The 110,418-nt window shown below is 50.0% G+C and overlaps 1 protein-coding gene and 3 pseudogenes across 1 annotated transcript; 1 reads left to right on the forward strand and 3 right to left on the reverse strand.

Moving 5' to 3' along the window:
• Nucleotides 1-29,141: 29,141 nt before the first annotated feature.
• LOC121440424 lies at nucleotides 29,142-30,233 on the reverse strand (annotated as a pseudogene).
• A 103-nt stretch (nucleotides 30,234-30,336) lies between these two features.
• Nucleotides 30,337-72,551, reverse strand: LOC121440425 (X-linked lymphocyte-regulated protein 3A-like). Its single transcript, XM_041641182.1, has 6 exons — nucleotides 72,446-72,551; nucleotides 69,244-69,361; nucleotides 68,101-68,200; nucleotides 66,626-66,724; nucleotides 65,132-65,227; nucleotides 30,337-30,351 (listed from the first exon to the last, which is right to left on the reverse strand). Exons 1-6 carry the CDS (start codon nucleotides 72,549-72,551, stop codon nucleotides 30,337-30,339), a joined length of 534 nt encoding a protein of 177 aa, XP_041497116.1.
• Nucleotides 60,639-60,814, reverse strand: LOC121440500 (annotated as a pseudogene).
• Nucleotides 72,552-80,144: 7,593 nt separating the features above from the next.
• On the forward strand, nucleotides 80,145-80,319 carry LOC121440501 (annotated as a pseudogene).
• Nucleotides 80,320-110,418: the final 30,099 nt, after the last annotated feature.

Consider the following 110,418-nt stretch of genomic DNA (forward strand, 5'->3'; position numbering starts at 1 on the left):
CAGAGAAGACAGACCTAGCTTCTCGCCAGCATCCTGAAAACATTCAATTTACTATGACACATGGAGCACTTTAGATAGGGCATCTGAGTCGGGTCTGAGGAGAGATCTTTCACAGAGCATTTTAATGAGAGCATCACAAAGAATTCCCACTGAAGGGCTGCTTCAATCCCTGGATATACAGAGGTCACTTAGGACCTGGAGCTTCAGCAAGGGTAGAACTGCCAGCTCGCAGTTCAAAGAGGATTAACCCTCTACCAGTTTTTTTCATTTCCCACATCTCTTGGGGAGATGCTGAAACGCATGACCACCAACACTGGAGAACAATGCTAATGTCGGAAGACTATAAATGTATGAAAGAAAATAAAAGCTACCCTTGCCCATTGTGTATTTCACTGATCTGTCCAATCCAAACAGTCAGAGAAAACCAGAAGGATCCCCAGACGTGCCAATCTCCATCGCAATGTCACCGGAGGTCCATAACTCATCACTGCGATGCACTGTGATCCTCTCTAAGCAGAGCTCTCGTCACCAGCTCCTGTGCTAGAAAGCTGCCCCCGACACTGTCATCGGCTTCCCAGGTCAAACAAACCTTAGCATCGCTCCTAGGTGTGGGGAAAATTTTCCCAAGAGAGTGTGATCATGCTCTGCAAAACTAATTACTTCTCCCACAAGCTGAGAAAGGGCCAATCTGTCTTCTCCTTTTATAGACACGTGGCATGGCATAGGGGTGTGTTCTGTTGACAAGTGCAATCTACCAGACCTTCAAAAATGTGTCACGTAAATCTTTAGCGTTTCCAATCGTAGTTTCGTGATCCCCTATAGCTTTCTGTAAAATCTTCATCTGCTTCCAAGTTATAAGCTGAAATGTAGGAGAATAATGACAAAATGTCAGTACAACTGAACATCCAACCCTGCTGCCAGTCACAGAAATCGCTTCCCGTGATGTTTTGTGTGCTGACATTTCAAGAACGCGTTTGAAGACATGCCCTTCAGTGCCAAAAGCAACATAACAAGACCTGACCTGTCACAGAGGGAGATAGTCCGTCTAGCTGGTGCAAAAATACTATAAAATCGTTATTCAGTTTGAAATTAACATAAGCCCCACCTCATCTGTGGATTCCCTCCTCACTCGCCAAAATTAAGCACAAAACGTTCCTTTGTTTATTCACAAAGTATTTTGAAGACACCGAGGGCACGGACTAGCTTCCAAGGAATCCCTTCTCCCAACCCTCCCCCGCCCCAAAAGTTCTTCATCAATCAGTCATTCCCCGGAGTGTGACATCATCCCATCAACTGTATTATCGACCTAATAAGAAGGGCAGGGAAGACGAATAGCAAACATACTGCAGCTCCTGTGGTCAAACATTCCACAGCAACATGTCAAAAACTGCAAGCACTCGATACACAAAGTCTAGAAAGGCGGGGATTCTTCACGGCTCTGCTTTCACCCTCCTAGGAAACTGAGGCAGGGAGGTGACTCATTTTCTGAGTTTTCATGAGGAGCAAGCAGCAGGACTATGGCTGCATGGCAATCAGTGGGGTCCGGAGAACATGCTCCTCACCGCCAGACTGGAATCTGTCTCCATCTCCCTCAGATTCCAGGCTCTGCTTCCCTACTTTTGGAAGTCAGCATCTTTGGGAGTACCGCCCTGTCCTCCATCAGGATGAAAGACTCCTCAAAGACAGCACTAGTCTGTGTCCATGAACACTTAGCTACCTCTGAACGCTAAGCCTCCACCTGCTCTGCCACAGCCACAGGCACTGCTCTCACTCTGCCTCCCTCGTCACTGTGTCAGAAGTCTACCTGGGACCGCACCCTCACCCTGTCCTGCACCTTTGGCATCTGCACTGCACGGATGGTATAGCTTTCCCTCTGAGCACCCAAGCCCATACCTTCTCCTGCGCTCTCCAAGCAGTGCCTACTCCGCCTCCCTCCTATGCTGGCTCCTAAGCCATGACCACACCACCCCTCCACAGAAAAAGAAGCAAGCTGGAGAGGACGGCCAGTCTCTCGGGGACACAAGCACCACCCTCCCTGTCTCCCGATGCTCATGTCCCGTCCTGTCCTGTCGGGTCCCTTTCCGTGGCGATATGCAGCATCAAAGCATCAAAGCCCCGCCACTTCGGAAACAGACAAGGTGGCTCTATTCCAAGCTAAGAGCGACACTCACAGCGAGGTGATCTTCTTGCTTCCTTGAACTCTCCACATCGTCCAGCCACCCCTGATGCAGCGACTCAAACATCTGGGAGTGCATGGCGTGAAGCTCTTGCCTGTGAAACACAGTCACAATTACTGAGCACTGTCACGCTGTGTGAGGCTACGGCAAGGACGCATGCACACACTTCACATTTTGAGACAAGAGCCAGGCGCAAAAGAGAAAGGGGGCATGAATTAAATTGTCTCCTGAGAGGCGGAAATATCACTCTCGTCCCAGAAGAACTTGTCTTAATTTGCTACCGGTGTCATCACTTTGTGCGTCTTCCCTCTCGCACGCCGAGGATGCTCGGAGGCATACGTTTCCCAAGATTGCATTTCCGGCTTAAAATTAGATTCATCTTCCCTTCCCCTTATGGAGTAACCTAGATATCCTGAAAGCCCAAGTCCGTGTACTGAAGGCAACATACCCTTCATCTTCTCGGAGTCACATACACAAAGAGTGCACAGAACCATTTCCCCACACGGGGACGACGATTTACCAAAGAGAGCGCCGATGGCACATCCTAAAAGGTACAGTTTTGAGGACCACAGAGGCCTGGCCTTCCTCACAGGACATTATCTGTATTGTCATCTGACCGGTGAGGAACTGTTCTCTTACCAGTCCTGCTGCAGCTAACACACCTGAGCGGCATAAACGAGGGGGGCGGTCCTCCAGCTATGGACAGGACTAGCTCACAGAGAAAATGCAGTGCTACCTAGGTCCCATTAGCGACTCCACTCAGCACAGTGTCACAATGGCAGGCGGGAGTGACTTTGGAAGGAAGAGCGAAAGCGGTACAGGTTTCCTTTACAGAGGGTCGGTCACAACTTTACCTTGACTTCTGCTGCGCTTTGAAAATACTGTGGAGGTTTGCATTCAGGATTCTGAAAGAGGCATGTATATCCTTTTCAAACTGCTTCCTCTTTGCCAGGAAGGACCGGGTAATGTCCCCTAGTCGACAAAGGAAATGGTATCACTTTAAATCAAGTATCCACAGGAAGAGGCGCTCTTTCATCCCTGACATACCACCTACACGGTAACAGGAAGGAGTATGTACAGATCTGGTGTTCATTTTGTTCTTTGTTCTATTTTTCTTTTCTTAAATTTTAGACCGCCTCTTGCATAGCCCAGGCCGGTCTCAAACCTGAGAGGTAAGCGAGCACGACCTCCAGTTCTGGTTTCTCCCGCCTCTACCTCCTCTGTGCTAGCAATACAGAAACGGGGGCATCGTGCTTTGACGAGTGACCACCACTGAACTGACAAACCGTTTTCTGGAAACCTCAAAAACCAAGCAGTTCATTTGTACCACAAAGAAGGAATGCTGTCGGACATCCTTGCTTGCATGAACTGACTCTATACACCGGCAAAGAATTGACGATGTCTCTCTTGTAATGCTGTTTTAGGGTCACCTACACAAGTAATAAAAAAAAGCTGTCTCAGCTTGAGGGGCGTGTGGTACTCTGACTTGGTTACCGTGGACGACAGACCACAAGCTAGTGTGGCATGCGTGATGCTGATGTTCGTTCGCACGCCATGACACTCTTCTTGCCGGGCCACGGCCTGGCTGCCTTCACCCTTCCCTGACAGGCTCACGGGTGTGTACGGCCTAAATGCTGCTCTCCAAGCCCTTCTTGGGCAGGGGTTCCTGGAGGAGGGCAACTTTGGAAAGCCAGAAAAGTGACTTAATTCAGAAGGTGAAAAACAGCTGCCGAAATGCCACATACCATTCATGCAGTAAGATAAAAAGCAGAGATCAACCTGCTTGCCCATCATCTCCAGTGCAATGCAGGAAGCAGGACACTCTCCCCCCCCCTCCCCGCCTCAGTGACAGCTGCAACATCCCCCTGTTCAGAGCAGCTAGTGAAAAGTTAAGCTAAAGGTAGCCCCTAGACGACAATGGCAATTTACTCTTCCAAAAATTAATAATAATGATGATAAAAATCCATCCCCTGAGCGACAGAACTGTTAACAGACTCCTGTTGTCCTGTTGACAGGCGACCACGTTCTCACCACGCTTGAGTTGTAGGGTCGGAAAGAAAGCTCCTGGACTAGCAAGACCTGCTCAAACACACCTTTGAAATCCCGTATCCTCTTCTGAACAGGCTCCCTGTGGAAAATGCACACAAGAATCCTTAACTGAGGACAAACATCCTAACTTCGCTCTGAAGGAAAGGCAGGCGAGGCACGCGATTTCGGAGAGACCAGCGCTCATGTGAGGCAAAGTCGGATTTGCCTCTCCCGGGTCATTGGTCTTACTCCTTTACTCAGGTTTTCACAGGGAACCAAAGAGCTCACTGCAGATACATATGGGCACACGGTTAAGGGTTACTTACTGGAGCGTGGGTGACTCAAAGTCAGCCATATCCCCAGGAAACCAACCTCAGGCTGGGTGCTGGATGACTCAGGAAAACTGCATCCCTGGCCTTCCCAGCCCAACTGCACTGGGCTCCACAAAGAGTCTCCTCTCCGCAAGCAGCGGCTTTGTGTTATGTTGTGACAGCCTAGGGGTTGGTATACTACATGCTGACCGGAGCCCATTCACTGTACAGCACTGACGGGTTTCATAGAGGTGTGCCCAGCCGTCTTTCGTGAACTACAGCCGTATTCACTCTCCTCCATCCTCAATCCCCTCCCGCTACTTACTCCTCCTCTATTACCCAGCAGTGTCTCTTCAACCTTCATGCCACGTGACCACACTCCACCTCCAGAGTCGGCCTCCACTCCTCAAACCTTCCCCTCTATTGGCCATTGCCTGCCTCTCCCCAGTCTCCCTTCTGAGTTCGGGTGATATCATTTTATGGACCTATTTATAATCTGGGATCCTCAAATGAGAGAAAACAGCTGACTGTCGTCTCTGGTGCTGGCTTATTTCACGAAACACCAAACTCTCCGTTTGTAGCCGTCTCCCAGAAAAGGGCAGAAGTTTCTGCAGAAAACAACACTGAAACTACTTCCTGGGTCAGGCCAAAGTTGCTTTAAGACATCACCTGGCCTCCTGCACGTTTGATCCTGAGGAACAGCTGCCCATCTCACTGGTATCAGCCGCCGGATTGTTTGCTGCACCGAGAAGAAAGGAAAAACCTTTGTGAATGAAGTGTGCTGTTCTCATGGTCCCACGTGGGAAACAGCTTCAGTCTGGGGTCCACAGAGTCCATCGCCGAGGGCAGTTTTAAAGTACTCTTCCAGGAACTCATGACCCACCCCAGTCCCACCCAGGTGAAATTCAACTAGGCCTGAGTCTGGGGACAGCAGGTACTTGTGTTTGAACAAGCCTTGCAAGGAAAACCACCGTGGCCCACGGGTTCTTCAGAGGCCTGTTGGCCAAGGCCAACTCCCTTGCACCCCAGCCACGGGGAAGAACATCGGGTGGGGACAGAAACCCAGAGCGTGCTTGAGAATCACTTCTCAGCACGCGAATCCCCACACCCACACCTGGAACTCCGGGGAAAGACCCGGTGAGTACTAGGCCACCCCGGTGCTCCACCCGTCGAGGAGTAGCAGAATGTCCCCTCTCGGTTAGGATCCCCCCACCCATATGCCCCATATCAGTTGTTACCGGGGGTGACTCGACCTGGGTTCTGCAAGTCATCTGGTGGGAGATTCTGATCAACCCTAGGGCGCTTGGCACTTCTCTCTGTATGTTTCTGCTCCTTGCTTGACATGGCTGGGGCTCTGCGGGGCTGGGGACGACTCCTGAAATGTTGGTGCACACAGACAGTAAAGACACCGAGAAGAATGTCGTGGTCGCAATGGAAACAGGGACCCGGACTGCACAGGCTGTGGCCATGAGTCCTGGCACTCTCTGTGCTGCAGCCAAGAGGAGGTAGGAGGATGACACCGATATCCCGCAACATCCAATCACATTCTGTCCCAATTTTCTGTCTGAATGCAGAGCTCTCCACAGCCCTGTAGCCCTCAGTCTCGGCCCTTTCTGCTGACTTCTTGGCCCCAGGATAGGACTGCTTGGGCTGGCCCCAAACCAAGTGGCCATTAACCCAGACACCAGCCCACTGACGGCCAATGGGGTCACTGGAGCCAAGTCCCTGCACTTCACGCTTGAGTCCTGCTGAACACTCAGCTGAAATCCCTACCCACTCTGAGTCTGCATGTCTCAGAAGCAACACATGGACTCCAACATCCTTGAAGGACCCAATGGAGGCAAATGCAGAGGTTCGCCAATATACCCTCGCACAGGGAGTGACACACAGCCTGTAAGCGGGCATGAGGCCCCTGTGCTCACAGACAAGCACTATGGGAACTAGGAACGGTAAGCACCCAGGCTAGTCTCGTCAACAGAAGGGATGCCTACGTCTGTTTTCCAACCAGAAGACCTGGAGAGGATGCTGTTAACAGCCTGGTGATCTGTGCTGCCTGCAGAGCCAGGCCACACCCGGATCTCCCAGATTATTATGTTTGACTCTCCCTCCCTAGACCTTCACCTTTAGTTTGGTTTCTCGGTCAACAGAGCCCATCCTTAGGGGAGATGGCCCATGGACGTTACGGCCTGGTGACCTCAACGCTATCCGCGTGACTGAGCCACACCAGACCCCAGGTCCCTAAGCTATAGAACCCATCTTTGTGGTAGAGGTCACATGTACGTTGCAAGAGAGTTTCTATGTAGTCAGGCCTCCATATTCATTCTGCACATGTTACTGAGATCATCGTTACCAAGAATTTTTTCCCCCAAATTGTGCTTTATTTAATCGTGTCAAAAACAACCCGCCTGGGGTCAGCCTCTAGAAGTTTGAACCAACATCTGCTAAATAACTAAGGTATTTGCACACAGATTTCATCTTGATCTCGTGGGGATCGTTACTCTTTTCACTGTGGCATTTGTAGGGAGCCCCATGACGATCCACACCCCTCTGTGATGAAGTGCAGCCCCCGGGGGCCCTTCTATTTGCCCCTCGACAAGTCACCTCACAGGCCAAGTTTGGATCTTCCAGGCACAAGCCTGATCACCTCCGCACACTCTGACACAGTTTCTCTTAGAATAAGCAGTCACCCACCAAGAGGAGCCTACTCCAAGACCTTTCCCTCAGAAACCTCTTTCTCTTTAGAGGAAGGTAACACCTAGACATTGCCTGCCTCCACAAGCATGCTTTCCTACTGGCTGGAACAACTCCTATGCATGAGAGATGCCTCGCATGTGGGCCCAGCTGGTGCACAGACATGAGGAGAGTGTGTGTGTTTGTCTGTGTGTGTGCGTGCGTGTGTGTGTGTGTGTGTGTGTGTGTGTGTGGCAGAATGGGGGTGGGGTAGTGCCTGGCGTGTGTGGTAGGTGATACAGCACCTAGTACTGTGGATCCAGGCTGACTCTGATTTTGGAACCACCAGATCTTCAGAAGAGGGACCCACCCAGATAACGTGACCACACTTCAGCCACATTTCCCTGAGAGTTCTCTTCCCTTGGGAAGCTTGTCCCACCTGAGTGGGCCCCACATCCCCGAATGGGATGATGTGTGATCAGGTGGAGAAGCATGCAGGCATGCATGGATGAGCCTGCTGCAAGGAGCTAAAGGACTAGACCCATGCAAGTAAGGAAGCTTGTGTGTTGACCTGGACTTGAAGGTGCACACGACTGGTCCGGGAACTGCAGTGACGGGGGCTCGAAGGGACAGGACTTCCTTCACCAGAACACATGCTGTCCTGCCCACTCCTTCAGGGCCCTGCGGTCCTGACAGAGCTTTCTCAGATCTCCCCTCTGTCCTTGATTGCAGTCTGATGCAGAAGGGAGGCTCCAGACATCACCTCAAGGGCCACCATGGTGGGCCCTAGTGACCAGTCACTCGCCAAGGTGGACCTGCTTCACCACCATCCTCTGAGACTGTCCTTCCACTCGAGGGGGATCACACCTAGTTCGTCCTCACTTCCTGAACCTAAGAATCCCTGATTCTGGAAGAGCGGAAAGGAGGGTAGGCAAGGGTCTAACCTAGGCTCTTCCACTTCTATGGTAAGGTTCACCTAGAAATCATGTCTAGGGACTCTGGGCTTGCAGTCACACATGGCTGAAACGGGACCCCACTATCGAGGGTGGGAAAGGCCCAGAGCACCTCTTCTTCTCGGTGTGCCCGCCCGTCTAGCTCTCTGCCCTGGACCAATCTGGAAAATGCCCAAGAGGTACAAAAGGTGCCTCCTGGAAGGTCCCTAGTCCCTCCAGCAGCAGGCAAAACTGCCCTGCCCAGTGCCCTCAGGCCGTGGGGCCCCAGCACAGCTTTCTCAGACTGCTCAATCTGGCCTCTTCCAGTCACATTCAGAAGCGAGGCTCTGGACATCACGGGCTCTCCTGGGGCCCCATACCTCGTCACAAACCTAGGAGGACAGGATTCACGTTGATCCTCACAGACCCTCCTTACCCACGAAGGTGCGTCACACCTAGCTAGGCCCACGGGGCAATGACACATACGTGACTTGAGTGTTGGGGTGGCACACGCGTGTCCCGGAATAGAGCGGATTAAGGCTTGCGAGAACCTGAACACCCACCGCCCCTTTCACCTAGGCCCGCCCTCCACGGATGTCCCGGAGGACATCGGAAGTGCCCAGAGACCTCGGAACGGGCCATGGGGAGGTCCCTAAGTCTTTCCCCAAGCACCCCTGTTTCTGGTCCGCTCTTCTCAGTCCCGCGTCCCTCACAAAGCATTCCTAGACTTTCCTCCGGGAACCTGGGCCATGAGGAGAGGAGATGTGGTGTGGAATTCAGGAGCCAGGCACCAACCACCTCAGGGAAGATCCTGGGTCCTAACACCTGGTCACTCACCTAGAGGAATGGCCTCGGGAGGGCGACCCGAAACCCGGCTTCCCCTCGGCAGTGGTCACAGCCAGTTAGTTCTCACTTCCGGTAAATCGTCGGCCTCTGTGGAAAAGCGTGGGCGCGTGAGCATGCGTGCTCCTGTCCAATGTCTTTAGGCCCGCCCACAACCACGCACAAGCACGTATGCACGCAGGCATGCACACACGTATGCACGCGTCGAGGGGAAATTTCCCTTTAAGGCTCGGGAGGACCTTAAACACCCACACTCGTGTTTTGACTCAGCACAACTGTGGACCTGTGGACCCGGATGAATGTCTCACTGGCCCAGACATCAGAAAGGGCCATGTGGTAGGTCCCTGGTCCTTTGTGAGCACACATATCGTCCCGCCCACTCTTCTCAGTCCCTGCTTCCTATCAGAGCTTTCCACACAGCCCTTCCAGGCCTCCTCCACTCCACTGGGGAATTTGGGCTCAGGACGTCATCTCAGAGACTAACCTGGGTTTCAGTAACTACTCACTCACCCAGAGGGACGCAGCTCTCCACAATCCTCAGACTCCCTTTTAGCTCTTGGTCCTCCGGGTGGGCGAGGGAGGGGCCGGCATCCCAGGTCGGCCTCACTATGGGGAAGTGTTCTACCTCTATAGAAAACCATGTCAGCATATGTGAGCCAGGCTGGCGCTGGTCCGTCTTGAGACCGACCCTGCAATGAAGCATACTTGACTTGGAGCTTTCGGTTGTGCATGCACAAACTGGAAACTCACCTAGGAAGGGCTGAAAGTGCCCGGAACACCTCTGCTCCCTGTTTGCAATGCTCCCACATGTGGAAGTAAGGACCTGTGAGGAATGGCGGGAATGCTCAAAGGGTACTGAACGAGCCATGTGGAAGGCCCCGAGTCTCTGCAGGGGCATACAAGCGGTCCTGCTCATGCGTCGGGGTCCCTAGCACCTTCAGGAAGCTTTCCCAGGCAGCCCTTCTGGGCCTTGTCCACTCCAGGGTGGAAGTGAGGCCCATGATCACCTCGCGGGCCCTGAAGCCTAGTCACCCGCCCTTAGATGGGAGATGTCCCCCTATAGGCCTTGTGGTGTCACCATTTTCACAGGCTTTCATCCATGTCCGTCAGTCCAGCCATTCCCTGGGATGAGTGCCTTTTAGAGGCCCTAAGACCCCAGGCCTTAATGTCCTAATTCTTCAGCTCCTTCCCTCACTCCGCCAGTGTCCCCCAGGCTCCACTTTTATGGGAGCTTTCTAACTACTGTCAACATACAAACAAACGGAAGGAGATTCCTCAAACTGTCCCTGCCACCGCTACTGCTGCCAACAAGATTGGTCGGATCCATGAGGCGGCTGTTTTCAATTCCAGCCTTTTGCTCCCCACCACGGCTTGTGGTATGGTGGTTCGGTACAGGGCGGATCACGCCTCTGGGTCTCTCTTTTTATTAAACTTAAAATCCCTGCGGCTCAAATTTCGTGGCTTTTCCATACACTATATGTCCCGCTGCCATTTTGACTGAGGTCAGGTGAACTTACCATCATCTTAACTGAGGTCAGATGACTTCACCGACATCTTAACTGAGAGCCAGGTAGATGACCAAGTCCTGTCATCTTTACTGAAGTGTTCCCTGTCTGCTCCCCCAGTGCTGACTCTGTTGCTTGTGTGTTTTGTGCAGTGGCACGCCTTAGGTTGGCCGCACCAAGAACATCCACTTTGCCCAATTCCTGTTCCCTCTGTGTGTATGTTCGTACATGTAACTTAGGTGCACCTATGTTTACCGTTAAATGTTATAATTGTCTGTTCATTGCATCTCATTTCAGACTACAGAAACAATAAGTCTTATGTTTTATGCTGGCATGTACTTTTAAGTTTCTTACAAAAACACTTTATATTTGATCCAAACCTCATTTAAAATGTAGTAAGATGTTCTCTACTATTGTCAGTTCTGCCCTTAACCTTCTATTGCAAGCAGTTTTTTTTCTTTCTGTCTTTTTACAAATGTAAATCTTGCCTGGTAAATTAAGAGCCGGTACAGTCAAGCTCAGGCCCGGCTCTCCAGGCAGATTCTATACTGTAGTTCCACCTGATAAACGGCCCACAACTGCTCCGAGATCTGGGAGACATGGCATTTAAATATTTAATTATTAATAAACTTTTCCTCACAAAAAGAGACAGGTTGGCTCCTAGCAGCAGCACTCTACTTCCTTCAAAGAAGACAGAAAGCAAATGGGCACAGAACAACGTCCATCCACACTTTGCTTCGACTGCCAAGCGCTGACCACCGAGAAAAACTGCCTTTCATCTGAACTGAGGATCTCCAGACACGAAAAGAATCTCTGGAATCGACAGCCTAGCTGCTCAGGTCAAGGTAGGCTTGTCTGCCTACAGATTTCGTAGCCTGCAGGATCTTCTGGAGCCTGGCAGGCCCTGCTCTAAACATCAAAAGACAAACGCGACCTTCAGTGACCACGGAGAACCCTGAGGTCTAGGTGCCAAACAAGTAAGTCCTCTGTCGTTTTTTAATCAGTAATTCAAGTAAAATTTCATCCTTCTCAAAGGTCTCTGATGCAGTTTGACAGCTGAGAGGTTTTGTCAGTTTAAAAGGACAACCTCACCAAACAAATTTCAGGTAAATACAAATACAAGACCTGCAGGTTATAAAGGTGTGAGCTTTTATAAACACAAGTTTGAACACAAGTTATCAAATTTCTCTCACACGCTGTCTTCCGTAGTCTTAACACTTTTCATTGTGCAATAATATCTGTCACAGCCATTCTGACATAAATATGCTACTGTTTATACAATGTATATGTCTGAAACTTCTTTTTTCACAAACCCTAAGAATTCTTGTGAGTTCCAGGAAAAAACAGTCAGAAACGCCCCCTTCAATTCCCTGGTCCTAATTTTTTCCCCTAAACTTAACTTTGTTCTCTGTTCTGCCATTACCTTAAACAGGTGTAAGAGGTCTGTGTTTGTGTGGTGTGTGTGTGTGTGTGTGTGTGTATTGTTTGGTGTCTGTGTGAGAGTGTGTCTGAGTGTGTTTGTGTGGTGTGTGTGTATTGTTTGGTGTCTGTGTGAGAGTGTGTCTGTGTATAAGTGTGTTTGTGTGGTGTGTGTGTGGTGTGTGTGTGTGGTGTGTGTGTGGTGTGTTGATTTAAATGAGATAGCCTCCACCGCCTGGGGATATTGAATACTTCTTTTCTCCTAGATGGCTGCTGTTTGGGTTTGTTTTGGGGTGTGGCACTGCTGCAGGAAATATGTCACTGTGCATGGCTTTGAGGTTTCCAAAGCTTCCTGCCATTTGAAGTGGGTTCTCTCTCCTTTCTGCTTGAGATTCACCGTGTAATTTTTTTTTGTGAGGACGGGGTGGGGGGAATGATGCTGCCACCTGATTTCCTGGAGGTTCCCGGTCCTCCATATTTGTTGCAAAGTGACCTAGAACACTTATTTCCAGCTGGAGAGACAAAGTGCCTGCCTTCCAAATTCTGTCAGGTGAAAAGGTGTCCTTCTCAGACCTGGCCCCTGCCTGATCTTATTATAGTAGAAGGTAGAACGGAGCCTGTCAGCTCTTGTCTTGCCTTGTCCCGGCCCCTTGTCAAAGCCCAGCACCAAGGCCCCTGCACCCTGGAATGGCAGGCAACATCGTCTTCTGTCGTTGTGTGCATGCTTACTCTGTTTCATGCGTGCAGCTGCAGGGGATGGTGGGGGAACTAGGTGACAGAGATGTAAGTGAACAGTCAGGCAGCCTCCTTCCTGATTTCTACCGAGAACTGGCCTCTTACTAGGGGAGAACGTTTTTCCTATGACACTGTGGTTGCCATGACAATGGGGACAAGCCATTCTTTCCTGGTTACAGATATATTAGCGAAAGATACTCACAGAGCGGAGACGTGGGATCACTAGACAGACACACGAGGCACACAGGTAGGTGCCTGCAGCCATCCTGAGTGAATGTGAGCTGGGCCCGTGAGTGTGCCGTGGGTACGTGCTGGCTCTTTCGTGGGACAGGAAAGGTTCTGGCTATTACTGTTTGACGCGAAGCCCCAAGGACTGGTGCTCAGCCAGCCCTGTCTCTTTGTCCTCGGGTGACACCTCACCGCGTTGGTGCCAGCTTTATCCTTTCAGGCTCTGAAAGGATAGCTCGCCAACCTACATAAATGGCTGCCTCGTCGCTGTTTGGCAATGATTGTCACACGTGCTCTTGACAGAATGGCCGTGTTGGTGCGATGGCACCTTACCCGAGAGAGTTGTAGCTTGTGTTGTCTGAGAGAGAGAAGCTGGAAGGCATTTAAGGAGGAGGTAAACATGGATGAGGACTGGCAGTTCCCTTGGAGGATAGAAGCCGAGGTCTCCAGATCTCTTGGCCTGGAGACCTGACACAAGAAGGGAAGAAATGCCTCCAAAAGACAGCCGCCTCTAAAGTGGCCACTAATCGCAGCTAGGCAGACTGAGGCAAAAAAAAAAAAGTCAGTGCGGTATGAGAGCACCTGAAGAAGGGGCAGCGTCTGTTTCCTCGATGGGTGTTAGTTTGTGCCCGGGTCAGAGTCTTTGCTCTGCTCACAGATGGGTTAAGCATCAGCTGGGCTGTGTTACAGGGTGTGCAGCTGGGGTTTCCCTCTGACCCAGCAGCCCATCATCGGCATCTCTCCCTGTATCTCAGCCCCTGCGTGTGAACAATACGCTCTGTGCCCTTCTCGCACCCTCTCGTCAGACTGGGCCCCGTCTGTTTGTCTCACCACAGGGAGGGGAGCCATCTGGAAGTTCCCATCTGGACAAAACGTGAATGGATGTCGCACACGGAGACCGTGTGCGAGTTCTTGACAGAAGGCCTCGGGCACGGGGCCAAAGCATGTGTTGAGACAGGGATTTCAGGATTCCATCTTGCACCCTTCTCCGTGCACCTCTGGGGAAGACTTTGCTGCTTTCATCGGAAAGGTAACTGTCGAAGGTAGTGCACTAGAGGTGATGCCTGAATCGATGGAGCCGGATGGCAAAACTGACAATATTTAAGCAGGTTGTAGAAAGACGGAGGGCTTTTCTAAGGCACGGCGCAGTAGGCCTGCACAGATGGAATACACACGCCGGGAAGAGCGTGGCCTGATAATGGGTGCAGACGCTTTTCTCTGTGACTGAGATACAGATGCTGCCTGGATGTCCTGGCATGTGGGCTTGAACACAAACTTGATATTCCCAGGTATGTTTTCTAACTCAGGAAGTGTGTGAGGCTGAGAACATCACGCCTGAGGGAAGCAGAAGCTCCTGCAGGCACCCCTGCCTGGGGTGGAAAGCTTGCATTCTATAACTATAACGCGGGCCTCCGTGATTGCTAAGGGCACCGAGTGAGCGGTGGGCTCTCTCGTGCCCGAGGTGTGGTACCCGCATATGGATGGGGGCATGTTTGCTTGGGCTAGATGGTGCTCAGTCAGCCTTGCTGGTGAGCATGTGCTCGGAAGGTCCAGCAGAGGGCAGCCGGAAGTAACTGAGGTGCCTATGTTTTCCTCTGTGTCCTCAGCAGATAGATACCTGTGGCCGAGGACTCCACGGAGGCTGGATCAGAGCAGGCCAACCCTGTGAGGTCACACAGATTTCTCGGAGGAAGAACCACTGCGGGTGATCCCTAAATTGGGCCCCAGATTGCACAGTCCACATTTACTATTGCATCACCCAGCAGGTGTGGCCTGGGCCAGACCTAGACTCCTGCATGTTGAGAGCCACTTTATGCACTGTGAGATCAAATTGGAAGTCGGTAAGACTTGAACGGGAATACGGCAGAGGGGACACTGTACATTTGAGCAGTGAATAGGGATCTGGTGCTAGAATTACCGACGGGTGTTTATGGATACAGAGGGTGGGAAGGGGAGGGCTGAGGGACTGAAGCGAATATCATTTGCCTCCCATATTTCTGTCCGGTCGGGAATTCCCATGGGTAAGGCAAGGCCTGGAGTCCCTAAGGGAGAGGTCGGGGTGCCCGCACTCACCGAAGGGGTCGTGGGCTAACAGGAGTCCCCAAAATGACCAGGGTCCTCAGGGAACTGCCTCAGGACCCCCTGGTCCACAGTGCTCTGCAGCGCTGTGCCTGGTGCTGGCCCGGTAATGACAGAAGCCGCCTGCGTCTTGGCAGGAACAGTGAGCGACTGTGGTTTGTGAGCCCTCCGTGGTTCTTCCGTGTGTGGTCATCGGCACCCTCAGTGGGCCTCTCCTGAGGATCAGACGGATGTGGGCTTTGTTTCCAGAGTGCATGCACGACACGCATGGCATGCTCACTGCTGATAGGAAAGCGCGGACCCAAGGTAAAAGCAGTCAGGAAAGGAGTAGACCCCTGACACACACCCACTCACAGTGAGCAGAAAGGGACGAGACTCCACTGAGAAGCACGGGGGAGGCCCTGTGTGGAGAGGCAGAGAATGGAGGGACATGGACGGGTGAGCTACGCTACAGATGAGATTGGACACCACTTAAGATTCAAAGCATGCCTTCTGGACTTAGGGATGGGCAAGTGACCATCCAGGGCATCAAACAGCCGCTTTGATTTCCTGTCTGTCTAAGACGACCCTGTGGATTAACATTATGGCACAGAGGTTGTGGGCAAGAGAGTTCTGTGGCCTGGGATCTGATGGTAGAACAGTGCCCATCGCCAGCAGATATGGGTGTGCAGGGCCCATGGACTTGAGGCAGCAGCAGGAGAGTGGGCAATACCAATGGCGACACTTACCCTGTTGCTCTCATCTGACACTACTGAGTCTGCCAATTAGAAAGCATTTCTCCACGGTGAAGTGCTTTCCTTGGGGGGGCTCTCCTTTGTGCCACGCGTGCACTTGATCCCATAGCGAGGTCGGTCCAGCACGGAGTTGGGAGCAAGAGGTCAGAACCAAACTATGAGGGGGCGGGGGAAGGGGAGGGAGGCCAGAAGCTATGACAGTGACAGCAACCATCCTTACCTGCCATGTTATGCAAATCGCCATGAAGATTTCCGCACACACACGCACACACGCACACACACGCGCACACACACACACACACACACACCCCGTTCCTCAACCTGGTATCATACTGGTGCAGAAGGCAAGGTGCACTAGGTGTGCACAGGCTTCCTGGGGTGGGGCACAGGGGGGGTTAGCTCCCTAGGAAAGAAAGCAATGAGGCTCCCCCCACCCGGACGGAATCCCGGGGAGCCCCCAAGGCATTGGATGGGCAGGAAAATACACAAGCCAAGTAAAGACACTCACCTCTCCGGGAGGAAGTTCACCACCCTAGCCTCAGGGTGGGTGACCGTGTGTCACACATCTGCTCTGGATCCTTCCATATCTTCTCAGGCACACACCCTCATCCCTGTGGAACGACAGACTTTGGGCACCCCCTTGCTTTCTCTCTCCTCACCTCACTGAGCTGTTGCTTCAGTATCCACTAAAGGCTAATTCCGTCCTAACGCAGCTCTGCTTCCCTCTCCCACACTTACAGGGCAGGCCCACATCACCCTGAGAGAGGCCCTCAGGTTGAGCTTGTCTACCAGATTCTGGAGGGAGGACAGCACCGCAGGCAGGGGAGCCAGGCCAGACAGAGACGACCAGCAGGGAGCAGTGCCCACCACAACGCAGGGGGTCACCCTGCCCTGATCAGAACAGCCCCAGGGTTCCATCGCCATGGACTCTGCAGAGTATGTGCTCTGTGGCTGGAAGGGCCAGCTGTGGCCTGCAAGGGTGTTGACCAGACCCAGGACCTCGGCCCATAGTAAGAGGAGAGGGGCCTCTTTCCTGGAGGTCCAAATTCTCTCTGTTGGTGAGAAGACCAGAGTGAGGAGCACAGAGGCGAGGCCCCTAACCAAGTCTGAAATCGTAACCATCGCCTCCTTGGCCGGAAAGGAGTCACAGGGCAGTGGCCCGCCAGGGCAGACCAGGGCATACAGAAGAGCCCTCAGGGTGGCCCTGGATGTTCTGGGCGAGGGAACCCGCTTGTATCAAGGAGAAAGGGCAGGTGGCCGAAGAACCAGCACAGTGGCTCCCAAGGTTCCAAAAGAGGAGACCAGCTCCAGCCCACGCCAGCGCCAGCACCCCCAAGGGCGCAACCAGAGAGGCCAAGGGCTCTCCCACAGGAGTCCTGGGAAGCGAGGCCGCCCAGGACCTGTGTTGATGGGCTCAGGGAATGATCCTGCAGTGCAAGGGGGGGAAGCCCAGGCCCATGCCACTGTAGAGTCCCCTTACTCTGAAATGCAAGGGAACATGTTAAGGGGCACCAGAGCTCGGCCAAGTTCCTGCAAGACGCCAACAGGAAATGCTGGTGATAATCCTGGCAAGAGAAAGTTGAGCACCCGGGCCTCTAGGGAGGGTGCCCGTGCTAACAATGAGCATAGACCTGCCTCTGGGCCACCGAGGAGGCACGCCTCTACCTCGCCCAAAGCTCTCAAGCAGCAAGTAGGGTGTGGTGGCCTAGAGATCCAGGCCATTGGAGCCCAAAGGAAGACCACCCTCCCAGAGAACAAGGAGGATCCCGGTCCGCCGACCCCGAGGCCAGACTCAGAGGGGGCATCGGCAGCCTGCACGCCTCCAGTCCCGAGCCTGCGAAGATCAGTCCGCACTGCTGGCAGGAAAAGGAAGATCCATGTGCTGTGTGCACATTGTGGGCTCTCGGGACTGGAAACTCGAGTGCGCTCGAAGGTGACTAAGGCCAGGGTCAAGAGGAGAGCCCCTGGAGTTCAGGAAGACTGCCAAGCCACCAGTGTGGCTTCTGCCCAGGAGACGAATACCATCGAACGAGGGATGCTGGTCTGGTTCAAATTCCAGGACCATCCTTTCTGGCCGGCGGTGGTCAAGAGTGTCAGCAAGAACGACAAGACGGCCAGGGTGCTGCTGATCGAGGGCAACATGCAGTTTGAGCGCAGGGGTGTCCGCGTCCCTCTCCGCAAGCTGAAGCTCCTGGACTGTGGGGAGAGATTCTCCCTCCTGCGGAGAGCCAGCAAAGTGTACGGCCAGGGCATCAACTGGTGCCTCTCTGTGATCGACCGCTACAGAGAGGACCTCGCCTGTGGCTCCTTCCGGGGCTCCTTTATGGACTACTACACCGCCCGAGCCAGTTACCCGCTGAGGAGAGCCATTCAAGAGGGCGACCTGCGCATTGATTTCCCCAAGGTGAGCTATGCCGACTTGGAAGACTGGGAGGAGGAGACCGCCCCCGGTGGGAAGAGGCCCCGCAAGAAACTCCTGCCTGACCGCATGAGAGCCGCTTGGGACAGAGCCAACCAGAAGCTCGTAGACTTCATCGTGAAGAGAAAGGGGGCCGACCAGCACCTGCTGGACATCGTGAAGGGCAGGAAACCGTCCCGGTGGCTGGACGACCTCTGGAAGTCAAAGAGGGAAGTCTTCTGCATTGAGACCTACCTGGAGGATGAAGACCAGTTGCACCTCGTGGCCAGACATTTGCAAGAAATATCCAAGGAAGCAGACCAGGCCCTGCTCTCGCTGGCAAGAGGAGACCAAGTCCGGCTCACCATGGAGGTTCTTCTTCCAGAGGCAATCATCTGCTCCATCGCTGCCCTGGATGAGCTCAGCTACAAGGAGGCAGAAGAGAAGTACCTGCGTGGCCCACCTGTGCACTATCGTGAAAAAGAGCTCTTTGAGAAGACCATCCTAAAGGCGGCCCGGAAGAGGTCAGCAGCCAGGATTGGGGCTGGCAGGGACCCTCCTGCGCCCACTCCTTAGAAGGGAGCCTCCTCCTTTCTGCCATCACCCCCTGCAGCTCCACCTCCAAAAGAGAACCATCTGGGAGACTGTGGGGCTTGCTATGACCGCTCCTCACTGCATACGTGTTTCTCCACACACAGACCCCACCCCTACCCCCTGACCCCCAAAATAAATGTTCACGAACGTGCTTGACGTTGCAGATTGTCTACATGGATTCGGCAATTCCTGTTAGCTTCAGGCCGGGCCTAGCCCTCTGTGGCCTGTGCCCAAGCGTGGAGAAGTCCCTTGGGGTCTCCTCTCTGGACCGTCACCAGCTATGGGTGGGGTATTAGCTAGCTATGCGCAGACTTGCCCTCTCTGCACGGACCCCATGCACCCAGACAGCACACCAGGTTCCTGATGACACTGTGTCTCTCTATATGTCTCTGACTCTTCCCCTTACTCCCTGTCCTCTCTAGGGTGCCTTGGATGGGGCAGGTCCCATTGCTTTCTCCATTACCTCCCTCTTGGCTCACTCACGTTGAAGGAGAGGAACGCATGTGTGCTTTGAGGCTGTGCTTTGAAGCCAAAGAAGGGGTTGGAAATGTTGTGACCCTAGGAATAGCCTGATTTCAAAGGACTCCCCCTGTCTTTGTGTGTGTGTGTCTCTTTGCGTGGGTCTCTCTGCGTGTGTCTCTCTCTGTCTCTCCCTCTCTATTTATCTCTCTGTGTGTGAGCACGCTTGCACGCGTGCATGTTTGTGAGTGTGTGTATGTGCTCTCCTTTTGATCCTCCTGTCTCTGTCTCCCTGGTGCTGAGATTAAACATACCTGTCCACATACCTTTTTGTCAAATGAGTACTGGATGATGAAGTCGGGTTTTCACCTCATGCAGAAAGCACTTTCCATTCTCAGCCATCTTCCCCTCCCCGGAGACTTCTTACTGTAAATGAGACATTTGCTATTTGTGGGCTGACTTTTTGCAGAAAACATCAGTATCCCAGCTTTTCTCACATTTCAGAGATCAGAGACTTCTGCTGTTTGCAGGAAAGTAGGGGACCTGTCATCCCTTGGAGTCACTGACATCTGTGATGTACTGATGAGGGGCAGCCCTGCCATACCTCCCTGAAGCTCCTGTTTTCTTGTCTGGAATCACAGTCCATGACATATTTTTGTGACTGTGCACCGAATTGGTGCCTCAGTGGGCTCTCAAGTGCAACCTTACACAAGCCCGGTCTTCTTTCTCAGTCTCTGTTCTTGTCTGAATCTCTGTGAAATGTCCTGTGTCCTCCAGCCTGTGCCTCTAGATTCACAGTACCGTTTGCCTCGTATGGGAGAATACTCAGCGTTAGACCTTGCTGCTAATTCCTGGATTTCCTTTCTGCACAATGTGGGCTCTTACCCAGGTTAAGAAGATCACACATAGTGTGCATGCTTGTATTTTCAGTAGTGGGACTGCAAAGATAAGAACCCTGGTGCTTGCTGACCAGCCAGTATGGCTGGATTTGCAAGTACTGAGTTCTATGAGGAGACCCTGTCTAAAAAACGAACATGAAGAATAGATGAGGCAGACACGTCTTGTCAGCTTCTGGATTCCACACTCAGAAGTTCACAACAATGAACATGTACAGAAGATTTTTAAATGGATCCACATTTTCCCTCTGTGTTATGAGCTGTTTCTCTGTAAAAGCCATCAACAGTGTAACTCAATCCTTCTTACCTTTAAGAATGGAAAAATCTCTGGACCTCCCTTCTTCCTGCTTTTGACTCCATCTAGAGGAGGAAATAGCAATTTCAATGTGTTAATTTCTTTTCTAAGAGAAGATCATGTCTAAGGCCATTGTGTTCTACTTAGCCATGCACATGGCAGTGCAATGCTCAGAGCCTGCATGTCAGAAATATTCTTACCTGCATATTCAGCCTCTCCTCTGACTTTAACTGCCACTGCCCCTGTACGTTAAGTTCTGAGAACAAAACCCTGTCTCCTCGCCTACCATTCATGGGGCTATATGTCCCAGTAATGCCGTTTTCCTTGCCTACACCATCCTCTTCCAGAGGTTGAAGCCCAACAATGGGGACATGTCATTGCTTGACGTCACTGACACCTGACGAGTACTGATGAGAGGCAGCCTTTTTATGCCTCCCAGAAGCTCCTGTTTACTTCTCTTTTCATTTGTGTCCTTGAGTTTTCTTGGGGACATGCGACTGCAGGTTTCTCACTGTAGACTTTGAAGTGCTTGTCTGATCAATTCTCAAGTCATCTCTCCTGCTCCTTTGTCCTGATTCCTTCTGTAATTCTCATTTGTCTGTAGCCTTTGTTGGATTTATAAGTCCTCCTCCCTGTTTGTTTTATGGGAGAATATTGCACATCAGTGCTTTGGGCTAATTGGTGTGTGTGTGTGTGTCTGTTTTCCTATACACTGAGTTGTCACACACATCATACTTTCTTTTTTATCTTTGGAGTATGGAAGTTATAAAGTACATCCTTGAGCAAGGAGCAGAAGAATACATATGATGCCTTCTGGTGTCTGTCTTTTTATCTGTGTTCTCTGTCTCCTGGTACACTCCTTTGCGTGTTTGCATGCGTGTGTGTGAGCGTACGTGCACATGCAACAGTAGCACTGCAGTGTATAATGCAGATGAAGCACATGAGGAAGAGCAGGAACGGTGGAGGCAGTTGCAGTCAAGAAGTGCAAGATATAATATCACAAACATGAGAATGTACAAAGTGTTATAATAAAGTACATCATTTTATAAACTAAAACAAATAATTGAAAAAACAGAAGTAGGGAGCAATACATGGAAAAAATTTCCCTTGAAAGTGTGGACCAGGCAGCATTATGCAGTGGTTACTTCCACTAACACAGTTAAAGCAACCTGCCTGCCTATGGGAACCTCCTCACAAAAGGCCAAATTAATTGCCTTTACTAGAGCACTCCAGATAGCCAACGGCCAAAGGGCTAATATTTATACAGACTCTAAATATGCCTTCTTAATAGCCCATGCCCATTCTACACTCTGGAAGGAAAGGGGCTTCCTTACTATCAAGGGCACTCCCATAGTTAATGGACCCCTTATAGCCAATCCCTTGGAGGCCCTCCAGGTCCTTGTGGAAGTAGCCATAAATTACTGTCAGGGACACCAATCCTCCAAGGACCCAGTGACCTTAGGCAATGCCAAGGCAGACTCAGTAGCCCTGGGGGCTGGCTTCAAGCTCCTTTGATTCCACAGGACATATTTTGTTCTTAACTCCCTCCTATCAACCTTGTTTCAAACCAGAACGTAGGGATGAGCTCATAAAAAGGGGGCCACAAAAACAAAGGGTGGCTGGTTCAATTTAAATATCTGTCTCATTCTTCTTCAAGACCATAGTCGATCATTTCAGACATCCACCACACCTTACACATAGGCCCCAAAGCTTTGTTCCATTTCTAGAGCCACTGTTTGACCCCACCCATCTCCAAGATCATATTTCACAGGTTCACCCCTCCTGCCTGACATGTGCCCAGGCCAGTCCACAAGGGGTCTCCATATATGTCAGTCTCTGCATCAGCTTCATGGGCATCAACCAGGCAAAGGTTGACAGGTTGATTTGTCCCATATGCCTACTTAAAAAAAAACTTTGTTATCTCTTAACACTTGTAGACACTTTTACAGGGTGGATAGAAATGTTTCCAGCCTCCATGGAAACAGCAGATGTGGTGGCTGAGGTGCTCCTGGACCATATAATTCCTCGGTTTGGCATCCCATGGACCATCGAGACGGACAATGGGCCAGCCTTCACTTCCAGGGTCATGGAGCTCGGGTCAGAAGCTCTCAACATCTCCTGGAAATTCCACACCCCCTACCATCCACAATCCTCGGGAAAGGTGGAGAGGGCCAATGGACTCATCAAACAACAACAAACCAAGCTCTCCATTGAAGTCAGGTCATCTTGGCCCTCATTTCTCCCCAATGCCCTTACCTGCCATTTGAGCTCCTTTATGGCAGGCCCTTTCTTGTTAATCACCACCTCCCAGTCCATACTCTTCCACTGGTGGTGCACCTTCCCTACCTCTCCTTTCTAAGTTCCCTCTTCCTTTCACATGCTGACAGTTGTCTCCCTGCCCCACACCAGTGGACCCAAATGCCCCTAAATATGCCCTGCTCTCCCCAGGGGCAGAGTATTCCTTAAACATCTAGCTCTGATGGAGGAGGGTCATCTGTCTATCTGTTGCTTTCATTGGTTAATTAATAAAGAAACTGCTTGGCCTGATAGGTCAGAACATGGGTGGGTGGAGTAGACAGAACAGAATGCTGGGAAGAAGGGAAGTGAGCCAGACGCCATGGAGCCAGCCGCCAGGTCAGACATGCTGAATCTTTCCCGGTAAGCCACCAGCTCGTGGTGCTACACACATTAATAGAAATGGGTTAATCAAGATGTAAGAATTAGCCTATAAGAGGCTAGAGCTAACTGGCCAGGCAATGTTTAAATGAATACAATTAGTATGTTGTTATTTCGGGTGTAAAGCTAGCTGTGCGGGAGCCGGGTGGGATGAAAAGCAGGCCCGTAGCTCCTTCTACATAGCTCCCAGTTCTCTTGGATGGACAGGACCTCACACGGTAATCCTCACCACCCCCTCAGCTGCCAAGCTTCTGAGACACCCATGCTGGTACCATCTCTCCAGACCCAAGCGGGCACCTATTGTGGATACTTGATCTGTCTAGAAGTTAGGACCTTCCACCCTCTGGTTTTCCAAGATGCCATAATAAAGATCCTATCTGCTCCTTGTCCTGGCACACTCATCGTTGTTGGTACAAACAAGACAGGTAATAACAATATTTTTTCTCCTAGCTACCTGCCTTCTTACCTCCCTCAAGAAACAGCTGCTGGAGGTCTCCAGGAAGGCAGTATACTGGATGCCTCTCCAGCCACATCTCTCTCTGAGTGTGAGCCCACCAACTCCCAACTCTCCCCTCTCCCACATCAACAATGCCCGCAGTAAGTAGCTAAACTTGAACCAGCAGCCCTTTAACCGAAAAGACTGTAATGTTTAGTTGGGGGCTTCACCCCAGCTCCCTGGCATTCATTTTGGAATGTTGAGCAGAAAACTCCATTTCAAGTCACCTCCCCTGGGAGTTGCCTCAATCCAAGTTCCACCTCCAAGACAACCTACCAAACAGTGACCCCTCCCCAGAGATGCTCGAGGCCACTCCCACAAGCTATTTACCCCCCACCCCCAAGGAACACTTGGTCTTCCCTTTTCCCTCTCTGGTGTTTATTCCGGTTCTCTTTTCTCCCTCTCCATGTTTTTCCTGGGTCCACCCAGTAACCCTGGCGTCCATTAAACCTGGTTATTTTTTTTAATTCGATCTGATTTGCTCTAATTTGGATTATTGTGTCGGCAGAGACTCTTATTGTGCTGCTGAAAAACAACAGCTTCTACTTTCCAGGTCGCTTTCAAACTGTGAAATTCCATATTCATCACTGCCCCCACAGAGTAAGCCTCTACAGAGATCAGTGGTATGGTTCTTGTCAAGCATGTAAGAAGGCCTAGGCTCCTGTCCTACCACTATCAAAAGTGTGGGCCATGTGCCTCATGTGCAAATATGTTCCTGGAGTTTCATATTCTGATTCTACATGCTGTGGACTTCTGATTCCTTCTGCAGCTCCTGTTCCTCATAGTTCCGAAAGAAAAGCATACTCCTCACTCACTGTCTAATATGTACCTTGAAGTGCTTTATTGCATCAGCCCAGGACTTGAAAAACAAAAAGGCCTACCCACAATTGTAAGCAGAGGTTGTGCTTACGTTTCCTGACTGCCCCGACCCGAATAATCACACAGAAACTATATTAATTACAACACTGTTTGGCCAATAGCTTATGTGTATTCTTATTTATCTCTTATGTCTTTCTTAAATTAACCCATTTCTGTTATTTTATATTTTACCCCATGGCTAGTGGTTTGTTAGTTGCTTGCTTCTTAGGCAGCTACATGGCCTCTGTCTTCTTTAGCAGCTACATGGTGTCTCTCTGACTCCGCCTACTCTCTCTAGATATCTCTTCCAGTCTGGCTATATTCTGCCCTGTCATAGGCCAAAGCAGCTTTATTCATTAGCCAATAAAAGCAACATATATCAAGGATATCCCACATCACCTCCCCTTTTCGATCTAAACAAAAAAGAAAGTTTTAACTTTAACACAGTAAAATTACATATAACAAGTATCAAGCAAGATTTACAGTGACAATATTTCTTTGTGAATCTAAAGTTTTATATCTAATTTATCTTTTATTATAATTAAGGAAAACTATATTCCTATTTATCTTCAATTCCAGCAAAGACCCCAGGAGGATATAAGTGAACAGGAAGTGCATTGTAAGCAACTTGCAATACTCTAGAGCTGACAGAGAGATCTCGCTGCCTGGACAGTCACCCAAAGTTCTTCTGTACCATTGGGGCATCCATCTTCAGTCTACAGGCCCCTAGTACAGACTTTTCCATGAAGCAAGAAATTTGAATATCTGTTCTGTCTTGTAAAGAGCATCAGTTGGTTTATTCTGTGTCCTGTAGAATGTCTGGCAGACTCTTTCATGAAGCAGAAACCCTGAAGGACTGCCTCACCTTCTTTAGTCAAGTTCAGCAATCATTTTTCTATGGGTCCTGCATGTCCAGTTCATACAGCATCCCATCAAGCAGTCCAGGCAAGAGCAGTTTCTTGCCCAAATGGCTAGCCTTGTCACATTGAAGGCAAATTCCATGATGAGTTCCTTCAATGCCTATCAATGTCTCTGAAGCAATTGGTGCTGACAGAAGCAGACATGTCTCACTAGTGAGAAAAGTCTAAGTTCTTAAAACATTTAAAATGTCATATTCTGTAGTCTTTAAAGTGTTGAAGATTATCTATCTAACTGAATTATATCTCTATATATCTAGAAAACCTGAATAACATGACTACCTGTTTGACTATTATAAAAGGCTAATAATCTGTAATTTTTAATTATACATTACTTTTTTAAATGAGCTGCACAAACACAATACCTTAAATAAGAGCAGAATTACATATATACACTGTAACAAAGTCGACCTTAAATATGTATCAATAGACCAAGGTCCCTACCAATGCAAAGTATTCATCTCTATATCATATCCCCCTTCAAATGAAAACAAACATTTATAAACCATCATTTTGGAAATTTGGGAGTTGTTTTCTCCAAATTGATTCCTGCTGTTTGTTGGGCAAAGTATTTTTAGGGTTTATGGAGACCTTTCAGGGGATCTATGTTCCATCATACTACATTAGCCTGGAAGGAACTTAAGGTTCTTATCTTCTGTGGGAACAAATGTAGAATCTCTTTTCCAAAGTAACATATCCTCAGACTCAAATTTGAGGTCAAAATACCTTTAAAATATATATGTTGCTTTAGCTTAGTAGCCCATACAATGAAATATCTCTCTGTTGTTAGTTTATTCACAGTCAAAAAATTTAAAGAAAACACAATAGTATACATAATTCAGACTCTCTGTGCATTTTCCAACCTCGTGTGGCTTTTTTACTCTTAGTTTTTAATATTTATTTAATTATCTTTTCTTCTTAAATCTATGACTGTCTGTACGTACTATTTATATTATTTTACTATCTATACTCTTTTCCCTCTCTTTCCCAAGCCTGTGTATGTTGTTAAACACGCTGTGGCCCATTCAGAGGTTCACTTTTGTCTGAGTCTGTCTTTATTGCATAGCTATTTTTGACAAGGAGTACCTTTTTAAAAAATGTTAAGTGGGCATGGCTAGGACCAACTCCATGGCTCTGCCCATTGGCTCTGCCCTATACAACATGGTGGAGGTATGTTCACTGCCTCTGCAAGCCATGCTCTCTACCCCAGCTCCAGGGATGCAGCAGGTTTATGTTGCCATTAAGCAATTTGTGGTACTCTGTTCACAAACCCCATTTAAGTGTTCCATAGCTGGACCTCCCAAAAGAGCCAGAGGCATTTGTGCAACCAGCACAAACCAGGAAGCTGGCTATTTTTTTTTTTTGATTTTTCGAGACGGGGGTTTCTCTGTAACTTTTTGGTTCCTGTCCTGGCACTAGCTTTTGTAGACCAGGCTGACCACGAACTCACAGAGGTCCACCTGCCTCTGCCTCCCGAGTTCTGGGATTAAAGGCGTGTGCCACCACTGCCCGGCTCTGTTGTGGTTTTTAATAGTAGCCATTCAACCCATCTGGGGAAGTCTCACATTGTGGTTTTGCTTTGCATTTCCTATTGACTAGTGATGTTGCGTACATTTTCATATACTTGTTGTCTATGGAGTTCTTTTGTCCATTTTTTAATCAAATTATTTGGGAGTTTTTGTTTGCTTGCTTTTTGCTATTGAGTTGTACTAATTCATTGATATTTGAGATATTAACCCCCATGAAGTTTATAATTCACAAATGTTTTCCCCCAATCCAAAGATGGTGATTTTGTTTGTTCGAATATTTCCTTTTGCTATGCATAACATTTATCGTTTGAGGAAATCTTTTATGCTTTTTCTGTCTAAAGTTTTAATGTGATAACTAAAAGTGCTCCAAGAACAAAGTGAGGGTCAAAATTCTTACTTCTACACATAGATGCATAGCTTTCTGAGTGCTATTTGCTGAAAAGACCATACTTTCCCCAGTTTTTTGTGGGTGTGGGGACTGGTTTCTTATATGTTTTCCCCATCCCATTGATACACACCTTGATGCCAATGCCATACTTTTGTTTGTTTGTTTGAGACAGAGTCATTCTATGTAGTCCTGGCTGTCTTGGAATTCACCATGTAGACCAGCTATGCCTTTAACTCAGAGATCTCCTGCCTCTGCCTCCCAACTCTGTGATTAAAAGCGTGTGGTACTCTTTTGATCATTATATCTGTGTAATATATTATGAAATCAGAAAATATAATGCCTCCAATTTTGGTTTTCTGTCTCAGGGGAGGGTTTTGGCTATTTGTGGCTCCATGGAAATTTTTTTTGGTTTTCTTTTTTCTATATTTTAGTAATCAAAAATGGCATTTAAAATCTGTGAGAACGCTTTCCTAACTGAAACACCCATCAGTCATGAACATTGGGTCCAAGGGCCTTGCTTACTGCTCCATAGCTTCACTTGAGCACATAACTGACGTATCCCTAACTCTTGTCATCCTGAAGTGCCTCCCCACTGAAACCAGATAGCCACTGCCCCCATACACATTGTCAGCCTGCTTTTACCAATTCAAGCCCCCCCCTGCCACCCCCACAGCCCTTCATGTTCTTGCCTTGTACATAAATCAATCTTGCTCCAGTCCAGTCCAAGCCAAGAAAAAGCAGGATGCAACTGTAACATCCGTGAAATTTATTGAACAGATACATTTACTGAAGTCATTGAAGGCGGGGGAATGACAGCACAGAACTTCCCCCAGCTGTTAGAGGCCACAGGTCCCACCTTTTCCTACTCTGTGATTCATTAGAAAGGATCTCATCTACTGGCCACACTGAGGCCTGCTTGCCTAAGCTTCTTCCTTCCAAGGGACCCCTGATACACCTCTTTGCAGAATAATGGCATCTGGAAGTGTTCTTTCTTTTGGGGGAACTCTCTAGAAGAATCACCCACTGTAGGGTGATCCTGAATTATTCTGGACACTGGAAAGCACTGAAAGGAACATCTTGCCAAACTGAAGAACTGTTGTCACAAGTAATAACAAAAGTAACAACAAGAGTGGAACATTGAATCTTGGTTCTCCGAGCCCATCCATCCTTAGTCCAGGTCTTCGTGCCCACCCCAGATTGTAATCAGTCACAAGATGAGCATCAGCCAGTTGCTGATTGCCATCACCCATACTGTTTTGCTGGTTCCAAGGGCTTGTCTTGAGATCTCTGTAGAGCACCTTCTCAGGTAAGAACACACACATCTGCAGGGAACAAGCAGCAAGTTGCTGGCCTGTAAGTATATCAAGAAAGCTGTCCAGGAATACACAACACGAGATAGGAGCAGAGCAAATAGGGCCTTGGCTGGCATGGAAGTTCGCAACACAAGCTGGGCTACGGTAGTAGCTAGCAGGGTAAGTCAGGGACTGATATACTTTGCTAGGGTGTGATGGATGGGAGAGCTAGTATTAAAGTGTGTACTCACTGAATACCTGGGCCACTGTGAGTAGAACAGATAAGGATGAGATTCCAAAGGCAGTGTCATAAACCTGCCTGGAGATGCTAACTGGGTAGAAGAGCCAGGCAGTCAGGACCCTTATAAGAGACTATTTCTCCCTAATCTCTCCCAGGCCAGGGGCTATAGCAGATATCTGCAGGCCCGCTCCTTTACTTTGGGGCTGACCCTTCAGCAATACTTCTAGACTGGGACAGGATGGGGTCTTCTGCCTTATGTTCTCCTGCCTAGGCAAGGCTGCCCAGCATGCAGCCGGGCCCTCCTGGGCACTCTCTAAGATTACTGCCCATCTGTGCTGGGGTGGGAGTCCCAGGGGGCTCATAGGGTCCTGTCTGGCTTGGGTCTACAGGGCCGTGGTCTGAGTTATGGCCTTATATCTCCTCCTCAACCTTGTCCTTTGCCTACTCCTCCACCTCATCTTCTGCCTTAGCACTGGCTCTTCCATCAGCCTGGACAGAAGCCAGATTGCCAGCTTCATCCTCCACCTGGACTACCATGTTGCTGGCTAGTCTTGCCTCCCATTCCTCAGATTCCCGTTTGAGGCCCAACAACTCCAGGAAAGTTGGAGATCTCCTGATCATTCTTAGCCTCCTCAGAGCTTCCTCCAGAGGCTCAGTCAGGTTAGCCCTGGTGAGCATCTGCCTCAGGCGCAAATCATCCGTAGAGGTTCTCTCGAGAGCCCCTTTCTAAATGGCTTTCTGCAGCAGAACTTCTAGCCTCAACACAAAGGCAGAGAGCTGCTCATCTGGCTGCTGTTTTGCAGTCAGACACTTGATTCGAATGGTGGCCTGAGACTCATTGTCTCCAAATACTCGACAGAGCCTCTAGGCACTCCTCTGCAGTCTTTGCCGGATTCTCTGCTAACAGCCCCTGTACAAGGTACAAAGCAGTTCCCCGCAAGCCCTCCAGCAACCGTCTCCTCTTCTCCCTTTCTGGGACCCTTTGCCACACCCAAAACATGTCAGTGGTGTGGTCTAGCCAGGCCTCAAAGGATTCCTCCCCAGGGGCTGGCTGAACGCTCCCAGAAAACATACCCAAACGCTGGTACCGCAAGGTATCCACCCAGGGCTGGATTGCCTGACTAACTGACTGGAGCCTGCACACTCTGTCCAGCTCCAGACCTGGGTCTCCAGGTACACTGTCCACTGTCTCCCCCGTTGCTCCAAGAAGTGGAAAACACGATCAAGAAGCTCCTCGCTGGAGCAACTGGGCACAAAGACCACGTTCCAGGGCCCCCCAGTGCCTAGGATTTCCCTTGGGACCAAAGCATAGTTGATTTCCTGGTCGAGCTCAACCAGGGCTGCAGTGGCATTATCCTCCTCATGAAACACTTTGCCAAGCACAGTAAAGTGGCCCATGGGCCACAGGGCAGCCTGCAGGGACCCTTGGAATTCAGCTTCACTGCAGTCCTCCAGGATGCCCAGGATAAGCAAGCCCCTACGAGCGCTGACACCCATCCACCTGCACCAGTCCTGGAGCATCTCCACCGCCATAATCTGAAAATTTAGCAAAGCTCACACTAGGGGCCGGAAACAGTTTCCCCAGAAGCACATCAGGTTGGGATAGGAGCCTAGGCTAGGACTCAGGAAGACCAGCCTAGCTCTCCACAGCCTGGAAACAAAAAACGGAAAGAGGAGGTTAATGTCTTCCCCACCCCAGCCCCTTCTCATCCACTAGCCCTAGAGCAGAGGTTCTCAACCCGTGCTTCGTGACCCTTCAGGGTCAAGCGACCTTTTCAAGGGGATCTCCAAAGACCGCTGGGAAACACAGGTATTTACCTTATGATTTGCAACAGTAGCAAAATTACAGGTATGAAGTAGCCATGGAAATAAGTTTTATGGTTGTGTGAGGGAGTCACCACAACACAAAGAACTGTATTAAAGGGTCGTAGCATTAGGGATATTGAGAACCACTGCCTTACATGATGCTTCTGCATCCCACTCTGTGCCTCAGACACAGGCCTTCCCCAGCACCTCCCTACAGTCCAACCCAGGCAGGCGTGCTGGTTGAGAGGGGGTTTGTCAGGGCCAGTAATACCCTCCCAGAATTTGGTACCTTCTAGGAGCAGAACCCTTTCTCCTTCAATCGCACAGCAAGGATTCCCCGGGCTGTTCTCCAGGTTCTCCCGCCAGCCAGCTCCCTTGCTCTCTCTAGCCTTATAGCTGCGCACTCACGCAGACCAGTGTACATATGCAAGCTTTTTTGTTTTGTTTTATTTATTTATTTATTTATTTATTTATTTATTTATTTATTTAAGATTTCTGCCTCTTCCCCGCCACCGCCTCCCATTTCCCTCCCCTCCCCTGACCAAGTCCCCCTCCCTCATCAGCTCGAAGAGCAATCAGGGTTCCCTGACCTGTGGGAAGTCCAAGGACCACCCACCTCCATCCAGGTCTAGTAAGGTGAGCATCCAAACTGCCAAGGCTCCCCCAAAGCCAGTACGTGCAGTAGGATCAGAAACCCATTGCCATTGTTCTTGAGTTCTCAGTAGTCCTCATTGTCCACTATGTTCAGCAAGTTCGGTTTTATCCCATGCTTTTTCAGACCCAGGCCAGCTGGCCTTAGTGGGTTCCTGATAGAACATCCCCATTGTCTCAGTGTGTGGGTGCACAGCTCGCGGTCCTGAGTTCCTTGCTCGTGCTCTCTCTCCTTCTGCTCCTGATTTGGACCTTGAGATTTCAGTCCTGTGCTCCAATGTGGGTCTCTGTCTCTGTCTCCTTTCATCGCCTGATGAAGGTTAATATTCAGGAGGATGCCTATATTTATGTTTGTCTTTGGATTCGCCTTCTTATTTAGCTTCTCTAGGATCGCAAATTATAGGCTCAGTGTCCTTTATTTATGGCTAAAAACCAAATATGAGTGAGTACATCCCATGTTCCTCTTTTTGGGTCTGGCTTACCTCACTCAGGATAGTGTTTTCTATTTCCATCCATTTGCATGCAAAATTCAAGAAGTCCTTGTATTTTACTGCTGAGTAGTACTCTAATATGTATATATTCCATACTTTCTTCATCCATTCTTCCATTGAAGGGCATCTAGGTTGTTTCCAGGTTCTGGCTATTACAAACAATGCTGCTATGAACATAGTTGAGCATATACTTTTGTTGTATGATAGGGCCTCTCTTGGGTATATTCCCAAGAGTGGTTTTCTCTTTCTATTTTTCTGCAGTGCTGGGAATAGAATCCAGGACCTCACAAACGGTGATGCGAGCTTAACGCTGCTCTCTGCAGTGCAGATTTAGCGCGGGGGTGTGGTGACGCCGGAGCATGGATCCTCTACCTCCTAGTCCTCCAGAAGCAGACTAGCCAGGCCATTGGTGCAGGAGGGTCAAGTGACAAGGCTGTCTCAGCCTGGGACCTCAGGTGACATCACCGGTCCAGTCACTGATGACGTCATCGGCTGCTGACCCCCACCACCACCACCACACATCTGTGCCCCTGGCACAGGGGACAGAGTGCTCAGGGGTCTCCACAGAAGGGCACCAAAAATCTGTGTTGCCCCCTCCAGCTCTGTTTCCTGATCAAGGCCAGGGAGCAGGGACTCTGAGGGTTTTTGCCCTGGTGAGTCCCTATCTGGACCTAGTCTAGTGACAGAGCTGGGCAAGCAACACCTATTCTAGGTAGAGTCCCTGGAATAGATAACACATGAGCCCATACACCCCATCCCATCACTCCCCATGAAGCGTGTACCATCTGGGTGATGCCCATCCCAGTGGAAGGGGCTGCAGGCACTTTCACCACTGTGGGCCTGCATGCCTTCCTGCCCTTGGTGCCAGTGGCCAGCTCACAGGAGGGTCCAGCACTGGCGGGCCTTTCCCGCTCTGCATGCTGTATATCCAGCTTCTTGAAAAGCTGCTTTTCAGATTTGAAGCCCAAACCCTTAGACTTGTATCTTACTGGCTGACTTTGGGCCAGTCCCTTCCACTTCTTGTCGCCGAAAAGTTTAGAGTTTCTGGGAATTCTGCCTAAATTCATATAGGAAGCACTGTGATGGTGGTGAGGTGTTCAACTTTTCCCTGCTTCCAGTGTTGATAGCCTTCCGGGCTCTGGGGCATGACTCTTTCAGTGTGAGGGTGGCATGGGTGGCCGAGATCCCAGAAGCCTCCCTATGGTTTTAACATCAGTTAGTCCCCACCCCCACCCTCCATATCTTCTGCTGCCTGGGCTAGACATCCACTCAGAGCTGTGCTATCCTGGCTCAAAACAGTTTCAGACCCTGCCAGTCTCATCACTCTGACTCTCTGCAGTCACCAAGAGTCCAGGGCCACATGCACAACATTTCTGCCAGTGAGAGAGAGGGCAAGCAGGTTCACAGAAGGTTATTATGCCTCTGTGTATTCTTTCTTGACCCCATTTTCTTTCTTTGGGCGTCATACTCTGGCCACTTGACTTTCACTACTGTAAAGGTTTCCCCAATGGTGTCCATCTCACTCACACTGCTTTGGTTTATTATCAGGGACTCTATTGAGGCTTTTGTCATGTTGGAATACTCCGTGTGCATCAGAGTGCCCATTTGAATGACCCTCACTACTGCCACCAGCATTCTACCTGCTTTCCTGAACCTCTGGCAGGAAGGAAGGCTTTGGGGCATTTGACCAAACATGACGTTGCTGAAACTTGAGCTGTATCCAAGTAGATATCCATTAATCTATTATCTGCCATGGGGGGGGGGGCAACCCATGTCCTCTCCCATTAGCAGTGTGGGAGTGCTCATCTGTATCCTACATCCCAAGCAGCCTTTCAGCCTTGACCATCGAACACCCCAAGGGGAGAATTACTATCTCATGCATTGATAAGTGTTTGGTATTTCCTTAATAGGTTATGATATTGTGCATCCTCTTACAATTTCATCTTCCACTCCTGGTTCAGCTTCTGTGAATCTCCTTTGCCCCTTCCTCATGCCCAGCTCTGTCCTACAGATGGGTCTTTGGCCTGTTTTCAGGAGAAAGTTTCTAGTGTCAAACCTGAAGGTACTCTCATTGTGTACATGCAACCAATGCCCAAACAGGTTACTTGATCTCACACTTGGCCTTCAGTTTGTCGTGTGTGGTTCTCTTTCTTGCCCCTGGAATCTCTTCTATGATTATATACAGCCTGAAGTCAAGTGCTTTGGGAACAAGAAAAAATTTTAAATTTTCTGTTACAACCCAACTTTGTCAATTGGCCTAATCACTCCCTTACTCAGCTTCCAGGGCCCACACTGTCTGTTCTCATACAGGTCAGTTACTGCTGTTAATGTCTGATATGAGAATTTCCGTCTAATGAAATTCCCTGTTTGACCTGTCATGGATCATACAATGAATACCTTGTCTTCTTTCTTGGTTTGGAGGTAATTTTCCTGGGGTCTTTCCTCAGAGAAGGCTCTCCCTTGGGAACATAAATATGCAGGATGGTCTAGTGTTACCAGCTGGCCCAGTGGGCTTACAAACAGATAATCAACACATTTCCCAGTTTTTAGGCTGGTCGCTCCTTTCCCTCTTTCCTTCTCTCTGAGAGAGGACTTTGCTTCTTTATAGGGTCATTTTTCTCCCTCTGCTCTAGGACATTGGTAGTGACACCTCAGTTGTCTTCCTTTGTTTCTTCTTTGTATACAATGTCTCTATGTCTCAGCAGGTAGTAGCTTTTCCTTCTCTAATCTCTCCTTTCTTGGTTTCTGGGACACTCCTTCCTGCCTTTGAACTGACCTTCTGCCTCTTTTCCTGCTCTCAGCTGAAGTTATTCTTCAAACCTCTCCGCCTCTTTTTTTTTTCTCTTCCTGTTCCTTTGTTGGAGCTCAGTATAGTGTGGGTGATTTCCTAACTGTAGTTCAGAGATGTTCTATGCTGGTAGTGATCCCTCCTCCAGATCTGCCCATGTGCATCAGAATGTCCATTTGGATGCCCCTCAGGAATTTAACAATTGAGATGTTTCAACTAGGGTGCTTCAAGCACCTTTGCATACCTGTTCTTTCCCTGTGCTTCACCCACCTATACAGATGCCGTCTATCAGGTTACTTCAACAAAGGTGGCAAACATATTCCTTTCCTCTCCTCTCCTCTCCTCTCCTTTCGTTTGTTTTTCCCCTCCAAATACTATTTCACTCACTACCAAAGGTTATCAATTTTACAAACAAGGACAGCCCTTCTTTTCCATAGTTCCTAGCCCGGTGTCCTACTCTTCATGCCTGTACTCTGACCCCTCTACCTGCTCATCCTTCTTAGTAGCACTTCTTTCCATGTCACCACCAGATAAATTATGGAGAGCTCTCTGCTTTTGAGCATTGAGAACTCCCTCCTGGAAAGCAAGCAGGTGCCCTTACTAAAAGGAGCCTTTCCTGTCAAAAATCAGCTTCAAGAAAACTTGTACGTTCCAGGGTAGGAGCATGAGGATTAAAATTATTAGGCAAAAGGAACAGAGATATAGGAGAAATAAGAGACAGAAACAGAACAGCATCGGGAGGGACAGTCAGGGAATACTGAATCCACCTCACTTATTTTCCACAGGCTTATAATTTAGTCCAAAGGTGGAGAGGGGAGATAACAGACTATATTAGCATGACACAAGGAATAGACTTGAATTTTCTGACTTTGGTAGAGGTATCTACTTCAACACTCAAAATGCTAGTTAACCATACCATAGGTCAGCATGTCTCCTTTGTGGACACACCTGCTGTCAACAACTTTGAGAAAGCAAAAATAAGCTCAAACTCTCTGGCCTTCAGAAAAAGTGGAATGGGCTGACATCTATGTGTGCCCTGACATTTTCAGGATCACATTGCCTTGGATGGCAAGTGAGTCTGTCTTCTAGGTTGTAAGAGCCAGTGGCAAACAAACAAACAAACAAACAAACACACAGACACACACACACACACACACACACAGAGAGAGAGAGAGAGAGAGAGAGAGAGAGAGAGAGAGAGAGAGAGAGAGAGTTGCTCTGAACATGGGACCCTCATGAGTTCCTAAGAACAAGGAAGTGGTTTCTGGTGGGCTTGCAGTAGAAAATCCTGAGAGCTAGGACATAATCACTAATCAAGGAGAGCACTATATAAGCTGCCCTGGAACATAATAAACTAGCATTCTTGTTTCAAGAGTGACCTACATCTCCATGTGTTCTTTACTCCCCAGACACTTGCCCGACTGCAGTTCTAAGTGCAGGCGTTATGGTGTGTGTGTGGGAACAGTGGGAAATGAAGACATGAGAGAGATAAAATGATGATACAATTTAGCTAGCTTCAAGCTCACTGGAAATCAGTGGTGGATTGATCTTGCCTTGAAGACCATCTGGCTAGTTTCTCAGCCTAGAGAGGGGTGAGTGACCCAACACCCAGAGATGTGAGAGGTAAATTTACAGTTTTCATGTAAGTTAGATCTGCCTTAGGCATTTTGTTACAGCAGCACAGATGGACACAGCAGCCTGATTGTCCAGCCTGGAGTTATGAATATGTAACCCAAGGGCACTTGTTCCTTCTAGCTCAAATTACCAGCCTACATGGTCTGCCTGGATTGCCCTTTTGTCTTGTGGGGTTCGGTGATAGCTACTTTAGGAGTCAACCAACATTCATGAACAAGTCAACATCTTGCAAGAAAGAGGTCTTTATTCAAATGCACTTTTGTGCTAGTCACCTCATGGAGACTCCAGGGACCTGGATTCCTGGGTGATGTGGATTCAATTTTCCACAAATCCACACTCATAAGAGGAAGGCTCTAGCTCTTGTTACCTCAGGATGTAACTTATTGGGAGAGGGTTGCTGGACACTTAATTTAGTTTTAGATAGTTTAGATGCGGTCCTACTGGAAGAAGTTGGGTACCAGAGCAGATAGGAATTTTGGTCTTGACACCTCACAGCAGCAGAGGCAGCTGTTGACCCAGAATAAGGACGGGAAAACCCTACGTGAGGGGAATGCACATCTTGTTGCTGCTTCAAAGGAAGCTGCGGACCCACAGGAGGGACCAGATTTGACACAGGGCAAGACCCAAAGGAACATCGATTCTAAAACCTACGGGAGTGTTCAGAGAAAGGCTAGACATAGAGCCTCTGGTCTAAATCCCCGTCATAGAGGAAAACAACACTGCAAAGTTATTATGACTGTAGTCCTCTTGTAAACATTGTAATTATTCCCAGTGAAAGAAGAAAGGAAATGAGAATTTAAAAAAGAAAAAAGAGAAACTCAGGAAACAAACCAAATCTAGATGTACAAGTCCAGCACAAAACCAAATAAATAACAACAACAAAAATAATATACTTTCTCCAAAAATTGCTGATCTCAGAGTAAAGTTTCTCATTAAGAACAATTTGCAAGAACTTATAGGCAAAGAATTAAAAACTATATTCAAATAACAGAAAGAAATAATGTAAAATCTGCCTTCATCATCCAGTACTCATTTGAAAAAAGGTATGTGGACAGGTATGTTTAATCTCAGCACCAGGGAGACAGAGACAGGAGGATCAAAAGGAGCACACACATACACACTCACAAACATGCACGCGTGCAAGCGTGCTCACACACAGAGAGATAAAGAGAGGGATAGACAGAGAGAGACACACACAGAGAGACACACGCAGAGAGACACTCACACACAAAGACAGGGGGAGTCCTTTGAAATCAGGCTATTCCTAGGGTCACAACATTTCCAACCCCTTCTTTGGCTTCAAAGCACAGCCTCAAAGCACACATGCGTTCCTCTCCTTCAACGTGAGTGAGCCAAGAGGGAGGTAATGGAGAAAGCAATGGGACCTGCCCCATCCAAGGCACCCTAGAGAGGACAGGGAGTAAGGGGAAGAGTCAGAGACACATAGAGAGACACAGTGTCATCAGGAACCTGGTGTGCTGTCTGGGTGCATGGGGTCCGTGCAGAGAGGGCAAGTCTGCGCATAGCTAGCTAATACCCCACCCATAGCTGGTGACGGTCCAGAGAGGAGACCCCAAGGGACTTCTTCACGCTTGGGCACAGGCCACAGAGGGCTAGGCCTGGCCTGAAGCTAACAGGAATTGCCGAATCCATGTAGACAATCTGCAACGTCAAGCACGTTCGTGAACGTTTATTTTGGGGGTCAGGGGGTAGGGGTGGGGTCTGTGTGTGGAGAAACACGTATGCAGTGAGGAGCGGTCATAGCAAGCCCCACAGTCTCCCAGATGGTTCTCTTTTGGAGGTGGAGCTGCAGGGGGTGATGGCAGAAAGGAGGAGGCTCCCTTCTAAGGAGTGGGCGCAGGAGGGTCCCTGCCAGCCCCAATCCTGGCTGCTGACCTCTTCCGGGCCGCCTTTAGGATGGTCTTCTCAAAGAGCTCTTTTTCACGATAGTGCACAGGTGGGCCACGCAGGTACTTCTCTTCTGCCTCCTTGTAGCTGAGCTCATCCAGGGCAGCGATGGAGCAGATGATTGCCTCTGGAAGAAGAACCTCCATGGTGAGCCGGACTTGGTCTCCTCTTGCCAGCGAGAGCAGGGCCTGGTCTGCTTCCTTGGATATTTCTTGCAAATGTCTGGCCACGAGGTGCAACTGGTCTTCATCCTCCAGGTAGGTCTCAATGCAGAAGACTTCCCTCTTTGACTTCCAGAGGTCGTCCAGCCACCGGGACGGTTTCCTGCCCTTCACGATGTCCAGCAGGTGCTGGTCGGCCCCCTTTCTCTTCACGATGAAGTCTACGAGCTTCTGGTTGGCTCTGTCCCAAGCGGCTCTCATGCGGTCAGGCAGGAGTTTCTTGCGGGGCCTCTTCCCACCGGGGGCGGTCTCCTCCTCCCAGTCTTCCAAGTCGGCATAGCTCACCTTGGGGAAATCAATGCGCAGGTCGCCCTCTTGAATGGCTCTCCTCAGCGGGTAACTGGCTCGGGCGGTGTAGTAGTCCATAAAGGAGCCCCGGAAGGAGCCACAGGCGAGGTCCTCTCTGTAGCGGTCGATCACAGAGAGGCACCAGTTGATGCCCTGGCCGTACACTTTGCTGGCTCTCCGCAGGAGGGAGAATCTCTCCCCACAGTCCAGGAGCTTCAGCTTGCGGAGAGGGACGCGGACACCCCTGCGCTCAAACTGCATGTTGCCCTCGATCAGCAGCACCCTGGCCGTCTTGTCGTTCTTGCTGACACTCTTGACCACCGCCGGCCAGAAAGGATGGTCCTGGAATTTGAACCAGACCAGCATCCCTCGTTCGATGGTATTCGTCTCCTGGGCAGAAGCCACACTGGTGGCTTGGCAGTCTTCCTGAACTCCAGGGGCTCTCCTCTTGACCCTGGCCTTAGTCACCTTCGAGCGCACTCGAGTTTCCAGTCCCGAGAGCCCACAATGTGCACACAGCACATGGATCTTCCTTTTCCTGCCAGCAATGCGGACTGATCTTCGCAGGCTCGGGACTGGAGGCGTGCAGGCTGCCGATGCCCCCTCTGAGTCTGGCCTCGGGGTCGGCGGACCGGGATCCTCCTTGTTCTCTGGGAGGGTGGTCTTCCTTTGGGCTCCAATGGCCTGGATCTCTAGGCCGCCACACCCTACTTGCTGCTTGAGAGCTTTGGGCGAGGTAGAGGCGTGCCTCCTCGGTGGCCCAGAGGCAGGTCTATGCTCATTGTTAGCACGGGCACCCTCCCTAGAGGCCCGGGTGCTCAACTTTCTCTTGCCAGGATTATCACCAGCATTTCCTGTTGGCGTCTTGCAGGAACTTGGCCGAGCTCTGGTGCCCCTTAACATGTTCCCTTGCATTTCAGAGTAAGGGGACTCTACAGTGGCATGGGCCTGGGCTTCCCCCCCTTGCACTGCAGGCTCATTCCCTGAGCCCATCAACACAGGTCCTGGGCGGCCTCGCTTCCCAGGACTCCTGTGGGAGAGCCCTTGGCCTCTCTGGATGCGCCCTTGGGGGTGCTGGCGCTGGCGTGGGCTGGAGCTGGTCTCCTCTTTTGGAACCTTGGGAGCCACTGTGCTGGTTCTTCGGCCACCTGCCCTTTCTCCTTGATACAAGCGGGTTCCCTCGCCCAGAACATCCAGGGCCACCCTGAGGGCTCTTCTGTATGCCCTGGTCTGCCCTGGCGGGCCACTGCCCTGTGACTCCTTTCCGGCCAAGGAGGCGATGGTTACGATTTCAGACTTGGTTAGGGGCCTCGCCTCTGTGCTCCTCACTCTGGTCTTCTCACCAACAGAGAGAATTTGGACCTCCAGGAAAGAGGCCCCTCTCCTCTTACTATGGGCCGAGGTCCTGGGTCTGGTCAACACCCTTGCAGGCCACAGCTGGCCCTTCCAGCCACAGAGCACATACTCTGCAGAGTCCATGGCGATGGAACCCTGGGGCTGTTCTGATCAGGGCAGGGTGACCCCCTGCGTTGTGGTGGGCACTGCTCCCTGCTGGTCGTCTCTGTCTGGCCTGGCTCCCCTGCCTGCGGTGCTGTCCTCCCTCCAGAATCTGGTAGACAAGCTCAACCTGAGGGCCTCTCTCAGGGTGATGTGGGCCTGCCCTGTAAGTGTGGGAGAGGGAAGCAGAGCTGCGTTAGGACGGAATTAGCCTTTAGTGGATACTGAAGCAACAGCTCAGTGAGGTGAGGAGAGAGAAAGCAAGGGGGTGCCCAAAGTCTGTCGTTCCACAGGGATGAGGGTGTGTGCCTGAGAAGATATGGAAGGATCCAGAGCAGATGTGTGACACACGGTCACCCACCCTGAGGCTAGGGTGGTGAACTTCCTCCCGGAGAGGTGAGTGTCTTTACTTGGCTTGTGTATTTTCCTGCCCATCCAATGCCTTGGGGGCTCCCCGGGATTCCGTCCGGGTGGGGGGAGCCTCATTGCTTTCTTTCCTAGGGAGCTAACCCCCCCTGTGCCCCACCCCAGGAAGCCTGTGCACACCTAGTGCACCTTGCCTTCTGCACCAGTATGATACCAGGTTGAGGAACGGGGTGTGTGTGTGTGTGTGTGTGTGTGCGTGTGTGTGCGTGTGTGCGTGTGTGTGCGGAAATCTTCATGGCGATTTGCATAACATGGCAGGTAAGGATGGTTGCTGTCACTGTCATAGCTTCTGGCCTCCCTCCCCTTCCCCCGCCCCCTCATAGTTTGGTTCTGACCTCTTGCTCCCAACTCCGTGCTGGACCGACCTCGCTATGGGATCAAGTGCACGCGTGGCACAAAGGAGAGCCCCCCAAGGAAAGCACTTCACCGTGGAGAAATGCTTTCTAATTGGCAGACTCAGTAGTGTCAGATGAGAGCAACAGGGTAAGTGTCGCCATTGGTATTGCCCACTCTCCTGCTGCTGCCTCAAGTCCATGGGCCCTGCACACCCATATCTGCTGGCGATGGGCACTGTTCTACCATCAGATCCCAGGCCACAGAACTCTCTTGCCCACAACCTCTGTGCCATAATGTTAATCCACAGGGTCGTCTTAGACAGACAGGAAATCAAAGCGGCTGTTTGATGCCCTGGATGGTCACTTGCCCATCCCTAAGTCCAGAAGGCATGCTTTGAATCTTAAGTGGTGTCCAATCTCATCTGTAGCGTAGCTCACCCGTCCATGTCCCTCCATTCTCTGCCTCTCCACACAGGGCCTCCCCCGTGCTTCTCAGTGGAGTCTCGTCCCTTTCTGCTCACTGTGAGTGGGTGTGTGTCAGGGGTCTACTCCTTTCCTGACTGCTCTTACCTTGGGTCCGCGCTTTCCTATCAGCAGTGAGCATGCCATGCGTGTCGTGCATGCACTCTGGAAACAAAGCCCACATCCGTCTGATCCTCAGGAGAGGCCCACTGAGGGTGCCGATGACCACACACGGAAGAACCACGGAGGGCTCACAAGCCACAGTCGCTCACTGTTCCTGCCAAGACGCAGGCGGCTTCTGTCATTACCGGGCCAGCACCAGGCACAGCGCTGCAGAGCACTGTGGACCAGGGGGTCCTGAGGCAGTTCCCTGAGGACCCTGGTCATTTTGGGGACTCCTGTTAGCCCACGACCCCTTCGGTGAGTGCGGGCACCCCGACCTCTCCCTTAGGGACTCCAGGCCTTGCCTTACCCATGGGAATTCCCGACCGGACAGAAATATGGGAGGCAAATGATATTCGCTTCAGTCCCTCAGCCCTCCCCTTCCCACCCTCTGTATCCATAAACACCCGTCGGTAATTCTAGCACCAGATCCCTATTCACTGCTCAAATGTACAGTGTCCCCTCTGCCGTATTCCCGTTCAAGTCTTACCGACTTCCAATCTGATCTCACAGTGCATAAAGTGGCTCTCAACATGCAGGAGTCTAGGTCTGGCCCAGGCCACACCTGCTGGGTGATGCAATAGTAAATGTGGACTGTGCAATCTGGGGCCCAATTTAGGGATCACCCGCAGTGGTTCTTCCTCCGAGAAATCTGTGTGACCTCACAGGGTTGGCCTGCTCTGATCCAGCCTCCGTGGAGTCCTCGGCCACAGGTATCTATCTGCTGAGGACACAGAGGAAAACATAGGCACCTCAGTTACTTCCGGCTGCCCTCTGCTGGACCTTCCGAGCACATGCTCACCAGCAAGGCTGACTGAGCACCATCTAGCCCAAGCAACCATGCCCCCATCCATATGCGGGTACCACACCTCGGGCACGAGAGAGCCCACCGCTCACTCGGTGCCCTTAGCAATCACGGAGGCCCGCGTTATAGTTATAGAATGCAAGCTTTCCACCCCAGGCAGGGGTGCCTGCAGGAGCTTCTGCTTCCCTCAGGCGTGATGTTCTCAGCCTCACACACTTCCTGAGTTAGAAAACATACCCGGGAATATCAAGTTTGTGTTCAAGCCCACATGCCAGGACATCCAGGCAGCATCTGTATCTCAGTCACAGAGAAAAGCATCTGCACCCATTATCAGGCCACGCTCTTCCCGGCGTGTGTATTCCATCTGTGCAGGCCTACTGCGCCGTGCCTTAGAAAAGCCCTCCGTCTTTCTACAACCTGCTTAAATATTGTCAGTTTTGCCATCCGGCTCCATCGATTCAGGCATCACCTCTAGTGCACTACCTTCGACAGTTACCTTTCCGATGAAAGCAGCAAAGTCTTCCCCAGAGGTGCACGGAGAAGGGTGTAAGATGGAACCCTGAAATCCCTGTCTCAACACATGCTTTGGCCCCGTGCCCGAGGCCTTCTGTCAAGAACTCGCACACGGTCTCCGTGTGCGACATCCATTCACGTTTTGTCCAGATGGGAACTTCCAGATGGCTCCCCTCCCTGTGGTGAGACAAACAGACGGGGCCCAGTCTGACGAGAGGGTGCGAGAAGGGCACAGAGCGTATTGTTCACACGCAGGGGCTGAGATACAGGGAGAGATGCCGATGATGGGCTGCTGGGTCAGAGGGAAACCCCAGCTGCACACCCTGTAACACAGCCCAGCTGATGCTTAACCCATCTGTGAGCAGAGCAAAGACTCTGACCCGGGCACAAACTAACACCCATCGAGGAAACAGACGCTGCCCCTTCTTCAGGTGCTCTCATACCGCACTGACTTTTTTTTTTTTTGCCTCAGTCTGCCTAGCTGCGATTAGTGGCCACTTTAGAGGCGGCTGTCTTTTGGAGGCATTTCTTCCCTTCTTGTGTCAGGTCTCCAGGCCAAGAGATCTGGAGACCTCGGCTTCTATCCTCCAAGGGAACTGCCAGTCCTCATCCATGTTTACCTCCTCCTTAAATGCCTTCCAGCTTCTCTCTCTCAGACAACACAAGCTACAACTCTCTCGGGTAAGGTGCCATCGCACCAACACGGCCATTCTGTCAAGAGCACGTGTGACAATCATTGCCAAACAGCGACGAGGCAGCCATTTATGTAGGTTGGCGAGCTATCCTTTCAGAGCCTGAAAGGATAAAGCTGGCACCAACGCGGTGAGGTGTCACCCGAGGACAAAGAGACAGGGCTGGCTGAGCACCAGTCCTTGGGGCTTCGCGTCAAACAGTAATAGCCAGAACCTTTCCTGTCCCACGAAAGAGCCAGCACGTACCCACGGCACACTCACGGGCCCAGCTCACATTCACTCAGGATGGCTGCAGGCACCTACCTGTGTGCCTCGTGTGTCTGTCTAGTGATCCCACGTCTCCGCTCTGTGAGTATCTTTCGCTAATGTATCTGTAACCAGGAAAGAATGGCTTGTCCCCATTGTCATGGCAACCACAGTGTCATAGGAAAAACGTTCTCCCCTAGTAAGAGGCCAGTTCTCGGTAGAAATCAGGAAGGAGGCTGCCTGACTGTTCACTTACATCTCTGTCACCTAGTTCCCCCACCATCCCCTGCAGCTGCACGCATGAAACAGAGTAAGCATGCACACAACGACAGAAGACGATGTTGCCTGCCATTCCAGGGTGCAGGGGCCTTGGTGCTGGGCTTTGACAAGGGGCCGGGACAAGGCAAGACAAGAGCTGACAGGCTCCGTTCTACCTTCTACTATAATAAGATCAGGCAGGGGCCAGGTCTGAGAAGGACACCTTTTCACCTGACAGAATTTGGAAGGCAGGCACTTTGTCTCTCCAGCTGGAAATAAGTGTTCTAGGTCACTTTGCAACAAATATGGAGGACCGGGAACCTCCAGGAAATCAGGTGGCAGCATCATTCCCCCCACCCCGTCCTCACAAAAAAAAATTACACGGTGAATCTCAAGCAGAAAGGAGAGAGAACCCACTTCAAATGGCAGGAAGCTTTGGAAACCTCAAAGCCATGCACAGTGACATATTTCCTGCAGCAGTGCCACACCCCAAAACAAACCCAAACAGCAGCCATCTAGGAGAAAAGAAGTATTCAATATCCCCAGGCGGTGGAGGCTATCTCATTTAAATCAACACACCACACACACTCACACACACACACACCACACACACACCACACAAACACACTTATACACAGACACACTCTCACACAGACACCAAACAATACACACACACCACACAAACACACTCAGACACACTCTCACACAGACACCAAACAATACACACACACACACACACACACACACACACCACACAAACACAGACCTCTTACACCTGTTTAAGGTAATGGCAGAACAGAGAACAAAGTTAAGTTTAGGGGAAAAAATTAGGACCAGGGAATTGAAGGGGGCGTTTCTGACTGTTTTTTCCTGGAACTCACAAGAATTCTTAGGGTTTGTGAAAAAAGAAGTTTCAGACATATACATTGTATAAACAGTAGCATATTTATGTCAGAATGGCTGTGACAGATATTATTGCACAATGAAAAGTGTTAAGACTACGGAAGACAGCGTGTGAGAGAAATTTGATAACTTGTGTTCAAACTTGTGTTTATAAAAGCTCACACCTTTATAACCTGCAGGTCTTGTATTTGTATTTACCTGAAATTTGTTTGGTGAGGTTGTCCTTTTAAACTGACAAAACCTCTCAGCTGTCAAACTGCATCAGAGACCTTTGAGAAGGATGAAATTTTACTTGAATTACTGATTAAAAAACGACAGAGGACTTACTTGTTTGGCACCTAGACCTCAGGGTTCTCCGTGGTCACTGAAGGTCGCGTTTGTCTTTTGATGTTTAGAGCAGGGCCTGCCAGGCTCCAGAAGATCCTGCGGGCTACGAAATCTGTAGGCAGACAAGTCTACCTTGACCTGAGCAGCTAGGCTGTCGATTCCAGAGATTCTTTTCGTGTCTGGAGATCCTCAGTTCAGATGAAAGGCAGTTTTTCTCGGTGGTCAGCGCTTGGCAGTCGAAGCAAAGTGTGGATGGACGTTGTTCTGTGCCCATTTGCTTTCTGTCTTCTTTGAAGGAAGTAGAGTGCTGCTGCTAGGAGCCAACCTGTCTCTTTTTGTGAGGAAAAGTTTATTAATAATTAAATATTTAAATGCCATGTCTCCCAGATCTCGGAGCAGTTGTGGGCCGTTTATCAGGTGGAACTACAGTATAGAATCTGCCTGGAGAGCCGGGCCTGAGCTTGACTGTACCGGCTCTTAATTTACCAGGCAAGATTTACATTTGTAAAAAGACAGAAAGAAAAAAAACTGCTTGCAATAGAAGGTTAAGGGCAGAACTGACAATAGTAGAGAACATCTTACTACATTTTAAATGAGGTTTGGATCAAATATAAAGTGTTTTTGTAAGAAACTTAAAAGTACATGCCAGCATAAAACATAAGACTTATTGTTTCTGTAGTCTGAAATGAGATGCAATGAACAGACAATTATAACATTTAACGGTAAACATAGGTGCACCTAAGTTACATGTACGAACATACACACAGAGGGAACAGGAATTGGGCAAAGTGGATGTTCTTGGTGCGGCCAACCTAAGGCGTGCCACTGCACAAAACACACAAGCAACAGAGTCAGCACTGGGGGAGCAGACAGGGAACACTTCAGTAAAGATGACAGGACTTGGTCATCTACCTGGCTCTCAGTTAAGATGTCGGTGAAGTCATCTGACCTCAGTTAAGATGATGGTAAGTTCACCTGACCTCAGTCAAAATGGCAGCGGGACATATAGTGTATGGAAAAGCCACGAAATTTGAGCCGCAGGGATTTTAAGTTTAATAAAAAGAGAGACCCAGAGGCGTGATCCGCCCTGTACCGAACCACCATACCACAAGCCGTGGTGGGGAGCAAAAGGCTGGAATTGAAAACAGCCGCCTCATGGATCCGACCAATCTTGTTGGCAGCAGTAGCGGTGGCAGGGACAGTTTGAGGAATCTCCTTCCGTTTGTTTGTATGTTGACAGTAGTTAGAAAGCTCCCATAAAAGTGGAGCCTGGGGGACACTGGCGGAGTGAGGGAAGGAGCTGAAGAATTAGGACATTAAGGCCTGGGGTCTTAGGGCCTCTAAAAGGCACTCATCCCAGGGAATGGCTGGACTGACGGACATGGATGAAAGCCTGTGAAAATGGTGACACCACAAGGCCTATAGGGGGACATCTCCCATCTAAGGGCGGGTGACTAGGCTTCAGGGCCCGCGAGGTGATCATGGGCCTCACTTCCACCCTGGAGTGGACAAGGCCCAGAAGGGCTGCCTGGGAAAGCTTCCTGAAGGTGCTAGGGACCCCGACGCATGAGCAGGACCGCTTGTATGCCCCTGCAGAGACTCGGGGCCTTCCACATGGCTCGTTCAGTACCCTTTGAGCATTCCCGCCATTCCTCACAGGTCCTTACTTCCACATGTGGGAGCATTGCAAACAGGGAGCAGAGGTGTTCCGGGCACTTTCAGCCCTTCCTAGGTGAGTTTCCAGTTTGTGCATGCACAACCGAAAGCTCCAAGTCAAGTATGCTTCATTGCAGGGTCGGTCTCAAGACGGACCAGCGCCAGCCTGGCTCACATATGCTGACATGGTTTTCTATAGAGGTAGAACACTTCCCCATAGTGAGGCCGACCTGGGATGCCGGCCCCTCCCTCGCCCACCCGGAGGACCAAGAGCTAAAAGGGAGTCTGAGGATTGTGGAGAGCTGCGTCCCTCTGGGTGAGTGAGTAGTTACTGAAACCCAGGTTAGTCTCTGAGATGACGTCCTGAGCCCAAATTCCCCAGTGGAGTGGAGGAGGCCTGGAAGGGCTGTGTGGAAAGCTCTGATAGGAAGCAGGGACTGAGAAGAGTGGGCGGGACGATATGTGTGCTCACAAAGGACCAGGGACCTACCACATGGCCCTTTCTGATGTCTGGGCCAGTGAGACATTCATCCGGGTCCACAGGTCCACAGTTGTGCTGAGTCAAAACACGAGTGTGGGTGTTTAAGGTCCTCCCGAGCCTTAAAGGGAAATTTCCCCTCGACGCGTGCATACGTGTGTGCATGCCTGCGTGCATACGTGCTTGTGCGTGGTTGTGGGCGGGCCTAAAGACATTGGACAGGAGCACGCATGCTCACGCGCCCACGCTTTTCCACAGAGGCCGACGATTTACCGGAAGTGAGAACTAACTGGCTGTGACCACTGCCGAGGGGAAGCCGGGTTTCGGGTCGCCCTCCCGAGGCCATTCCTCTAGGTGAGTGACCAGGTGTTAGGACCCAGGATCTTCCCTGAGGTGGTTGGTGCCTGGCTCCTGAATTCCACACCACATCTCCTCTCCTCATGGCCCAGGTTCCCGGAGGAAAGTCTAGGAATGCTTTGTGAGGGACGCGGGACTGAGAAGAGCGGACCAGAAACAGGGGTGCTTGGGGAAAGACTTAGGGACCTCCCCATGGCCCGTTCCGAGGTCTCTGGGCACTTCCGATGTCCTCCGGGACATCCGTGGAGGGCGGGCCTAGGTGAAAGGGGCGGTGGGTGTTCAGGTTCTCGCAAGCCTTAATCCGCTCTATTCCGGGACACGCGTGTGCCACCCCAACACTCAAGTCACGTATGTGTCATTGCCCCGTGGGCCTAGCTAGGTGTGACGCACCTTCGTGGGTAAGGAGGGTCTGTGGGGATCAACGTGAATCCTGTCCTCCTAGGTTTGTGACGAGGTATGGGGCCCCAGGAGAGCCCGTGATGTCCAGAGCCTCGCTTCTGAATGTGACTGGAAGAGGCCAGATTGAGCAGTCTGAGAAAGCTGTGCTGGGGCCCCACGGCCTGAGGGCACTGGGCAGGGCAGTTTTGCCTGCTGCTGGAGGGACTAGGGACCTTCCAGGAGGCACCTTTTGTACCTCTTGGGCATTTTCCAGATTGGTCCAGGGCAGAGAGCTAGACGGGCGGGCACACCGAGAAGAAGAGGTGCTCTGGGCCTTTCCCACCCTCGATAGTGGGGTCCCGTTTCAGCCATGTGTGACTGCAAGCCCAGAGTCCCTAGACATGATTTCTAGGTGAACCTTACCATAGAAGTGGAAGAGCCTTGGTTAGACCCTTGCCTACCCTCCTTTCCGCTCTTCCAGAATCAGGGATTCTTAGGTTCAGGAAGTGAGGACGAACTAGGTGTGATCCCCCTCGAGTGGAAGGACAGTCTCAGAGGATGGTGGTGAAGCAGGTCCACCTTGGCGAGTGACTGGTCACTAGGGCCCACCATGGTGGCCCTTGAGGTGATGTCTGGAGCCTCCCTTCTGCATCAGACTGCAATCAAGGACAGAGGGGAGATCTGAGAAAGCTCTGTCAGGACCGCAGGGCCCTGAAGGAGTGGGCAGGACAGCATGTGTTCTGGTGAAGGAAGTCCTGTCCCTTCGAGCCCCCGTCACTGCAGTTCCCAGACCAGTCGTGTGCACCTTCAAGTCCAGGTCAACACACAAGCTTCCTTACTTGCATGGGTCTAGTCCTTTAGCTCCTTGCAGCAGGCTCATCCATGCATGCCTGCATGCTTCTCCACCTGATCACACATCATCCCATTCGGGGATGTGGGGCCCACTCAGGTGGGACAAGCTTCCCAAGGGAAGAGAACTCTCAGGGAAATGTGGCTGAAGTGTGGTCACGTTATCTGGGTGGGTCCCTCTTCTGAAGATCTGGTGGTTCCAAAATCAGAGTCAGCCTGGATCCACAGTACTAGGTGCTGTATCACCTACCACACACGCCAGGCACTACCCCACCCCCATTCTGCCACACACACACACACACACACACACACACTCACACACGCACGCACACACACAGACAAACACACACACTCTCCTCATGTCTGTGCACCAGCTGGGCCCACATGCGAGGTATCTCTCATGCATAGGAGTTGTTCCAGCCAGTAGGAAAGCATGCTTGTGGAGGCAGGCAATGTCTAGGTGTTACCTTCCTCTAAAGAGAAAGAGGTTTCTGAGGGAAAGGTCTTGGAGTAGGCTCCTCTAGGTGGGTGACTGCTTATTCTAAGAGAAACTGTGTCAGAGTGTGCGGAGGTGATCAGGCTTGTGCCTGGAAGATCCAAACTTGGCCTGTGAGGTGACTTGTCGAGGGGCAAATAGAAGGGCCCCCAGGGGCTGCACTTCATCACAGAGGGGTGTGGATCGTCATGGGGCTCCCTACAAATGCCACAGTGAAAAGAGTAACGATCCCCACGAGATCAAGATGAAATCTGTGTGCAAATACCTTAGTTATTTAGCAGATGTTGGTTCAAACTTCTAGAGGCTGACCCCAGGCGGGTTGTTTTTGACACGATTAAATAAAGCACAATTTGGGGGAAAAAATTCTTGGTAACGATGATCTCAGTAACATGTGCAGAATGAATATGGAGGCCTGACTACATAGAAACTCTCTTGCAACGTACATGTGACCTCTACCACGAAGATGGGTTCTATAGCTTAGGGACCTGGGGTCTGGTGTGGCTCAGTCACGCGGATAGCGTTGAGGTCACCAGGCCGTAACGTCCATGGGCCATCTCCCCTAAGGATGGGCTCTGTTGACCGAGAAACCAAACTAAAGGTGAAGGTCTAGGGAGGGAGAGTCAAACATAATAATCTGGGAGATCCGGGTGTGGCCTGGCTCTGCAGGCAGCACAGATCACCAGGCTGTTAACAGCATCCTCTCCAGGTCTTCTGGTTGGAAAACAGACGTAGGCATCCCTTCTGTTGACGAGACTAGCCTGGGTGCTTACCGTTCCTAGTTCCCATAGTGCTTGTCTGTGAGCACAGGGGCCTCATGCCCGCTTACAGGCTGTGTGTCACTCCCTGTGCGAGGGTATATTGGCGAACCTCTGCATTTGCCTCCATTGGGTCCTTCAAGGATGTTGGAGTCCATGTGTTGCTTCTGAGACATGCAGACTCAGAGTGGGTAGGGATTTCAGCTGAGTGTTCAGCAGGACTCAAGCGTGAAGTGCAGGGACTTGGCTCCAGTGACCCCATTGGCCGTCAGTGGGCTGGTGTCTGGGTTAATGGCCACTTGGTTTGGGGCCAGCCCAAGCAGTCCTATCCTGGGGCCAAGAAGTCAGCAGAAAGGGCCGAGACTGAGGGCTACAGGGCTGTGGAGAGCTCTGCATTCAGACAGAAAATTGGGACAGAATGTGATTGGATGTTGCGGGATATCGGTGTCATCCTCCTACCTCCTCTTGGCTGCAGCACAGAGAGTGCCAGGACTCATGGCCACAGCCTGTGCAGTCCGGGTCCCTGTTTCCATTGCGACCACGACATTCTTCTCGGTGTCTTTACTGTCTGTGTGCACCAACATTTCAGGAGTCGTCCCCAGCCCCGCAGAGCCCCAGCCATGTCAAGCAAGGAGCAGAAACATACAGAGAGAAGTGCCAAGCGCCCTAGGGTTGATCAGAATCTCCCACCAGATGACTTGCAGAACCCAGGTCGAGTCACCCCCGGTAACAACTGATATGGGGCATATGGGTGGGGGGATCCTAACCGAGAGGGGACATTCTGCTACTCCTCGACGGGTGGAGCACCGGGGTGGCCTAGTACTCACCGGGTCTTTCCCCGGAGTTCCAGGTGTGGGTGTGGGGATTCGCGTGCTGAGAAGTGATTCTCAAGCACGCTCTGGGTTTCTGTCCCCACCCGATGTTCTTCCCCGTGGCTGGGGTGCAAGGGAGTTGGCCTTGGCCAACAGGCCTCTGAAGAACCCGTGGGCCACGGTGGTTTTCCTTGCAAGGCTTGTACAAACACAAGTACCTGCTGTCCCCAGACTCAGGCCTAGTTGAATTTCACCTGGGTGGGACTGGGGTGGGTCATGAGTTCCTGGAAGAGTACTTTAAAACTGCCCTCGGCGATGGACTCTGTGGACCCCAGACTGAAGCTGTTTCCCACGTGGGACCATGAGAACAGCACACTTCATTCACAAAGGTTTTTCCTTTCTTCTCGGTGCAGCAAACAATCCGGCGGCTGATACCAGTGAGATGGGCAGCTGTTCCTCAGGATCAAACGTGCAGGAGGCCAGGTGATGTCTTAAAGCAACTTTGGCCTGACCCAGGAAGTAGTTTCAGTGTTGTTTTCTGCAGAAACTTCTGCCCTTTTCTGGGAGACGGCTACAAACGGAGAGTTTGGTGTTTCGTGAAATAAGCCAGCACCAGAGACGACAGTCAGCTGTTTTCTCTCATTTGAGGATCCCAGATTATAAATAGGTCCATAAAATGATATCACCCGAACTCAGAAGGGAGACTGGGGAGAGGCAGGCAATGGCCAATAGAGGGGAAGGTTTGAGGAGTGGAGGCCGACTCTGGAGGTGGAGTGTGGTCACGTGGCATGAAGGTTGAAGAGACACTGCTGGGTAATAGAGGAGGAGTAAGTAGCGGGAGGGGATTGAGGATGGAGGAGAGTGAATACGGCTGTAGTTCACGAAAGACGGCTGGGCACACCTCTATGAAACCCGTCAGTGCTGTACAGTGAATGGGCTCCGGTCAGCATGTAGTATACCAACCCCTAGGCTGTCACAACATAACACAAAGCCGCTGCTTGCGGAGAGGAGACTCTTTGTGGAGCCCAGTGCAGTTGGGCTGGGAAGGCCAGGGATGCAGTTTTCCTGAGTCATCCAGCACCCAGCCTGAGGTTGGTTTCCTGGGGATATGGCTGACTTTGAGTCACCCACGCTCCAGTAAGTAACCCTTAACCGTGTGCCCATATGTATCTGCAGTGAGCTCTTTGGTTCCCTGTGAAAACCTGAGTAAAGGAGTAAGACCAATGACCCGGGAGAGGCAAATCCGACTTTGCCTCACATGAGCGCTGGTCTCTCCGAAATCGCGTGCCTCGCCTGCCTTTCCTTCAGAGCGAAGTTAGGATGTTTGTCCTCAGTTAAGGATTCTTGTGTGCATTTTCCACAGGGAGCCTGTTCAGAAGAGGATACGGGATTTCAAAGGTGTGTTTGAGCAGGTCTTGCTAGTCCAGGAGCTTTCTTTCCGACCCTACAACTCAAGCGTGGTGAGAACGTGCTCGCCTGTCAACAGGACAACAGGAGTCTGTTAACAGTTCTGTCGCTCAGGGGATGGATTTTTATCATCATTATTATTAATTTTTGGAAGAGTAAATTGCCATTGTCGTCTAGGGGCTACCTTTAGCTTAACTTTTCACTAGCTGCTCTGAACAGGGGGATGTTGCAGCTGTCACTGAGGCGGGGGGGGGGGGGGGGAGAGTGTCCTGCTTCCTGCATTGCACTGGAGATGATGGGCAAGCAGGTTGATCTCTGCTTTTTATCTTACTGCACGAATGGTATGTGGCATTTCGGCAGCTGTTTTTCACCTTCTGAATTAAGTCACTTTTCTGGCTTTCCAAAGTTGCCCTCCTCCAGGAACCCCTGCCCAAGAAGGGCTTGGAGAGCAGCATTTAGGCCGTACACACCCGTGAGCCTGTCAGGGAAGGGTGAAGGCAGCCAGGCCGTGGCCCGGCAAGAAGAGTGTCATGGCGTGCGAACGAACATCAGCATCACGCATGCCACACTAGCTTGTGGTCTGTCGTCCACGGTAACCAAGTCAGAGTACCACACGCCCCTCAAGCTGAGACAGCTTTTTTTTATTACTTGTGTAGGTGACCCTAAAACAGCATTACAAGAGAGACATCGTCAATTCTTTGCCGGTGTATAGAGTCAGTTCATGCAAGCAAGGATGTCCGACAGCATTCCTTCTTTGTGGTACAAATGAACTGCTTGGTTTTTGAGGTTTCCAGAAAACGGTTTGTCAGTTCAGTGGTGGTCACTCGTCAAAGCACGATGCCCCCGTTTCTGTATTGCTAGCACAGAGGAGGTAGAGGCGGGAGAAACCAGAACTGGAGGTCGTGCTCGCTTACCTCTCAGGTTTGAGACCGGCCTGGGCTGCGCAAGAGGCGGTCTAAAATTTAAGAAAAGAAAAATAGAACAAAGAACAAAATGAACACCAGATCTGTACATACTCCTTCCTGTTACCGTGTAGGTGGTATGTCAGGGATGAAAGAGCGCCTCTTCCTGTGGATACTTGATTTAAAGTGATACCATTTCCTTTGTCGACTAGGGGACATTACCCGGTCCTTCCTGGCAAAGAGGAAGCAGTTTGAAAAGGATATACATGCCTCTTTCAGAATCCTGAATGCAAACCTCCACAGTATTTTCAAAGCGCAGCAGAAGTCAAGGTAAAGTTGTGACCGACCCTCTGTAAAGGAAACCTGTACCGCTTTCGCTCTTCCTTCCAAAGTCACTCCCGCCTGCCATTGTGACACTGTGCTGAGTGGAGTCGCTAATGGGACCTAGGTAGCACTGCATTTTCTCTGTGAGCTAGTCCTGTCCATAGCTGGAGGACCGCCCCCCTCGTTTATGCCGCTCAGGTGTGTTAGCTGCAGCAGGACTGGTAAGAGAACAGTTCCTCACCGGTCAGATGACAATACAGATAATGTCCTGTGAGGAAGGCCAGGCCTCTGTGGTCCTCAAAACTGTACCTTTTAGGATGTGCCATCGGCGCTCTCTTTGGTAAATCGTCGTCCCCGTGTGGGGAAATGGTTCTGTGCACTCTTTGTGTATGTGACTCCGAGAAGATGAAGGGTATGTTGCCTTCAGTACACGGACTTGGGCTTTCAGGATATCTAGGTTACTCCATAAGGGGAAGGGAAGATGAATCTAATTTTAAGCCGGAAATGCAATCTTGGGAAACGTATGCCTCCGAGCATCCTCGGCGTGCGAGAGGGAAGACGCACAAAGTGATGACACCGGTAGCAAATTAAGACAAGTTCTTCTGGGACGAGAGTGATATTTCCGCCTCTCAGGAGACAATTTAATTCATGCCCCCTTTCTCTTTTGCGCCTGGCTCTTGTCTCAAAATGTGAAGTGTGTGCATGCGTCCTTGCCGTAGCCTCACACAGCGTGACAGTGCTCAGTAATTGTGACTGTGTTTCACAGGCAAGAGCTTCACGCCATGCACTCCCAGATGTTTGAGTCGCTGCATCAGGGGTGGCTGGACGATGTGGAGAGTTCAAGGAAGCAAGAAGATCACCTCGCTGTGAGTGTCGCTCTTAGCTTGGAATAGAGCCACCTTGTCTGTTTCCGAAGTGGCGGGGCTTTGATGCTTTAATGCTGCATATCGCCACGGAAAGGGACCCGACAGGACAGGACGGGACATGAGCATCGGGAGACAGGGAGGGTGGTGCTTGTGTCCCCGAGAGACTGGCCGTCCTCTCCAGCTTGCTTCTTTTTCTGTGGAGGGGTGGTGTGGTCATGGCTTAGGAGCCAGCATAGGAGGGAGGCGGAGTAGGCACTGCTTGGAGAGCGCAGGAGAAGGTATGGGCTTGGGTGCTCAGAGGGAAAGCTATACCATCCGTGCAGTGCAGATGCCAAAGGTGCAGGACAGGGTGAGGGTGCGGTCCCAGGTAGACTTCTGACACAGTGACGAGGGAGGCAGAGTGAGAGCAGTGCCTGTGGCTGTGGCAGAGCAGGTGGAGGCTTAGCGTTCAGAGGTAGCTAAGTGTTCATGGACACAGACTAGTGCTGTCTTTGAGGAGTCTTTCATCCTGATGGAGGACAGGGCGGTACTCCCAAAGATGCTGACTTCCAAAAGTAGGGAAGCAGAGCCTGGAATCTGAGGGAGATGGAGACAGATTCCAGTCTGGCGGTGAGGAGCATGTTCTCCGGACCCCACTGATTGCCATGCAGCCATAGTCCTGCTGCTTGCTCCTCATGAAAACTCAGAAAATGAGTCACCTCCCTGCCTCAGTTTCCTAGGAGGGTGAAAGCAGAGCCGTGAAGAATCCCCGCCTTTCTAGACTTTGTGTATCGAGTGCTTGCAGTTTTTGACATGTTGCTGTGGAATGTTTGACCACAGGAGCTGCAGTATGTTTGCTATTCGTCTTCCCTGCCCTTCTTATTAGGTCGATAATACAGTTGATGGGATGATGTCACACTCCGGGGAATGACTGATTGATGAAGAACTTTTGGGGCGGGGGAGGGTTGGGAGAAGGGATTCCTTGGAAGCTAGTCCGTGCCCTCGGTGTCTTCAAAATACTTTGTGAATAAACAAAGGAACGTTTTGTGCTTAATTTTGGCGAGTGAGGAGGGAATCCACAGATGAGGTGGGGCTTATGTTAATTTCAAACTGAATAACGATTTTATAGTATTTTTGCACCAGCTAGACGGACTATCTCCCTCTGTGACAGGTCAGGTCTTGTTATGTTGCTTTTGGCACTGAAGGGCATGTCTTCAAACGCGTTCTTGAAATGTCAGCACACAAAACATCACGGGAAGCGATTTCTGTGACTGGCAGCAGGGTTGGATGTTCAGTTGTACTGACATTTTGTCATTATTCTCCTACGTTTCAGCTTATAACTTGGAAGCAGATGAAGATTTTACAGAAAGCTATAGGGGATCACGAAACTACGATTGGAAACGCTAAAGATTTACGTGACACATTTTTGAAGGTCTGGTAGATTGCACTTGTCAACAGAACACACCCCTATGCCATGCCACGTGTCTATAAAAGGAGAAGACAGATTGGCCCTTTCTCAGCTTGTGGGAGAAGTAATTAGTTTTGCAGAGCATGATCACACTCTCTTGGGAAAATTTTCCCCACACCTAGGAGCGATGCTAAGGTTTGTTTGACCTGGGAAGCCGATGACAGTGTCGGGGGCAGCTTTCTAGCACAGGAGCTGGTGACGAGAGCTCTGCTTAGAGAGGATCACAGTGCATCGCAGTGATGAGTTATGGACCTCCGGTGACATTGCGATGGAGATTGGCACGTCTGGGGATCCTTCTGGTTTTCTCTGACTGTTTGGATTGGACAGATCAGTGAAATACACAATGGGCAAGGGTAGCTTTTATTTTCTTTCATACATTTATAGTCTTCCGACATTAGCATTGTTCTCCAGTGTTGGTGGTCATGCGTTTCAGCATCTCCCCAAGAGATGTGGGAAATGAAAAAACTGGTAGAGGGTTAATCCTCTTTGAACTGCGAGCTGGCAGTTCTACCCTTGCTGAAGCTCCAGGTCCTAAGCGACCTCTGTATATCCAGGGATTGAAGCAGCCCTTCAGTGGGAATTCTTTTTGATGCTCTCATTAAAATGCTCTGTGAAAGATCTCTCCTCAGACCCGACTCAGATGCCCTATCTAAAGTGCTCCATGTGTCATAGTAAATTGAATGTTTTCAGGATGCTGGCGAGAAGCTAGGTCTGTCTTCTCTGAGCAAGTGTGAGTACCCCTGTTGGTACCCTAGTGAATATTCCTAGCACCCCCGTGTACTCCAGGAATGTGCCTATAAGCCCAGAGTGGAGAGGGTAGAGACAAAAGGATCCCTGGGGCTTGTGGGACCACCAGAACAGTCAAACTGTAAAGCCTCGTGTTTCGTGAGAGACCCTGCCTCAAAACTTGATGTGGTGAGGGGTTCTGGAAGGCGCAGGTGTTCCCGAGTGCACACGTATGCTTGCAGACAGGTACACGTGAAGGAAATCACTTTGAATTTGTTATGACCTCTGGTCGCCATACTCAGACACATGTGCATGCACACTCTCCTGCACCCCCATGCACGCAGAAATATAAGTTAGTATTCAAGACCTTGAAAGCCACCTACATACATCTAGGCCTTTAGGAAGAGCTTAAGAAAGGGAACATGCAGCTCTAATGCAGCTGAGTACTGCCTGGGAGCCTGTTGGAAGAGCCACCCAGAAAGGCTCCCTTCTAACTGTGGGTGCTCAGTGTGAGCAGCAGCAGTAGCTCAGAGGGAGCCTTGTGACTGGGTTTCTCTGGCTTCCCAGGTGGTCCCTTCTGCCCTGTGCTCGCTCTTCTCGCTCTCCCTCTGCTTCTCCACCCAGGCTTCCCTCCTTTCCTAGTCCTCAGTTCTGCCTCTGAGAGACTGTTGTCCTGAAACACGGCCTTTCCCTCTCCCAGATTTCCCGGTGGCCTTCTTGCTTTGTTCTCTCTGTTTCCTGTGTCCTCCGCACAACACCCTCTAACATACACACACACACACACACACACACACACACACCACCCACACCTTCTTGAAAGCTTCACTGGCTGCTTGCTTCTGTCTCCCCGTCTTCCCTCCCAGAGTACCAGCTTCTCCTGAAGTGACTCCCATTCCCTACCCATGCTTTGCTTCTGTTTTGTGCCCAGAAAGCACCATGTGCGCTGTCTTCCCTAATGTTTCTACTGCTTGCAGTCGCCATCTGTGTCCTCTTCAGCCGCCAGCCCAGCAAGCTCCCCTTCCATACCTGTGTTCAGCTAGTGTGCAGGTCATCTGTTCCTAAGCTGCTCTGGACCCCGGGAATAGGGCAGGGACTGGACCGGCGTTTTGCCCTTTTCTGGACAGAGGGCGACACACTTCTTTCTCCTCTGTGTCCACCCCTGCAGTGTCCTTTGAGAGAACAGAGGGATTTGAGTCCTGGCTTGAGCTTTCCTTAGACCGAAGGGTCGTGGGGTTGCACACTGTGTGTTCTTCGGTGAAAATCACATTCTATGGGCATGGCAAATGGCTCCTTCCTCTGGGCAGCCTTGGGGGTGTCCAGTGTGGGAATCCTTGGGGAGTCTCCAATGTGGGCCCATGCCTGGCCTCCCAGGTCTGCCCCACGTGAGGCCTTTAACATATCTCCACCCATTTTCCTGATAAGTCCCTTTGCTCTTCTTGTCCCACAATGATACCACCTTAAAATGGGGGACTGGAAGGTTTCCTGAAGTGGAGTAACTCTTTAGATGTGCTGAAGTAGCCACTGTTCTTACTCTGAATTCCTAACAAGCATCCTTTGGCTATGCAAAGTCGGTTCTTTTAAAATTACATGAGGTGAGGTGTCAAGCCAGACTCGAGTGGAGATTTGTTCGTTTGTTTGTTTCAGAAAGCCAAGGACTTGCATGAACATGGCAAAACTCTCATTGGTGGCGAAGAAAGTGAAGTGAAGAAACAAATCTCCAAGGCGCAGGACAGAGTTATCATGGAAAGTGTAAGTCGTGGGTCTGTGATGCTGTGTGCCTCGGAATGGCTTCCTAAGGGCAGAGATGGAACAATGATCCCCTAACTCTCCGTTTTCCCACAGCAAGAGCAGGATGTGTCGGTAGTTGAAACGTACCTTCAGTCCCTGGTCCTTACAGCTGTGAAGAAACCTTCTGAAGCTCACCTGGAGGAGGCACAGGGAGCAATAGCCGTGCCCAGAGGGTGTTAGTAGTAGTCAGTGCAGCTCCTTTCTCTTTACTTTGTCGGTTAGAAATAAGACTGAGACTCTGTTGACCATGAAGTGAACCCCAACAGTTCTGTGAGTAGCAACATTTAAGTGTGGACCCTCCTGACCCTGACATTCTCCCCAGCAGGGCCAGTTACATTCAGGAAGCCAATGTCTTTTGATTCTACGACAGGCTGCTTTGGTTCTCTGTCACCTGCCCAAAGTGAATGTTACCTTGCTTATTTCAGGAAGAAATAAATAACGGTGGGATCCGCCTTTCCGTGCTTGCTTTCATCCATTCATGAGGTCACAGAGCCAACTGCATTGCAAATGGAAAACCAGCCCCACCTGCTCACTCAGACGTTCAGTAGAGCACAACTCTGTAGTTTCGTGCTCAGATGCGCTAGACTGTTAACACGGTTCCCGAGGCAGAGCCAGATCTTCACGTGTTGGCTTAGAGCTTGCAGTGGGGCTCTGGCTTTTCCCAAAGACATCCAGACTCATTTCTGGCATTATTCAACACTGGCTGGAAGATCCCTGCCCTTCCCTTTGGTCAAAAATATTTTATCTGTGAGTGTGTGCATAGGCACTTACAGTTTCAGTATTTTCGGTGGGTGTTTCCACGAGCATTTTCTAGTGTTCTCTTTAGAGTTTAATTTTACTCACGTAGTTCTGCGTGTGCGTGCGTGTGTGTTTGTCTGACTCTTGTGTCATTCTCTTACTCTTGTCCTGTGCTGTATCTTTTGAAGGAATCCCGAGAATCTGTGTTCAGTACATTTGACATTTATCTTCCTTGTTGAGTCTTTGCGAGCATATTCCCAGTGTGTGTCGGTACCAGGAAGGTCAGACTTTAGGCTCAGTTCCCCTAGGGCTTGAGTTACAGGGGGTTGTGAGCTACCCAAAGTCGGCGGTGGCTAGCTGAATCCCAGTCTTCTGGAACCACAGCTGGAGCTCTCAACCATGGAGCCATCTCTCCAGCCCTGTTCAGCACACTTGAAATTGCTTGACCTTTTACCCGGAGTTTGTGAGCTAAGCCTATTCTTTGTGTAGATTACAGAAATGAATCTATGATGGAGAACAAAAGCCTTCTGGGAGGGGAGAGAGGAAGGAGGATCACATTCTCCTGTCCTTCCCGTCCTGTGGCTCTGCCTACCACTCTTTGTCCCAAATTTTCATGGTGAATTCTAGTCTTCTTTGAAGGCCAACCTGATGGATTTTTTTCTTTTTTACAAAAATGTTACGTGTGTGTGTGTGCACGCACACGTACACGTACACAGATAGGACAGAGGATAGACCTTGGGAGTGAGTCCTGAAGTTGTCGGACCTGGAGATTGGACCCAACTCATCAGGCCTGGTGGAACGTGCCTGTTCAGCCATCTTACTAGCCCATTGACTTTACTACCACATACATCCCTCCATCCCTCCATCCCTCTTCCCTCTCTCCATCCCTCCTCCCTCCCTCTTCTCTCCCTCTTCCCTCCCTCCATCCCTCCTCTCCCTCCCTAGTATTCCCTTCCTCCTCTTGTGTTTCACCCTCACCCCTGCCGTGTGTGTGACTGTGTAGGGCAAAGGCTGACACTGCGTATCATCTGTAACCCCTCTTTTCCCAGACAGGATGTGATATTTATTACTGAACATGATTTAGTAGGGTAGAGGGTAGCACCACAGTAGAAGCCCCGAGGAGTGCGGGGCCCGCCAATGCCCGTGGGACCAGGATTGGTGATGCAGCTGACCCCTCGGCCATCAGGAACGAGTCACTTCTCAGCGACTGTGTCCTTCAGATCAATCTACATTCAGTTTAGTGAAGCCTCACCTCTTTGAGAGAGACAAAGTAGAACTCAGTGAGGACGACCAGGGCAAGAAAGTGGGAGGAAGGGGCTTAATAACACCACTTGCCTCTGGCAGCACGGAGAGCTTGAACTTGGCTTTACTTAGGGCCTCCATCCGATGTTCCTTATTCTGAGGCATGATTCAGGTGGACGTGATGGCCTGGACAGTGAGACCCCTGGCCGTGGTGACCTGAGGCTTCCCTAGGGCACAGCGAATACCTGTCTGGGGCCTAGATTGGAGGCGACATTGAGGTCAGAGCTCGAAGAGCCTTCAGAAGATTGTCTCCAAGGTCCCTTCGGGGAGCCCATACAGGCAACAGGGTGAGGTCACTCCGAACGAGTGTGCTGTTGGCAAGCATTGCACACCAGCCCCCAGTGAGAAGCTGCTGGCAACCGTTGCACAGCGCGCCCCGCTGAGAAAGGGGACCTCCCGTGCAGCTTAGTTGGCTGCAGATTTACCTTATCTTTTAAGACACAGTCTCTCAGTGAACATGAAACTCACTGATTTTGTCAGGCGGAGTGGCCAGAGAGCTTTGCGGATGGATCCAGCAATCTGTCCTCCACGCCAGACATGCCGGCTCTAGGGTTTAAGAGTATTGCTGTGCCTGGATTTTCCGTGGGCGCTGGTGATCTGAACTCAGGTTCTCAGGTTTGCATGGGAAAACCTAACCCACTGAGCCATGATCCTTGCCCATCATTAATTTTATGGTCAGTAACATTAGTGTTAGAAATGAATGACATCTGTGGTGCCATTTCATCCCACGTACACATGTGCATGGATGGTGTGCAGCCTCGCCATACTGCTACCTTCTCCCTGCTCTCAGATGCTGCATCTCACAAATTTTTCTCTCTTCTCAAGTGCTGGTGTTACAGACACTCACCGTTAGCCTGAGATGTGGTATGTGTGTGTAACTGTGCGTGTGTGTATGTGTCCATGTATGTATGTGCAAATGTGTTCGTTCAGGTTCCCGTGGAGGGTGTCTGACCCCCCAGTGGGGGAGTTATCAGTCAGTCTTGGGACACCTGACAGGGTTCCTGGGATTTGAACTCCGGTCTTCTGGAAGAGCAACAAGTGCTCTTAAACACCGAGCTGTCTCTACAGCACCCTGTGCCGAGGTTTTCAATGGTTCTGGGGATCTGAACTCAGGTCTTCATGCTAATTCAGCAAGCATTTTACCTGCTGAGCCATCTCCCCAGTTCCATGTACATATTCGTTTCGTAGGCTTTGAACTCAGAAATTTTATCCGTTCCTTGTCCACACTGATGATGCATACAGAACACATTCTGTGACAGTTCTCATTATTTCAATGTGTGGCATCTACACTTTGCAAATGTGGGTCTGTCTCCTGGGTCACATCTCAGCTCCAATCACAGTGTCCCAGTCTGTGGGGAGCAGGAAGATCCTTGTGCCCACAGATCTCCTGGGAAACCAGGAACGTTAAGCATGCAGTAATGTCTTCTCAACGGAAAAGATGTGAGACCTGTTCTTCCATCCAGAAGGCTGGGGATTGGAGGTGATTAATAGCCTGGTGATCTTCACTATCTGTTGGACCAGGCCATATCAGGCTCCTACAACCAGGACCAGAGATACCAAATAGCCCAGATGTGTTCAGATCTCCAGAACCTTTGAAAACCTCAGCACAAGGTGATGTAGAGACGGCTCGGTGTTTAAGAGCACTTGTTGCTCTTCCAGAAGACCCGAGTTCAAATCCCAGGAACCCTGTCAGGTGACTGATAACTCCCCCTCTGTGGGGTCTGACACCCTCCTTGGGAACCTGAACGAACATATTTGCACATACATACATATACACATACATACACATGCACAGATACGTACACATACCACATCTAAGGCCAACGGTGAGTGTCTATAACACCAGCACTGAAGAAGAGAGACAGGGTAGAATCCTGGCACTCAATGGCCTAACGCTCTAGACCAATCAATGAGCCCCACGGTCACAGCGTTACCCTGTGTCAAAATAAGTTAGGTGGGTGCCTGGAGTATGTATGGCTTCTACATGCAAAATCATATCTGCCAGCATATGCACATGCAGTTGTGAACACACGCACGCATGCGTGCACATGCATTCACGCACATGAGTTCTACACACATGTGTTGTGGGATTCCCCTCTGTATGCTATGAATAGGTTTTACTACCGTTGGTTAATAAAGAAGCTTCTTTGGTCAATGGCAGGGCAGTACAAAGTTAGGTGGGAAATTTAAAATGAATGCAGGGAGAAAGACGGCAGAGTCAGGCAGATGCCATGCACCTGCCAAAAAAGACAGACACCGGAAACTTACCGGTAAGCCACAGCCTCGTGGTGATACACAGATGAGTAGAAATGGGTTAATTTAGGATGTAAGACATAGCTAGGAATATGCCTGGGCCGTCGGCAAAACTGTGTTGTAATTAATAAAGTTTTTGTTGTGACTATTTGGGTCTGGTTGGCCAGGAAATGAACGTGAAGTCTCCACTTACACCTATGATCACATAAACATACGTACCACATACCAAAAGATCTGCACACTCTCTCACACACATATCCACACATGTGTGCTACACATATGAACACATATATATGAACCACATATCAAAAGATTTACACTTGCAAACATACACAGAGGTGGACACATGCATTCAAAAACAAGTGTGTCTACACATAGAACACATATATATGAAGCACATACCAAATGATTTACACACATCTGAAAACATGCAGAGATGCATACATGCACTCACACACAGGTGTGCCACACATATGAACATTTACACATGTACTGCATACTAAAAGTTTTATGCATAAACCTGCATACTCCATACACGTGTATTCACACACACATGTGCTACACATAGGAACACATTTACACATGTACTGCATACTAAAGGATTTATGCATAAACCTGCATACTCCATACACGTCTATTCACACACACATGTGCTACACATAGGAACACATCTACACATGTAGTGCATACTAAAAGATTTATGCATAAACCTGCATACTCCATACACGTGTATTCACACACATGTGCTACACATAGGAACACATTTACACATGTACTGCATACTAAAAGATTTATGCATAAACCTGCATACTCCATACACGTGTATTCACACACACGTGCTACACATAGGAACACATTTACACATGTACCACATACCAAAATATTCTCTCTCTTTCCCTCTCTCCATCCCTCTCTGTCTCTTTCTGTTTCTCTGTCTCTCTCTCATACACGCAGGAGTACACACTCGAATAATACAAGATTCAATGATAGGGAAATGTATTTTTCATCTCCTACTGATAGAATATCTCAAGTAGGAGATATTCAGTGCTGGAAGCATTACTGAAGGTCCATACGATCACAGATATTTTGAACAAAGGGGGAAGTTCCCCTAGATGATTCACAGTTTAGGAAGTACCATGATTCTGGCCAGAGGGGAAGTTCTCTCATTGACTGTGGAGAAATGAATTCTGCTTGTAGAAAATGAGAGATGCCGAACACACACTTGTTTTTAATGCTTCTGCATCACAGGACACAATGAGACAAGTGGTCAGGACGAGGAGAGGCCCCATGCAGAAACATGAGTTAGCATGGGACCATTTTTGTTTAAAAGGGCATGAAACGTTGGGAAGGGAGTGCAATTACATGACTCATACCAGCAAGTCTGAAACAATTCCATATTTATTAAACCAAATGTTTCCAAGTAATGATTTCCCATGGAGTATGTATGTATGTATGTATATATATATGTATATATATATGTATATATATGTATGTATGTATACACACACACACACATATATGAAGGACACCACAGGATAAGAGTCTTAAGTGTACAGAAGACCTTGTCTATCACTGATGTTCACATACTACATGCACAATAAATTTGAATCACAAAACATTCTCAGTTACCGCTATCCATACAAAGGAGGAAATACATAAACCACGAGGAAGTGAGCTATAGGCATACTAAGGATCAACTCTTAATGTGACAGGCAGTTGACATCAGGTAGCAGACCACATTGCATTGAAAGACCTTATAAATTTTGTCGGGAAGTGACATTTTCACATACTCGTCACAATACTTACATCTTTTTTTCTTCAGGAGTTCTAATGAATTCTACCAATTTCACTACTTCTGGGGCACAGTCTTTTCAAGTCTACAGGACGCATTCCCTTTGCAGGGTTATCGTCATTCCCATAGGCTCCATGACTGAACAAATGTAACAGCAGTATACAATGGCAAGAGTGTGCCTCCTTTAACTATTTCTCTGAAGATGACAAGGATTGACCACTCTTGTGCCTTCTAATTTGGTCAAGTGATACTGAGGTACAAGACCCCACTGTATCGACCCCAATGCACTGCTAACCATTAATTACGACGCTACCAAGAAAAACTTGCCATTACGACCCGTGGGCTGGAGGATGCTATAGACATCTCTGGACTGCTGTCACACAAATCCTTCGGTTTACTTGGGTTTTAGCAGAAAGGGGTATCTTTAGGAACAGGAGAACACAAGAAGATGTAGTCGCTGAAGCCGCAAACCACAAGCACCTTCTCCCAGAGAATTTCCATGAGAGAGTCGCTCTCCTCGTATCGACTTTCATTTCTTCAGAGTATTATGAGAATAACAGATCCAGGAGAGACAGTTGACCAGCAGCATTCTCTTGCTGGCGCTGTGAAGCACAAGGACATATTAAACGGACATATTAAAATAAACAGTGCTCGTCAAGCCCCAGTTTACCCTGAAAGGCTCAGTACTTACATTCAGCATCAGAAGTTTTGTTTCCAAGGTGGCTATTAGACGTCTCAGCTCTTCAATGGGGGATTCTCCCCGAGAATCCCTCAGTATTACAAGTTTCTAAAGTGAAAGAGACATGGGCAGAAATCAGCCCCGGTCATTTTGTTTACAAATGCGAACAGCAATATTTAAAAGGGAGTAGATGTGGTGAAAAGACATGGTTTCATTATTCCAAAACAAGCATACAGCATGTGCAACATGGAGATCCGTCACCCACCAAAGAGACACAGACGTTACCACTCCACAACCCACTGCTGAAAGTTCAACCTTGTGGCATTAGCGGGGGGGGGGGCGTGGGGGGGGCGGAGGGTTCGGGGGAAGGGTGCTTTGCCTACCTAGCATGGATCCCTCTCCCCGCAAATCAAGAATGAATCCCAATGAAAACAGAGAGCATGAGGCATGAGCTCATTGACTGCCACTCATTTCTCTGGGAGCTGGAGTAGCTTGTCGTGTACCACTGAATACCATGAAATTAAAACTCATGGTTTCCACCCCCACAGTGCCTTCAGTAGTGTGTGAAATAGCACATGCCACATTTAAATGCTTGTGTGAAATGCTGTGGGGGGGGAGCTTATAAAATTTCGCAAGACCTCTTCCCTTGGGCACGCCACCCCTGTGACCTGGTGAACAGCCAGCCCAGCCACAGGGGCAAGCGAGTTGCTGGTTCAGTGAGCCATCCTGAATGATATGAAGGAGAGTGACTGAAGATACCCACGGCTGGCTTCTGACCTTCACACACACACACCCAGAGGAACGTACACGTGCGTGTGCCTCAGTGCACACACACACCCAAGGGAAAATGCACTGTGAAGCAAGAACAGACGGTCTGAAAGGCATCAATGCCCTGTACAATACGAACAACTCTGGATGAAATCACCAAGGCAGCAATTCCTGCTTCAAAGGACTCTACCCACCGTATGTGAACTCTAAAAGTAAAAACTCATTTTGTACTTAGGTTTACATGGAACCATGACACCATGAGGAAAATGCTGGAAGATGCTCTGGTACAATGGTCTTGCACTGTTTCAGTAAAACTCTGACTGGCCAGTAGCCAGGCAGGAAGTAGAGGCGGGGCCAAGAAAACAGAAGAATTCCAGGAAGAGGAAAGTGTCAAGTCTTCAGTTGTGACCCAGTCCAAAAGGAAACAAGATGAGAATGCCTCGCTGATAAAAGGTCCCAAGCCATGTGGCTAACACAGACAAGAATTGTGGGTTGAGATGTAAGATATGAGAGTTAATGAGAAGACTGAGCCAATAGGCCAACCAGTTTATAAATAAAATGTAGGCCTCTGTGTGCTTCTTTGGGACTGAATGACTGCGGGACCAGGCGGGACAGAAACCTCTGTTGACAGGAAGATGTTTACAGGTAACGTTCCGAAGGAATAAGCCAAAGCATGGAAGGAACGCCAGAGTATTCAATGTCCCTGTGTGTGGGTTGCTTTCAGAATGTACAACAGACCTCCAAGTACTGTTCACACAGATCTTTAAATTCTTCCATTCTCTTCTTCTGAATACCCAGAGACTGATGAATAAATTTTTGCTGCTCCTTGAAGATATTCTGAGACACAGACAGTAAAAGATGTAAGAACAATACAGGGAAACTCAGAAATATTACAAAAACGTGACTCTGTATCATATTTATGCAAAACATATACAAGGAAATCACTAGCAATTTTTCAAGCACGATGACCACTTCACACAAGTTATCTAATACTAAAATATTACCATAGTGATGAGAACTCATTCATTTAATGGAACGTTTTCCTACGTAACAGTATCTAAAACATTGCTGTTAGTTTCTGAAGACTTGAAAACCCATCCATTAGAGACTGTCATAGCTGGTGAACCCTCTGTGTTTACAGAAATTACCCTGAGATGGCCCCAGTGTCTCTCACTCCCTACATAGGAACCCACTCCCTTTTGTTCTTGCCAGTAAGAGTAGAGTCCACAGCTGGCCTGCTTAACAGGCAAGGATTCTGTAAGACTTACGTCGGATACTGTCCTGGACCAATATAAGAATGCACATCTAAGAGTCTTTTGAAACCAATTCCATGAGATGGGGACCTTAAGTATCTCTCCTCTCACACCTAGCAATCTGAGACACAGAGGTAAATTATTTTCCCCAGTGAGCGTGACTAGCAAGGGACTGAACCGTGACTGCGTTCCAACTGGTGGGAATGCAGAATGCAGGGGCCATACTCCTGCCCACTCGACTGGACGGGGGGGGGGGGTCGCCTCCATCTCCCTCCACATCCCAGCCTCGGCCTCCCCACTTTGGAAGTCAGAATCTCCAGGAGGGCAGCTCCATCCTACACCAGGAAGGAAGATTCCCTCAAAGATGGCACTGTCCGGTGTCAGGCATTTATTTGTGCCCCAAAACTCATAAAAACCTCACTCAAATCTCCAGGTTAAAGGAGAGTCAGTCATCCCATGGCTATCACGGATTGAAGCCTTGCCTTCTTCACCTCTGGGAGTGGGCTGGTCTGAACTCCAAGCACTGAAGGCTAAGCCTCCACCTGCTCTGCCGCAGCCACAGGGACTGCTCTCACTCTGCCTCCCTCGTCACTGTGTCAGAAGGCTCTGGTGGGCCTCCTGCTCCTGGTGTCTGCACTTCTTGGGTGGATCAGAAAGGGCTCCCTCTTAAGATACAATCCCATACCTTCTCCTGCACTCTCCAGGCAGTGCCTGCTCACCTGCTACCCCCCCCCCCCATGATGGCTGCTAACCATCACTGACCTTGTCATCTCTCTGTGGGAAAAGGAACAAACCAGGGGGAAACGGTCAGTGGCCAGTCTCTTGTCACCACATCCACCACCCTGCTTGCCTCCCTAAGTTCTTGTCTCGTCCCTTCCCTCCAGACTTGCTGCAGGAAGCCCTGCTACTTCTGATGCTGACACAATGGATTCCTTGAAAGCTAAGCTGCTTGACACTCACAGCGAGTTTTTTTGCACGTTTCTTGACTTCAGCTGCATCCTCGGATAACTTTCTTTTCAAAGTCTTCATCTGAAGAGAATATTCTTGATAAAGTTTCTGCCTGTGAATGATATAGCAAGGAATAGTGCGATACTCCATCCCAATAGGAAGAAAATACATTTGAAGCACGACTGACTTGCCCTCACTAACGCTATTGGTGGAGGATGTGGAAATGGCCTCTAAACTATGCAGACAGGGAAAAGGAAGCTGACTGGATTATTTCATTTTACATCACAGCATTTGCTCCTCCCTGCTGAGAGAGAAGTACCTTCCCACGCCTTTGTGCCAGAAAGCTCAGGAAGAACTATTGTTTTACTATCATTCCACAAATATTCGTCTGTCTGACAGACACAACTTGTGGTTAGTTCTCTCTTTCTGAAGAACAGGTCCAAGGAGCATGCACATCCGCTCCCATCAGAGAATTCTGCGGTGGCCTACCTGCTTGCTCTTCCTCACGCTGTGCCAGTGTGGATCTCGGTACAGTAGCACAGTGAACACTGCTCCTGATAGCTATAAGGCTTTGGAGGCATGGGATTTTCATTTCTATGGCACCGAACAGAGGCTCGACCGACTGTGGGATGAATGCTTTGAGGATTTCAAGCTCCAGGTGCCCAGCACGTTCACGTGATGCATACTGTTCCACTGACTCAACAGCAATGTGTCAAAACGGTCATCATAGCCGGGCGGTGGTGGCGCACACCTTTAATCCCAGCACTTGGGAGGCAGAGGCAGGTGGATCTCTGAGTTTGAGACCAGCCTGGTCTTCAAGAGCTAGTTCCAGGACAGGCTCCAAAAAAAAAAACCACAGAGAAACTCTGTCTCGAAAAAACCAACCAAACAAACAAACAAAAAAAAAACAACAACAAAAATAAAAAACGGTCATCGTAATTCATGGCTAGGAAACGCAGCTGACTTCGGTGATGATGTGAGGCTATAACATGACTAAAGAAGTCTACCCTATACAGAAATGCCAAGCCGAACACGTTCTCCTACTGAGCTTCTGGCCCGTGGGGGTCACGGCTATTCCTCAACCTCTAGCTATCGTGCTTACTAACCAAATGTCAAAGCGTCCGGGATAACAGCACCAAGAAGCAACAACCGTACCTTTGCTCGCCCTGGATTTTTAGAATATCCTCAAATTTCAGCTCCAAGGTTTCAGAAGACTCCATGATGATTGCTGTGAATCTTTCGCTGTTGCCCTGAAGAAAGTTCTTATTGGGTTCTGTATCGAAACACATTCTTGAAACCATTACTGTAAAGTTCCGCCAGCTTTAGTTTTCTACTTAGAAAACCACTTGCTATTAATAGAGGGAAACAATCTGTCAATGGCAAGAATATCTGCCTCCTTTCTTTCAGTCAAGAATTTCAGTGGTTATGACCTTGAGGTGAGATTGGAGAGCTGGACTTCAGTGTCTATATATTACAGACAAAACACAGTGAAGGGAACTTAGCAAAACTGGCAAGAAAGGGTTTCAAATCGCTGTGCAATTTCCTCATGGGGCATCATTAAAAGGTAAAATTCAATCAATGTACATATTTATGCTCCAGTTCAAGGACACATTCTGAGGGACTGTTGGGCCGCTTTGTGCAAAACACAACAGTAGTCCGTTTACAAAGATCTCCAAAGGCTCCGAGATTATTGCACAGTCAGATGAAAATACTGTAACTATTGTAGCCATTGGAGCTTTTAGGCAAATTTGACAGGGTAGACACCCTGAATATTCTAACGGGGGAACCACACTGATCGATAAGTCTGTGGTACTGGGGATGGAACCCAGAGCCTTAAGCATAGAAGGCGAGTGCTCTCCCACTCAGCTACCTCCCTATCCTGATTCCTGAAGTTTCCAGAATTGATTCTCTGTCAGAAACCTCTACAGAGCTCCTAGAACGTTCTCGGATTGCAATGTTTTTTTTAACTGTTTGTGTGACTGACTTCTGACAGAGACATTTAAAGCAGGACTCAGTCTGCGCATACAATGGTCCCAGTGCTGACTTCAGCTCCCCACTGCATGTACCATTCTTTACACACTAAACAGTGGTCAGGTATTTAAGGGAGGCTGGCCACCACCCCTACTCACACACACGCAACACACACGCACATACGCACAAACACACAGGGAGAGAGAGTGAGAGAGAGAGAGAAAGAGAGAGAGAGAGGAGACAGAGAGCTGGACTGAAATACAAACAAGTAAAGTAATATGTGGTATTTTGTTTGGATTGTTTTTAGAGACAGGATTTCTCTGTGTAGCTTTGGTGCCTGTCATGGAACTAGCTCTTGTAGACCAGGCTGGCCTCGAATTCACTGAGATCTGCCTCCCTCTGCCTCCCAAGTGCTGGAATTAAAGGCATGTGCCACCACCGGCTGGCTTCAAATGTGATATTAGAAACAGACATATCACTTGTGCGAATCAAAACCTTGAAGACAGATAATTACATCTAATTTTCAAAGATCCCACTGTTAGTAAATAACAGCATCCACACCACAGGTGCCATGTTCTCAATATTGGCAATTAACGTGAAGTAGAGAGTTGGTAATCTAATAAATACTATTTGACACTGTTTGAGAACAAGGCAGTAAACACACTCTCTTGTCTGCCAAGCGATACCTCCCTCGCCTTGCACTTCTTTGGTTGAAACAATTTTCTCAAATTCCTGATATCTCCTAGAATGTACCTTCAAATTCTTCAAATAAATTCTGTATTTTCTTCCTGCAAAGAAATTACCTTTTTACTTCGATGTACATAAAAGGTCATTCTTGTAGTGAGTGGAAGAAGTGGAGGGTGCCACACAGCCTACATACAATTCACATTTCAAGAACAGGCCACCTTATTCCTGTCAGACAGGCTCTATGACAGGATCCGTACTTTGTTGGAGGCATGAGATTTTCATTCCTTACCACATTGAACATCTGATCTACTGTAGGATGCTGCTTTGAGATCCTTCAGCTCAATGCACCCAAGTACATCCACGTGGTGCATGCGCCTTAGTTGCTACATTTACTTACTTACTTACTATCTCCGTTTATTCTGTTAGTCTGGCAATCAGCAAGGACCCGGAATATCCCCCAGGTTCTGCCATGCCTCAGCCCTCACTTCTGGGCTTAAAGGCTGGGTGTGGCCACGCATGGCTTTATCTGTGGGTGCTGAGGGCCTGAACTCAGGCTCCTGTGTTTGCACCTTAAGCACTCTTCCACTGAGCCCTCTCTCCAGCCAGACTTTTCTAAATTTATTTCGTGAAAACATGAAAACGTATCACCTGGCCTCTTGCCCTTTTGTTCCAGAGGAAGTACCGTCCTCACCACTGACATCAATGACTTCTCTTCCTGGTGTTTTAAAACGAAAGAGGAAAACTATTCTGAAACAAAGTGTGCTGTTCTCATCATCCCCCACGGAAAGCAGTGTCATTATAGTGTTTCTAGATTCCATAGCCAGCATCTGTTCCTTACACTTTTTCAATAGTCATCCGTGAAATCATGAACACACACACATACATGTCACATATACATCACACACAGAGACACAGACATACAGATACACAGACACACACATACATATCACATATACATCACACACAGACACACAGACACACAGAGACACAGAGATACACACAACACACACACCACTTTAGGCTTGACTCTCAGACCAGTTGGTCCAGGCACCTGTACAGGCCTTCCAGAGAGTCACTGTGACCCATGTGCTCCCGGAGAGGCATGTTGACTAGGCATGTGGCAGGTTTCCTGTGTGGCAGAAATTTCAGGTGGGGGAACCTAAAGGCCCCAAGAAGCTTGAACAAGAGTTATTAGCATCTGAAACCTCCTGCTATTCCAATAAAAGTTCATGCACATAATCCACTCAGTGCTCCACCCACCAAGAGATTTTAGGATGTCCCCCGGGGTGGACACAGCCCTACAGGGCCCTTCTGTTTTTGGTGTTGTTGTTTGATTTTTTTTTAACCTTGGGTGATGAAATCTGGGGTCTTGGTGTCATGCAATGTGATATGCATGAGCCTTGGATGTGTGCCAGCACTGTCAGGAACTTTCCCACCCACCAAGAGATTTTAGGATGTCCCCTGTGGTGGACACAGCCATATGGCAGCCCATCTTGTTTCTTCAAACCTGGAGTGATTGAATCGGGGTTCCGGGTGTCATCTGACATGAGAATCAGACCTGCCTCGGATGCGTTTCAGAACTCTCAGGGGCTTTCCCACCCACCAAAAGACTTTAGGACCTTACCCAGGTGGACAGAGCCCTACAAGGCCTATCTGGCTTGTTGTTGTTGTTATTATTGTTTCTGGTTTTGTTTTTTACCTGGGGTGACTGCATCTGGGTTCTTGGTGTCATCCCACGTGGGATTCGGATTCAGCCTTGGACACGTGCCAGCACTCTCACGGGCTTTCTTCTCCCCGCTTGACATGGCTAGAATCTTCTTGGGCTAGACAGGACTCCGGCCACTACAGATACCAGGAGGAATTACAGGATGGCAATGGGAACAGGGACTTGGACTCCACAGGATGTGGCCAGATGCCCTGGCACTTGTACTGCAGCAAGGAGAAGGCAAGAGGATGTCACCACAGTTCAGTTCTGCACCATATCTCTATCTGAACGTGGAGCTCTCAGACCCACTACCTCTCAAGATTGGTCCTCTGCTGTGTTCCCGACCCTTGGGTAGGAAAATCCTGGGCACTGCCGGTGTAGGAGGGTCATCTGTCTATATGTTACTTTCATTGGTTAATAAAGAAACTGCCTTGGCCTTTTGATAGGCCAGCCCTTAGGTGGGTGGAGTAGACAGAACAGAATGCTGGGAGAAAGAAAGCAGAGTCAGGCAGATGCCATGAAGCTCCGGCCCGAGATGGACGTAGGTTAGAATCTTCCCGGTAAGCCACCACCTCGTAGTGCTACACAGATTATTAGAAATGGGTTAATCAAGAAGTGAGAATGAGCCAATAAAAGGCTGGAACTAATGGGACAGGCTGTGTTTAAATGAATACGATTTGTGTGTTGTTATTTCGGGTGTAAAGCTAGCCATGCGGGAGCCGGGCGGGAGGAAAAGCAGGCCAGCTTGCCTCATCACTACACACTGCCTCCCGCCTGCCAAACAAGGCACCAAATGCCCGTGTCTGGTTGGGAACGCCAACGCATTGAGGGCCTACTCAGTCACCTGGGCCACGTCTCCCAGCTCATAAGCTGTCCCACTCAGCCTGCCCAATCCCTGTAGCCCTCTTGACCCCTCCCCAACCTTGCACTCTGGGGCCTTGCTCAGTCCCATTTAGAAGCAAAGCTCCTGAGATCACCCCACAGGTTTCCCTTGGTCCTGCCTCTTTGAGATCCCACTGTCCTGGTGCATGAGCTAAGTAAGGTTCCTCTCGGATCCCTATCACAACTGGGGAGACTCATAACAGAGTTACTCAATGGCAAATCATCCATGCAGGTATTCTCCCACCCTGGGAGCCTCCTTCTCCTCAGCGAGTGGCTGTGCCTATCTAGGCCCCACCTCCCAATGCACATCTCTCTGACGGGCTGCAAAGGCATACACGCCCAGGATTAAGTGGCCTGAAATGGCACTTGTGAGATCTGGATGCAGAAGTTGCCCAGACGTTGGATGCAGAAGGGGCCCAGTCCTGCCCCACCCCCTGCAGACAGGCATTTCTGTCGAGGCAAGGCCCTTGGGTGCATGTCAGTGGGCCCCAGATGTCCCTTGAGGACTCCAGCTGGACACAAGGAGGAAAACATGGACAGTCACTACTTCCCCTTCTGTACCTCACTGCCACACCCAGCTCTCTTCAAACCTGCCACCCTCAGAACCCCTTCCTCTACTGCCTTCAGCGTCCTATTTCACTACCAGGCAAAAGTGGGTCTTTCAAACTTCACCTCACAGATAAACCTGCGCCCTTCCTCCTCAAGATCCCGCTCTCCTCCCCCAAAGGGCTGTGCATCCCTGCTGACCTGGGCTCGCGATCGAGTCTGCTATTTACCCTGTCCACTCACCTCGGTGACCACACTTGAGAATGCCCCTCTGAGAGGCTCCTTTCCCGCCCCTGTCAGACAGAGGCCCCACCTCTGGCACTCCTGAGGCTGCCTGCAGGCCCTCGCACAGGTGTGACGCTGTCCATCAGTCGCCCATTCCCGACTCGGGCCCTACAGTTGCCTATGTGCTTGATTAAAGTGCCCAGAGTTCCCTTTCAGACCGGTGAGCCTGTCGAACTCTTGCCAGTGGAAGCATCGCAGGAGGACCCAGTTGTCCTGTCAGGACCCACAGACCCCAGGAAGGAAAGGAACACAAAACAGCAGATGTGGAGAGTCCCTACCGCCTCTCTCAGGCCCCTGACTCTGCCCCACCCAGTGTTCTAGGGCTCAGCTGCCTTCATCACCTCTTTTCATTCTTGCCTCTGGCGCCTCTTGCAGCTTGAAGTGGAAGTGAGGCTCCCAAAGTCACCTCACAGGCCACCCTGACCCCTCTCGCTCTGTGGTCCCTCTGTCCTGCGTCAAGAGCTTTCGTCTTCCTGATCCCTCTAAACCACCCCAGGAGCACTGGCACGGTACCCCGAAACCCCCAAAACAAAGAAACAAAAAACCCCGCCACTCACCTACGTGCCTCGGCTCCGCTAGACAGCTTCCCTCCACTCAGAGGTTGGCCACGTTTAGTCTGGCCCCACCTCGCAATATAACACTCTCTGATTGGCTGGCCTGATACCCCTTGTCGCACGCGCAGGGGCGGGCCAACATGATGCACATGCGCCAAGGGGTTCAGCACGCCTAGCTTGACCAGTCACGCCCTCCCCTTGAGGCATGGCCCACGGCCTCATTTCATTGGGCCGTGGTCACAGCCAGTTAAGCCCATCTTCCTGTGTATGTGTCTGTCTCTGATTGGATGCCACCGGAAGGGGCGTATATGTGCCATGGGGGCCAGTGGGTCCGATGGGCTGCTCTCGGGACATGAAACATAAGCACTTACAGGGAGAGGTCAGGCGAGACTCCAGGGCTGGGCTGATCTATCAGTCAGAGACAGGCGTTTACCCTGGGGCACAGCAGTTGAGCATGCCTGAGAGGTCCACTGTGCTTTTCTCTCCAAATGGTGCTCTGGTTGCTGATGGCCCGTGGCTGTATCTCAGAGGTCTCAGGTGTTCATCCTGTCCCCGAATAGTACACAGGGGCCAGCTGTTGGATACCGCACGTCCCTCCTCTAACACCCTGTCCGGCTAAGACCTCCCAGGCCCTCTATTTCTCAAACCTCGCCTCTGATGCTCCAGAGGTGTCTAGTCCAGTTCGAGGCTAAGGCCAGACACAGGCACATCACATCACAGGCCCTCTTGAGCAAGCCTCCCCGGGATCCCCACCATCCAACCCCAGGGGCTGTGGTTCAAGCATTACTTGCCTAAAACCTCGCCAGAAGATGCCCTTTCACCCAGTTATTCACTAGGTGATCCTAACCCAACCACACCTTCGAGAGCTTCCTTCCCTTCAGAAACCAGCCACAGATAGTTAGTCCCAGCCTTTCCGATGGACATGCACCCCTTTTTGGCTGGAAGGGCGTGCTCACACGCGAGGCAGGTACAGCATGGTCTGATGAGTACGGTGGCCTATCCAGGCTTGCATGCATGCCTGACGGATGGCCATCAGGCACGTCTCACGATGCACACTCTGCTCCCCAAGGGCTGTAGAGGAAGGTAGTCTCTGATTGCCACGGCTGGAGCCTCACCGTGGAGTCCCTTAATGGTCAGTCACCTTCACCACCCTGATCCAACAGAGTAACCTCAGATGCTTATTTCTATTTTTATAGACATGAGGGTCTCATGCAGATAAAGGCCACCTTCCAGAGGATACAGTTAGGTTTGCTGACATAGCACCCATGCGTGGGACCGAACCTTTGTAGTAGGAAGGGGGCCGCTAGTTCTTCCTGCCTAGACCCAAAACAATCACACAGAAACTGTATTAATTAAATCACTGCTTGGCCCATTAGCTCTAGCTTCTTATTGGCTGACTCTTACATCTCGATTTAACCCATTTGTATTAATCTGTGTATTGCCATGTGGCTGTGGCTTATCAGGTAAAGTTCCCAGCTTCTGTCTCTGGTGGTGGCTCCATGGCATCTTTTTGACTCCACCCTTCTTTCTCCCAGCATTCAGTTCAGTTTTCCCCACCTAGCTAAGTTCTGCCCTGCCATAGGTCCAAAGCAGTTTCTTTATTCATTAATGGTAATCACAGCACACAGAGGGGACTCCCACACCAGCCCTTCAGGTCTTCTATCAGGCTGTCTTAGTTAGGGCTTCTATTGCTGTGATACAATCCATAACCAAGGCAACAACAGAGAGGAAAGAGTTTATTAGGGGTTTATGCTTCCAGAGTGGTAGGGTCCATAATGGCAGGGAATGCAGGTGGCACACAGGGCACCTCCCGCTGGAAGCTGGAGCTGAGGGCTCCCATCTCAAACTGCAACCCAGGAAGTCAAGTGAAAAAGGAGGCTTTTGAAACCTGAAGGCCACCCCCCCCTTACACACACCCCAGCGACATACTTCCTTCCCTCAGCAAGGCCTCATCTCCTTAGCCTCTCCAAACAGCCACCAGCCACCATTGGATTTTAGAGAGGAAGGAAACTAAAGGCAGGAAGGAGACCAAAGTCTGGCATCAACAGGTAAGCCTGACTCTGTTTAACCCAAGGACAGGGACTCTCCACCGGATCTATCAATCCCTGCTAAGTCACAATGTAAAGAACCTGGTCTGGGTGACCAGTTTGGGGACGACAATCTATTTCCTCTACCCCTCTGCCGGCCAGCCAACATTGAAAGTAGGCCATTCAACAGAGCAAAATGTTACCCACTTACGCTACTTCACAGTCATGCTAGCTATTGTTGTTCGCGGTGTCCTGCATGTCCTGCCAGTGTGCAAGGGTTAAATCCAAAGGAGCAGAGCAAGTCGTTCCCATGTTGTTGGTTATGCTAGTTCCGGGTCTGGGAAGATAGGGAAATATCCCACAAAGGAAGCGAACGAGAACAATCACAAGACAAATTAAGACGACCAGACTCCCAAGGCTTCCTGGAATTCCGGGGGAAGACCATCCTTCCTCCAAGGTGGGATATGCCCAAAGACACTCCAAGTCAAAGGTATAAATTCCACAGGTGGCTCCCTATCCTCTCCCTCCCCAATTCTGTCCAGAAGCTTCTGAAAGCGAACAGTCAGACCTCAGGTAGAATCTCTCAGGGGTCCCTCCTGGACCCTAACCCAGTCTACGGATCGAGACAAAAGGGTGCGATATTCAATAAGCGTATCATTACACAAATGAAGTATGGACATACGTATGTCCTTGGTTGGCCGGTTCCTATCTGTCCTTGGGGTATGTAGATGAAGCATACTTTGGACATATTTTTAATTGGCCAGTTCTAGGCTATCCTAAGGCAATGCTCTCCCATGTGCTACTGTCTCCTACTAGATGGCCCTTGTCACATATGAAATGTTTTAGCCTAGCCTAAACAGCGTGGTGGAAAGCAATTAGATCAGTCTGACCGGTTTTTCATTTCTCTCATTACCCGCAAAACCTCAGCACAGCATCCCCCAATATCCGATCACCCACCTAGCCATTATCACCCCAGTGCCTTTCTCCTCAGAAAGAGGACATATGGAACCAGTCCCTCTCCTCCCCAAGATTGCATCTCTATGATTGGCTGGGAGAGGGTGTTCCAGCAGGTGGGGCCTAGCACATGCCCACGTGAGTGGCGGGCTTAGCAGGCATAAAGGTGAGCACAGCAAGCTCATGCGTGAGCCATGCCCGAGAGATGCCTCAGAGGCGTGCCTGCATGAGGCAGACCAGGAGAATGTGTGCTCACGAGGGAGGCTGTCCAGCACATAGATGCATGCATGAAGCAGGGACCAACAGGGCCCATGTATTAGATTCGAGGAGGCTTTCCAGGGCGTGTCCCCCCATAAGGGCCCTTATCGTGAGGCTTGATTCATGGCTGCAATGCCTTCAGCCGCATTAGGGCTATGGTAGTCAGAAGGGGATGCACCTCCATAGTCTCAGATATTTCAATTCTTGTTCCCGAGTTGGTGTTGCTTTTGGGGAGGCTCAGGAAGGGTGGCCTTGTGGGCAGAGGTGTGTCACTGGAGGTGGGCTTTGAGAGTGTAAAGCAGTGGTTCTCAACCTTCCTAATGCTGCAACCCTTTAATACAGTCCCTCGTGTTGTGGTGACCCCAACCAAAACGTCGTTTTCATTGCTACTGCATAACTCTAATTTTGCTACTGTTATGAACAGAAATGGAAATATCTACATTTTCCGATGGCCTCGGGCGACCCCTGTGAGAGGATCATTTGACACCCCACCCCCGAGGGTCTGCAGCCCTCAGGTTGCAATCCATGGGTTTTAGGACTCTCAAAAGGTGCCATGTCGAGTTTGCTCTCTCTAGTCCTGGCACCAACGTGGATGGCTGAAGGGACTCTGGCTAGCTTGAAATTGGTGTGCATGGCTCTGGCAGGCTTTGCCCTTCTCTCCCATTCCCTCTGCCTTGCTGAAGACTGTTAGATGACATTCCTAAAGCTAGCCACCAAGGTCCATTCACTCATGTGGTCACTTCCTCTTCCTGAGGTTGACTACCAAAGTCCAGCAATCAGAAGCCCCCTTTGCTTCACCTAATGAACATGGCCAATTAAACTTAAACCCCTCATCCTAACACACGCATAAGAGAGAATCCGGTATAAGTCAGGGCTGTCTAGGTGAATAGAACCAATAGAGAAATGTACACACACACAGACACAGACATACACACAGACACACACACAGACACACACACACATTCACGGGGTGGCTGGAATTCTTTGAATGCCTTACCCAATTGGGTGCTGGATTGTCCACAAATGGCCTTCTGCATGCCAGACAGTGGGATAATTCAGTATCAGCTAAACTGACAAGCTGGAAGCCTCGGCTCAAGGAGAACAAATGATGTAGCTGCAATCCAGGCCTGGAAGCTCCCTGGACTGTAGCTGCTGTGCATCTCCATTAGATGGCTGGAGGCTCTGGAGTCTTGTGGCCATGAGTGATGGTGACGGTACTACATGCTCTTGCTCAGGAAGGATGGAGTTAGGCTGCCCTGGCAGGCTTTCTCTTCTTTAATTCTGCCTGGGCTCCCAGACTACTGCATGGAAAATCCACACCCAGGGAGAGACCTTCCCCTGTTACTCTCCTGGGAAATCCGTCCTCTCTGACAATGGTTCTAGAACAGACACACCAGAAGTGAGCTTCCCTAATTCTACTCTAGACGTCTGTCAGTCCAGCCACGCTGACAACATAAACCAACAAAGACACGCTGCCTTGTAGTTAGAGGAGACATTGAAAAGCTCAAGGAAGTATCCTGGGTGGCCATCAACGAATACGGCATGAAGAAAATGCTGTGTTACATACAGAATACAGTATTTAACACATACATGACATGGCACATTCGCATGAGGGACAAGCAAAGGAAAGCCTGTCATCCACAGGCAAATGGATGCAACGGGACATCACAGAGCAGCAAGAGAGCCACGCCAAGTGTCACATGTTCCCTTTTATCTCATAATGAAAACCAACCAACCAAACAAACAAACACAATGAAACCCAGGGAGCAGAAAGTAGGATAGGCCAGGCTGTGAAGAGGTTTGTGAGTTGTAGCATCTGAGAGCAGGGAGAAGGTAGCAGTATGGCGAGGCTGCACACCATCCATGCACATGTGTACGTGGGATAAAATGGCACCGCAGATGTCATTCATTTCTAACACTAATGTTACTGACCATAAAATTAAAGATGGGCAAGGATCATGGCTCAGTGGGTTAGGTTTTCCCATGCAAGCATGAGAACCTGAGTTCAGATCACCAGCGCCCACGGAAAATCCAGGCACAGCAATACTCCTAAACCCTAGAGCCAGCATGTCTGGCGTGGAGGACAGAGTGCTGGATCCATCCGCAAAGCTCTCTGGCCACTCCGCCTGACAAAATCAGTGAGTTTCATGTTCACTGAGAGACTGTGTCTTAAAAGATAAGGTAAATCTGCAGCCAACTAAGCTGCACGGGAGGTCCCCTTTCTCAGCGGGGCCCGCTGTGCAACGGTTGCCAGCAGCTTCTCACTGGGGCCTGGTGTGCAATGCTTGCCAACAGCACACTCGTTCGGATGACCTCACCCTGTTGCCTGTATGGGCTCCCCGAAGGGACCTTGGAGACAATCTTCTGAAGGCTCTTCGAGCTCTGACCTCAATGTCGCCTCCAATCTAGGCCCCAGACAGGTATTCGCTGTGCCCTAGGGAAGCCTCAGGTCACCACGGCCAGGGGTCTCACTGTCCAGGCCATCACGTCCACCTGAATCATGCCTCAGAATAAGGAACATCAGATGGAGGCCCTACGTAAAGCCAAGTTCAAGCTCTCCGTGCTGCCAGAGGCAAGTGGTGTTATTAAGCCCCTTCCTCCCACTTTCTTGCCCTGGTCCTCCTCACTGAGTTCTTCTTTGTCTGTCTCTCTCAAAGAGGTGAGGCTTCACTAAACTGAATGTAGATTGATCTGAAGGACACAGTCGCTGAGAAGTGACTCGTTCCTGATGGCCGAGGGGTCAGCTGCATCACCAATCCTGGTCCCACGGGCATTGGCGGGCCCCGCACTCCTCGGGGCTTCTACTGTGGTGCTACCCTCTACCCTACTAAATCATGTTCAGTAATAAATATCACATCCTGTCTGGGAAAAGAGGGGTTACAGATGATACGCAGTGTCAGCCTTTGCCCTACACAGTCACACACACGGCAGGGGTGAGGGTGAAACACAAGAGGAGGAAGGGAATACTAGGGAGGGAGAGGAGGGATGGAGGGAGGGAAGAGGGATGGAGGGATGGAGGGATGTATGTGGTAGTAAAGTCAATGGGCTAGTAAGATGGCTGAACAGGCACGTTCCACCAGGCCTGATGAGTTGGGTCCAATCTCCAGGTCCGACAACTTCAGGACTCACTCCCAAGGTCTATCCTCTGTCCTATCTGTGTACGTGTGCGTGTGCGTGCACACACACACACGTAACATTTTTGTAAAAAAGAAAAAAATCCATCAGGTTGGCCTTCAAAGGAAGACTAGAATTCACCATGAAAATTTGGGACAAAGAGTGGTAGGCAGAGCCACAGGACGGGAAGGACAGGAGAATGTGATCCTCCTTCCTCTCTCCCCTCCCAGAAGGCTTTTGTTCTCCATCATAGATTCATTTCTGTAATCTACACAAAGAATAGGCTTAGCTCACAAACTCCGGGTAAAAGGTCAAGCAATTTCAAGTGTGCTGAACAGGGCTGGAGAGATGGCTCCATGGTTGAGAGCTCCAGCTGTGGTTCCAGAAGACTGGGATTCAGCTAGCCACCGCCGACTTTGGGTAGCTCACAACCCCCTGTAACTCAAGCCCTAGGGGAACTGAGCCTAAAGTCTGACCTTCCTGGTACCGACACACACTGGGAATATGCTCGCAAAGACTCAACAAGGAAGATAAATGTCAAATGTACTGAACACAGATTCTCGGGATTCCTTCAAAAGATACAGCACAGGACAAGAGTAAGAGAATGACACAAGAGTCAGACAAACACACACGCACGCACACGCAGAACTACGTGAGTAAAATTAAACTCTAAAGAGAACACTAGAAAATGCTCGTGGAAACACCCACCGAAAATACTGAAACTGTAAGTGCCTATGCACACACTCACAGATAAAATATTTTTGACCAAAGGGAAGGGCAGGGATCTTCCAGCCAGTGTTGAATAATGCCAGAAATGAGTCTGGATGTCTTTGGGAAAAGCCAGAGCCCCACTGCAAGCTCTAAGCCAACACGTGAAGATCTGGCTCTGCCTCGGGAACCGTGTTAACAGTCTAGCGCATCTGAGCACAAAACTACAGAGTTGTGCTCTACTGAACGTCTGAGTGAGCAGGTGGGGCTGGTTTTCCATTTGCAATGCAGTTGGCTCTGTGACCTCATGAATGGATGAAAGCAAGCACGGAAAGGCAGATCCCACCGTTATTTATTTCTTCCTGAAATAAGCAAGGTAACATTCACTTTGGGCAGGTGACAGAGAACCAAAGCAGCCTGTCGTAGAATCAAATGACATTGGCTTCCTGAATGTAACTGGCCCTGCTGGGGAGAATGTCAGGGTCAGGAGGGTCCACACTTAAATGTTGCTACTCACAGAACTGTTGGGGTTCACTTCATGGTCAACAGAGTCTCAGTCTTATTTCTAACCGACAAAGTAAAGAGAAAGGAGCTGCACTGACTACTACTAACACCCTCTGGGCACGGCTATTGCTCCCTGTGCCTCCTCCAGGTGAGCTTCAGAAGGTTTCTTCACAGCTGTAAGGACCAGGGACTGAAGGTACGTTTCAACTACCGACACATCCTGCTCTTGCTGTGGGAAAACGGAGAGTTAGGGGATCATTGTTCCATCTCTGCCCTTAGGAAGCCATTCCGAGGCACACAGCATCACAGACCCACGACTTACACTTTCCATGATAACTCTGTCCTGCGCCTTGGAGATTTGTTTCTTCACTTCACTTTCTTCGCCACCAATGAGAGTTTTGCCATGTTCATGCAAGTCCTTGGCTTTCTGAAACAAACAAACGAACAAATCTCCACTCGAGTCTGGCTTGACACCTCACCTCATGTAATTTTAAAAGAACCGACTTTGCATAGCCAAAGGATGCTTGTTAGGAATTCAGAGTAAGAACAGTGGCTACTTCAGCACATCTAAAGAGTTACTCCACTTCAGGAAACCTTCCAGTCCCCCATTTTAAGGTGGTATCATTGTGGGACAAGAAGAGCAAAGGGACTTATCAGGAAAATGGGTGGAGATATGTTAAAGGCCTCACGTGGGGCAGACCTGGGAGGCCAGGCATGGGCCCACATTGGAGACTCCCCAAGGATTCCCACACTGGACACCCCCAAGGCTGCCCAGAGGAAGGAGCCATTTGCCATGCCCATAGAATGTGATTTTCACCGAAGAACACACAGTGTGCAACCCCACGACCATTCGGTCTAAGGAAAGCTCAAGCCAGGACTCAAATCCCTCTGTTCTCTCAAAGGACACTGCAGGGGTGGACACAGAGGAGAAAGAAGTGTGTCGCCCTCTGTCCAGAAAAGGGCAAAACGCCGGTCCAGTCCCTGCCCTATTCCCAGGGTCCAGAGCAGCTTAGGAACAGATGACCTGCACACTAGCTGAACACAGGTATGGAAGGGGAGCTTGCTGGGCTGGCGGCTGAAGAGGACACAGATGGCGACTGCAAGCAGTAGAAACATTAGGGAAGACAGCACACATGGTGCTTTCTGGGCACAAAACAGAAGCAAAGCATGGGTAGGGAATGGGAGACACTTCAGGAGAAGCTGGTACTCTGGGAGGGAAGACGGGGAGACAGAAGCAAGCAGCCAGTGAAGCTTTCAAGAAGGTGTGGGTGGTGTGTGTGTGTGTGTGTGTGTGTGTGTGTGTGTGTGTATGTTAGAGGGTGTTGTGCGGAGGACACAGGAAACAGAGAGAACAAAGCAAGAAGGCCACCGGGAAATCTGGGAGAGGGAAAGGCCGTGTTTCAGGACAACAGTCTCTCAGAGGCAGAACTGAGGACTAGGAAAGGAGGGAAGCCTGGGTGGAGAAGCAGAGGGAGAGCGAGAAGAGCGAGCACAGGGCAGAAGGGACCACCTGGGAAGCCAGAGAAACCCAGTCACAAGGCTCCCTCTGAGCTACTGCTGCTGCTCACACTGAGCACCCACAGTTAGAAGGGAGCCTTTCTGGGTGGCTCTTCCAACAGGCTCCCAGGCAGTACTCAGCTGCATTAGAGCTGCATGTTCCCTTTCTTAAGCTCTTCCTAAAGGCCTAGATGTATGTAGGTGGCTCTCAAGGTCTTGAATACTAACTTATATTTCTGCGTGCATGGGGGTGCAGGAGAGTGTGCATGCACATGTGTCTGAGTATGGCGACCAGAGGTCATAACAAATTCAAAGTGATTTCCTTCACGTGTACCTGTCTGCAAGCATACGTGTGCACTCGGGAACACCTGCGCCTTCCAGAACCCCTCACCACATCAAGTTTTGAGGCAGGGTCTCTCACGAAACACGAGGCTTTACAGTTTGACTGTTCTGGTGGTCCCACAAGCCCCAGGGATCCTTTTGTCTCTACCCTCTCCACTCTGGGCTTATAGGCACATTCCTGGAGTACACGGGGGTGCTAGGAATATTCACTAGGGTACCAACAGGGGTACTCACACTTGCTCAGAGAAGACAGACCTAGCTTCTCGCCAGCATCCTGAAAACATTCAATTTACTATGACACATGGAGCACTTTAGATAGGGCATCTGAGTCGGGTCTGAGGAGAGATCTTTCACAGAGCATTTTAATGAGAGCATCACAAAGAATTCCCACTGAAGGGCTGCTTCAATCCCTGGATATACAGAGGTCACTTAGGACCTGGAGCTTCAGCAAGGGTAGAACTGCCAGCTCGCAGTTCAAAGAGGATTAACCCTCTACCAGTTTTTTTCATTTCCCACATCTCTTGGGGAGATGCTGAAACGCATGACCACCAACACTGGAGAACAATGCTAATGTCGGAAGACTATAAATGTATGAAAGAAAATAAAAGCTACCCTTGCCCATTGTGTATTTCACTGATCTGTCCAATCCAAACAGTCAGAGAAAACCAGAAGGATCCCCAGACGTGCCAATCTCCATCGCAATGTCACCGGAGGTCCATAACTCATCACTGCGATGCACTGTGATCCTCTCTAAGCAGAGCTCTCGTCACCAGCTCCTGTGCTAGAAAGCTGCCCCCGACACTGTCATCGGCTTCCCAGGTCAAACAAACCTTAGCATCGCTCCTAGGTGTGGGGAAAATTTTCCCAAGAGAGTGTGATCATGCTCTGCAAAACTAATTACTTCTCCCACAAGCTGAGAAAGGGCCAATCTGTCTTCTCCTTTTATAGACACGTGGCATGGCATAGGGGTGTGTTCTGTTGACAAGTGCAATCTACCAGACCTTCAAAAATGTGTCACATAAATCTTTAGCATTTCCAATCGTAGTTTCGTGATCCCCTATAGCTTTCTGTAAAATCTTCATCTGCTTCCAAGTTATAAGCTGAAACGTAGGAGAATAATGACAAAATGTCAGTACAACTGAACATCCAACCCTGCTGCCAGTCACAGAAATCGCTTCCCGTGATGTTTTGTGTGCTGACATTTCAAGAACGCGTTTGAAGACATGCCCTTCAGTGCCAAAAGCAACATAACAAGACCTGACCTGTCACAGAGGGAGATAGTCCGTCTAGCTGGTGCAAAAATACTATAAAATCGTTATTCAGTTTGAAATTAACATAAGCCCCACCTCATCTGTGGATTCCCTCCTCACTCGCCAAAATTAAGCACAAAACGTTCCTTTGTTTATTCACAAAGTATTTTGAAGACACCGAGGGCACGGACTAGCTTCCAAGGAATCCCTTCTCCCAACACTCCCCCCCCCCAAAAGTTCTTCATCAATCAGTCATTCCCCGGAGTGTGACATCATCCCATCAACTGTATTATCGACCTAATAAGAAGGGCAGGGAAGACGAATAGCAAACATACTGCAGCTCCTGTGGTCAAACATTCCACAGCAACATGTCAAAAACTGCAAGCACTCGATACACAAAGTCTAGAAAGGCGGGGATTCTTCACGGCTCTGCTTTCACCCTCCTAGGAAACTGAGGCAGGGAGGTGACTCATTTTCTGAGTTTTCATGAGGAGCAAGCAGCAGGACTATGGCTGCATGGCAATCAGTGGGGTCCGGAGAACATGCTCCTCACCGCCAGACTGGAATCTGTCTCCATCTCCCTCAGATTCCAGGCTCTGCTTCCCTACTTTTGGAAGTCAGCATCTTTGGGAGTACCGCCCTGTCCTCCATCAGGATGAAAGACTCCTCAAAGACAGCACTAGTCTGTGTCCATGAACACTTAGCTACCTCTGAACGCTAAGCCTCCACCTGCTCTGCCACAGCCACAGGCACTGCTCTCACTCTGCCTCCCTCGTCACTGTGTCAGAAGTCTACCTGGGACCGCACCCTCACCCTGTCCTGCACCTTTGGCATCTGCACTGCACGGATGGTATAGCTTTCCCTCTGAGCACCCAAGCCCATACCTTCTCCTGCGCTCTCCAAGCAGTGCCTACTCCGCCTCCCTCCTATGCTGGCTCCTAAGCCATGACCACACCACCCCTCCACAGAAAAAGAAGCAAGCTGGAGAGGACGGCCAGTCTCTCGGGGACACAAGCACCACCCTCCCTGTCTCCCGATGCTCATGTCCCATCCTGTCCTGTCGGGTCCCTTTCCGTGGCGATATGCAGCATCAAAGCATCAAAGCCCCGCCACTTCGGAAACAGACAAGGTGGCTCTATTCCAAGCTAAGAGCGACACTCACAGCGAGGTGATCTTCTTGCTTCCTTGAACTCTCCACATCGTCCAGCCACCCCTGATGCAGCGACTCAAACATCTGGGAGTGCATGGCGTGAAGCTCTTGCCTGTGAAACACAGTCACAATTACTGAGCACTGTCACGCTGTGTGAGGCTACGGCAAGGACGCATGCACACACTTCACATTTTGAGACAAGAGCCAGGCGCAAAAGAGAAAGGGGGCATGAATTAAATTGTCTCCTGAGAGGCGGAAATATCACTCTCGTCCCAGAAGAACTTGTCTTAATTTGCTACCGGTGTCATCACTTTGTGCGTCTTCCCTCTCGCACGCCGAGGATGCTCGGAGGCATACGTTTCCCAAGATTGCATTTCCGGCTTAAAATTAGATTCATCTTCCCTTCCCCTTATGGAGTAACCTAGATATCCTGAAAGCCCAAGTCCGTGTACTGAAGGCAACATACCCTTCATCTTCTCGGAGTCACATACACAAAGAGTGCACAGAACCATTTCCCCACACGGGGACGACGATTTACCAAAGAGAGCGCCGATGGCACATCCTAAAAGGTACAGTTTTGAGGACCACAGAGGCCTGGCCTTCCTCACAGGACATTATCTGTATTGTCATCTGACCGGTGAGGAACTGTTCTCTTACCAGTCCTGCTGCAGCTAACACACCTGAGCGGCATAAACGAGGGGGGCGGTCCTCCAGCTATGGACAGGACTAGCTCACAGAGAAAATGCAGTGCTACCTAGGTCCCATTAGCGACTCCACTCAGCACAGTGTCACAATGGCAGGCGGGAGTGACTTTGGAAGGAAGAGCGAAAGCGGTACAGGTTTCCTTTACAGAGGGTCGGTCACAACTTTACCTTGACTTCTGCTGCGCTTTGAAAATACTGTGGAGGTTTGCATTCAGGATTCTGAAAGAGGCATGTATATCCTTTTCAAACTGCTTCCTCTTTGCCAGGAAGGACCGGGTAATGTCCCCTAGTCGACAAAGGAAATGGTATCACTTTAAATCAAGTATCCACAGGAAGAGGCGCTCTTTCATCCCTGACATACCACCTACACGGTAACAGGAAGGAGTATGTACAGATCTGGTGTTCATTTTGTTCTTTGTTCTATTTTTCTTTTCTTAAATTTTAGACCGCCTCTTGCGCAGCCCAGGCCGGTCTCAAACCTGAGAGGTAAGCGAGCACGACCTCCAGTTCTGGTTTCTCCCGCCTCTACCTCCTCTGTGCTAGCAATACAGAAACGGGGGCATCGTGCTTTGACGAGTGACCACCACTGAACTGACAAACCGTTTTCTGGAAACCTCAAAAACCAAGCAGTTCATTTGTACCACAAAGAAGGAATGCTGTCGGACATCCTTGCTTGCATGAACTGACTCTATACACCGGCAAAGAATTGACGATGTCTCTCTTGTAATGCTGTTTTAGGGTCACCTACACAAGTAATAAAAAAAAGCTGTCTCAGCTTGAGGGGCGTGTGGTACTCTGACTTGGTTACCGTGGACGACAGACCACAAGCTAGTGTGGCATGCGTGATGCTGATGTTCGTTCGCACGCCATGACACTCTTCTTGCCGGGCCACGGCCTGGCTGCCTTCACCCTTCCCTGACAGGCTCACGGGTGTGTACGGCCTAAATGCTGCTCTCCAAGCCCTTCTTGGGCAGGGGTTCCTGGAGGAGGGCAACTTTGGAAAGCCAGAAAAGTGACTTAATTCAGAAGGTGAAAAACAGCTGCCGAAATGCCACATACCATTCGTGCAGTAAGATAAAAAGCAGAGATCAACCTGCTTGCCCATCATCTCCAGTGCAATGCAGGAAGCAGGACACTCTCCCCCCCCCTCCCCGCCTCAGTGACAGCTGCAACATCCCCCTGTTCAGAGCAGCTAGTGAAAAGTTAAGCTAAAGGTAGCCCCTAGACGACAATGGCAATTTACTCTTCCAAAAATTAATAATAATGATGATAAAAATCCATCCCCTGAGCGACAGAACTGTTAACAGACTCCTGTTGTCCTGTTGACAGGCGACCACGTTCTCACCACGCTTGAGTTGTAGGGTCGGAAAGAAAGCTCCTGGACTAGCAAGACCTGCTCAAACACACCTTTGAAATCCCGTATCCTCTTCTGAACAGGCTCCCTGTGGAAAATGCACACAAGAATCCTTAACTGAGGACAAACATCCTAACTTCGCTCTGAAGGAAAGGCAGGCGAGGCACGCGATTTCGGAGAGACCAGCGCTCATGTGAGGCAAAGTCGGATTTGCCTCTCCCGGGTCATTGGTCTTACTCCTTTACTCAGGTTTTCACAGGGAACCAAAGAGCTCACTGCAGATACATATGGGCACACGGTTAAGGGTTACTTACTGGAGCGTGGGTGACTCAAAGTCAGCCATATCCCCAGGAAACCAACCTCAGGCTGGGTGCTGGATGACTCAGGAAAACTGCATCCCTGGCCTTCCCAGCCCAACTGCACTGGGCTCCACAAAGAGTCTCCTCTCCGCAAGCAGCGGCTTTGTGTTATGTTGTGACAGCCTAGGGGTTGGTATACTACATGCTGACCGGAGCCCATTCACTGTACAGCACTGACGGGTTTCATAGAGGTGTGCCCAGCCGTCTTTCGTGAACTACAGCCGTATTCACTCTCCTCCATCCTCAATCCCCTCCCGCTACTTACTCCTCCTCTATTACCCAGCAGTGTCTCTTCAACCTTCATGCCACGTGACCACACTCCACCTCCAGAGTCGGCCTCCACTCCTCAAACCTTCCCCTCTATTGGCCATTGCCTGCCTCTCCCCAGTCTCCCTTCTGAGTTCGGGTGATATCATTTTATGGACCTATTTATAATCTGGGATCCTCAAATGAGAGAAAACAGCTGACTGTCGTCTCTGGTGCTGGCTTATTTCACGAAACACCAAACTCTCCGTTTGTAGCCGTCTCCCAGAAAAGGGCAGAAGTTTCTGCAGAAAACAACACTGAAACTACTTCCTGGGTCAGGCCAAAGTTGCTTTAAGACATCACCTGGCCTCCTGCACGTTTGATCCTGAGGAACAGCTGCCCATCTCACTGGTATCAGCCGCCGGATTGTTTGCTGCACCGAGAAGAAAGGAAAAACCTTTGTGAATGAAGTGTGCTGTTCTCATGGTCCCACGTGGGAAACAGCTTCAGTCTGGGGTCCACAGAGTCCATCGCCGAGGGCAGTTTTAAAGTACTCTTCCAGGAACTCATGACCCACCCCAGTCCCACCCAGGTGAAATTCAACTAGGCCTGAGTCTGGGGACAGCAGGTACTTGTGTTTGTACAAGCCTTGCAAGGAAAACCACCGTGGCCCACGGGTTCTTCAGAGGCCTGTTGGCCAAGGCCAACTCCCTTGCACCCCAGCCACGGGGAAGAACATCGGGTGGGGACAGAAACCCAGAGCGTGCTTGAGAATCACTTCTCAGCACGCGAATCCCCACACCCACACCTGGAACTCCGGGGAAAGACCCGGTGAGTACTAGGCCACCCCGGTGCTCCACCCGTCGAGGAGTAGCAGAATGTCCCCTCTCGGTTAGGATCCCCCCACCCATATGCCCCATATCAGTTGTTACCGGGGGTGACTCGACCTGGGTTCTGCAAGTCATCTGGTGGGAGATTCTGATCAACCCTAGGGCGCTTGGCACTTCTCTCTGTATGTTTCTGCTCCTTGCTTGACATGGCTGGGGCTCTGCGGGGCTGGGGACGACTCCTGAAATGTTGGTGCACACAGACAGTAAAGACACCGAGAAGAATGTCGTGGTCGCAATGGAAACAGGGACCCGGACTGCACAGGCTGTGGCCATGAGTCCTGGCACTCTCTGTGCTGCAGCCAAGAGGAGGTAGGAGGATGACACCGATATCCCGCAACATCCAATCACATTCTGTCCCAATTTTCTGTCTGAATGCAGAGCTCTCCACAGCCCTGTAGCCCTCAGTCTCGGCCCTTTCTGCTGACTTCTTGGCCCCAGGATAGGACTGCTTGGGCTGGCCCCAAACCAAGTGGCCATTAACCCAGACACCAGCCCACTGACGGCCAATGGGGTCACTGGAGCCAAGTCCCTGCACTTCACGCTTGAGTCCTGCTGAACACTCAGCTGAAATCCCTACCCACTCTGAGTCTGCATGTCTCAGAAGCAACACATGGACTCCAACATCCTTGAAGGACCCAATGGAGGCAAATGCAGAGGTTCGCCAATATACCCTCGCACAGGGAGTGACACACAGCCTGTAAGCGGGCATGAGGCCCCTGTGCTCACAGACAAGCACTATGGGAACTAGGAACGGTAAGCACCCAGGCTAGTCTCGTCAACAGAAGGGATGCCTACGTCTGTTTTCCAACCAGAAGACCTGGAGAGGATGCTGTTAACAGCCTGGTGATCTGTGCTGCCTGCAGAGCCAGGCCACACCCGGATCTCCCAGATTATTATGTTTGACTCTCCCTCCCTAGACCTTCACCTTTAGTTTGGTTTCTCGGTCAACAGAGCCCATCCTTAGGGGAGATGGCCCATGGACGTTACGGCCTGGTGACCTCAACGCTATCCGCGTGACTGAGCCACACCAGACCCCAGGTCCCTAAGCTATAGAACCCATCTTCGTGGTAGAGGTCACATGTACGTTGCAAGAGAGTTTCTATGTAGTCAGGCCTCCATATTCATTCTGCACATGTTACTGAGATCATCGTTACCAAGAATTTTTTCCCCCAAATTGTGCTTTATTTAATCGTGTCAAAAACAACCCGCCTGGGGTCAGCCTCTAGAAGTTTGAACCAACATCTGCTAAATAACTAAGGTATTTGCACACAGATTTCATCTTGATCTCGTGGGGATCGTTACTCTTTTCACTGTGGCATTTGTAGGGAGCCCCATGACGATCCACACCCCTCTGTGATGAAGTGCAGCCCCCGGGGGCCCTTCTATTTGCCCCTCGACAAGTCACCTCACAGGCCAAGTTTGGATCTTCCAGGCACAAGCCTGATCACCTCCGCACACTCTGACACAGTTTCTCTTAGAATAAGCAGTCACCCACCAAGAGGAGCCTACTCCAAGACCTTTCCCTCAGAAACCTCTTTCTCTTTAGAGGAAGGTAACACCTAGACATTGCCTGCCTCCACAAGCATGCTTTCCTACTGGCTGGAGCAACTCCTATGCATGAGAGATGCCTCGCATGTGGGCCCAGCTGGTGCACAGACATGAGGAGAGTGTGTGTGTTTGTCTGTGTGTGTGCGTGCGTGTGTGTGTGTGTGTGTGTGTGTGTGTGTGGCAGAATGGGGGTGGGGTAGTGCCTGGCGTGTGTGGTAGGTGATACAGCACCAAGTACTGTGGATCCAGGCTGACTCTGATTTTGGAACCACCAGATCTTCAGAAGAGGGACCCACCCAGATAACGTGACCACACTTCAGCCACATTTCCCTGAGAGTTCTCTTCCCTTGGGAAGCTTGTCCCACCTGAGTGGGCCCCACATCCCCGAATGGGATGATGTGTGATCAGGTGGAGAAGCATGCAGGCATGCATGGATGAGCCTGCTGCAAGGAGCTAAAGGACTAGACCCATGCAAGTAAGGAAGCTTGTGTGTTGACCTGGACTTGAAGGTGCACACGACTGGTCCGGGAACTGCAGTGACGGGGGCTCGAAGGGACAGGACTTCCTTCACCAGAACACATGCTGTCCTGCCCACTCCTTCAGGGCCCTGCGGTCCTGACAGAGCTTTCTCAGATCTCCCCTCTGTCCTTGATTGCAGTCTGATGCAGAAGGGAGGCTCCAGACATCACCTCAAGGGCCACCATGGTGGGCCCTAGTGACCAGTCACTCGCCAAGGTGGACCTGCTTCACCACCATCCTCTGAGACTGTCCTTCCACTCGAGGGGGATCACACCTAGTTCGTCCTCACTTCCTGAACCTAAGAATCCCTGATTCTGGAAGAGCGGAAAGGAGGGTAGGCAAGGGTCTAACCTAGGCTCTTCCACTTCTATGGTAAGGTTCACCTAGAAATCATGTCTAGGGACTCTGGGCTTGCAGTCACACATGGCTGAAACGGGACCCCACTATCGAGGGTGGGAAAGGCCCAGAGCACCTCTTCTTCTCGGTGTGCCCGCCCGTCTAGCTCTCTGCCCTGGACCAATCTGGAAAATGCCCAAGAGGTACAAAAGGTGCCTCCTGGAAGGTCCCTAGTCCCTCCAGCAGCAGGCAAAACTGCCCTGCCCAGTGCCCTCAGGCCGTGGGGCCCCAGCACAGCTTTCTCAGACTGCTCAATCTGGCCTCTTCCAGTCACATTCAGAAGCGAGGCTCTGGACATCACGGGCTCTCCTGGGGCCCCATACCTCGTCACAAACCTAGGAGGACAGGATTCACGTTGATCCCCACAGACCCTCCTTACCCACGAAGGTGCGTCACACCTAGCTAGGCCCACGGGGCAATGACACATACGTGACTTGAGTGTTGGGGTGGCACACGCGTGTCCCGGAATAGAGCGGATTAAGGCTTGCGAGAACCTGAACACCCACCGCCCCTTTCACCTAGGCCCGCCCTCCACGGATGTCCCGGAGGACATCGGAAGTGCCCAGAGACCTCGGAACGGGCCATGGGGAGGTCCCTAAGTCTTTCCCCAAGCACCCCTGTTTCTGGTCCGCTCTTCTCAGTCCCGCGTCCCTCACAAAGCATTCCTAGACTTTCCTCCGGGAACCTGGGCCATGAGGAGAGGAGATGTGGTGTGGAATTCAGGAGCCAGGCACCAACCACCTCAGGGAAGATCCTGGGTCCTAACACCTGGTCACTCACCTAGAGGAATGGCCTCGGGAGGGCGACCCGAAACCCGGCTTCCCCTCGGCAGTGGTCACAGCCAGTTAGTTCTCACTTCCGGTAAATCGTCGGCCTCTGTGGAAAAGCGTGGGCGCGTGAGCATGCGTGCTCCTGTCCAATGTCTTTAGGCCCGCCCACAACCACGCACAAGCACGTACGCACGCAGGCATGCACACACGTATGCACGCGTCGAGGGGAAATTTCCCTTTAAGGCTCGGGAGGACCTTAAACACCCACACTCGTGTTTTGACTCAGCACAACTGTGGACCTGTGGACCCGGATGAATGTCTCACTGGCCCAGACATCAGAAAGGGCCATGTGGTAGGTCCCTGGTCCTTTGTGAGCACACATATCGTCCCGCCCACTCTTCTCAGTCCCTGCTTCCTATCAGAGCTTTCCACACAGCCCTTCCAGGCCTCCTCCACTCCACTGGGGAATTTGGGCTCAGGACGTCATCTCAGAGACTAACCTGGGTTTCAGTAACTACTCACTCACCCAGAGGGACGCAGCTCTCCACAATCCTCAGACTCCCTTTTAGCTCTTGGTCCTCCGGGTGGGCGAGGGAGGGGCCGGCATCCCAGGTCGGCCTCACTATGGGGAAGTGTTCTACCTCTATAGAAAACCATGTCAGCATATGTGAGCCAGGCTGGCGCTGGTCCGTCTTGAGACCGACCCTGCAATGAAGCATACTTGACTTGGAGCTTTCGGTTGTGCATGCACAAACTGGAAACTCACCTAGGAAGGGCTGAAAGTGCCCGGAACACCTCTGCTCCCTGTTTGCAATGCTCCCACATGTGGAAGTAAGGACCTGTGAGGAATGGCGGGAATGCTCAAAGGGTACTGAACGAGCCATGTGGAAGGCCCCGAGTCTCTGCAGGGGCATACAAGCGGTCCTGCTCATGCGTCGGGGTCCCTAGCACCTTCAGGAAGCTTTCCCAGGCAGCCCTTCTGGGCCTTGTCCACTCCAGGGTGGAAGTGAGGCCCATGATCACCTCGCGGGCCCTGAAGCCTAGTCACCCGCCCTTAGATGGGAGATGTCCCCCTATAGGCCTTGTGGTGTCACCATTTTCACAGGCTTTCATCCATGTCCGTCAGTCCAGCCATTCCCTGGGATGAGTGCCTTTTAGAGGCCCTAAGACCCCAGGCCTTAATGTCCTAATTCTTCAGCTCCTTCCCTCACTCCGCCAGTGTCCCCCAGGCTCCACTTTTATGGGAGCTTTCTAACTACTGTCAACATACAAACAAACGGAAGGAGATTCCACAAACTGTCCCTGCCACCGCTACTGCTGCCAACAAGATTGGTCGGATCCATGAGGCGGCTGTTTTCAATTCCAGCCTTTTGCTCCCCACCACGGCTTGTGGTATGGTGGTTCGGTACAGGGCGGATCACGCCTCTGGGTCTCTCTTTTTATTAAACTTAAAATCCCTGCGGCTCAAATTTCGTGGCTTTTCCATACACTATATGTCCCGCTGCCATTTTGACTGAGGTCAGGTGAACTTACCATCATCTTAACTGAGGTCAGATGACTTCACCGACATCTTAACTGAGAGCCAGGTAGATGACCAAGTCCTGTCATCTTTACTGAAGTGTTCCCTGTCTGCTCCCCCAGTGCTGACTCTGTTGCTTGTGTGTTTTGTGCAGTGGGCACGCCTTAGGTTGGCCGCACCAAGAACATCCACTTTGCCCAATTCCTGTTCCCTCTGTGTGTATGTTCGTACATGTAACTTAGGTGCACCTATGTTTACCGTTAAATGTTATAATTGTCTGTTCATTGCATCTCATTTCAGACTACAGAAACAATAAGTCTTATGTTTTATGCTGGCATGTACTTTTAAGTTTCTTACAAAAACACTTTATATTTGATCCAAACCTCATTTAAAATGTAGTAAGATGTTCTCTACTATTGTCAGTTCTGCCCTTAACCTTCTATTGCAAGCAGTTTTTTTTCTTTCTGTCTTTTTACAAATGTAAATCTTGCCTGGTAAATTAAGAGCCGGTACAGTCAAGCTCAGGCCCGGCTCTCCAGGCAGATTCTATACTGTAGTTCCACCTGATAAACGGCCCACAACTGCTCCGAGATCTGGGAGACATGGCATTTAAATATTTAATTATTAATAAACTTTTCCTCACAAAAAGAGACAGGTTGGCTCCTAGCAGCAGCACTCTACTTCCTTCAAAGAAGACAGAAAGCAAATGGGCACAGAACAACGTCCATCCACACTTTGCTTCGACTGCCAAGCGCTGACCACCGAGAAAAACTGCCTTTCATCTGAACTGAGGATCTCCAGACACGAAAAGAATCTCTGGAATCGACAGCCTAGCTGCTCAGGTCAAGGTAGGCTTGTCTGCCTACAGATTTCGTAGCCTGCAGGATCTTCTGGAGCCTGGCAGGCCCTGCTCTAAACATCAAAAGACAAACGCGACCTTCAGTGACCACGGAGAACCCTGAGGTCTAGGTGCCAAACAAGTAAGTCCTCTGTCGTTTTTTAATCAGTAATTCAAGTAAAATTTCATCCTTCTCAAAGGTCTCTGATGCAGTTTGACAGCTGAGAGGTTTTGTCAGTTTAAAAGGACAACCTCACCAAACAAATTTCAGGTAAATACAAATACAAGACCTGCAGGTTATAAAGGTGTGAGCTTTTATAAACACAAGTTTGAACACAAGTTATCAAATTTCTCTCACACGCTGTCTTCCGTAGTCTTAACACTTTTCATTGTGCAATAATATCTGTCACAGCCATTCTGACATAAATATGCTACTGTTTATACAATGTATATGTCTGAAACTTCTTTTTTCACAAACCCTAAGAATTCTTGTGAGTTCCAGGAAAAAACAGTCAGAAACGCCCCCTTCAATTCCCTGGTCCTAATTTTTTCCCCTAAACTTAACTTTGTTCTCTGTTCTGCCATTACCTTAAACAGGTGTAAGAGGTCTGTGTTTGTGTGGTGTGTGTGTGTGTGTGTGTGTGTATTGTTTGGTGTCTGTGTGAGAGTGTGTCTGAGTGTGTTTGTGTGGTGTGTGTGTATTGTTTGGTGTCTGTGTGAGAGTGTGTCTGTGTATAAGTGTGTTTGTGTGGTGTGTGTGTGGTGTGTGTGTGTGAGTGTGTGTGGTGTGTTGATTTAAATGAGATAGCCTCCACCGCCTGGGGATATTGAATACTTCTTTTCTCCTAGATGGCTGCTGTTTGGGTTTGTTTTGGGGTGTGGCACTGCTGCAGGAAATATGTCACTGTGCATGGCTTTGAGGTTTCCAAAGCTTCCTGCCATTTGAAGTGGGTTCTCTCTCCTTTCTGCTTGAGATTCACCGTGTAATTTTTTTTTGTGAGGACGGGGTGGGGGGAATGATGCTGCCACCTGATTTCCTGGAGGTTCCCGGTCCTCCATATTTGTTGCAAAGTGACCTAGAACACTTATTTCCAGCTGGAGAGACAAAGTGCCTGCCTTCCAAATTCTGTCAGGTGAAAAGGTGTCCTTCTCAGACCTGGCCCCTGCCTGATCTTATTATAGTAGAAGGTAGAACGGAGCCTGTCAGCTCTTGTCTTGCCTTGTCCCGGCCCCTTGTCAAAGCCCAGCACCAAGGCCCCTGCACCCTGGAATGGCAGGCAACATCGTCTTCTGTCGTTGTGTGCATGCTTACTCTGTTTCATGCGTGCAGCTGCAGGGGATGGTGGGGGAACTAGGTGACAGAGATGTAAGTGAACAGTCAGGCAGCCTCCTTCCTGATTTCTACCGAGAACTGGCCTCTTACTAGGGGAGAACGTTTTTCCTATGACACTGTGGTTGCCATGACAATGGGGACAAGCCATTCTTTCCTGGTTACAGATATATTAGCGAAAGATACTCACAGAGCGGAGACGTGGGATCACTAGACAGACACACGAGGCACACAGGTAGGTGCCTGCAGCCATCCTGAGTGAATGTGAGCTGGGCCCGTGAGTGTGCCGTGGGTACGTGCTGGCTCTTTCGTGGGACAGGAAAGGTTCTGGCTATTACTGTTTGACGCGAAGCCCCAAGGACTGGTGCTCAGCCAGCCCTGTCTCTTTGTCCTCGGGTGACACCTCACCGCGTTGGTGCCAGCTTTATCCTTTCAGGCTCTGAAAGGATAGCTCGCCAACCTACATAAATGGCTGCCTCGTCGCTGTTTGGCAATGATTGTCACACGTGCTCTTGACAGAATGGCCGTGTTGGTGCGATGGCACCTTACCCGAGAGAGTTGTAGCTTGTGTTGTCTGAGAGAGAGAAGCTGGAAGGCATTTAAGGAGGAGGTAAACATGGATGAGGACTGGCAGTTCCCTTGGAGGATAGAAGCCGAGGTCTCCAGATCTCTTGGCCTGGAGACCTGACACAAGAAGGGAAGAAATGCCTCCAAAAGACAGCCGCCTCTAAAGTGGCCACTAATCGCAGCTAGGCAGACTGAGGCAAAAAAAAAAAAAAAAAAAAAAGAAGTCAGTGCGGTATGAGAGCACCTGAAGAAGGGGCAGCGTCTGTTTCCTCGATGGGTGTTAGTTTGTGCCCGGGTCAGAGTCTTTGCTCTGCTCACAGATGGGTTAAGCATCAGCTGGGCTGTGTTACAGGGTGTGCAGCTGGGGTTTCCCTCTGACCCAGCAGCCCATCATCGGCATCTCTCCCTGTATCTCAGCCCCTGCGTGTGAACAATACGCTCTGTGCCCTTCTCGCACCCTCTCGTCAGACTGGGCCCCGTCTGTTTGTCTCACCACAGGGAGGGGAGCCATCTGGAAGTTCCCATCTGGACAAAACGTGAATGGATGTCGCACACGGAGACCGTGTGCGAGTTCTTGACAGAAGGCCTCGGGCACGGGGCCAAAGCATGTGTTGAGACAGGGATTTCAGGGTTCCATCTTGCACCCTTCTCCGTGCACCTCTGGGGAAGACTTTGCTGCTTTCATCGGAAAGGTAACTGTCGAAGGTAGTGCACTAGAGGTGATGCCTGAATCGATGGAGCCGGATGGCAAAACTGACAATATTTAAGCAGGTTGTAGAAAGACGGAGGGCTTTTCTAAGGCACGGCGCAGTAGGCCTGCACAGATGGAATACACACGCCGGGAAGAGCGTGGCCTGATAATGGGTGCAGACGCTTTTCTCTGTGACTGAGATACAGATGCTGCCTGGATGTCCTGGCATGTGGGCTTGAACACAAACTTGATATTCCCGGGTATGTTTTCTAACTCAGGAAGTGTGTGAGGCTGAGAACATCACGCCTGAGGGAAGCAGAAGCTCCTGCAGGCACCCCTGCCTGGGGTGGAAAGCTTGCATTCTATAACTATAACGCGGGCCTCCGTGATTGCTAAGGGCACCGAGTGAGCGGTGGGCTCTCTCGTGCCCGAGGTGTGGTACCCGCATATGGATGGGGGCATAGTTGCTTGGGCTAGATGGTGCTCAGTCAGCCTTGCTGGTGAGCATGTGCTCGGAAGGTCCAGCAGAGGGCAGCCGGAAGTAACTGAGGTGCCTATGTTTTCCTCTGTGTCCTCAGCAGATAGATACCTGTGGCCGAGGACTCCACGGAGGCTGGATCAGAGCAGGCCAACCCTGTGAGGTCACACAGATTTCTCGGAGGAAGAACCACTGCGGGTGATCCCTAAATTGGGCCCCAGATTGCACAGTCCACATTTACTATTGCATCACCCAGCAGGTGTGGCCTGGGCCAGACCTAGACTCCTGCATGTTGAGAGCCACTTTATGCACTGTGAGATCAGATTGGAAGTCGGTAAGACTTGAACGGGAATACGGCAGAGGGGACACTGTACATTTGAGCAGTGAATAGGGATCTGGTGCTAGAATTACCGACGGGTGTTTATGGATACAGAGGGTGGGAAGGGGAGGGCTGAGGGACTGAAGCGAATATCATTTGCCTCCCATATTTCTGTCCGGTCGGGAATTCCCATGGGTAAGGCAAGGCCTGGAGTCCCTAAAGGAGAGGTCGGGGTGCCCGCACTCACCGAAGGGGTCGTGGGCTAACAGGAGTCCCCAAAATGACCAGGGTCCTCAGGGAACTGCCTCAGGACCCCCTGGTCCACAGTGCTCTGCAGCGCTGTGCCTGGTGCTGGCCCGGTAATGAGAGAAGCCCCGCGGACCCAAGGCAAGAGCAGTCAGGAAAGGAGTAGACCCCTGACACACACCCACTCACAGTGAGCAGAAAGGGACGAGACTCCACTGAGAAGCACGGGGGAGGCCCTGTGTGGAGAGGTAGAGAATGGAGGGACATGTATGGGAGAGCTACGCTACAGATGAGATTGGACACCACTTAAGATTCAAAGCATGCCTTCTGGACTTAGGGATGGGCAAGTGACCATCCAGGGCATCAAACAGCCGCTTTGATTTCCTGTCTGTCTAAGACGACCCTGTGGATTAACATTATGGCACAGAGGTTGTGGGCAGGAGAGTTCTGTGGCCTGGGATCTGATGGTAGAACAGTGCCCATCGCCAGCAGATATGGGTGTGCAGGGCCCATGGACTTGAGGCAGCAGCAGGAGAGTGGGCAATACCAATGGCGACACTTACCCTGTTGCTCTCATCTGACACCACTGAGTCTGCCAATTAGAAAGCATTTCTCCACGGTGAAGTGCTTTCCTTGGGGGGGCTCTCCTTTGTGCCACGCGTGCACTTGATCCCATAGCGAGGTCGGTCCAGCACGGAGTTGGGAGCAAGAGGTCAGAACCAAACTATGAGGGGGCGGGGGAAGGGGAGGGAGGCCAGAAGCTATGACAGTGACAGCAACCATCCTTACCTGCCATGTTATGCAAATCGCCATGAAGATTTCCGCACACACACGCACACACACAGGCACACACACGCGCACACACACACACACACACACACCCCGTTCCTCAACCTGGTATCATACTGGTGCAGAAGGCAAGGTGCACTAGGTGTGCACAGGCTTCCTGGGGTGGGGCACAGGGGGGGTTAGCTCCCTAGGAAAGAAAGCAATGAGGCTCCCCCCACCCGGACGGAATCCCGGGGAGCCCCCAAGGCATTGGATGGGCAGGAAAATACACAAGCCAAGTAAAGACACTCACCTCTCCGGGAGGAAGTTCACCACCCTAGCCTCAGGGTGGGTGACCGTGTGTCACACATCTGCTCTGGATCCTTCCATATCTTCTCAGGCACACACCCTCATCCCTGTGGAACGACAGACTTTGGGCACCCCCTTGCTTTCTCTCTCCTCACCTCACTGAGCTGTTGCTTCAGTATCCACTAAAGGCTAATTCCGTCCTAACGCAGCTCTGCTTCCCTCTCCCACACTTACAGGGCAGGCCCACATCACCCTGAGAGAGGCCCTCAGGTTGAGCTTGTCTACCAGATTCTGGAGGGAGGACAGCACCGCAGGCAGGGGAGCCAGGCCAGACAGAGACGACCAGCAGGGAGCAGTGCCCACCACAACGCAGGGGGTCACCCTGCCCTGATCAGAACAGCCCCAGGGTTCCATCGCCATGGACTCTGCAGAGTATGTGCTCTGTGGCTGGAAGGGCCAGCTGTGGCCTGCAAGGGTGTTGACCAGACCCAGGACCTCGGCCCATAGTAAGAGGAGAGGGGCCTCTTTCCTGGAGGTCCAAATTCTCTCTGTTGGTGAGAAGACCAGAGTGAGGAGCACAGAGGCGAGGCCCCTAACCAAGTCTGAAATCGTAACCATCGCCTCCTTGGCCGGAAAGGAGTCACAGGGCAGTGGCCCGCCAGGGCAGACCAGGGCATACAGAAGAGCCCTCAGGGTGGCCCTGGATGTTCTGGGCGAGGGAACCCGCTTGTATCAAGGAGAAAGGGCAGGTGGCCGAAGAACCAGCACAGTGGCTCCCAAGGTTCCAAAAGAGGAGACCAGCTCCAGCCCACGCCAGCGCCAGCACCCCCAAGGGCGCATCCAGAGAGGCCAAGGGCTCTCCCACAGGAGTCCTGGGAAGCGAGGCCGCCCAGGACTTGTGTTGATGGGCTCAGGGAATGAGCCTGCAGTGCAAGGGGGGGAAGCCCAGGCCCATGCCACTGTAGAGTCCCCTTACTCTGAAATGCAAGGGAACATGTTAAGGGGCACCAGAGCTCGGCCAAGTTCCTGCAAGACGCCAACAGGAAATGCTGGTGATAATCCTGGCAAGAGAAAGTTGAGCACCCGGGCCTCTAGGGAGGGTGCCCGTGCTAACAATGAGCATAGACCTGCCTCTGGGCCACCGAGGAGGCACGCCTCTACCTCGCCCAAAGCTCTCAAGCAGCAAGTAGGGTGTGGTGGCCTAGAGATCCAGGCCATTGGAGCCCAAAGGAAGACCACCCTCCCAGAGAACAAGGAGGATCCCGGTCCGCCGACCCCGAGGCCAGACTCAGAGGGGGCATCGGCAGCCTGCACGCCTCCAGTCCCGAGCCTGCGAAGATCAGTCCGCACTGCTGGCAGGAAAAGGAAGATCCATGTGCTGTGTGCACATTGTGGGCTCTCGGGACTGGAAACTCGAGTGCGCTCGAAGGTGACTAAGGCCAGGGTCAAGAGGAGAGCCCCTGGAGTTCAGGAAGACTGCCAAGCCACCAGTGTGGCTTCTGCCCAGGAGACGAATACCATCGAACGAGGGATGCTGGTCTGGTTCAAATTCCAGGACCATCCTTTCTGGCCGGCGGTGGTCAAGAGTGTCAGCAAGAACGACAAGACGGCCAGGGTGCTGCTGATCGAGGGCAACATGCAGTTTGAGCGCAGGGGTGTCCGCGTCCCTCTCCGCAAGCTGAAGCTCCTGGACTGTGGGGAGAGATTCTCCCTCCTGCGGAGAGCCAGCAAAGTGTACGGCCAGGGCATCAACTGGTGCCTCTCTGTGATCGACCGCTACAGAGAGGACCTCGCCTGTGGCTCCTTCCGGGGCTCCTTTATGGACTACTACACCGCCCGAGCCAGTTACCCGCTGAGGAGAGCCATTCAAGAGGGCGACCTGCGCATTGATTTCCCCAAGGTGAGCTATGCCGACTTGGAAGACTGGGAGGAGGAGACCGCCCCCGGTGGGAAGAGGCCCCGCAAGAAACTCCTGCCTGACCGCATGAGAGCCGCTTGGGACAGAGCCAACCAGAAGCTCGTAGACTTCATCGTGAAGAGAAAGGGGGCCGACCAGCACCTGCTGGACATCGTGAAGGGCAGGAAACCGTCCCGGTGGCTGGACGACCTCTGGAAGTCAAAGAGGGAAGTCTTCTGCATTGAGACCTACCTGGAGGATGAAGACCAGTTGCACCTCGTGGCCAGACATTTGCAAGAAATATCCAAGGAAGCAGACCAGGCCCTGCTCTCGCTGGCAAGAGGAGACCAAGTCCGGCTCACCATGGAGGTTCTTCTTCCAGAGGCAATCATCTGCTCCATCGCTGCCCTGGATGAGCTCAGCTACAAGGAGGCAGAAGAGAAGTACCTGCGTGGCCCACCTGTGCACTATCGTGAAAAAGAGCTCTTTGAGAAGACCATCCTAAAGGCGGCCCGGAAGAGGTCAGCAGCCAGGATTGGGGCTGGCAGGGACCCTCCTGCGCCCACTCCTTAGAAGGGAGCCTCCTCCTTTCTGCCATCACCCCCTGCAGCTCCACCTCCAAAAGAGAACCATCTGGGAGACTGTGGGGCTTGCTATGACCGCTCCTCACTGCATACGTGTTTCTCCACACACAGACCCCACCCCTACCCCCTGACCCCCAAAATAAACGTTCACGAACGTGCTTGACGTTGCAGATTGTCTACATGGATTCGGCAATTCCTGTTAGCTTCAGGCCGGGCCTAGCCCTCTGTGGCCTGTGCCCAAGCGTGAAGAAGTCCCTTGGGGTCTCCTCTCTGGACCGTCACCAGCTATGGGTGGGGTATTAGCTAGCTATGCGCAGACTTGCCCTCTCTGCACGGACCCCATGCACCCAGACAGCACACCAGGTTCCTGATGACACTGTGTCTCTCTATGTGTCTCTGACTCTTCCCCTTACTCCCTGTCCTCTCTAGGGTGCCTTGGATGGGGCAGGTCCCATTGCTTTCTCCATTACCTCCCTCTTGGCTCACTCACGTTGAAGGAGAGGAACGCATGTGTGCTTTGAGGCTGTGCTTTGAAGCCAAAGAAGGGGTTGGAAATGTTGTGACCCTAGGAATAGCCTGATTTCAAAGGACTCCCCCTGTCTTTGTGTGTGTGTGTCTCTTTGCGTGGGTCTCTCTGCGTGTGTCTCTCTCTGTCTCTCCCTCTCTATTTATCTCTCTGTGTGTGAGCACGCTTGCACGCGTGCATGTTTGTGAGTGTGTGTATGTGCTCTCCTTTTGATCCTCCTGTCTCTGTCTCCCTGGTGCTGAGATTAAACATACCTGTCCACATACCTTTTTGTCAAATGAGTACTGGATGATGAAGTCGGGTTTTCACCTCATGCAGAAAGCACTTTCCATTCTCAGCCATCTTCCCCTCCCCGGAGACTTCTTACTGTAAATGAGACATTTGCTATTTGTGGGCTGACTTTTTGCAGAAAACATCAGTATCCCAGCTTTTCTCACATTTCAGAGATCAGAGACTTCTGCTGTTTGCAGGAAAGTAGGGGACCTGTCATCCCTTGGAGTCACTGACATCTGTGATGTACTGATGAGGGGCAGCCCTGCCATACCTCCCTGAAGCTCCTGTTTTCTTGTCTGGAATCACAGTCCATGACATATTTTTGTGACTGTGCACCGAATTGGTGCCTCAGTGGGCTCTCAAGTGCAACCTTACACAAGCCCGGTCTTCTTTCTCAGTCTCTGTTCTTGTCTGAATCTCTGTGAAATGTCCTGTGTCCTCCAGCCTGTGCCTCTAGATTCACAGTACCGTTTGCCTCGTACGGGAGAATGCTCAGCGTTAGTCCTTGCTGCTAATTCCTGGATTTCCTTTCTGCACAATGTGGGCTCTTACCCAGGTTAAGAAGATCACACATAGTGTGCATGCTTGTATTTTCAGTAGTGGAACTGCAAAGATAAGAACCCTGGTGCTTGCTGACCAGCCAGTATGGCTGGATTTGCAAGTACTGAGTTCTATGAGGAGACCCTGTCTAAAAAACGAACATGAAGAATAGATGAGGCAGACACGTCTTGTCAGCTTCTGGATTCCACACTCAGAAGTTCACAACAATGAACATGTACAGAAGATTTTTAAATGGATCCACATTTTCCCTCTGTGTTATGAGCTGTTTCTCTGTAAAAGCCATCAACAGTGTAACTCAATCCTTCTTACCTTTAAGAATGGAAAAATCTCTGGACCTCCCTTCTTCCTGCTTTTGACTCCATCTAGAGGAGGAAATAGCAATTTCAATGTGTTACTTTCTTTTCTAAGAGAAGATCATGTCTAAGGCCATTGTGTTCTACTTAGCCATGCACATGGCAGTGCAATGCTCAGAGCCTGCATGTCAGAAATATTCTTACCTGCATATTCAGCCTCTCCTCTGACTTTAACTGCCACTGCCCCTGTACGTTAAGTTCTGAGAACAAAACCCTGTCTCCTCGCCTACCATTCATGGGGCTATATGTCCCAGTAATGCCGTTTTCCTTGCCTACACCATCCTCTTCCAGAGGTTGAAGCCCAACGATGGGGACATGTCATTGCTTGACGTCACTGACACCTGACGAGTACTGATGAGAGGCAGCCTTTTTATGCCTCCCAGAAGCTCCTGTTTACTTCTCTTTTCATTTGTGTCCTTGAGTTTTCTTGGGGACATGCGACTGCAGGTTTCTCACTGTAGACTTTGAAGTGCTTGTCTGATCAATTCTCAAGTCATCTCTCCTGCTCCTTTGTCCTGATTCCTTCTGTAATTCTCATTTGTCTGTAGCCTTTGTTGGATTTATAAGTCCTCCTCCCTGTTTGTTTTATGGGAGAATATTGCACATCAGTGCTTTGGGCTAATTGGTGTGTGTGTGTGTGTCTGTTTTCCTATACACTGAGTTGTCACACACATCATACTTTCTTTTTTATCTTTGGAGTATGGAAGTTATAAAGTACATCCTTGAGCAAGGAGCAGAAGAATACATATGATGCCTTCTGGTGTCTGTCTTTTTATCTGTGTTCTCTGTCTCCTGGTACACTCCTTTGCGTGTGTGCGTGCGTGTGTGTGAGCGTACGTGCACATGCAACAGTAGCACTGCAGTGTATAATGCAGATGAAGCACATGAGGAAGAGCAGGAACGGTGGAGGCAGTTGCAGTCAAGAAGTGCAAGATATAATATCACAAACATGAGAATGTACAAAGTGTTATAATAAAGTACATCATTTTATAAACTAAAACAAATAATTGAAAAAACAGAAGTAGGGAGCAATACATGGAAAAAATTTCCCTTGAAAGTGTGGACCAGGCAGCATTGTGCAGTGGTTACTTCCACTAACACAGTTAAAGCAACCTGCCTGCCTATGGGAACCTCCTCACAAAAGGCCAAATTAATTGCCTTTACTAGAGCACTCCAGATAGCCAACGGCCAAAGGGCTAATATTTATACAGACTCTAAATATGCCTTCTTAATAGCCCATGCCCATTCTACACTCTGGAAGGAAAGGGGCTTCCTTACTATCAAGGGCACTCCCATAGTTAATGGACCCCTTATAGCCAATCCCTTGGAGGCCCTCCAGGTCCTTGTGGAAGTAGCCATAAATTACTGTCAGGGACACCAATCCTCCAAGGACCCAGTGACCTTAGGCAATGCCAAGGCAGATTCAGTAGCCCTGGGGGCTGGCTTCAAGCTCCTTTGATTCCACAGGACATATTTTGTTCTTAACTCCCTCCTATCAACCTTGTTTCAAACCAGAACGTAGGGATGAGCTCATAAAAAGGGGGCCACAAAAACAAAGGGTGGCTGGTTCAATTTAAATATCTGTCTCATTCTTCTTCAAGACCATAGTCGATCATTTCAGACATCCACCACACCTTACACATAGGCCCCAAAGCTTTGTTCCATTTCTAGAGCCACTGTTTGACCCCACCCATCTCCAAGATCATATTTCACAGGTTCACCCCTCCTGCCTGACATGTGCCCAGGCCAGTCCACAAGGGGTCTCCATATATGTCAGTCTCTGCATCAGCTTCATGGGCATCAACCAGGCAAAGGTTGACAGGTTGATTTGTCCCATATGCCTACTTATAAAAAAACTTTGTTATCTCTTAACACTTGTAGACACTTTTACAGGGTGGATAGAAATGTTTCCAGCCTCCATGGAAACAGCAGATGTGGTGGCTGAGGTGCTCCTGGACCATATAATTCCTCGGTTTGGCATCCCATGGACCATCGAGACGGACAATGGGCCAGCCTTCACTTCCAGGGTCATGGAGCTCGGGTCAGAAGCTCTCAACATCTCCTGGAAATTCCACACCCCCTACCATCCACAATCCTCGGGAAAGGTGGAGAGGGCCAATGGACTCATCAAACAACAACAAACCAAGCTCTCCATTGAAGTCAGGTCATCTTGGCCCTCATTTCTCCCCAATGCCCTTACCTGCCATTTGAGCTCCTTTATGGCAGGCCCTTTCTTGTTAATCACCACCTCCCAGTCCATACTCTTCCACTGGTGGTGCACCTTCCCTACCTCTCCTTTCTAAGTTCCCTCTTCCTTTCACATGCTGACAGTTGTCTCCCTGCCCCACACCAGTGGACCCAAATGCCCCTAAATATGCCCTGCTCTCCCCAGGGGCAGAGTATTCCTTAAACATCTAGCTCTGATGGAGGAGGGTCATCTGTCTATCTGTTGCTTTCATTGGTTAATTAATAAAGAAACTGCTTGGCCTGATAGGTCAGAACATGGGTGGGTGGAGTAGACAGAACAGAATGCTGGGAAGAAGGGAAGTGAGCCAGACGCCATGGAGCCAGCCGCCAGGTCAGACATGCTGAATCTTTCCCGGTAAGCCACCAGCTCGTGGTGCTACACACATTAATAGAAATGGGTTAATCAAGATGTAAGAATTAGCCTATAAGAGGCTAGAGCTAACTGGCCAGGCAATGTTTAAATGAATACAATTAGTATGTTGTTATTTCGGGTGTAAAGCTAGCTGTGCGGGAGCCGGGTGGGATGAAAAGCAGGCCGGTAGCTCCTTCTACATAGCTCCCAGTTCTCTTGGATGGACAGGACCTCACACGGTAATCCTCACCACCCCCTCAGCTGCCAAGCTTCTGAGACACCCATGCTGGTACCATCTCTCCAGACCCAAGCGGGCACCTATTGTGGATACTTGATCTGTCTAGAAGTTAGGACCTTCCACCCTCTGGTTTTCCAAGATGCCATAATAAAGATCCTATCTGCTCCTTGTCCTGGCACACTCATCGTTGTTGGTACAAACAAGACAGGTAATAACAATATTTTTTCTCCTAGCTACCTGCCTTCTTACCTCCCTCAAGAAACAGCTGCTGGAGGTCTCCAGGAAGGCAGTATACTGGATGCCTCTCCAGCCACATCTCTCTCTGAGTGTGAGCCCACCAACTCCCAACTCTCCCCTCTCCCACATCAACAATGCCCGCAGTAAGTAGCTAAACTTGAACCAGCAGCCCTTTAACCGAAAAGACTGTAATGTTTAGTTGGGGGCTTCACCCCAGCTCCCTGGCATTCATTTTGGAATGTTGAGCAGAAAACTCCATTTCAAGTCACCTCCCCTGGGAGTTGCCTCAATCCAAGTTCCACCTCCAAGACAACCTACCAAACAGTGACCCCTCCCCAGAGATGCTCGAGGCCACTCCCACAAGCTATTTACCCCCCACCCCCAAGGAACACCTGGTCTTCCCTTTTCCCTCTCTGGTGTTTATTCCGGTTCTCTTTTCTCCCTCTCCATGTTTTTCCTGGGTCCACCCAGTAACCCTGGCGTCCATTAAACCTGGTTATTTTTTTTAATTCGATCTGATTTGCTCTAATTTGGATTATTGTGTCGGCAGAGACTCTTATTGTGCTGCTGAAAAACAACAGCTTCTACTTTCCAGGTCGCTTTCAAACTGTGAAATTCCATATTCATCACTGCCCCCACAGAGTAAGCCTCTACAGAGATCAGTGGTATGGTTCTTGTCAAGCATGTAAGAAGGCCTAGGCTCCTGTCCTACCACTATCAAAAGTGTGGGCCATGTGCCTCATGTGCAAATATGTTCCTGGAGTTTCATATTCTGATTCTACATGCTGTGGACTTCTGATTCCTTCTGCAGCTCCTGTTCCTCATAGTTCCGAAAGAAAAGCATACTCCTCACTCACTGTCTAATATGTACCTTGAAGTGCTTTATTGCATCAGCCCAGGACTTGAAAAACAAAAAGGCCTACCCACAATTGTAAGCAGAGGTTGTGCTTACGTTTCCTGACTGCCCCGACCCGAATAATCACACAGAAACTATATTAATTACAACACTGTTTGGCCAATAGCTTATGTGTATTCTTATTTATCTCTTATGTCTTTCTTAAATTAACCCATTTCTGTTATTTTATATTTTACCCCATGGCTAGTGGTTTGTTAGTTGCTTGCTTCTTAGGCAGCTACATGGCCTCTGTCTTCTTTAGCAGCTACATGGTGTCTCTCTGACTCCGCCTACTCTCTCTAGATATCTCTTCCAGTCTGGCTATATTCTGCCCTGTCATAGGCCAAAGCAGCTTTATTCATTAGCCAATAAAAGCAACATATATCAAGGATATCCCACATCACCTCCCCTTTTCGATCTAAACAAAAAAGAAAGTTTTAACTTTAACACAGTAAAATTACATATAACAAGTATCAAGCAAGATTTACAGTGACAATATTTCTTTGTGAATCTAAAGTTTTATATCTAATTTATCTTTTATTATAATTAAGGAAAACTATATTCCTATTTATCTTCAATTCCAGCAAAGACCCCAGGAGGATATAAGTGAACAGGAAGTGCATTGTAAGCAACTTGCAATACTCTAGAGCTGACAGAGAGATCTCGCTGCCTGGACAGTCACCCAAAGTTCTTCTGTACCATTGGGGCATCCATCTTCAGTCTACAGGCCCATAGTACAGACTTTTCCATGAAGCAAGAAATTTGAATATCTGTTCTGTCTTGTAAAGAGCATCAGTTGGTTTATTCTGTGTCCTGTAGAATGTCTGGCAGACTCTTTCATGAAGCAGAAACCCTGAAGGACTGCCTCACCTTCTTTAGTCAAGTTCAGCAATCATTTTTCTATGGGTCCTGCATGTCCAGTTCATACAGCATCCCATCAAGCAGTCCAGGCAAGAGCAGTTTCTTGCCCAAATGGCTAGCCTTGTCACATTGAAGGCAAATTCCATGATGAGTTCCTTCAATGCCTATCAATGTCTCTGAAGCAATTGGTGCTGACAGAAGCAGACATGTCTCACTAGTGAGAAAAGTCTAAGTTCTTAAAACATTTAAAATGTCATATTCTGTAGTCTTTAAAGTGTTGAAGATTATCTATCTAACTGAATTATATCTCTATATATCTAGAAAACCTGAATAACATGACTACCTGTTTGACTATTATAAAAGGCTAATAATCTGTAATTTTTAATTATACATTACTTTTTTAAATGAGCTGCACAAACACAATACCTTAAATAAGAGCAGAATTACATATATACACTGTAACAAAGTCGACCTTAAATATGTATCAATAGACCAAGGTCCCTACCAATGCAAAGTATTCATCTCTATATCATATCCCCCTTCAAATGAAAACAAACATTTATAAACCATCATTTTGGAAATTTGGGAGTTGTTTTCTCCAAATTGATTCCTGCTGTTTGTTGGGCAAAGTATTTTTAGGGTTTATGGAGACCTTTCAGGGGATCTATGTTCCATCATACTACATTAGCCTGGAAGGAACTTAAGGTTCTTATCTTCTGTGGGAACAAATGTAGAATCTCTTTTCCAAAGTAACATATCCTCAGACTCAAATTTGAGGTCAAAATACCTTTAAAATATATATGTTGCTTTAGCTTAGTAGCCCATACAATGAAATATCTCTCTGTTGTTAGTTTATTCACAGTCAAAAAATTTAAAGAAAACACAATAGTATACATAATTCAGACTCTCTGTGCATTTTCCAACCTCGTGTGGCTTTTTTACTCTTAGTTTTTAATATTTATTTAATTATCTTTTCTTCTTAAATCTATGACTGTCTGTACGTACTATTTATATTATTTTA

Source organism: Microtus oregoni, unplaced genomic scaffold, assembly GCF_018167655.1.
Source record: "Microtus oregoni isolate MIOR12 unplaced genomic scaffold, Mior012 000067F_ref0000223, whole genome shotgun sequence".
Taxonomy (NCBI): Eukaryota; Metazoa; Chordata; class Mammalia; order Rodentia; family Cricetidae; genus Microtus; species Microtus oregoni.

Bases quoted from the DNA above. Each gene is read 5' to 3' on its own strand.
- LOC121440425 (XM_041641182.1), bottom strand. From the start codon at position 72,551: ATGTCAAGCGGGGAGAAGAAAGCCCGTGAGAGTGCTGGCACGTGTCCA. The intron at 69,362-72,445 runs GTAAAAAACAAA...GTTTCGATACAG, and splicing joins CCCAGATGCAGTCACCCCAG to AACCCAATAAGAACTTTCTT. The intron at 66,725-68,100 runs GTGAGTGTCAAG...TCTGTGTCTCAG, and splicing joins AACGTGCAAAAAAACTCGCT to AATATCTTCAAGGAGCAGCA.